The sequence below is a fragment of the Bombus bifarius genome, unplaced genomic scaffold (assembly GCF_011952205.1).
Source record: "Bombus bifarius isolate JDL3187 unplaced genomic scaffold, Bbif_JDL3187 scf7180000007974, whole genome shotgun sequence".
Classification (NCBI taxonomy): Eukaryota; Metazoa; Arthropoda; class Insecta; order Hymenoptera; family Apidae; genus Bombus; species Bombus bifarius.
In genome coordinates this window covers 1,685,667-1,819,191 of record NW_022884360.1, presented here as the reverse complement: position 1 = coordinate 1,819,191, position 133,525 = coordinate 1,685,667, and the positions used below count along the sequence as shown (strand labels likewise).

Sequence of the window (133,525 nt, the reverse complement as noted above, 5' to 3'; positions counted from 1 at the left end):
AATGGCATTGTGACACGACTGTAGCTTCTTATAGAAGAAACTGTAACTGGAAAACAAGGTCAAATTGGGCGTTGCGTTTACAGCAACTTTTTCAGTTGTTTCCTTCTGGAAAATCCATCGCCAAGGCGGGTCCCCAAGAGACTACGAAACACCTGTGTATGTAGCTGTAATGCTTAACTCGTTTATATATTTTCCCACTCGTTTCACATTTTACCGATATAACCACGATTGATAGTTGAATATCATTACGATACTAATGAAATTCCAAAATGTTTCCTGCAACACACCTAACATATTGTACTAAATATTTAGTAACTCGTCCGTATATTTCCCGACACGTTTCACATTTTACCAATGTTGATGTTTTACCATTTTACCATTTTACCATTTTACCATTTTATCATAATTGATAGATGAATGTCATTACGATACCAATAAAATTCCAAAATGTTTCCTCTCACACACCTAACACGTTGTACTAAATATCTAGCAACTCGTCTGTACATTTCCCGACAGGTTTCACATTTTACCAATATTGATGTTACTACTTTACCATTTTACCACGATTGATAGTTGAATATCATTACGATACTAGTAAAATTCCAAAATGTTTCCTCCCACACACCTAACACGCTGTACTAAATATCTAGTAACTCGTCTGTACATTTCTAGACAGGTTTCACATTTTACCAATATTGATGTTTTACCATTTTACTATTTTACCACTATCGATAATTGAATATCTTGTTATTACGATACTAATAAAATTCCAAAATGTTTCCTCCCACACACCTAACACGTTGTACTAAATATCTAGTAACTCGTCTGTACATTTCTAGACAGGTTTCACATTTTACCAATATTGATGTTTTACCATTTTACCATTTTACCACTATTGATAGTTGAATATCTTTTTATTGCGATACTAATAAAATTCCAAAATGTTTCCTCCCACACACCTAACACGTTGTACTTAATATCTAGTAACTCGTCTGTACATTTCCCGACACGTTTCACATTTTTCCAATATTGATGTTTTACCATTTTACCGTTTTACCACGATTGATATTTGAATATCTTTTTATTACGATACTAATTCAATTCGTACAACGAATGTTTCGTACAACGCACGCAACGTGTTCCTAAAAGATGTGCACAAATGTAGGAATACTTTGACGAACCGCTATATTTACCAAGGTTTTACATTTACCTTGGAAGATGGAGATGCAACGATCGTTTAAAACCTACCGATCCCACATGCGGAGAAAGCTGGTCGCGCACGACATTTGAACGGTGTATTCGCCACGATTACCACATAGGGGTTGGTCGTGTGAGGCCGAGGGAAATGGAAGGACCGAATAGGAGGAGAGCTACGTGACGCAGACGTCACATTAGATTTGGAGAGCAAACGTGCGTGCTCACAAACGTATCTGGCGATAATCTCGCCCTCTGTCTCTCTTTTCAACCCTCTCCACCCTTTGCTTTTCGGCGACCGCGGCCTCAGATACCGCTGCAGATAATCTCGATCTACGCCAAACACCGCGACCGGGCTGAACCCTTGCTCTGCCGGATAATATAGATAGCATTCAACGAATCGTGTTTCTCCTTCTCGCGCTTCGCTCCACCGTGTCCCTTTGATTTCGTCCTCGTTTCCAGACCTGTTCGTCTTCCTCCATCCGTGTCCGTTTGTTCCCTCGATGAAACGAACGTCCCATGGCGATGCACGTGGCTATACCGGAAGCCTGTTTCCTCCGCGTTTAACGAATTAACGAATTTCAATTTCCACAAATCCAGCGCAAGCTTCGGGGTTAGAAAAGAAGAAGAAGAAGAAGAAGAAGAAAAAAAGAAACGTCCACGCGTAAGTTGGAGAAGCGCGAGCGAAGAGAGGAAGAAAAAGAAAGGCAGAGTAGAAAAAAGAATGAAACGAAGAGAGAGAGAGAGAAAAAAAAGTACAGGAATACGTTGCATCGAGGGTGCATCTACGCTACGAATCTGCCGGTTCACGGACGGTGCACCGGCCTCCTCTATATAATTATTCTCGATGCAGGATACACATATCTTTATAAGGAAGGGCTCGCGTGCACGGCTCAGTATCCAACACGGTATCTTTATAGCTTATTGCAACGCTTTGGGCAATTTCGTGATCGACGGGAGGGGTGGAAGCGCGGCGCGATAACAGGATGCAACTCCAGGCTCCACGGACGTTTTCTTTTCGCGGATATCTAGCCGCCAAACGAGCCGGGCACCGAGCCTTTTTCGTACCTCCACGACGTTCCTAGCGATGGCTTCTCTTAGATAGCTCTCTCTCTCTCTCTCTCTCTCTCTCTCTCTCTCTCTCTCTCTCTCTGTTTCTCTATTCGACTATCTCCGCAAATCCAATCCGCTTTAATGCAGATTACGATCCAAAAGTAAGGCGAGGGATCGATTCGTTAACGAAGACGGTGCGCGGCTGACGGTTTCCGCTTAGGAGGAAATTGCGAGCATAAGTCGATGATATTCAAACGATCCTGCAGGCACGTAATAATATCGAATATCGTTTGCTTGCAGATGCCGATCACGGAGCCGTGATACCTCGACCATGCAGGTGCATTCAGCCCGATTCGGGGACACCTGAGCCGCAACGGTGAGTCTCTCGTCCTCCTCTTTTGCTTTCGCTTATCTATACCGCCGCGTCGAATCCAGTTTAATCGAGGCGACACGCGCTGCTTTATGCTAATGCGGTGTAAACTCGCGCCGTAACGTTTCCCTAGTCGAGAAGAAGGAAAAGCGTCGAACAACAGACATCGTGCACGGTGATTGGTGTCGTCACACAGCAATTAGTCGGTTTGACAATCGCACGGGAAGACACGCAGCTCGCCTCGAGCTTACTTCCTGCTCCCGTCTAATTACCGCGCGCGTGGCTGAGCGTTTTTCAAATTGACCAGCCATGGTCAAGCGTATTTCCGCTAGCCTAACCGAGTCGTTCGTGTCTACGCTGCATTTCGTTACCGCGCTAAGCTCTCGGAAAACCTGACGAAATTTTGCGACACGGTACGGTCTCCATCGTTGTTCCAGTGCCGTGTTATTCCAACTTTAAGACAAGTTTCTTTGTGGAAATTTTAAGAACGAATCCAGCTTATATACATAGATACGTGCTTATAAACCTGAATTACTTTAATGCCAAAATGTCATTTAGTTCCAATCAAGTGACATTCTAAAAAAGTAGTTGTTTATTATAATATCTAATAAAATGCAATTTGTATCGAAATTTTGAAACATCACAATTTAATAATTCAAACTTAATAATTCAATTCCGTGAAAATATTACTCAGACTTCTTTAAATTTGCCTTGACTCTACGAGATGACGTATATAATATACGTATAAATATACGTATCTAACATCTTATATGTTTCAAATTTTACATTTCATACAACTTAATGTTACATTTGTAAGACAAGATTCATAAAAGTTTTCAACATATTAATTTCTTATTTATAATATTCATAAAATAAAATATAATACTTCAAGCAGTAATAAAAACGTTTTTCCATTCGTTAAAATGAAAGTTAAACTAGAATATAAAAATTCCAAGACCAGGTTAATTTTATCTGTCATCATATGTATTTAAAAAAAAACTGCATAGAAGCTAATGAACCTGCTATAACCTTTGGATTACTCTCAATCCAATCGTATATTGCTATCGTATATTGAACGATTTTTTTAATTTGAGGGAAATATGAAAGAATCGTTGCATACGCGTAATCACTTATTTTATACTAAAATCTTTATTAAAACGATCGAAATCTTTTGTTTGTTAAAATTGGGATATAAAAATTCGGAAAATATAGCGAGGTTAATTTATATGTAACTATTATACAAAAGGATGATTGCAAGATATAATCTTTCCAACTATATCTTAATGTGAACGGAAGCGTAAATATCGCGGGAGCTGTTAATCGAATTTTCAACCGATTAAGTAATTAACGAAACCTAAGTAGATTTACGATGTTATTAGGTCGTCCGAAAAGCGTCTTTCGTTTTAGAAGGAATTAATGGACTCACATTTGTCGTGTTAAATTGTTTTATCGAATTACGTATGATCCATTTTGTTCGATGAAAATAAAGATCACAATGTTCGATAGATTAGGTTTCACGTTTGTATAAATATGCGTCGTTGTAAAAGACGTATCTGTAGAAGAAAGACACTTTTAGGACAACCTAATACATCATCAAAATTTTTCTGTAATTTTGTTATGCGGTTAACGAACACTAACAGAACTTTTCCTGTTATCCGTACGACTGAGGTCTTACCGCGCTTATTGGAGCTTTTGCTACGTTGTACCTTTCCAGTTACACGTTTAAGAGGGTGTCCTGGATTAGAATGTTCTAAAACAGCGTCCTTTTGTGATTTTTTTTAGAGGGGAAATAAAGAAACGAAGTTATTGAACTTTGAGGTATGGTTTTATATATATTCAGCGAATACGAAAGAATTTTTTTTAAAGTAAAAAAGAAAATTGTAACAGATTTCTAAGTCTGTTTCATAGGCTGCAGCTTTCGATCGGCGTGAAAGATCCAGCTCGTAATTTTTGACCGAAACGAAAATCCAAAAAAGGATTAAATTATTATATATGTTTCTTCTCGATGAACTGAAAAAGTTCGTCAAAAAGATTATTTAAATAATTGTTAGAGTACCTTGAAGTTTATGTTTTCTTTTTATAAAACACATTTTTTCTTTAAACCTGCCAAAATTTTTAATTTCACACTATTTTCTGCCTTTTTTTTTAGTTCATCCAGAAGAAAAATATATAACAATCTAATCTTTTTTCGCTGCCCATGAAATGGGCTTAGAAATCTGTTACAATTCCTTTTTTTACTTTAAACAAAAATTTCTTCTATTCGTTAAGTATATATAAAACCATACCTCAAAATTCAATAACTTCATTCCTAAAAAAAAACCACAAAAGGACGCTGTTTTAGAACATTCTAATTCAGAACACCCCCTTAAGAGATTTTTCAAAGTTTCCCAAATTTAAGAGTCCGCTTGCAACGTCACGAAGAGTTAAATCGTTGCGAAATTTACTGTTCTCTGCTTGTTCCGATACATCGGATACGTCGCTCGCTATTGAAATTATGAAACGAAACGGATCCGGTCCGAAGAGAAACTGTTGGCTTAACCTTAAAGCATACAGCGTATTTTGTAGTTAAAGTAACACCGTGTGATTTCTTTTTACCACGACCCGAACAAAAAGCACGAAATAGAGAGGAGAAAGGAAAGAAAACTGGAATCCGGTGAAAGGTTGGTCGCGAGGAACGCGTTATCCCGTGACAGGATCGCGAAACCCTGCGTGCACGAGCTTTTACAGCAAGGAGGACGCATTGTCTCAGGTATTGTGGAGAATGGAAGTGGGCGGCTCCACTTTTCTCCGGTTAAAACTGAGATGTGCACCCCCGCTGCGAAGGATCCTGCTTAATCCTTGCCAACAAAAAGAGTTGGCGCCGATATAACGAGAGCCGCGTAATACAAGCGCATTGTTGCCAACCTGTTTCGACAATGTCTGGTCGCGTTAAGCCCCGTAAACATCGATGCCTTCCAACTCTACCCCTCTTCCTCTTGCACGTTGCGATTCTTCGTTTTCCTCTGTCCGGTGTCGTGTTCTCTTAACCGCCTTTGCCCCGATCCTCTCCACTTTTACCCTGATAAGAGCCGAGATAGTATCCGATGCTACAACGGCTAAACTGTCAAACACGCGTAGTGTTTTCAAAGACGAGGGAAAAACTCGTCTTTCATCTCGATATTCCAGTGGGAGAAAGAGATTTGGTCGAAAGGTAGGTGCTAGAGGAGTCGTGGCAAAAGATGTCGAAGATCCTGCGATCTCGCGACAGGATAACGCCGCTATATAGGTCGGCCCTAAAATAGTCTAAAGCCGCATCCCCACCGAGGCGACGACCAGCAACTTTGTGTCGCTGTTTCGTGTTTCCCGAGAAGGTCGAACGTTTGTCCGAGTTTCTTCGTGTTCTCGTTGGCTCGACGAGCGTGTCGTCGCTCGTCCACTATTTCCGTTCGGGGCGGTACAGATGCAAGAAAAGTGGGAAATTATTATCGTTGCTGGGAGAAACAACGCGGCCACTTTGACTTTGCGTTGATGTTCCGCAAAGTTTCCAAGACGTCCATCTTTTAACAAGTGCCGCTTCGCATACGCGCGAATCTCTGGCAATGTAAATTTGTTGAAACTCGCGCTTCTCGGTTCTTCTTCCGTCGTCGTTGACAAGGAAAACAGCAAACACCGCAGGTGCAAGGAGCAAGTTTTTCTTCGGTCGTCCCGAGCTCAGCTTCGAACGTTGATGACCTGTCGCTGGAAACAAACGCAGTCCAGGAATCGGAAGAAAATGCAAACGTTGGTGGAATTGCGTTGCTTCGGAACGTTTGCGCCAGTTGTCGTTCGTCGAAAGCGTTTTCGAACCAGTTGCTCGGCTGTTGATTCGGTAGAAACGCGGCTTAAGCTGCGTTCTTCCGTTCGTCCCGCGACAAGAAACAAATTCGCCGACAAGAAATAAACTCAGTCTCCTGCAGCGATGGAAAATGCACGCGGTGGATCCGCGTGTCGGAGGAAAAAGCCGCGCGAGGATGGGAAACAAATCCTCGAACGCGATTTCATTAAAACGACCCACGAGTCGACCAGGGACCAAAAGAGAGGAAAAAGAAGAAGGACGAGGGAAGGGAAAAGAACGAAGACGACTCGCTGCGAGTGAAGCGTTGGCCGCGAGTTGTACAATTACCGCTGATCGAATTCAGCCAGCGCGGCGAAAGAGGGAGCGTAGTGGAGCGTGCAGGCCGCAATCGGCGAACGCTTAATGGAGACATCGGTTATCCGTGTCTATTCTCTTTGTACTTCCAATTACCCCTTCCCACGCGTCCAGTCACGTTCCTGTCCCCACATACGGGATGCGCGTTTCTCTGGCGGACCGGTAGGGGTTGCCGCGACGAGAGGGCCACAGATAGACTCGACTATCTGGCGTGTACCCCTTCGTGGTACGTGAGTCGTGGAAAAAAGAACCGACTGAACAGCGGCGGAAGACGAGGGGACGGAGCCGAAGGGATGGAACAGCGTGGAGGATGCGACGAGGCAGCCAGCCGGCACTCGATGGAAGGGGGTTGGGAACGGCGAGAGGCAAAACGCAGAGGAATTAGAGGGAAATTTAGTGGTGGATGAAAATGGAAACTTACAAAATCGAAAGGAAGCCTGCGAATGAACGGTAGGATGAGGCGCGCTGGAAATGGCAGGATGGCCGGGGGGAGGGGGACAGCCTGCAAGTAGAAGAGTGCAGGCTCGTTTAATTTTGCGGTTTAATTATTTTCTAAATTAAAGCCGGTGCAGCGGCGCGTGCAGGTGCGATCCACGGATGCGACCGCCGGTGTATGCTCGCGCGCGCGCGCGCGCACGCACACATAGCCAGAGACATAGACGGAGACAGAGAAACGAGCAACCCCCACGCACCGGCCGCGTTTTTATATTCCTTGCAGAGATACGCCAGGAAGCCTGTCCAGGAAGCCGCGAAGGGGTGAGTCCGGTGGCCTCGTTGGGGGACGCTTTGAATGTGAAATACGGGCAGCCAAGGGGGTGGGATGGTGTGTCGGGGGTTGATCGTGTGCTCGTTCGTTCACCGGCTCGGCGGCAATGGACGCTGCCAGGGGAAAAAGGAGAGCGTGGAGTAAAAATGTAAAATGCGACTCGCCTCCGGCTTCCTCCTACGTGTGCGCGCTCTCCACGACCACCTCGGGGCGCCCATTCGTGTCCCGACACCCTCCGGTTCTCTCTACGACCTCGCGTCGTCTTGTTCCTTTTTCCCGCCCGGGTCAACAGAGGACGGTTCTCTTTTCAAGTTTAATACGGTGCTATCCGCGATCCTCGCCAGTTTATCGTTGCATCGAATGGTCGTCGAGTGGAGCTCCATAAACAAATTTTTCCGCCGGTCTAATTATTTAATTAAAATGATGGCGTAGGATCGGCGCTGGATGGAATAAAATAATGGAATCGTTATCTTCGTTTAAAATATTTCACGCAGGAGAATGACTGCCGGTCGGGCAATAGGATATATTGCCAGTATTTGTACGCATATCCCGCAGGCTCCTCGTAAAAATGTCTTTCCGGTCGCGTCCTCCTGCCGAAGTATACGAGTTCGATATATCTGGTGGCAGATAACGCCTGATATCTCTGATATACATATATCGGTGCCTGTATATGGCCGCCGTCCTGGCTGGCATCCTCTCCAGAACTTCTCCTGCTGCTGCTCGTATATTTCCGGCAACGGCGGACGAATTAAAAACAACAAAAAGCCAGGGAAATTCCCATAAAGTTTCCAGGACCGAACGAAACGTTCGACGAAATCTCAACGACGTACGGACAAAAAATGGAAAGATTATTTATACGCCGTCGAGCAGCTCCATTCGACCACGATGAACGGCTACAAGAAGAGGAAGAAGAAGAAAAAGAAGAGGATAACGATATCGATTCGCGTTGAATTCCGCAGAAAATTAAAAGTCTCCATAGAGACAAATTTTATCGCGCGGAATTAACCGCGAGATAAAGCTGCCCGACGAGGCTCAGATCGGACGATATTTGTATTCTTCGTGGTTCGTCGCTTTGCTCCATCTAACCTTGAACACCCGAGTTTATCGTGCGAGGAAATATCGCGCTGAGTCTTAAACCCTTGCGAGCTCGCGTTTCTGCTCAGATTCAACAGGAATCCTACACGCTCTAAGGGAATAACAATTCCGTTAGCGATAGATGGCAGGCGATTGTTCAACAATTCCGTTGAATATATTCCGGTGCGTATTTGATTCAACGCTAGAAGCAACAAAATGACCAATTTGTAATCTTCCGTGGAAATTTAATCGACGTACGTTTTCTAGGATAAACTTCTATTCTTACCCGCTGCTATTTCATACGAGCACCTTTCAATCATCTTTATTTATGTACATCCGTGACCTGCAGACTGCTATTACGCAGAAATATTCTAAATAAGGAGCAGTGCATATTATTGTGCCCTTGAATATACATTATGTTTTGGGTTGCAAGGTCTAGGAACAAAGGAACTAATAAACAGGTTTCTATTTATGTTACCTGTAGCCAAAGCTATAAGCTCAACTTTTTTGCTAATGTCCTTTTGCTATAAATACAGGGTGGTTGGTAACTGGTGGTATAATACAAGCGGAAAGGGGGTGATTCTACGCGAAAAAAGAAGTCGAAAATATAGAATAAACATTTTTCGTTCGAGGCTTTGTTTTCGAGAAAATCGACTTTGAATTTTCGTTCGGTACGCGTGCGGTACGTTATAACGGATCTCACTGTAGATCGTTGTCTCGATGGAAAAATTAAAAAAAAATTTTTATTCTATATTTTCGACTTCTTTTTTCGCGTAGAATCACCCCCTTTCCGCTTGTATTATACCACCAGTTACCAACCACCCTGTATTTAAAATAATAAATTAACGTACAGCCGTATACGTGAGTCGTTGGTACAAAGTATAAATCGGAAAATAAAACCGCGGAATAAATACTCGTTAATGCTCGTCGCGTAACTCGATAAATACTCGTGAGATACTCAGAGATACTCTGTCAGATACTCGTGATGCTGTGTGATACTGTGTGTCGTTCGCGATCACGTCCGTTGATTTATTCCGGTCGGGGAGAAGCCGGAAAATTTGAATTCGTCTTCATTCGACGGTCGCACGTAGCGGAGTTTGTTTCTCCCGGAGTTTGTTTATCATTACATTTCCGCGTGAAGGCTGAGTCAATGTCCTGAGAAGAAACAACAGCGTCAGTCGCTCTCGACTCGCGTCGTCCTTTGACTCCTGTGCCGCTACAATTCTAAAGCCAAAAAGAGGAAAAAAGATGGAAGACTTGGCAGCCTGCTCCTACGCTGACCAAGTAACTCGCAAGGTTCTTTTTTCGTCGGAGAGACACCCGAAAATAAAGCGTACACCGGTGCGGGACTCGCGGGGGTCGCGGTGGCGTCGTGGGGACGCGAGGTTCTTGGGTTTTCAGAGCGAAAGCTCTAAGCACCGAGAGGAAAACGCGAGAGACCACTCGTTACTTTTCCATCAGGCAGATAAGTGAGAGGGCGGGGACGGAGAAGGTGTATTTTTTCACCCCTTTCTTGCAATAAATCTGGTCGCGGGGAATTAGTTTCGAGATAAAGTATAATATCGGGCCCTCGCCGGGTGACGTCAGAGGCTGCTCCCCAGTATTTATGGCCGCGATAGTGTCAGTCCTGTGCGCTCCAGCACCAGTAGCACCAGCACCTACCCCTGCCGGAAAACCGCCACCCAGCGCGGCCCCCTCTCTACGGGCTAAATTATTGGAAAATAGTCGGCCGCTCTGAGATCCTTCGCTGGCGAACTCGAGGGTCGATGAGAATGGAACGGGCTCGCGCGATCTTTCTTCTGTTTTGTATTCCGCGGTACCTTCGGGTGCCCGTCTGATTTATGCCTGCTCCGCTTCCACTCCACCTCCTCCTCCTCCTCTTCCTCCTCCTCCTCCACCAAACCTAACCCCTCCGCCGAGATCGAATTTTCTTTCGCGCTCGCGCCTTTTATCTCGCTCCGACTTTTCCAAGCCATCGCCTCTCTCTTTCCTTCGTCCCTTGCTATCCTCCGTCGTATCGACTTTCCGCTGTCCCGGCCGCTTCTCGAAATTTTCTTAAACGCTGGTTCGCTAGACGCTACGACATAGTAGATCGTTCTCGAGAGATACCGCGGAGTAATTGGCCCTACGTCTTCACGCATCAGGGACAGTCTTCATCGGAGTGTGGCGCAGGAAGTGTCAAGCGTCAAGATCCTTAACTGATCCCGGTGATAGGAAATCCGACGAACAAGAGTCCAACCGATGACCGAGTGTTGTTTCGCATAGGAAGCAAGTCTGGCCATGAAATTCACCTGTTCGACTGGCAGAAATCCAACGGCGAGACACGCTGGCCCAGCAAAGCGGACGCACAAATGTTTACGCAGCCATCCTTTTGCCCTCCGTCTGCGATCTTATTTTTATCGACGCTTTTCTTTTATCCGCGTAACGAGTCGTTCGAGTCTTTGTACGCAGTCTTCTCTTAGGATTTCAAGCTTCCAAATATCCCGGAACGTTCTTCGATGCTTTTGCAAGTTGCCGGTGTATCATCCAGTTCTTATCATCGCGTCATCTTGATTGTTTCTAGCGGAGAGAAATTTAAACAAAAATGCGAGGGAAATGAAAAATTACTTGAAATCAATGGTCGACAACGAGCCAGTAAACGGATGGATGGTTAAGTAGGTTCTAGTGAAATTCCTTGCGACCTTCGCCTTGTGAACGTCGTCGTTGAACCTGAAAAGCAACGGGAAATTAAGTACTCAATTCCTCAACTTACTTTCGAAAATTTATCAAGATAGAATATTAGAGTATTAGAATAGAATATAGAATAATAGAATATTGGAAGAATTTATACAGTACGATACGATAAAAGCTTATTATTATACTTTCTCGAAAACGAATGGCCATCAACTCCTCCCGCAGTTGTTTCACCATCGTTTTTACCTAAAGCATTGTATATCTCTTGAAGATGCCTCACGTTGTTGTCTTGCCACAGAGGATTAACACTGTACGACGCACATAAAATAATAGACAAACTCTGGACAAAGCAATTTCGTTGCTACGTGCAACCGACAACCAGCGACAAGTTCAAACCTCCCCCACTCGACCAGTATATATAGACGACCATGTTCTCCAGACACAGTCAGTGAGTCGCGCGAATCAATATCGGTATCGAGTCATGGAGATCATCAGTCGAGCGAATAAGTATGACGAATCAGTCCAACGAATCAGCATAACGATTAGTATCAATACCGCAGTATCGCGCAATCTTCCAACGAATATCATCGAGCGAGCAAGGCTTGCGATTAACTTTGTATTCTACGTTTTAAAACATCTGTAAATATAGTTAACGAGATCAACTCGTCTCGTTGTTAATTTAACCAACGACACTAGAATCGCGCGTAACATCGAACCGAATACGACTACGTTAAATGGAACTTTTTAACGCGCACCAAAGCTCGTATTTTGTTTGTACGTCGGAAAAGAATCAACGAAACAGAAAACTCGCCTTTCGTCCGCGTTTCGACGCTTTTACACTGTGAGCATCGTGCACGCGCCATTCGCGATTCGCAAGTTCGCTTAAGGACCGCAGCTACGACCGCTTCGCGGCCCCAGGCCGGTCGTTAAGGGTCGGTTTCAGCCCCGTGACGAGACCACCCGCGGAGTTCGATCGACCGAATCGAACTATACAGCCGCATCTGTTCGCAGCCGCGTAAACGGAGACGTTAAATCGCCGTGTTGACGTTGAAATTATTTTATCGACCCTCGAGGGTGTCGTTCGGCCATCTGCACCAAACATCGAGCAGATTTTTCCACCGCCGTGGCTAACAGGTTGCCTAGAAGTTTCCTAGATAGCAGCTAATATATCCCGCTTTCCTTCGATTCTAACGCGCGGCGAGATAACAAGCGGAAAGGAGCGCAGCCTGGAAACGATCGCGGTTGCATCGCGATGACGTATAGAGACGGGCTGGGTGCTATCTGTAGCCAGCGAAGCGATGGCCGAAATTAATTTCAGCTTGACGTACGACGCCTCATAATATTGTCTCATAACTCTCCGTCGCAATCGGGCTTATCGGGTGTACAGTGGCGTTTCAATTAGCCGCGGGCCTGGCCGAAAGTCTTATCCCTCGGCAGGTCGCATAATGCACGCATAAATACGCTGTTCAATTAATTCGCCAACCAGCGCACCGAGACTGCCTTGCCATTTCGAAATTCGCTTCTCTTCTCTTATCTCGAAACTGCTCCGAGATAGGCGATCTACTTTTTTCTTCGCGTTCTTCCTTTTTCTCTTCGCGTATAACACGAACACATTGACAGCCAGTACAGCCGAATTCATAGCTTCTCGCTTTGTGTCGTTACACATCACATGATTCATCGCGCGAACCTTGATGACTCGTTCACAGTGATTATAGGTGTGCTGTTTATGTGCGCGTTTAGTAAGTGTATATTGAGTCACGAAGGTACTTGAACATCCGTCCTAAAGAATTTTTAGTTTATTTATTTAACACGCATTACGTAAAATACTCGAGCATTTCAGTAGAACTGTAACAATGCGATTGTTTTATTATTGGTATCAGTAAATATCGGGAGAATTCGAAGGCATTCTGGAAACCTAAAGAGGCAGAGAAATTACGCAACGTTTAATAACGCGTATATTTTATGGGAAATTAGTATACGCCATAAATACCTATCCTAAGTATATAACAATAAATCTATAAAATTATTTCTAAGTATATAACATTAGATTTGTAGAGGACAGGTATATAGGACGTTCGACCTTGAGATTTATTGGAGGTTATCCTTTGTTGTCGTAACCGTCGAATATATTTAAAAATAATAAATTAGTGTCTATTAGCCTATATTCGTTGAGTCACTAGTACAGAGTATAAATCGCAAAATAAAATCGCGGATAAATACTCGGTAAATGCTCGTCAATGACTCGGTAGATAACACGTGATAACACTTAGATCGCTCGTTGATACAGAAAGATGTTCGTAGATACTCGTAGATATTCGTAGACACTGAACTCTTTTCGGTTGCGTTGGTTTATTTATACTGGTCGGGAGTGGGGGAATGGCGGCAGATTCAAATTCGTCTTTGTTCGACGGTTATGCGTAGCGGCGACATTGTTCTGGCCGGAGTCTATTTGTTCTTACATAACTTGTGTCTTAACGATTTTAATACTCCGAAGCAAAACAACAACATGATTTGAATTATTCTTTATTCATGTGCCGTTACAAATTCATATGCGTGCATCAGGTGTACCAATGTAATAAGTAACTCACTGTTTGAGTATTTTTATCATCCGTAGGAAATGTGACCTGGGTTCAGCCGAAAGTTTCTTGCCTGTTGCAAGGAAATAATAAATGCGTTCGATTTATTACTATGAAAATTGATATGAAACAAAAAATGTTGTGCGTCTATCGTCAAATGGCATAAAATAATATAAAACGAAAAATGTTGTGTATCTATTTCCTTGTATTTCATTTAAGGGAAAAATCTGTTGGGTCAAGTGTTTTATAGCTTTTAAGTAGATTTTGGGATTTGCCTCAAACTTCACCGACATAATCACGACAATCGAGTCTCGTGGCAGCGTTAACGAGGTTCCGTTTACCTAAAAATACGCAGAAATAGACACCTGGTTTCACTTTACAATTTTCTCCAAAGAAAAGCGACAATCGCCGAGAGATCACTGTCGTCTCGTGGCAAGGTAATTGCAAATTTTAAGAGTTTTCACGTTTCGTAACGTTTTCACACCGAATAAACCATCCACTGAATTTATCGAAAGCAGAGATCGGCTCTGCCCGGTCCGCTGATCGCTCGGATGAAAACCGTGTTTTTCGATGAATCATCCGATGAATGCTCCAAAGTGAAAACCCGTGAGAATGTTGAAGATTCCCTCGAAGAAAAATCCGGGACAGTTTAAGGGCAGAAAAGGGAGCGACAGGAGAAAGTAGATGGACGTGAGGTGGTCGTTGGTGAAGGTGCGCACAAGAAACACTCTTGGTGTTCAACAAAAAAGTTTATTAAATTATTAACAATCAACAGTGAACAATTTATGATCAACAATTAACGATCAACGATTAACTGTCAACAAGAATTAACGATCAACGTGAGGCAGTCGTTGGCGAAGGTGCCCACAAGAAACACTCTTGATGTTCAACAAAAAAGTTTATTAAATTATTAACAATCAACAGTGAACAATTTATGATCAACAATTAACGATCAACGATTAACTGTCAACAAGAATTGACGATCAACGTGAGGCAGTCGTTGGTGAAGATGTCCACAAGAAACACTCTTGGTGTTCAACAAAACAGTTTATTAAACTATTAACAATCAACAGTGAACAATTTATGATCAACAATTAACGATCAACGATTAACTGTCAACAACAATTAACGATCAACGTGAGGGAGTCGTTGGTGAAGGTGCCCACAAGATGCCCACTCTTGATGTTCAACAAAACAGTTTTTTAAACTATTAACCGTGACTGTTGTCACGCACGCCTTCTTCTCGAACATTCGGCGGAAGCATCGTTGGGATATCGATGGTTCATTAGGCACTTCGCTTCGGCGATATATTATATATTGTTGCCGAATGCCGTCACATCTTTATCTCCGGTTTTGAACCGAGCCAGTCGTGACAATGGCAGCGTCAGAAAGGCAAGAAACGTAATTGCTGGGGCGAAATACAGGGCCAAAGAGGATTGCTGAAGTACATAAACGGGCGGATTCGGAGACGAGGCGATTCCTGAATTCGAGCTGGCAGATAAGGAAAATCATACGCGTCTAGGAATGCGGTGGCAGCGTGCATAGGAAAGCCATTAGTGGCGGCGTTAATCCAACGTACGGGCCGTGCCGCATTAAGCCGCATTTCCAGCGTCCGCGTGTCGCTCGTTAGGCTGATTTGTCGCTTTATTAGATCTTAGTTTGCGGCCGCGTAGCCGGAGATCGCCGACATTAGCGCGTAACACGCCGTGAGAGCGACGGAGAACCGCCGGCCAGATTTGCAATTTGCGTAAATTAGACGATTGCACATCGACCCTCTTCTCTCTCTCTCTCTCTCTTTCTCCATCGCTGTATCTCCGTTTCTCTCGCCGGCTCACGGCCACACTCTGTCGGAGACACGAGCGATCTCTGTTTCGCTTAAAGTCGACCGGAGCCTCTAATGGCACGTGTAATTGGCCGATAATTCGCGCCAGGTGTTTTGACTTGGCGTTAATCGACCTCGACACCGCTAACTAACGAGAAGCTCTAGGTGAGCACAGATTTTCTTCGTTTCCATCTTTCCTTGTCCGGCGTCGTGACTGCGCTCTTTCCAGCCAGCAAGTTCACTCGTTTCGCTGTGTCTACGCACGACTGCGGAGAGACCGCGCGATCTGCAATCGTTCGGCTGTCGAACATTGCAGAAAGCGAATACGCCTGTAGCGGCGCATGAGCTACAGGACAATTCAAATCATGTTCTTTTGTCTCGGAGTAGCAATATCGTTAGGATACACACAATGTGATAATAAATGAACTCCGAGCAAAACGATGTCGCCGCTACGTGCAGCCGTCAAACGTAGACGAATTCGAATTTTCCGACCCTCCTCCGACCAATGTAAATAAACGGACGCGGTCGTAAGGAGTTCAGTTTTGTCAGTGAGTCGTCGAATCGATCTTATACACTGTCTTTGGCGAATTTCTTAGCATTTTAGCGAATATTGTTTGTACTTGTTTATTTATTAATTGAAAATGACGGTTTCAACAACAAGTAATCTCGTCATTCAAACCGATTCAACCAACAAGCCTCTACACGTACGTGTTTTGTTGTGATGCGAGCATTTGCACATTTGATTAATATGACAATAATATACAATACGTCAATAAAATAAATCGCGATAAATGGCGAACGTCGGAATACTTCTGCGTATACGTTGCTCGTTTACGTTGTTCGCGATTAACGAGAGGTCGGACACGCGAGTAGCAGAAAATCGGATTAGCCGCGTCCGAAATTCAGTGGGTTCGTGGAACAAGAGGAGTCGCGTTTCTCGCCGTATCGCGACCCATTCGCAAGCGGAGAACGCGCGATCGCGACAGGTAGACTCGAGGAGAAGGGCCGGAGAAAACGAGTGGAACGCCGCACTTCCGGGCGTCATCGTCCTTCGTGACACGACAATGAGGAAAGGTGGGAGCGAGCCGGTGCGCAGTGTGCTCCGTTGAAAAGGCCGTACTCGACGTCGTCGCGAAACTCGAGTTACCTTTTTCACCCCTGAGGCCGTCGAGTGGTGGCTCGAGGAGGGCCACGATCTGCCCTATCGACATCTATAGACCGTGGAGGGCGCTAAACCGTTTAACGCAGCCCTCTCTCCTCGAGCCGCCCCGACAAGTGCATCGGTTTTCTCTCGCACGGTTTGTATAACGATACCTCGAGTGCCACTGGTTCTCTCCCTCCAGTAGCGCTAGTCTCGCGGATGTTCGCCGTTTCATCGACTCAACTGGCTAACGTCAACCTCTACGCCTTTCCATTTCCAGGCTCCAGCGATCATTCAGTCGTTGCGAGTCTATTGTTCTCTGGACTTTTTTGCCGATTAAGCTGCTACAAGGGGCTGGTTGTGGTCGGATAAGGTCGCCACGCTTAAATCGAGGATCGCGACTTTCTCGTCGATCGAGGGGTTGCTGGATCTTTCGACAGGCGGGAAAGAAGCTCGTAAAATATTTGCAGAATGAGTCGCTCGTGCTCGATAACGAGGTAGGCGTGTCTGGTTTTCCATCCATCAGGATGTAAAAACCCGGGAACCTTGAAAATCGCGTCCCTCGAGGCTGAGGATTTACCTCGGCGCGTTCCCTCGTCCAATGTATTCCGTCATCCTCCCGGGAATACGTTCAGTTTGCTTTTCTACCATGTACATGTGTTTTCTTATTTTCCTGCCGGCCTCCGGCACGATCGCCTTCCTTCGCCACGTGTACAACATTTTAACTTTCGTTTTAAACACGTTCGTCTCGTACCAGTTGCTGCGGTTTTATCCATTTTGAGTAGACCGAATGAACCGAGATTGTCTCTTAATCGATACGGTAGACCTGTAGTTCAGGCGATAGCGCGGTAAGACGCTTAATTCAGTCCGTGCGCCAGCCGTGGCCCACGCAAGAAACGCTAAAGCGGTGAAGCAGCGTCCGAAATTTCTTCAAATATTTCTTTCCTATGTTCTCGTAATTATTCCAGTCTAGCGACAAGTTTCTGTATGATACCATTTTCCGTTGTAACAATGGAAATTTATTTTGAAAATATATTAATATGTATATGTCGGGTTAAGGTTGGAATTTTCGGCGTTTGACGAACCTTCGCTCGAATTTACCGTCGCGGTTATGGCTGATATTTAGTGGTACAAATGTGGTTATTACAAGAGGCTACGAGTAATAGCGGCGATCGAATGGTCGAGATGTCGATGACAACGAATTCAGGTTCGATAACGAATCCACGGTCAACGGGGTGACGAATGCGATGTGATACACGTATGACTCAACGTACAAGTAAAACTTATCTGAACGAACTAACTTGCAGTCCAAGTGGAACTGCACTTCTTCTCCCCACCTCTCGGGTCAATCTTTGTTTTTAAGGAGAGCTATACAATTATTCCATACTTGTGTCAGATACACGTCCCTCCCCTGACCGTGGTTACGTTCAATGACCCGTTGTGTCACTTCCGGCCCATCGTCATAAAATCGCATCAGAACATTAAGACTATTTCTTAGTTTCATTACTTAAGTGTAGCTATAGTAAAAGTCAGGACTGGGGTATTGGGGTTTTTGCCAACATTCCAAAAGGGACGCCCCGATGTCCTTTCATCTCCGACATATACAGGTTAACTAGTGGTACTACGCGAAAAAAGAAGTCGAGAATGTAGAATAAAAATTGTCCGTTCGAGGCTTTGTTTTCGAGAAAATCGACTTTGAATTTTCGCTCGGTACACGCGAGGTACGTTATAACGGCTCTCACTGTACATCGTTGTCTCGATGGAAAAATTTAAGAAAAAAAAAAAAATTTATTCTATATTTTTGACTTCTTCTACTTTGTAATCGACATCTAGTTTATAACATTAACCAGTTAATTATGTTCGACGTGTATACAAGTGGATCCGGAATAAAACATTGCCATTTACTATAGAAACTTAACATTTTAGTAAAAAGCACTACAAATGACATTTAATGGTACGTTTCCTCTATGCTTACTATAAACCTGCTATGGTTTTTTTTTAAAAAGTGTTCGTTTAATTATCGTCTTTGGTATATCTGCTATGCTCGTGACATAATGCTTTCTACAAATTCATTCGATGACTTTCGATGATTTGTGTACTTTGCTTTATATCAGCTATTCCCCGAATTCCTTTCTCCACTTTACTATATTATTTTCTGGAAACTTTTCGATTTCTAACAACAATACCTCTTCTCAACGACGAATCCTTAATTTTTTATCGAATAAGAACCCTTCCTCGTTTTGTTTTACGTTTTTCGTGAAACGTGTAACAGGACCATTCGTCCTGATTTTGACTACGCGTCCCGTAAGCGATTTTTCACACTAAACTGCGCGGATTAAACGGGATACTTTGTAACATTCCATTTATAAGAAGATATACAATTGGCAAAGCCATTTATTGCTCAGTTTGCCTATCGCTCGTCGTTCTTCTTATCCCAAGAATCGCGCTCGTTGGAAGCTTGCAACGAGGAAGTGATCGCGATTGGAAAGTCTACACGGCCATAGTAAATAACGGTCATTGAATTTTCGCGTCGATCCATCACCGAAAGTATAGTCTCCGGTGTTCGAAGACTACAGCCGGCAATTACGAAGGTAGAAAGGCGTAGGAAGGATCGGGCTGTCGGGAACGTGGAAAATATCGAGCGGTAATAACAGAAATTAGACGCGCAGCTTCCGGTGTTTGACGGTTCCGATTGTTAGCGCTAGACTACCGTATAACCACAGATCACCGAATCATTGGGAGCCGGGTGAAGGTGCGCGAGAGAAGAGAAGAGGAGGAGATGGTCCGGTGAAAGGAGGGTTCGTTCAGGACCTGTTATTAGAGTAGGATCCGACGTTCGTCACGTGTCAGACGCTAATCACGCCGCGATTAACCGCAATTAGACCAATTAAGTCGCGTTACAGGCTCCCATGGCCTCCGCTTATTTCGTCCGAGTCACTCGTAAGCTAATTATAGAGTTACGATCGAACGTAGCTGTCTCGGGATTCGCGGCCAAAGGGTTTCGAAACGGCGCTAATATTTTTTCCAGCGTCGTAAAACTCCTTTGAACGCCGCTTTTTTCTTCCTCGAATCGCATGGAGAAAAAGAAGATAATGGGTGGGGGTGTGGATGGCGAGGGTCGTGAGGGAACGAAGAGAGAGAGACAGCAAGTGGAAAAGTTAGAGGCCGACTTCTGGACGCGCCGTAAAATCGAAAGGTATTGCCCGGGTTACCCTAATCCTCGGCAAGAATACGAAATGGCTGCAGTCACAAGGACACCCCGCATCGAAGGGTGGATCGTTATTTACGACCGCTGAAATCGATACCTCTGCAGATCAATTATGACAATATAACCTTGCTGATGTTCCTACCTTTGTCTACATTCAACCATTTCCCTTCCTTTCTTCTCTTCAAACGCCCACGTCTCAACAACCATACAATATACACCGCCTATACAAACGAAGTAATACACGTAAAGCTTCTGGAATTTTATTACCGATTTTACGCCGCGTCACCAGATATATCGTCCACGGGACTCTCTCCGCGTGAGAAAAATAAGAAGACGGTCAGTTCGGGAGGTGGAAAATCCCGTAGCGAGGAAAAGCTCGTTAATGAGAAAGATGGCGGAATAAATCGTGAAACGCGAGGGTGCACGAGATGGCGGGGGTCTCGCGTGAGCACGAGACGATTTTTACATTTTACGGGGTTCGCACCGACCATAAATCAACCACGACCGACCATAAAACCGTGGTATTCGCGCCGAAGGTATACAGAAGTAAGCGCAGCTCGTCTCGTTCCTCTGCGACTGTCCCGCCGTAGACCAGAGGAGAGAGAAGAACAGGCAGAGCGCAGGCAGGGTGCCCGACACAAGGACAATGGATCTTGGACACGTAAGACATTGCGACATTTCGGGGCGACACGTTCTGACGACGTTCCAGATCCCTCGTACCTGCGTGCTAAGCTGGCTCAGACTAGGTTCCATCGACTAATCGGCTATCAGTGTCGCGAGAAATCAGCGAAAGCAGAATTTCAAAGTAGCTGCATGAGAAGCTACATGAGAATTTTGTCTTCGATTTTCGTTCGACGAGGTCTCGAGCGCCAATCGTTTGGACGACGTATAATTGTCACGGCACATGTTCGCTTCGACAGCCTGGCTCGGCTGCAAATATCTTGCGAGACGACACAGGCCCGTTTCTAATCGCGTCTATGAAGCACAGGTGAGCCAGGTAAATGTCTCAGCGGGCTGTGGCCGGTGCATCTTGCCGTAGATCCCCCGGTGTCATCGTAAATATCGGTAATGCGAAACTGGGTCACCTCTGTCTCGGCGTTTCTGCCAGGATGCTCGAGGTTCTACGGGAATTTCCGTTCGGCCTATTCGTGTCGAGGCTCAGGTAAACGCGCCGCCCTTGCCGACAAGAGGAAACGGGGCGACAAGCTTATTATAGTCGAAGAACGCCACGAAGAATTCTGCCAGAAGCGTTCTAGAATTTTCGCATTTGTTTATTCATTTGTTTGTTAATACGGGTATTTGCACTTTGTTAAGGGAGTGTCCTGAATTAGAATGTTCTACGACAGCGTCCTTTTGTGATTTTTTTTACAAGGGAAAGAAAGAAACGAAGTTATTGAACTTGGAAGTGTGGTTTTATGTATATTTAACGAATACAAAAACATTCTTTTTGAAGTAAAATAGAAAATTACAGCAGGTTTCGAAGTCTGTTTCATGGGCTGCAGCTTTCGATCGGCGTGAAAGATCCAGCTCGTAATTTTTGACCGAAACGAAAAACCAAAAAAGGATTAAATTATTATATATTTTTCTTCTCAATGAATTAAAAAAGTTCGTGAAAAAGTTTATTTAAATAATTGTTATAGCACCTTGAAGTTTATTGTTTCTTTTTAAAAAAAACTCATTTTTTCTATAAACCCACCAAAATTTTTAATTTCACGCTATTTTCTGCCTTTTTTTTAATTCATCCAGAAGAAAAATATATAACAATTTAATCTTTTTTCGCTGCCCATGAAATAGGCTTAGAAATCTGTTAGAATTTTCTTTACTTTAAAAAGAATTTTTTTGTGTTCGTTAAATGTATATGAAACCATAGCTCAAAATTCAATAACTTCGTTTCTTTCTTTCCCTTCTAAAAAAAATCACAAAGAGACGCTGTTTTAGGGCATTCAGGGCACCCCCTTAACAGTCGAACGCAGGTAAATGTTCGGACAGGTTGGTCGATTTGTAGCAACAGTAGGTGAAATTTGACCAAAGTATAGAAATTGACGATGAATCGATAATTATATCAATTATTGTACAATCAAAAGCAACACGCGCTATCTTTTTATGGAACCAGAGGAATATTTATATCAGAAGTTGTGTTACGTATTAAAACAAGCGATAATAATTTATTTTAGTATTCACTGTACACAATATATAGCATACAATATATAAACGATAATACACCTGTAGAGTGTCGCGAATAATTATAAATTCAACTGTATTTTCAAGCTTCTCGCGATATCGAAAGGATTGACACAGCCGTTCGTACAATCGAAGATAAAAGAACGAGAGATTTGTTTTCTTTTGACCTTTGAAAAGAAGTAAATTTTGTTTGTACGTTTAAACGTTTGTAAATTTTCCTTCAGAGTTTGTTCATCTTCTTAAATAATTTACATTTAACATTTAATGAATGTTTCTTTATCTTTCCTCGCTTCTATTAACCGTCAGGTATTCCCTAACTTATTTATATTCCTTTGGGTTTGAATATCTGCCTTCGTGCACATTACTCCTTCCTTTAAGTTCAAGGGAATTTCCTATAGGTAGCTCCTCCTAGTCCTTTTTTTTTTTTTTTGCCGCAATCCCGCACAGCTTTCGGTCGGGTTCAGATCCGGACACTTAATGTCCACCATCCTAACAATTCTACGGTAGGAACATTAGGAACATTAGGAATAGGAACGTTGTCTCGTTGAAAAATTGTCTTTCCGTCTTCCATTTCGGTTATGACAAGCAACAATTTTCCACGTAACATCTCCTCGTATCTCGTAGCGTTTATCATTTCCCAAAATTGACCATTTACCGATCAGAATCTCGCTCGACACATCCAGATTATGATCGATAGTCTCTCGAAAATATTTACAGTATGAGAGTATAATTACTCAGAACGTTGTAAATTTGCTGTCCAATCACTGGCTTTGTTCGTCCAGGCAGTTGTCTTATCTGTTTAGAATACCCTTCTTAGTCTGTGCTACGGTTCGAGAATTGAGGAATTCCGAGATAAGCAGCTCGGGTAAAGAAATCAAATATGACAATTACAAATGTCGATTTTATTGTCGAACGTTAACTGTCGTGAAAATGAATTTTTACAGATCACATTGTACTGTTATACGTAGCTACTTATGGTAGGTAATTTTACGGAGGAGAAAGTGAAGGGTTAGGTTGATTTCACTGTACTTTAGTAATTAAAGTAAACGTTCGAATGCTTTTGGTCGCCAGGGTAGATATTCCGTTGACAACTAAGTGTTTTGAACAAGAAGGAAAAATTCAAAATTAGCCAGGCTGTTTCCATTTTTCTTGAATGCCATACGTCCAGCTTCTCTGCAATCTCACGCGTTGTGCTATGGCGATCTGAATCGATAATGGCCTTGCTATGGGTCTCGTCAACTTCAACTGCACGGCCAGATCGTTGAGGATTTTTTAAAAAGCAGCAAGACGAAATTTGGCAAAGCAATTTTCTTTAGAAGCTTCTTTCTCATATACAGCGCGTAGCTTCTTGCCACCTTGCGACGCGTTCTTGACTTTTCGCAAATAACACGATAAAATATGTCTGAAATGTCTTGTTCTTCTATTTTTGAATTGGGATAAAAACGAAATTAAACAATTAATCGGTACAATTTTTTTACCAAACTAAAGTTGACAAAACGAAAGACAAAATCCGCAGTCATTTAGTTGCCAATCCACTGCATAGACACGTACAGTAATTCGAAGAATTGCTCGACCGTGTGCTCAGATTTCGAAGAAAATTACCTGCTCAGGAAGAAAAATAAATCGTCTTTCGTCTAAATTATTTTCATTGAAATTAATGGATGCTAAAGGATAATTTGAAGAATTAGAAAAAGATCGCCTCCGTCTGGTTTGTTCAATAAGAATGAGAAACGTATAAACCGATTCTATCGATTAATTGTTAGAAGCACGTAGCAACAAGATCCTTCGTTTACGGACGAAAGCAAACGGAACGTTTCCGCGCCCAATACCACCGAGCACAAAAGCCAAGCAATTTTTCACGCTAGAGAACTTTGTATCTCTCGTTGCGTTATACGCTTATTTTCCGTCCCATTCCTTGCAGTCTCTTTTCCCCTTTTATTTTACTTTGGTCGCCGATGATTCCAACGTCGACCGAGCTCTCACGAACGATCATCCGCCAATGATCAGAGAAGCGTAGTTTTCTCGACCACTCGGAATAAGATCGACAATATCACGTGAAAACAAAGAAACGAATAGTGCAGGGACAAAAAGATAGATTTCGTGGGTTTGCCCGTTAATTGCTGATCGTTTGGTAACCGAGAACCACCCCGTGCAAAAAGGCAAACAAGAGGGAAAATTACGTGGATCGGAAAGGGGTTGTCAATCGCGGCTAACCGAGGATCGATGGCTATCTACGAGCCAGATAACCGGTTTCCTCGTGAGAATCCGCTAGAAAATGAATACGATAAGCTGGCAGCGTGGAGCGATGGACGAGCTGACGTTGGTATCCGAAGGAGATCGAACGGGCCGGCCACTTATCTGCTGCTGGTCCTGGCCAGATAACCGCCGCGTGGTTTTACACGGTGTCGGGGCGTGTCGAAGATACATCCAGGGTCGGGGCTCTTTCCTCGTTTGTTCGAAATTGAAGTTTATCGATGCGGCTGTTGTCCGTCGGTCTTATCTGCGAGGCGTGGCTGGCTGGCCGTGGCCCGAGCCTTTTACCGCCGACACGAGCCGGAAACACGTGTAATCTCGCCAATTCGAAAGGGTTTCCCGGCGTAGACCGATTTCCGGTCGGACGACGGCCGGCTTTTTACGAGCGACGCGCCCGATTCTTGTTTTCGCAGCGGACTACAAGCTACAACAAGAAGTTAGAACCGATAAGATTGGGGAAAATTCGGCGGCAATTTAAATGTATCAGGCGCGATAAATTCATAAAATAGCCGGGCCGAGTTTAAAACATTGAATTTTATCGGGACGAGGAATTTATGGTGGAAAAGTTTCCGAGGCGCGGACGTGCCGTATTTTTATGCAAATTTCCTTAGGAGGGCCTGGGACACTTTCGAGCAGAACGATTTTAGGGTGAAAGGTCTGGGATACATTGTGAACCTGGCGCCAGGCCTTGTAACCTCCAAGTGCCGTTTCCCTTCTCTTCCCTCGCCAGCGGCCCTTTTCTTTCCTGGGGGTTAGTAAAAGCTCGATGGCTTCGTCTTACGCCGCAGTATTCCTTTTCAACCACTGTCCCGTGTCGTTTACGACGTCTTTATGCATTCACGTTTCACGGCTCCCTTTGTATTACCCGCAGACGTGTACGTGACCCGACATAAATAATCGCGTTTTCAGACGTTTAATTGAATTAACCACGCGACGAACGCGTGGCCATTGCAAGGACTTTCCTTTACCGATGATCTACGAGTCCAGGAATTTTCGAAATAATTTCAGAAATTTGAGAGTGTTTATTAGATCAGCTGTGTTACGACGATCTCTGATTACCAAATGAAACACACGTTTCGTTGTAACTTATTCTTCTATGTTAGAACAGCAACATATAGTTTGTGTTTGGCGAGTATACTCGTCGTCGCTTATATTTTACGACACGTTCTAGATACACGCTTTTTAAAGTTTGGTTTTGGATTATGCTTAGATTTTTTTTTTATTTAATTTGTACTTTACGATTTGTCCAGCTGGACATTTGGTAAATTTTTCTAGCTTAATTGTTAAATAAAATTGTGGATGGCTAACCCCAGTGGGATACCATCTTCGAGTTTCACTATTTTATTTCTACGTTTAGGTTAACACAATTTTTGAAATCTCTTTTGCTTCTCTGTTTTTCCTTATTTCTTCTTTTATATGGTTTTTTTTATTATTTAATTTGTACTTTACAATTTTTCCAGCTGGACATTTGGTAAATTTTTCTAAATTGTACCTATGGCGTGTGACAACAAACACGTCTTTTTTTTTATTTAATTTGTACTTTACAATTTGTCCAGCTGGACATTTGGTAAATTTTTCTAGCTTAATTGTTAAATAAAATGTGAATTGTTACCCCCAGCGGGATACCATCTTCGAGTTTGACTATTTTATTTCTACGTTTAGGTTAACACAATTTTTGAAATCTCTTTTGTTTCTTTATTTTTTCTTATTTCTTGTCTTGTACGGTGACTCGAACAGTTCATTCAATTTACTTATCAAAGTATAACCCTGATTACATACAGGTCACCAAAATTATTATTATTATAATAATTGACCTGTATGTAATAATTATGTATGTAATAATTAAAATTATTATTATTATTATATTTTAATAGTAACGAGAAAGGATAATAAACAAGATGCATTGGCGGATGACGTAACACTTTTATTTATGAAAATTGAAAAAATGATTGCATATCGCGACGAATGGTATTAAAGAATAGCAAACAGCTTAAGTAAGGATCTTCTTCAACTTTCTTCACATTTTCTACACAGCGTCTTTTGTCAGCGTGTTTGCTCTGTCTCTTATTTCATCACAACATCACGATGATGTACACGCGAACGATAATACACATGACACTCGTGCATCCTGCGATCGTTTTTATCAATTGCCCCACTTGGCTCGTCTTAATTTTCACCTGTTCTCACCGGACTACGTTGTTCTACAAGCAATTGTGCATTTAGTAAACGCAAAAGCTAGATTTTTCCCAGTTTTCTACCCAGCCAGATTTTCCGCCGACGTATAAATACGAAAATAAACACATAAAAATATGCGTTAAATCGCATCTGTCCAATTTTCCTCTCATTCGGCCATCGGTTAAACCGCTCGGTTAAACGGCGCCAGAAATTCGTTCCTTCTTATCGTTCAATTTGTACTTTACAATTTATCCAGCTGGGCATTCGGTAAATTTTTCCAACTGGCGCCAGAAATTCTCGCACGCGAATGCTTAAGCGCCCCGGAAATGATTACCTGTGCAAATACGAAACTATCGAGCCGAGATGGAAGCCTAAACGGTAGCCGATTCTTCTGAAAGTATCCGTGGCAAATTCCAACGAATGATTTATGCGAGCGCGTGCCAACCCTTGTCTTTCCGGAAACGGAACGACGACGAAACATCGTCATGCCCTTAGAGGACGTCGGTCTGTCAGCTTCGCCGCAACGTAATTGCCCGCGACCCTCTGACTCCATGGGTCGGCTTAACCTTTGCATAGTTAATTACTCGGTTGGGCCGTGCCGTTGCCTCTCTGTCCGGATTCGTTGCAAGCGAGAAACCGGTGTCCAGGTGCTCGGCCTAACGGGTTTACTCGGCCGTCTCTGCTGGCGCGAGTCTCGGAAATCCCGCTACCTTTGGAAACCACCCGAGCCTGGTTTCCACGATCGCCGGACGATTTTCGTACGGTTTGTCAGCGACGAGTGGCGCGCGCGGCCGAGCAACGCGAAAGTGCAGAAGCAACGAAGCGATAGAGGCCGCACGATGGTAGTAAAAAGAGTAGCATCGGAGAATGCCGGTCTTCTTATCATCGTGGCATCGACAACCGTGAAAGATCTCTTTTCCAAGGTGGACGTTGCCCTCCTCCCCCTCGTCTTTCTTTTTACCTTCCACGTCCACCTTCGTCTTTCCTTCGTGCTACCTCCTCCTGCTCCTCGTCGTCTTCGTCGCTCCTCTGCCTCCTCCAGCGCGACCGGGCCTATCTCTCCTCCAAATAGGTCTTGTAGTACTTAGGGTTCATCAAGATAACTCCGGTCTGGCTTTGTGTTTCTTCCAAGAGAACGCTGTCGAGCTCTCTCTTTCTCTCTTTCCTTTTCTCTCTGTCCGGAGGTGGAACGCGCCAGAGGGGCGGGAGAGGTCCGCGAGGAACGGGGAAGATATTGTACGGCGGTGCGCGTGCTTTATGTTTTGCCCTTTTCGAGATCCTAACCAGCAGCTTTAAGCAGTTTCTCCGCGTTCCTGCGCCTCGCCACGTTTCCCCGTTTCTGCGCCTCTTTTTACGCTGCCCCGCGCTGCCTCGCGCTTCTCGAGTCGCGCGGACGCGCAGCTGTTGCCAGCCTCTCATCGTCTCCGAGTTTCCTCCTGTCCGCCGGTCAAATCTTTTTCTTTTTTTTTTTTTTTTTCCGGAATTTCGAAGGATTCGCTGCCGGTTAAAAAGGAAAGGCGAGCGGGACGAGATGATATCTGATAGAAGAAAGCCACGAAAATCCTCGGAGAAGGAAAGAGTGGAGGGACGTGTCGTGGAAAGTTTCTGTCCTTCTGCCATTGTCGATGGCGGACAAAAGGAAGGCACGAACAGTTACGATCTGCACGCAAACAGATCGGCGAGTCTCTTTGTCCTAGGCCCGGCGATCGATTGTCGACGATCGTTCCGATGGAATCGAGTGCCTCGAGATCTTCGTAGTTTTGTTTAGGAAATCCTCGGCTACCGAATAAGAGACGAGGAATTCGTATCGTTTAAGGAAGACGAGTGGAGATTTAAAGGCGCAGGTGAGGCAAGTATCGCGCGTAGAAAGCATCCTCGTGGTCGGTGCATTAGCGTAATCACAGAGACCCGCTTGGGCCGTCCTTTTTTTTTCTTCCTTTTTTTAACGCCCGCCCTGAACCGCTCGTTTTCCGGGAGCCTTCCATCCGGTCGATGCAACACGTTCCTGACACGCGTCTATATATTACAATCGGTCCACCTACTCCGCTTCTCGCTCGAATCTGCTGCGTCGACTCGCTGAAAATATCTACAGCCTTGTCAACATTCGGTGAACTTGAACAGTCGCTTCCTCGTGCGATTCTACGCCACTTTCCTTACGCGCGCGCAACTCTCTCGTAACAGGAAAATCCAGTTTGAAATTTAGGAAGTTCGATGTTGCCGAAAGGACTGTACGTCTCTTGCGAATGGAATTGTCGTCGTTACGATCTCGCCAGTTTCTATTCTTTGCGCCAAAGAGACGTATCTATACGCCTGTAGCTCGGTTAAATTCTTACGGAACAGATGCGATTAAACGAACTAGGACGATAAGCACGCGACGACAAATTTATCGAGAAATGTCCCGTTGAAAGCCACGAGCGAGTAGCTTCTCGCTGTTTCTCTTGCAAGCGCAAACGTCGGTTCCATCGCGAACGATTTAAGTCGCTGAAAGGTGGAAAGTGCACGAACGCACAGGTGTAAAATGTAAATACTGTAAATATTTGTAAATAATCTTATTCGACATCCCCCTCCGCCCCCTCCCTCTCACCCCACCCCTCCCCAAAGTTACACAGCACCCAAAAAGCAAACTACCGAAGCGTCCTGTTTTGCGACCAAGTTTTCAGGACAGAAAAAAATAAAAAAAAAATACATAAAAAAGCTCCGCTGCCCAGCGGCTTAAACCCAAGAACTGTATGATACAACGAAAAATGTAAAGCGCCGACGCATAATACAGCATGGCTACGTCGTACCGCCGCGTATCGGTACCTTTGCCTAACGTACCATTACAAAAATTCACCGTTTATTGCGAATAATGTACCTAGAACTGTATCCTTGGACTCGATAAACTTTAAACTTTAAAAAGAGTGTAGGAACGCAGGTTGGAAAGTGGCGAAGCGAAGATTGGGGTGCGAGCCGAGGATCACTTTGGAAACGTACTGTATGGAGAGGCGGGCTGTGACTCTGCAGGAATTGGATTTTCGTGGGCTGAAAGCCGACATGATATTTCGTTGCTCTCGCTCCCCACCCTTTTGCCCTTATCTTTCCGATTATCGAGGCGATCGTCAGGCCAGAAGCCGCTATCGTTTTCAGCTCGACAAATCAGGCTGCAAGTTCGATCGATCGATGGAACGGAGATCGCCGCTCGGATTTAATCGCGCCAACCGGCCGATACGACGAGCTTCGTTTCGTTAAAGGCTGCATTATCGCATTGGTGGCGAAGCGGCCAATAAAAAGGACGTGGTTGGTCGGCGGTAAATCTGCCAGCAACTTCCGAAGAATCGCTAAAGTTCCACGGGCCAACTTGCAATCGGCGCCGAAGAAAATGGCCAATTTCGCCCTCTTTAATCAGACGGCCGCGTTTCCCGCTCGCGGAGCTATTTTTACCTGTTAAGTTGCCGAGTCTCGTGCAAATTCACGTTTCTCGGAATATCGGCTTGGCGATATTCCTATTTTTTACGACAAAATCCCCAATCACTTAGTTGCCAGGCCATTGTAATCGAGTCGATAGAAATATCGCGTACCTTTTCACGGACATTACGCACAATTGCTGCGACCTTACGCTTTCCAAGGAGAAGCTACGAAACGTAGTTTACTGCGTCAACCCGTAAGTATGCCATAAACGCACGAGAATCCGCGGCTTGGTCTATGGAGTAGCAGAGTTTCTCTTTTTTCGGGTTGAACTGGCCGAATTCCAGGGAATGGCGTTTATGTGCCATTCGTTACGATCTGTTCCGACCCGTTTGAAATCCACCCGTGAAACTGAAATGGGCAACTGTAACTAGAGTTAGCAGCGAGAAACGTCCTAAATCAAACTTCCACGCGGGGAAACTCCTTTCGAATCCCGCGAAAAACAAAAGGGGTCCACTGCTCTTTTTTTTTTTTTTCCTTTTTTTCGTTTCTTTTCTTTGCTGTCCCGTTACCTGGCCAGGTTGTCTCCTGGCCGAGGTATCGATGTCCTTCTAACGAGGATCGTTGAATCTCGCGGTCAGGGTCCGGCCAAGGTGTCTGTGTTTTACGAGTCCAAGTTACACAATGTAGAAAAGTCGAATGGACCTCGCGCTGCAACAGCAGACGTCGTAAATTAACCGAACGAGGGTAGGCAACCTCTGGCAGGAAAACTCGTTGTTTTTTCAGACCTTTCTCCCAGCAGAGCGGTACTTTTCTCCGCATACTCGTCCACCATTGTTTGTTTATCCCGACCTCGGAATTCCATCGTTCGGATCCTTGCAGCAGGCTTCTCGTCCTGTCCAACGATATCGCTCGTTTAACCTGTGCCATATGTAAGCGAAACGATATATGTAGAGTCAGTGATAGGCGTTGGAACCTGACTTTCCAACCGATTCGATGTGTCTCAGGGAAATTCGAGTTACTTGGGATAGGTAGATTTAGATTTAAACATTCATCATTTATTATTCACGTTACAGTGCCACGCCAGAATAATTTACTATTCTCAATAGTATTGTACTAATACTTACTCTTACCATTATACTAATAATTCTCAATGAGAATTGATTGTAAAATATATCCAAATAGAAAAAAGAAAAAATCTTGGAAAGTCTCATAGGAAGAAGACTAAAAAACACCCCACTGACCTCACTAAGGAAATAAAATAGTGGAACTCGAAGATGGTATCCCGCTGGGGGTAACCATTCACATTTTATTTAACAATTAAGCTTGAAAAACTTACCAAATGTCCAGCTGGACAAATTGCAAAGTACAAATTAAATAATAAAAAAGACGTGTTTGTTGTAACACGCCATAAGTACAATTTAGAAAAATTTAACAAATGTCCAGCTAGACAAATTGCAAAGTACAAATTAAATAATAAAAAACCCATATAGAAGAAGAAACAAGGAAAAATAGAGAAACAGAAGGGATTTCGAAAATCGTGTTAACCTAAACGTAGAAATAAAATAGTCAAACTAGAAGATAGTATTCTGCTGGGGGTAGCAATCCACGTGTTATTCGGCAATTGAGCTAGAAAAATTTATCAAATGTCCAGTTATACAAATTGTAAGATATAAATTAAATAATACAAAAAACTATATAAAATAAGAAGTAAGGAAAAATAGAGAAACAAAAGGGATTTCGAAAATCGTGTTAACCTAAACGTAGAAATAAAATAGTCAAACTCGAAATCCCCTGCGATATACCATCTACACGTTATTCAGCAATTAAGATAGAAAAATTTACCAAATGTCCAGTTGGACAAATTATAAAGTACAAATTAAGTAATACAAAAAACCATATAAAAGAAGAAATAAGGAAAAATAGAGAAACAGAAGGGATTTCGAAAATCGTGTTAACCTAAAGAGAAGGGTAGAACCTAAGGTAGAAATAAAATAGTCAAATTCGAAGATAGTATCGTGCTGGGGGTAGCCATCCATGTGTTATTCGGCAATTAAGATAGAAAAATTTACCAAATGTCCAGAGAAGGACAAATTGTAAGAATACAAATTACAAATTAAATAATAATAAACGAATAAAAAACTTGGGATAGGATTCGACTCTTTCCACCCTCGTTTCCTCGGTAAATTTTAAAAGTTTCAAGCTTTCATGGCTTTGCTTACTTCCATTAGTTTCGAAAATTTGGCACTTAGATAACATTTAACAAGCATTTTATACGCTTTCGTCCAAACGATATCTCATCGACGCAAGGAATTACTTTACGAGCACCTTTGCGTCAGATAACATCAGGGGCGTCGTTAAATGCAAGTTAAGTGTTACTGTCCGATGACATCATGTTGACGTCACGTGTAAGTCAACTCCGACGTAAAGTTTTCCAACGTGAAACTTTGTACGGAAAATCATTAAACCCACCGGTTAAAGTCACTGAATATTAAGCTGTTTGCGAAAGAATCTTCCTTTTACAAACACGTGTCTTTTACAACAATTTTATAACAATGTAAAAATCCGTCAAATGTTGTCGTTTTTATTTTAACAGAACAAACTGGATCATTCGTAGTTGAATAAAATAAAGTAAAAGAAAACTCGTTGGTCATCTACTATTTTATATAAAACTATTTTTATATAAAGAGAATCTTTCAGCACGAGCTAACGAATTTACACGGACAGCAAACCGTCGAAGAAAATGTAAAAAGTTCAGGATATTAAAATGCGGAAATTCATCTTTTCCCAGATTTTCTTCAAGGAACCCTCGAACGAACAACGTGTAGCGGCATATGCGTCTTAGGACGTTTCGATTCGAAGATGCCTCACGTAGTTGTTTTGCCACAGACGATTAACACTGTACCACGCACATAATAAAATAATAAACAAACTCTGGACAAAGCAATTTCGCTGCTACGTGCAACCGACGACCAGCGACAAGTTCAAACCTCCCCCACTCGACCAGTATAAATAGACGACCATGTTCTCCAGACACAGTCAGTGAGTCGCGCGAATCAATATCGGTATCGAGTCATGGAGATCATCAGTCGAGCGAATAAGTATGACGAATCAGTCCAACGAATCAGCATAACGATTAGTATCAATACCGCAGTATCGCGCAATCTTCCAACGAATAGCATCGAGCGAGCAACGCTTGCGATTAACGTTGTATTCTACGTTTTAAAACATCTGTAAATATAGTTAACGAAATCAACTCGTCTCGTTGTTAATTTAACCAACAACACGTCTCACCGTCACCTCACAGTTGCACGCTATTGGCAATTTTTCAGAATTCTCAACGCTATTGCACGTGTGCGACATCGCTGTAACCTCGGACGACGAATAAAATCGTCTGTACAATATCGTCAAACGTTTCGATATTATCGATAAATATGGAACGTGTTAGTGGAAACGTAGTTTGCGAATAAACGCGGATTAGCGATAATATAACGATGGTTCCAGAGTCTGTTTATTCCTCGTTGGTTTTGCAAAATAGAGCAAATGCGTCCGATCGCTCGACGACCCATCGCCGTTTGCTCGCGTATTAGCTTTTTCTCGCAAAGGTCGAGCTCGGCTGTCGAAGACGATTCAGGCTGGCGTTTCTAGCGAAAATAAAAGTTGGCCGGCCGGTCGATAAGGGACTTCTGTCGGATAAAGGACCTTCGGAAAAGTAAGTAGTCGCGGCGCAGAAAAAGCTGTGGCGCGGTATCAAACGGTGGAAATAAACGGGCAGAGGAAAAAGGAAAGAGGGAAGGCTCTCTGGGGTCTGCTTTCAGATAGCGAGACTTCTTTTTCTTCGTCGGCTGACCTCCCAGAAGTCAAATTTTCCCCGATAATAACTTTTCTTCCTTCCTTCTCGCGCGTCTTCGCGTATCTCGCGACGAAACTTGCAGCAATTTATTTACCGGCAAGCTTGCACTCGCGAACATCGTTTAGCGATCCACGGTTCCAGCTATGAGAAAGAAACCATATCGCGGCACAGTGACGAAATACGCAGCGGCACTTGTACCCGACATGGACCAGCAGCTAGCATTTTCAAAAATTTGACAGACGAATGTCAAAAACTTCAGTGGACTATCTCGGTCATTCGCTTCGAGATCGTCAGCTTTGCCAAGAACCGTCGCTGGTCCGGTAGTTTGATAGAGCAATAAATAATCCGAGGGAAAAGTATGCGAGGATTGTCAGTTACAAGTAGCTGCAAGTAGCGATTTTAAAAATAAATCGTCTTAATCGATAAAAAGGACGAAACTATCTTTCCGAGGAATATAGCGTAGCTGGTAGAGGTGGCCGATATCGATGTTCCATATTTGCGACACGATTCATGTCCGTTTAATGTTAATTCGATATTGGAAATTGTTGGCAACGTTAGAAATAAAAGATCGCAATGGGCGAGCGTAAATACGTTGCTCGACAGCAGCAAACATCCTTCGCTCGTTGCGATTGATCTTGCAAGGAGAAAGTTTCAAAGACAAAATGGTATTGTACGTTGGGCCGCTTTCCTCTGTAGTCGGAAAAACGAAGGTTAATGAGCTACCGTTTAAAGTGTGTCGGCTAACGACGCCTAATGATGGCAATACTCGATGACTCGTCGCTGAGCATTAGGCCAAACTCGTTATGCCTGGAATTCTTCGTCGCGTCCAGTGGTACTCTCGAATTAGCCATTGAAAGAGACTGTAGTGCTTTCAGGATAAAAAAAAAAAAAGATAAGGGACACTTTGTAATAGGGTCGGTTTTATGACGCTTTTGTACCTGGACTGTTGGACAAACCACTCGTCCATCGGTCTTATTCCCTGAATCCGTCATTTGCCAAAAAACGACACGCCTTTGACGACTTTAACTTTAACTTTCTAGTCCCCTTCTAATTTGTCCTTTAGACGCGGAGAGCTTCTCGAGCTTCCGCTCAAATCTAATCAAATTTAATCTCCGCAGGAAAAGCTCGGTACAGCGTGTCTTCTTCGTAATTGATCGGAAATACTCGATAGACGCAACACACTATTTTGAATTTGGAGGAAGACAGCGCGAGTGGAGAAGAAGAGAACCGAAGATCGGCAGGGCGAAAAGAAACGCATCGATCGGACGATGTTAACGCAACTATTTTACTTTCACGAACAAAACCAAACGCGATAGAATTTGTGGTATACTGGCCACAGCCACGTTGAATTATCTCCTTCTGTCTGTTATGTACACGCGCGTATTTACGCTCCTCGTCAAAGGGGTCAAAGAGGTCCCTGGACCTTGGATATTAGCGAAAATTGCTGGGCAGAACTTGTTCACGGCGTATGGAAAGCAGTATCAATACGTACAACACTTAGAAGATTGTTTATGCTTTGCGAAAGAAAGAATGCGTTGGAAAAGTAAATGGAGAAGGATACCATTTTCAGAAAAAAATATTCAACTTGGACGGTCCTGATGGGTGACGATATTATTTTCATGACACGCGAAAACAGACAATGTCAGCGATTCGACGACAAATGGCAGGAGGCAGCGTGATGGTTTGGGCCGGCGTCGGTTACTTCGGCAAGACAAGTATCAAGTTCATCGTTGGCAGAGTGTGCAGTGTCCGGTACATAAATTTAATCAAAGAACGAATAAATAATCATGCAGAACGCATTTCTGGACCTGATTACATCCTTCAACGAGGTAATGCACCTGTACACGCATCAAGATTGGTCCAATCATACTTTAATGAAAATAATATATCTATTTTGCCGTGGCGTGCACGCTGCCAGGACCTTAATATTATTGAAAATTGCTGGGCAGAACTTGTTCACGGCGTATACGCGAATGGAAAGCAGTATCGACACGTACAACAATTAAAAAACGCAATTGCACGCGAATGGGATACGTTAAGTCGAAATTACATCCAGAAACTATATAAATCGATAGCAAATCGTGCGATAGAAGTAATAGAAAATAAAGGAAGATGTACCCATTATTAAATAAGTATATACGTTTGATAAGTAATTATTGTTAGTTACAATTTACGTTGATTATTATTTTCTTATCGTACACGTGCTATCATTTCGTTCTTAAAATCAAACAATTTTTTTTGTTACACACCAAACCTCGTAATATTTTTAATTCTTTTCAACGAACCGCATATCCGGAGCTCATAATGTTTTGATATTGTACGTTACAGACGAAAAACTTTACACGCGTCATTGAGAAATTAAAGATAGCTCACGTGGGCTATCTCTTTGACGAGGAGTGTAATGGTATTTTATAGATCTAAAGTATATCGTTTGATCTCGTTTCGATATTAGAAATATTATCTTACTTTGGCAGAAGACTCGTTTTAAACAAGTCGAAGATAAAAAGTATGTAGCGGCACATGAGCTACAGGACAATTCAAATCATGTTGTTTATCATTGTTGTAGCAATATCGTTAGAATATACAATGTATTAATAAATAAATTCCGAAATAAAATAATGTCGAACAAAGACGAATTTGAATTTTCCAACCCTGCCAGTATAAATAAACGGACGCAACCGAAAAGAGTTTAGTTATCAAGCAGTTATCAACCAGTTATCTAACAGTTATCGTATCTACGAGTGTCTCTCGAGTATTTATCAGCGATCTTATTTTGCGACTTATACACTGTACGATCCTCTCAGGGAATATTGCCCGTATACCAATTTATTTAATTATTTTTAAATATATTTTACGTCTAACAGATCTCACGATCGAACATCCTCTACACGAGTCCTCCGCAGGTACTTTGTCGTGGACGATGGAATTCGAATCAGGTTACTCTACTCCGAACTTGTGTGGAAGAGAACACGATGGCCCCTCAAGGGCAGCTGCCCCCAGTAATGTTCATGACGACCGATCAATTACGAGAAACATAGCGAGTAGGACTTTTTCGGAAATTCCAGAATGAGATTGCAAAATCAGCGACATTAGCCGAGAACCTTACACGAGCTATCCCTAACAATTAATATTCTTTCTTCCTTTTTACAAGGCTAGGATCGCCGACTGAATGGCCGAATAAAATATCCGAGCGAATTGCTGGTAACCGTGTTACCGCGGATATCCGATCGACGAGTTGCTGTACACGGTACGAGTGCAGTGTATCGCGCGAAATGGTCATTAGAGCGACGCATAGGGCAGTCAATAGAGTAATCGTTAGAGGTGTGATTTAATCGTGGCGCAGCAGGCCGAAAACGAACTCTCGCGGTCGACAAATAATTCGATCGAACTTTATTCGCGACCGCTGCCGGCCAAATGAGTTTCCGAACACATTTAACGATAATGAGCTTCGACCCCGGTGAGAGGCGGGATTATTTCGCGCGCCGCTTATTCCAAAGGCTGCTTTCGCTAAATCTGGATTATCAGGCGGAGGGTGAGGCAGAAGGGGGATGGTTGTGGTTAAAATACGCGCTCGGTGAAAGTGCAAGTAGTCGCGATAACGTGGCAACCCGATGAACCTAAGGTCACGCGCGTACAGAGACAGAAAATTATCGGCCAATTGCTGCTCTATCGGGTGAAACCCTGATAATAAAGCGAGGATAGAAGCTAGGAATATCGGATAATTATTGAGAAAAAGCTACCGATTTACCGTAACCTAAATTGCTATTATTACTCGCTCACGAACCGAACGCGTACGTTAGAAGCGGAGTAAAATTAGAAACTTTAAGTAGCTGTGCGTAACTAAATATCCCGAATAATATTTGTGACGGCACTCGACCACGAAACTTTCCAACAGCTTCGCGACACAAAGCGCTATACCTTTACAACGTAAGGTCAATGTGCCTAATGTCCCCTCGATATCAATACGGTTCCTTCGCCGAATATTCGGAAGAATACGTACGCGGCAACCATCGCGGACATCTAATAAACGCGTGCATAGTGGCGATATCGAAGGGCAACGAAGAAAAGAATCCGTTTGGTTCCGAACAATATTCATTCTGCTCCGAGCTGCGAAGTGCGACAGGTTTAGCGTCATAGCGAAGCAAACGCAATTCCATAGATGTGGTTATTAACTCTTGATTGTTAATCTTTAATCGTTAATTGTTGTTAATCGTTAATCGTTATTTGTTGTTGATAGCTAATCGTTAATCGTTAATTGTTGATCATAAATTGTTGATTGTGGATTGTTAGTAGCTTAATAAACTTTTTTGTAGAACAACAAGAGTGTTTCTTGTGGGCACCTTCACCAACGACTGCCTCACCTTGATCGTCAATTATTGTTGATAACTAATTGTTATTTATTAATTGTTAACCGTAAATTGTTGACTGTTGATTGCTAATAGTTCAATAAGCCTTTTTTGTCGAACAACAAGAGTGTTTCTTGTGGGCACCTTCACCAACGACTATCTCACGTTGATAGTTAATTGTTGTTCATAGCTAATCGTTAATCGTTAATTGTTGACCATAAGTTGTTGATTGTTGATTGTTGATTGTTGATTGTTGATTGTTGATCGTTGATCGTTGATCGTTGATCGTTGATCGTTGATCGTTGATCGTTGATCGTTGATCGTTGATCGTTGATCGTTGATCGTTGATCGTTGATTGTTGATTGTTGATTGTTGATTGTTGATCGTTGATTGTTGATTGTTGATCGTTGATCGTTGATCGTTGATCGTTGATCGTTGATCGTTGATCGTTTATCGTTTATCGTTGATTGTTGATTGTTGATTATTGATTATTGATCGTTGATCGTTGATCGTTAATTGTTGATTGTTGATCGTTGATCGTTGATCTTTGATCGTTGATCGTTGATCTTTGATCGTTGATTGTTGATTGTTGATTGTTGATTGCCAATAGTTTAATAAACTTTTTTGTAGAACAACAAGAGTGTTTCTTGTGGGCACCTTCACCAACGACTGCCTCACGTTGATCGTTAATCGTTGTTGATAGTTAATCGTTCATTGTTAATTGTTAATCATTAATTGTTGATCGTTGATTGCTAATAGTTTAATAAGCCATTTTTGTTGAACATCAAGAGTGTTTTTTGTGGGCAGCTTCACCAACAACCACCTCATACTCTACACGGTACCTTGAAAAGTACGTTCGTCCGTAAAGTAGCAACCCGAACGACAGAATCTAAATAGGTAGATGCCCACTTGGGCGTTTTTGCGCGTAGGTACTTGGAAGACTAAGATCGAGCCGAGATTACAGAGTCGTTTGGACGATACACGTCCGGGTTCTCGGTACATCGACCTATTTCACAATTTTCGAATTCGGTGAGTTGTAACTAGCGAATATCGTGGTCCGCTCGCGTTATAACTCGCAGCTACTTGTAATCGATGGCCGGAGCGCGCCTTCCAGCCGATTTTTATTCGGCTCGCCAGCGGATAAAGTTAGGAGAATGGCCATAGATCAGGTGGCTACGTGAGTCTTCCTGGAGCAAAGATATCGACGCCGATTTATTATTCCGGATGAAGGAGTACGCGGGACGAATAGCTAAGCGGTGCTGGACGAGCTACTCTATGGGAAATGGAGAATGGACAGGACAGCGTAGACAAATTACAAGGTCGGATTATCGTTAGGACTATTAGTAGCAATTAGAGGCTAAACGAAGGCCAGTTCGGGGAATAGAAAGTCACTCGGAAGCGTATTATCCCGGAAGAGTATCCGGCGCTTAGATGATTCACCCTCGTTATCTTCCATCTCCAAACGATCTCTACGATATTTTCCATTTCCGATTTTCCAGACCGAATAACCGCTGGAAATCGAGACGCACGGCCCGTATGTAGGTAGAAGATCCCGAGACTCCTCGGGAAGACAGGAGAACGGCAAAGAGAGAGAGAGAGAGAGAGAGAGACAGACAGACAGACAGAACAGAGAGGGGAAATAGAGAGAGAGGGGAAGAGAGGGGAAACAAGAGCGGTAAAAATGAATCGATAGGCGGAGTTTTTCATGACGCGGCGCTGGAGGCGCCAGAGGGTGGGGGTCGCGATAGGCGGAGTCTGGCTGATTTAGGGCCGCCATTTTGTGACAATGGACGAGAGGGGGGGTATGCCTATCTGATTGGCTGATCTACGGACTTCTCTCGTCCCGAACAAGCTTCTACAGATTGTTCGGTTGTACTCTCCGTCGGTACTCCAGCCACCCGGCGACCCGGCAACGCCGCCAACCCGTCCACGTCCCTTTCCCCCACCACCGCCACACGCACACCGCGCTTTTACCCCCACCCAGCCGACCCGCAGCGCCGTGAAAGCGAGACACGCGTCCTTCCCGCCACGGAATCGAACCGACTTGGCCCGACCACAGAATCACCGAACCCTTTCCTCGCCGAGATGCTTCTTTCGGTAAAGCGCCTATTACGTTGTTCTTGCGATTAGCCGAAAGCCTGAGAGCTCTTTTCGCATCGTCGATCCTAGTTCGGGTCGGGCCGATGTTGGCAACCGATGGTCGATAAGACAACGAAAGAGTATCGTTCGTTGTAAATGGAATTTACGTTCCGCCGTTTACGTTATCGTCCCAAGATTGTTTATTTTCGATATATTGGACGATTCTTGCTGTAGCTTTCGGCAAAACTCGTCGTCTATCGCGATGATCGAGTACGTTATCGTCGTACGAGGTAAGAGGGCGATTAGCAAGTTGCGTGGAAGGTTACTCCGTGTACGTGTCGCGTATTTGCGTCACAGAGAAGAGAAACGAGGAGAATAAAAGACAGGAGAAACACCGAGTAGTAGAGATAAGAAAATGCATACGCACACGTATAAATAGACAAAAATAGGCGAATAAGTGCTACAAAATACACCGAAATTCCGTCTGAAAGCTAATGTTCCTCGAGAATTTTCCCCAGTCTCGAAGGTAGAAAGCGATCCGCAGAGCGACCGCGCGTCGAAGGTCGTTGGCCCGTGAACAGATCCCGCGGATCGGATCCGAATCGGCGCGTTTAGAACGCTTTTAGGTGGAAGACAAGTCCGAATAGCGGATTGCGTGTAGAGGACAACGTCGAAACCGGTGCAGTAACGCGCGGATTGTTAACGATCTCACAGAGGAAGCATAAATCAACGATCGGCCTTTTTCTATTCCCAGAGAAATGCACTTTGCTAGCAAAAGTATTTTGCAGTGGACTATATTCTTTAGAATTTGAACAGGTTTGGAATTACGCGATAGGACGAAAGAAAGCTGACGCGTTATCGATACCTATCGATCGTCAGAGTCAATCGGTTACTCGTTAACGCCGTTCGGCGACGTTATCGACGAGTTCTCGCGGCTGCATCGCGATAGAGCGGATCGGAAAAGTCAGCCGCTATCGGATCGCCCGACCTGGGCCAACTTGTAACGCCAGTCGGTGCTCTCTTGTCGTCTCATCTCTCGTTGCTTTCCGGCCTCTGGTTTTCGGAGGAGGGGCGTGTATCTTAATCGTCGTATCTCATCTAGATAGGCCGCCGGCATCCAGATCGGCTCACGGAAACGCGTGCACGCGTGTACCTGTATCTAGGTAGACACGTAAGCTCTGTATGTTCGCCCGACCCGCTCCAAAACCGAACAACGTACCATCGAATTACCGGCCGATCTCCAACCTGATTCTGTCGCTCGTCGTTTTATCGGTCCACATCTCCGACATACGAAAATTACAATAGCGAATTTCAGTCTCCAACAGGTCGACGATCGATCTTTACTTGCCACGATGTCGCGTGGCAGCAAGATTTTCCTACGATACCTGTCTTTCGCCGGATTTGACTTTACCCGCGTGTTTAACACGAACGCATCGCGAAATACGAATGCTGGTTTTTCCTATTTTTTTGGATTGTTCGGCAACGTTCGATAATTTAAAAGTACGCGTGATGCGGAGCGCGCGGCGTAGTTGAATCGGCGGACGAAAAATTGGAAGAAACGCGGACGAGATTTCTTCGAACGGCACGCGGAATCGCGCAATTATCGGCGGCACGCGGTGAATATCCGCGGCGATAGAACGGGCGCCAGTGGAAAATTCAATGTTCCCGAGCGAATTTAATGCAGTTCTCACCACCGATTGGCAGATACTGCGGCTCGACGCTGCCAAATCGTTCCATCAGACCGTGCACGTACCATATGCTCGTACGGCCTGCTTTGAATACATTAATAACCCCCGGCGACTCGGAATATTTGCACGACAAATTTGCGTAGATCGCCGATAACCGCGCGTCTAACCTAACGTGCAAAGTGTTTTACAATGGAACGCCGGGGAAATTTACAAATGTTTGCTCGTTATAAATATTTCGGCACGTTACCCCTTCGCTACGTGTCTTCAACAGTTTTCGCGAGATCCAGGGACCACGTTCCGCCGTTTTAAGGTCCGTCAAAAAAAAAAAAAAAAAAAAAAAAAAAAGAATAAAATCCAACCGGCCAAGATCGCGTTGTTGTTACACAGATTTCTTATTCTACGAGTTTCATCGTACAATTCAACTAACATTTGTAACAGCCTTTTGTAATAATTCGCCTAGGCAGATACAAATGTGCTAATCTTCGATTTGTTTCTCATTGCAGCGACACTGGTTCAAGTTGTTCAATTTCTTCCTGGTATTCGTCGAGATGTTCTCGTGGGAGACGTACGAACACCTTCCTCGTACGCTGTCGGATGTTCGTACGTCTCCTGAACCAGACAGACGAGGAAACAACGGAAACATCGGAGACTGGGAAATGTGACTGGGAAACGTGGACACCGTGGATGTTGACGAACACGGTATGGATGATGTATAATACCTAAACTGTTACATATAAAACTATGGTAACCAATTCGGGTGCGTTGCGCGGCCAGCACATGGAAACAACATTGCACGATTGCGTATAAATGCACCTTTGCTGTGCGTTACACGTTATCACTGTTCGTTCGTTCACGAAATTCGATACAGATATCTACACACGCAACATGTTTTCTAAGAGTCTAGTTCTGTTTCTTACGATTTAAACGCGCGGCCTGATATTCGGTCGTATAGATACAAATACAGTCCTTTAGTGGTTGATGCGTACTTTGATGAAAATCGAAAGATTTTCGAGCGACAACCAGCTAACTCGAAACACTCGCAGTGCATTTTTCTAACTTTCGTACTGGAAGTTTAGCTCGTACGGTAAATATAATTCCGTGCCATGAAATTATCTTTCTGTAATCTCCGTTTCATGAACTTTCTCTCGATCCGCTAAGGGAGCAAGAAAATAGCAATGGAAAATGCAGGATCGTTTGGCTGAACCGGTTAATTCTCTACCAACAGATAGCAACCGAGAAACGTTCGACGAGGATTATTGAAAACTCGGTGTGGTGGAAGGCAAAGTGCAAGGGCGAGTGGCTCGCTGCTGGTTCCTAGACTTCGCAAGTACCGTAAAGATGTCCCCCGGTGAAATCCAGCTTATCGAACGAACGAATATTATGTAGATGCGGCCGCTAGCTAGGGAGGTGTTGAATAATTCCGTCGGATCAGTGCGCTGATTTCATCGTTCTCTGTCGCGAGCGTGTGCGAGCGCGTGCCTTTACGCAGGTGTAGGCGCGCCTGTGTGCGTTTGTGGCGATGAAAGAGATGCCTTGCGCGATCGGTCGACCCAAATTTAGATCGGATCGAGGAAAACGGGAGGCACGGCGCGTGCCCCGCGCGAAGATCATCGCTCAGATAGACGCTTTCACGTACACTGTCCCTAGCAATGCGATTGAAAAATTTGCTCCGTTAATCGGCCTCCTGCTCGCCGCTATCCTTCGCCGAACCTCCGATCCAGATTCGTCTCCTATGGATTTTCCAGCGCTGTCTTTTCAAATAATGTAGGTATGTAGGTAGATACGGTGTTTCGATAATGGGTTACTATGGATACAACGTTTGGCCGCGGTTCGCACTCGCAATATTAATTAAGCACACGTCTCTCGTTTACGACGTTCGTGACAAGAAAAAGGAAAAACGCGTGTAACCGTTATCGGTTGCTGAAGAGAGTCTGTCACGTGCCTACGCGCGTTCACACACAGACGTCGCGATTATGCTAATTGCGATTCATTTTCCAACAGTTTGTTCCGCTCGTTCTGCTCGACGTTGCAAAAGTATCGTGCAACCACGACGGGATCGTGATCGGTGCGCACGATCTCTCGTATCGATTTCCTCTGAAATATCTTGCTAAAGGGTAACGCCGAGTCCTTCTTCGAGGGGGAGCCGGAGAAAGGCCGAGACGAGAAGATTGGAAAAGTGGGAAAAGGAGCATAGGGACGTTTCTGCCGGGTACGTAAATTTGCCGGCTGCTGTTGACGGATCGACCGGAAAGCAAGAAACTTGAATCGTAAACTCGTTAGCGGCTCTGTCGAACGTATTAACCGCGAATCCTCGGATTCCGTGCACATCGTCGATTCGGCAAGCGAGTGTAAAGAGGGCAGCCCTAGAACGAACAAGGGAAAGAAAAAAAGGCGAAATCGCGGTTGGAAAAACAAGAGGCTAGGCACCGCGGAAAAAGGAGCGCCGCTAGGGTCCTGCTGGAAAGAAGGGAGAGGCTCGGTGTTGACAGGAGAAGCAACACGAACGCCGCTGGGTCGTTCTCGTTGGTTCGATGGTGGGGAGGGAGTAAACGCCCGCTAGTAGGTTGGTCCGTGGCGGTAGGCGTGACCGGGTCGTGCCGAGTCGTGCCGAACGCTGGCGAACCCTAACGAACGCTGGTGAACGCGAGGGGAACGTCGAGACCGGTGTTTTCGTTCGCCTTAGTTCCGCGCCGGGTGCCACGACAGTCGCATCGACTCGAGTTTACGTGCGCGCGCGCGCGTGCTTCCAAAAATCTTTCTCTCTCTTTCTCTCTCTCTCTCTCTATCTGTCTCCCCTCCCAACGCGGATCGAGCAGTCGAGCGAGAGGAAAACAGACGGCAGAAGGAAAGCCAGGGGAACTCGCGGAGACACGCGAACCTGACATCCCGACGACCCGGTTCGAGCACCAAGCCCAGCAGCTCTCCGTGCACGATTTACCGTGCTCGTTTTCCCTGTGCATCGGTTTCGTTACATCGTACTGTTGTTTCTCACGAACGGCTCGGCCACGACTCGGACGACGACTTGGACGACGACTTGGACGACGCGCGCGATACACAGGGGCCCAGCTATCGACGCGGGCAACCATCCGAACGCCACGATGTGCTGTGTGTGTGTACTGTGCAGTGTCTTCTTGGTGCTAACTTAGTGATAACGATATTGAAACACGCCCACAGAGCGACGAGACGCCGCGCGGCGACATACCGCGCCACTCGGAATTCATAACTGTTCAGGTAAGCGTGTTTGGCTCGTAACGATCGCGAACCGCCGCTCCACCGATCGCCGACTCCTTTTCCAGAGAGGAGCAGCGTGTACCACTTTGCTCCGCGGTTCACGTTCTATCCTCTTATCGGTGTAACGAACGCTAAGTCGAATTTGGAGTAGATTCCGTGACAGTTTCCAGCGAATACCTGCTAAGCGCCAGATCGTCGTACGCTTTTCCTCTGGCACCTCCATTCGATTGTCTTTCGCGTTCGACTATTCTCTTGCGAGTGTGCGATAGTTCGATAGTCGGTTGTTTTTCCTTCGACTGTACAGGGTCGTTGTAGGAGGTCGTTGTACATCACCCAAGGAGTTGTTTCTGTTCGTGTTTCTCAGTGCGATGGATGCAAACGGAGTTGAGAGCGGAGTGAAAATCCGATCGCTGTGGAGGAAAATTGGCGTCGTAACGTCGACGTATCGCGATCGAGTTGCCATCGGTCCGTAGGTCGAATTCTCTTAGGATCGAACGTCGGAGAAATCGGAATTGTAGAGATCCGTGTGACAGATTTTTCGGAGTCGCAACGATACTCCGGTTCCCTTTCTGGCAGAAAAAGTACGACTTTGGAATTTAGGAAGTCTCAGGTCCTTACGTAGGAAAAATTCAAGTTGCCGGTAGGTTGTTTTCGAAATTCGTCCCTCTAACTTTTGCCTGCCTTCGCGTGACAAATGTAACTGCTTACAGACGAACGCCTGCGATTCCATACAAAAACAGCGGTGCCTTTTTATTCGGATAGGTCGTTGACTCCGGTCTATTTAGAGGTCGAAGAAATTGCTTGTTTGCTCACGCCAGTGGGACGAAAAGATGGCGCCGACGGTCGCTAATTCTCTTTCACGCTGCGCTGTTTATCTTCGGCTTGCGTACACACTACCCTACGAAACTAAAAGTTAACTCGAATCTTGGGAAAATTCGCTCGGCGTTACGACCTAGCGGTCAGAGAGCAACAGAAAGGCGAAATGTCGCGCAATCCTACGCTAGTCGATTCGGAATTTTAGGTTCCCAGGGGAAACCGCGGCATAGGAGAGTCCAGTTTTTCCGATCGATCGGGTTACCGGCTTTCCATGGCAAATTGGAAACCCGATGCACGAATAATACTCGTGTAACTCGTTACGGTCGATTGCGTAACAGTTTGATTTCCACGAAAACAGAAAGAGACATAGTTCTTGTGTGTGTGTGTGCGTGTTAGGCGACCGGAGTCGATCGAACTCCGACGGCGCAGGTAGATCGACCAATTCACCGGAAGAAACCCGGCGAGAACGCGCGGTGAGTCAGGTCTTTCCGCGACTCAGGATTTTCCTTTGTTCTTGCAACGGCCGTTTGCCTGCCGTAGCTAAATCTGTTGACGCGGAAATGAAAATTACGAGCGTCGTTAGTGCCTGTCGTAGGTATCGTCTTTGAGAGGCAACGAGCTCCGTAGAAAAATTGCTCCGCCGTTGCTAGTTCTTTTCTAATCGATTAGCCAGTGAAGGACGATCGATTCGTGGATGACGTCAGCGGAATGATTTAAAATTGCTGTAGCTAATCCCTGTAGGGATACAGCCTGATGATTCGCCGTTTCGTAAACGAAGAAAATTGTCTTCCAAATCTACCAAAATCTCTAGTTAGGAATCGAATATTCGTCGCTTTCTAAGCGCAAGTTTCATCGTATCGCCATCGATTCGTATCCTTTACACGGCTCTGCCAGTTGCGTTTAGTTTCCACGTACGTTCCACTTAGCGGCTTATTAACATACGTTAACGTCAATCATATTTTCTTTTCAACCGTCAAGTTGACAACTGCCGCGACCAATTGTCACGTCGGGTCGATTGCATTCTCCGTAAACACAGGCCGTCGTTCGTCACTTTTCAAATTGTAAATATCTCGTTCGGTACGCGTTTGTAAGATTCCATCGAGTCTGGACGTCGAGTAAACAGGAAAAATTCGCAGGTCAAAGCATAATCCGTGTGCTTGCTACCACGGTTTCCAATATGCCAGTGGGACGCTGGCAATTGAATTTTTCGGAGCGACAGGTAGAAAATCGGAGGACAGGGCGGCGAGTCGGCGAGAAAGTGGATGATTTTCAAAGGGAATTCACCCCTTGCAGAAGGGAGGCGATATCGGCCGATGGTTTGCGCGCGGCCTATAATTGCTAATTTGCAAGTATAATAAACGACCGTCGGTTTCTGTTTTCATTTATTAGCCGCGAAATGCCTCCGCTTATTAGCGCAACCATGCATTCGAAGCAATTCGCTCGTTTCTTCGCGATAAACATTCTCTTCGCCGACGAAACGCCGGCTGCGTTGCTTCCTCCTCTTCGTCCTCATCCTCCTTCTCTTCCTCCTCCTGCCTCGCCATCCATCGATTCTCCAATTTTTATTTAATTATTCTTCGTCCTTCGTTCCTTCTATGGAGTCGCGTATTTAATGGAAAATCACGACGGTGTGTAGCGAGGGAATTTTTCCAGCGGAAATTTATACACGCGGATTTCGCGTGCTTACCATCTTCAAACGTAAACGGATCGACTCTGTCATCGATAGACGGCGCATTTTCGCTCGATTTCGTATTTTTACCAATTGCTACAACCGAAAAGAAATAGAAGAAGAAGAGAAATAGCATGGAAATGGGCATTTGATTTATTAAATATCGCGATAAGTATTCCGCTTTGGATATCTCGCACATCTTCCAGACATCGTACACGAATTGTGCGCGGTGTTCTACACCCTCGAATTTCTTGTAAATGTGCGAGAAGCCGCGGTCTAGTCGTCGATAAATCGAACGATATCGTAGATCACGAGCGAGTGCTCCATTGTTTCTGTAATGAACAATCGAATTATTGGTCGATACGATATCGAGTAAGATCTTCGTATTGCGAAAATTCTCGGTAACGTTGGCTCCAAGGATCTACGCGTTTTTCTGTTCATCGGAAATCATCGAATCCGGTATTTCCCATTTATCAGGTTCGATGTAAATTACGAGATCGGAGAATTCTTCGTAAAGACGATCGACGTAAGATTCTGCTTGCCACTCGTCGTCGTCGTCGTCGTCCACTTTGCAACAAACGTGCAGTGTTGTATTCGACAAATTCGACAAATTCCGCCTCCAGAGGCGCCTTCAGAGGTTCGCAGGTCTGCGAGTATCGCGTTTCCCTGTTGGAGCCTCGATCCGACGGCTGAGAATCGCACGCGCGTCTTATTCTCATCTTCGTCGTTCGCACTCGCGTCGACCATCTCCATCGTCGTCGAGCTTCCACGCTTTACGACTTCTCTGCCTATTCGAATCTCCAGCTACCGCATGATCAAAATTCGCGCACGATCTTGTAGCGACTGGGCAACTGGCGAACGAAAGAAAAGATTCTAAAGCGAAAGATACAAAAAGACATTGTAGTTTTGCGAAACGTACCTGGTACTAGCAAACGATTGTTATTTGTATGGTTCTATGGTTAACTCATGGTGTATCAACTTGAAACTTTCTTTCATTCGGCGATGAAAGTCGAATTTCGGTCAACAGCATAGGATTTTCTGCGTCGCTGTCTTTCGCTCGCGTTTCCGAAACCAATTCTACCTCTTCGCCGATCTCTCAACAGAGATTCTAACAGCATATCGGAAATCTATAACACCTGATGCGATCTCCGTGGTAATTTAAATATTATTCCATCGCCGCTGCTGTCCGCAATACTTGTAATTCCGACTTACGCTGCTTCGTCGGAGAATCAATTTTCCGATCTTGGTCGGACCGATGTGACTGGAAATATTACGCTTTCGCAAACGCCGTTCGAATACGCGTGCTTTCCAAATATTTGCTTTTTCCACGCGATGCGATTTTCTGTTCGCCACTAAAATAAAGTAGACTACAGAGAAAGAAGATGTGGGAAGAGACGAGCGAGCAGCGATCCAAGAGGCGCGTAATTAATTCAGGCACGTGAAAAGATCGGCCGGAAAAGGGCAAAGATACGTTTCACCATGCTTCGGGGACGATTAATCCGACTGGATACATTTTTTTCTACGTTGCACGCGAGTCTTTGGCGGACTTTGCTCCAGGTTCGAGGTCGCCGCTTAACGATTTTCGAGGCGGTGTCACGAAATCGGCGGCGAGTTGCTCGCACGTGCAACGCGACGCCGTTCTTTTTTTTTTCGGACGGAACAAGATTAACAAATCTCGATAAGATTATTCTACGCGATACGTGATCGGCCGGCTCGCTTCGATGGAGGTGTTTTTTTCGCCGCGATGATGTAACGTCGTCACCTCTTGCGATAAATCGTGGAACGTCGCGTTGCCGCGGTTTTCGCGCCGATGACGCGCCGATGACCACGATGGAAGTTAACCAGGTTCTATCCCGAACCTTCCGGGCAAAAATCTTATCTCTGCCTCGCCGATAACACCAGATAAGATCCGTTGCCTTGCATCTTTTCGCGATTTGTCGAAATATCGTGGTTCTTGCGCGAAATCGCTAGATTTAATAATGACAGAGTTGGACTCTGAACTGCCAACAATTTCAACTTTGACGATTCCACCGTCCGTCAAACTTCATCTTCTCCACCGACGTCCTTCGAGCTTCGAACCTTTTTTTCGTCTCTGTATCTCTCGAGATACCTGGATTTTTTCAATTATTCTATCGATAAAAGGAGATATAGCGCACGAGAGGTGGAGAAATTACGTGGAATGGCAGAATGAAATATTGCAAAGCTACGCGTCTTTTCGTAATATATTTATCGAAATACAACGTTCATTTCGGCCGATGAGGACAGTCGTAGAACGACGTGATTAGATTCTGCGTTAGAAGACCCAGGTTGGAAAAGGCGCGGGGAAAAATGCGTGAAACGCAGCAGCGTAGATTCTCTTGGGTTATTTTCGACTCGTCTAATCTTGTCTAAAGTCATTTGGTAGTTTTCTTATCGGCTGGCGAGCTTGCTTATCTCGATGGTCGAAACATTCAGGCCCACCTCACGATTTCAAGGAGTGATCAGCCGAAAATATCGACGCCGGCGATCGCGATCGTCTTTCCGCTTGTCTCCCGCCATCTCTGCCGTTTGCTTTCGCGCGATTCGCTTCCTCCAGCGACCCTTCGTCGTCGCGTAACGCGAAAATCGCACTTGGGCCGGCGAATTCTGTCATTTCTCCATCGTCCCCTCCACCCGTTTCCACGAGTTCCGCAATTTTTCTTAGCTTTTGGTAGAATCACCGCACGACTCTGGGTATCTTTAGATTTTAGTCGGAATTTATGCAGAGGTTTTAGGTATTAAGGATCATCCGAGACACTTGGCCGTACAGTTCTTCGATTTTCCAAACGCGAAATAAGACGAACAGCCACGAGAAAAGTAGTCGTCGATCGACGCGTTTTTCGCCTGCTGTGGACGTGCAATAACTCGAACGGCAAAGTCGGCGAATTCGACAGAATCGTAATCGCTTGGAAATGGAATCGAAGGAATCGCGTATTTGGCTGCGGTTTCGCTCGTCAACGATATCGCGGACGATGATAGCTCGGAGGTTACAAGCTGCGAGGTTGTGCACTTTTGTCTAAATAGCGGAAAAATTGGCGATAATTATGAGCGTAATTATTGAATTATAATTAGCGTGGAGAGTAGCGAGAGGCGCGAGGAATTATTGGAACCGCGTAGAGGCCGATTTCGTGCTGTTAATCTTATCGCCAGGCTTTTTGTGTATATCTTATCGGATCTCGTTCTCGAGTATTTTGTTTGGCCTGGACATATAATTTTGAAAACGCCTCGTCCCTCCGTCATCGACTACTTCTACGTACGTAATATATTTTTCTAGCAATTCTGACGGCCATTACAAACATCTATTTCCACAAATTTCTTCCCATTTTTATCTAATCCGCCGTGTTTTCGAGGGGCCGCGAAGAGGCGATCCTCTGCGACGATGTTGCCGAGAAGGAGCAAAGTTCTTGCAACCAGCGTATTGTCATTTTCACGCGTAATGTGTACAGTTACGTGTCGTTGTCAACAGCTGACTGGTTGCAATCGAATTATACAGCAAACGGTTCCATAGCTGTAAATAAATAGACGAGAAAAGACATCGTCCATCGCGGTGGTTTTCCGACCGTACAACGCTCTATCGATATCGGACGATCGGTCCTTTCGGTTACGTCATCCACGACCTTGATCATCGACTGTGTACCCGGGCCGATTGATAAATCATTTGGAGGCACTCGATGGTCGAGTGGGCCGAGCACACATCAGTGTCGCCTGACTGAAGCGCGCAGATCGGGAGCTAATTAACCGAGATCTGTCGGAGCGATCGGCTATCGTGATCGCGGACGGGTGAGTCTGGCCGCGAATTTCTTGGTTTGTTCGCGCGTTTATCTGCGAAGATCTGGCCGAGAGATCGACCCGCCGCCGCCGGCCGGAAGGAAGAGCCGTGGAAATTGGCCGGTCGATCGACGCCAGCGCGACCAACATTCGATTACCATCTTAGATCGGTTGTTCGCGCTGCTAGTGCCTTTTCCCTCTGGTTATCTCGCTCCTTTTCACGAAATTCGCGTGCATCCTGGCGCGTATTTGCGGAAGAAAACAGCGACGTTCCCGTGTCTTCGATGATCCGCGTCTAATCGCCTAACCAGACGAACCGACTGTTCGCAACCGGATCGCGTGCTTTTCGGTGGCCACGTCTCCAGTTTCGGTGATGTTCGCGTTGCGTAACCCGCGAATGACATGTTTTTATTTTAGTAGCAGCCGGAGCGGAGTTAGTAATTTTCGACAAAACGACGTACGACAGCTTTGACCTTGCGAAATTTCAACGTTCCGCGACAATGCCTCGCTTCGTTTCGCGATACGCGCGGTTACGTAGTTTCGTAAAATCGCTTGCGGACGAGCAAGAAAATCGATGTACGTTGCCACGAACGAAGCGAGCGACTAACTTACGGACCACGCTGTGTACGTACCTTTCCACTGCGTCCACTAATCGCACACGCATTTTCTTCTTTGTCGTTGCAGAAGGCGGGGTCAGAGACAGATTTTCCTCGCGATCGTGAACGAAGCGCCAGGATCACCTATGACCTGGCCGAGCGTCTTCAGTAGGACCACGCTTCCGGCAGAGAGGCGTTTTTGGCAGCGTTCCTAATCCCCTTTCCATTTCCCTTCCCCCTCGCGTCCCCCTACCCCCGTGCATCCTTCCTGGTTCTCCCCCTGCTGGAGCAACCCCCTCTCAACGATCCGATCGTCGACCTTTCACCCTTCCGCTAGTCGCAAGAACAGCATTCTCGACAGGATGGACATGAGCAGCGAGTCGAGCGCGGCTAGGTGGTACGAGCCCCCTAGGTCCACGCTGGAGCCGCCCTCGGGGGGCGCAGGAGTCGCCGGAGTCGTCGGCAATCCCACCGATTACAGGGGTTACTACCCCCACGCAGGACCAACCGCCCATCACCCCGCAGCCGCCGCACATTACGCTCACAGTAAGTGTAATCATTTTGTTGTTTTTCTCAGCAGCGTTTCTCAAGTACGCTTCGTTACCGCACTGCGAATTTTCAATGCGAATTCACATTTTCCACGGTGTAACGAAGCGTCCTTACCGAGGCGAGTATTTACAGAAAACAACGTACTATCAGATTGTCGGAGAAGCGTCTTTCTTTCGCGAACCTGTCTTTTACAACGCGAAGCCAAGTGTGTGAAATGTCGCGCTCTTTATCCCAAGAGAATAAAATCGATCGTACGTAATTCGAGAAAATAATATAAAAGAAAAAACACCGTGCGTCTGTTATTTGCTCGTAAAACGAAAGACAGTTCGAAGACAACCCGATAGTTCAGACGTCCATGTGTTTTCGATATTTCGTTGGTTCGGGTCGCGTGCGTTCCAGTTTCAAATCCGCGCGCTGTAGTCGTAATAATTTCCATTTTCCGGTGTGTGTTTCGGGCGTGTTCTTTTTTTTTTTTTGAGATTAGAGCGGCGGAGTTACAGTCAGTAGTCGATCAGTTATCAACCAGTTATCAACGAATTATCAGCGATCTAATTAACGGTCCTATTTTACGACTTCTACATTTTACGAGCGTCTCAGCGAATATAGCCAGTATACTAATTTATTATTTGAAATATATTGTATGGTTCAACAAGAAGCAATAATATTTAATAAATCTCACGATCAAACGTCCTCTATACAAGTCCTGTACATTGGAAGGTGTGGTTGGAATTATTCCGTTTCTTTCGGCAAGATCGTGCAGGGTGCTGGCCGAATTTACAGATAAGATATCATTACGTTTGCTTAGGCAAATACGCCTACGGCACGTAACCTGTATCTTATCGTCGTCTTCGCCGAATTCTTCTCGCTTTTCGGTGAAAAGAGACACTCGATTTCCAGTTGATCGATCGATAGATAAAGCCAAAGGAAGCTTCTTTATCGCGACCGATCCTACTCGAATCTGGATTTTCCCTTTTTTGCACGTTAACCCTCGGTGTAATCGACGAAAATGTTCGAACGTCCTATTCGCGAAACGCCGCATGTACAGCGATAATTTTACTCTCAATTTTCCCTTACCGTAACGAGTGCCGTCTCGACGTATCCGCCCGAGTGAAAAGTCACTGGAAATTACGATACAATTTCACGATGAAGTCGCATACGTGCGTGACACGCATTGCTACGCGTTCACCTTGCCTCTTCCGTCGCTGCTTGGTAATTGTAATTTATTCTATCGATAATTGCTATATAATACATATATATATGTGTGTATGCGTAATAATTATTACGTTAATGATTATAATTCGTAGTTTGGATGCTAATAAACAAGTAGCCCCGGAACGCGACACTTTGTATAATCTCGTAAAACTTCCCTTCGTAACTGCAACCATAATTTACTCCGTATGGGATAAGTGTACGGGGTAGCCGGTTAACCGCTTGTGTAAAAAGCGTGGGTATAAATAAGTTTGTCGTGCTTCGTTATACAAAATATTTCGCGTAAATTTTTCTCGCTTGAAACGCGAATCGACGTGAAACTGTCTAAGGAAACGAGAAGGAAACGTCTGGCGATACTTTGTCATAGAACGTTTAACGATTGTCCAAGGGAATATAGAAATTGGTTATCCACACACAGAGGTTAAAGATTAAAAATTGGCGGAGGGAAGGGGTTGCCGCTGGCGTGCGGCGGTGTTTCCACCCCCAACAGTCGTAAAACTGGCCGACATACTCGCACGGGGTAGAGTACGCGGGTCGCGTCGGCTGGTTTTTTCGCGTGTCTCTCGTGACTCGGTTCAACGATCGGCTAATGGCGTCTTGGTCTAGCTCGTTAATTACCACGCGGATATTTAATTATGTCGTCGTGTCCAGGCTGCCCTCCGGGGCACTAAAAAATTCCTGGAAATTTTGCAAAACATCAGCCTGGCTGCACGAAACTCTCTCCTCTTGCCGTTAAATTCTTTCGGCGGCGTTCTTTTTTCGCGGTTAACGATTCCCATGGTCGACGGTTTCTTTCGAAACTGTTGGCCATCGTTTCACGCGAAGACGGACGATCGCGTACTCGCCGGAAGTGGATGGAACGCCGGCCTCGAATTAGAGGCGAGTACGGCGATTGAAAAGTAACATGCTGCTTCTTAACCTCGAGGCCGGCATCTCGGTGCGCAATCGAGCCTCGATTATCCACTTTCGAGCACGCGACCGCGTACGCCGAAACGGCGGCTCTCTTTCTCTCTGTCTGCTGCTCGGCGGTTCTCTCGAACCCTCCACACCTTTGGCAAATGACTTTTCGTTTCCAGTCGACTATTTCACCGCGGCCGTCAGAACCAGCTCTACCCGGTTAACTCAACCCCGCCGCGATCCTCGAAATTTTATGTCGCGGTTCTATCACCGGCAAAAACGCCTTTAAAACACGTTGACTGCCACGGCAAAGTTTCCGGTAGGACCGCGTTACCCGTATTCGGGTGGCGCTTATTCGACTACTTGCGAAGGATCGTCGTAGGTTTTTGAGAAGATATTCCAAAGGAAATAATAAAACTATCGAATTGTTATAAAAATAACTTGACAACAAGTACCACCGGACGACACTAACTAGCGTCGAACGACGGTAGCGCAGTGGTTAGCTTCTTAGGTTACGAACGGTTCGGGTCGTCCCGGGTTCAAATCCCGAATTTTCCGAATTTTCCTAGTGCGAATTTTCTTCCACGAAAAAATGAGAAGAAAAGCAGCAGTACACCAGCAGTGACATCCACGCCACAGCAGCTACAATTATCACGATCTGAGTAATATGAAAATTGGTTTATTGAAAAAATAGTTTACTCGCATTACTGAAATATCGATGGGAGTAGCTCTAGCACAGCAGCACGCGTGGCCTCTGACGGAGATTTCAGTGAAAACGCGCGTGGCAGTCAACGTGTTAACGTGTTCAAATCGAAAGAAGAATTCACACTCGTATCGATAACGATTCTCTGGTATTTCGCTGAAGACTGTGACACAGGTAGAGTTCTCTTCATATCGAAAGGAATAGAGAATAATCTGAGCGAAAGAACGCCGGGTTAACCAAGCCTGGCGAAGTTTCAACGGGCCTCCATTTTCTCGTCGTTGGTTGTCTGTTTGCGCGTCGCTTTTCGCCCGTGTGTGTAACGACGAGGCCGAGAAAAAGCGATAGCGCGTACGGTCTAGGTAACGCCGATAGTTCTCGGTTCTCCGTCGCTGGCCAAGCATGAAAAAGCAAAGAGGACAGAGAAGAAGAAGCTGGAGAGAAAAAGAGCGCAAAAGGGACGGAGAGAGGAGAGACAGGAGAGTTGGCGGTGGGACAGAGGAGGGAAAGGAGCCAAAAAGTGCACGAAGAGGCACGAAACTCGATACAGCCGGTCGGATCTCGAGGCCCTGGAACGCGATATCCCTGATTCTTGCCGACGTGCATGGATCATACTCGGTCCTCTGTTAACTCGTGCTGCGCTAAAAAACCAGCGCCCTAATCGGAATCAAATCTCTATCTGTCGTTGGAGCCGCGGCTGCTCGCCATCCCTGCGACTTCTTTACGACTTCTCTCCGCTCTTCTTTCCCTCTTTCCTCTTTCTTGCGCTGGCTGCGTCGGTGCTTGACCCCCTGACACCGCCGGCCATGGTCCTCAGGAATTCCTGCTGGCCGTGTGAGAACGTGTTTCCAGAGCAAGCAGTCGTTTCTCCGTCTTACCAACCTCTGATTATCGCCTCCGATTGAAACGTCACTACCTGTATCCTCCCCGTCATCCATCAGTGTACCAGTCGCTGTTTTGACAGCCGAAGCCTCGCCAACCTCGCGAGCAACAGACTCGAGCACGCGTATCGTCCCACACGGATTCTTCCACTCGATCGAATCGAATCCTGTTTCACGAAACGACTGCCACGCCAGGAATTTCTTACAGAGAGGGCGAGGGGGGGGGATGGTCGTTGAGAATTTTTGACGAAAGTTTGACGGGTTTTCTAGCGAAAATTCTGTTGGTGCACGATTAGCGGTAGATCCTGGATTTCTCTCTATGTTCGTGGGAAATTTTTATATTTCAATTATGCGTGCATTTTGTTACTCGAAAGTGAGTTTAACGCTAGAGCCACCGACGATTGAAACGTGTACGGATCGCGTAGGAAGAAAATTAGCGTGGAAGATAGGCAGGAGAATAGGCGAATAATCGAAGTCAGAAGGGAAACGTTCGTCCGTTTATTTTACGAAGAATCGTTCAAAGTTTCAAATATGCGTCGTCGTTGCAAGCGTACGAAACTCCTATGGAAAATCACGAATTGACCGCTTCGACCAGCCTCTGGCGTATACCTGCTTGCACTAAATGACGTAAAAGGACGAGGTAATATAATATTTCTGCTTTCTGTAACAGTTGCTAGGTAGAACAACTCCGTATCAGTGGCACCACTTGTTCCATCGCTATTCTAAAAAATACTCGTCGGCGTGAAAAATGCGCAGTCCAGTCGTTGGAAACGTACGATCGCTTGCAGTCTCGGGTCGTCCGAATCTGCCAGCCTGCAGGCTCGTTAGAGAAACGGTTCCCGGAGGATGTTTCTGTCCGCGAGTGATCGATCGAGGAAAGTGCCACGCGGATCGGGGGCGTGCAGGGCGATGGGTAAAAAATAAACAAGACAGGCGGACGCTCGCGCTCCCCGGGATGCATAATACACACAGTGGTTGCGGCAGACAGGAAGGAAGCGCAGCCAACCGCGAAGCCCACGGGCTCTCAGAGAGGTGCATACGTAATTGCAGGCCACGCGGGAGGCGCTGCTTTTGTAGGTTACCCTCTCCTCTCTTTCTTTCTCTCTCTCTCTCTCTCTCTCTCTCTCTCTCTCTCTCCTCTGCCTTTTTCCCTCTTTCTGACTCCCTCCCTGTCCTCCTCTCTCTCTCTCTCTCTCTCTCTCTCTCTCTCTCTCTATTCCTCCATCTCTTCCTATCTCTGTTCTCGACCTGGCGATCCTCCTGCTGCGCTCCTCTCGTGCGTGTTTATCTCGGTCGTTTTATCTGGCTGGCGTTGCACCGCGCGTTTTTCCGTCTATCCGCTCCGTCTCTCGCATTTTTCCTTCTCGCTTTCCTTCGTCTACCTGCGGCCGCTTAATTGCTCTATTTACCCCCTGCTCGCTTCGGTCTCCTGGCTGCGTACGACCCCGTCGAAAGTTTCGCCGTGCAACAACGAGCGCGGAGTCTGGTTTCGTGCGAGCGAACTGCGGAGGCCCGCCGCGACGAGCCAGCCGGAGGATCCGCCGGTCGAACACGGCGCACAGGTCGTGCAAAACTCGCGACCGCCGCCATCTTGCGCAAATGCACACGCCAACCGAAGGCGGAGCCTCTCCCGGGGCTCTCTCTTTCTCTCTTTCCCGGTTGCGTCTGTCTTGCTGGCCTCTCTCTCCCCCGGAGAGACCAGAGTCTCGCGAGGCAGATGCAACTCGCGATGCAGCTTCGCCGCGATCAATCTTCCTCCTCGTTCTTGCTTCTCTCTCTCTCTCTCTCTCTCTCTCTCGCTCGCCTCTGGCTAAGAGGGTTCCTCTGGACTCTCGAGTCGAGTGCAGCGAGTCGGTAGCCCCCTCTCGGTGTCACGATTCGACGCTACGCTCGCCCTCCGCCTGGCGCATTTTTTACTTTTATCCAGAGGTCAGCCAGTTTCCTGGACCCGCGATCCGTTTTCTTTCGAGCTGTCGCGAGCGCTCCGGGCTCCTCGCCGTGGATTCTCGGTTTCGGGCTGCGCCTCGTTCACCCGTCGGTGACGGCGACCAGAAAATAAGAGACGAAAAATCGATCTGGTGGTTTCTTCTTGCGAATAATTGGCGAGCGCTTAAGAGAGCTCGCGGCGAGGAAAAAAGAATCGATAAAGCCGGGGCAAGCGTATGGGGTGAAATTGCATGTTATTACGAGAAAGCCGCTGGTGGCGGTCGACGACCAAATGAGACGTTATTTTCTCCTGGAATTTCGTACACGCCGTGAATCTTATTACGACCGAGGCGCGGTCTCTCCGCCCCTCGCTGCTTCCACCCCTCCATCTGGCCTTTTTCTTTTTCCCTTTGTTTGCCATCGTAATTCCGCGATTTACGACGTGCCGTGGCGAAGTATTTTCGCGAAAATAACTATCCTTAATCTTGACGTGTCTTTAATGCTGGCAGATAAGTCGCGTTTCGTCGGTAGCGTTCGATGAACTCGAAAACTCTGGCCTGAAGCCGTTGCGAACGAAAATCGCGAGAAAAATCGCTGTTACGTCGGTTAAACGAGTGGTCGGTCTGTGGCGACACTCGACACCACAAATACCGCCACTCGACGTAAACAACTAACGGACAACGGTAGCGCAGTGGTTAACGCATTAGGTTACGAACGTTCGGAACGCGGGATCGAATCCCAGCGATCGAAGTCCGATTTTTATTCCACGATTCTAAATAGGAAGAAAATATAGCAGTGCCCCCAGCAGCGACATCTACAGCCACCAGCCACAATCATCACGGACACGACTTATACACACCTCAGGTCGATTCGTGGAATCGCGGACTGTTAAGGGCGATAGATGGCTTAATCGCGGAACGGTGCGCGACGATTGCTCGATGACTTACTCGAGCAAAGAAGAGGCGACGTAACGAGGGAATAATTAGCGGAGGCGACGGGGCCTTTCCTTGAAATAGCGACGAGAGCCGCGCATAATTCACGCGATTTCCTTTCTCGACGCGATTTTCTCCTGGCTGGCTCGCAGTGAATGAAATGGCCGCGCTCCTTATCCGCCGCGATCTCTCGCCTCAATGGAAAACAAGCGTCGGCGAAATGGCCGCCAGAAATCAATTTCCATGCATTGGCCGGTGTTGAATCAGCGTGGTTAAAAATTCGTGCATCGACAGGCTTCCTTGCTTTCTCGTTACGTCTTTTTATACGTTTGTATACGTCGATAGGGAAAGGCTCGTCCTTTGAAAGCGACGGCCCGACGCTTTCAATCCTTTCCAGCCTTTCACACTCGTCGCTCGTTCACCACGCCTTTGCACAAAAGCCACGCGGCCACAGCCAACGGTTACCTCGGGGCGGCTAATTATTTGGAGTGCAGCCGCTTTGATGTCGAATGCCGACCCAAACGGAGATACGTCGCGCCGCTTTCCATTCACCGGATAAATCGCGCACAGAAGATTTCGCGCCTCTGGAAGCTCCACCGATGATGAATGAGAGAATCCTCTGCTTTTTCCATCGCGCCGCTCGCTTAAATCTCGCAGTCGCGCGCAAGTATCCCGACACTTGGTGCGATCCAATTGAAAGATCGATATCTTTATCGCATTTTCAAAGCTTATGGAAATTGCATACGCAACGTCGGATATCCGGCGACTCGCGAGACCGTACCGCGTTCGACCTTGAAACGTCTCATCACGCGCTAACTTGTCTTCTTCTGTTCGATGGTAAGCTCGTATTGCTTCCGACCTACGCCACCGTGCGCGAGTATTTGGACAGCCGGTGCAGCAATCCGATCGAAAGACCCCCGCTACTTTTATTACATTTTCCGCGTTAGAAAAATCGTCGCGTATGTAGCGTCGCGAGATCGCACCGTGTTGGACATTGAGACGTCTGATCGCGCTGATTTATCTTCTCTTCGGAGAATAAATTCGATAAACTCAACGTACCGTGTTGCTTCTGACACATAGAATCGTGCGCAAGTATTGGAACACTTGGTACAATTCAATCGGCAGATTGGTATTCGTCGAAGCAGGTTTCGCTTTAGGGAAAACTCCACGTCTTTTCTAAGGTTTAGTTTTCTTAGCCCGAGAACCCATTGAGTATTTTTTAGTGCTAAAGCAATTTGAAGGTTTCTTAGTTTTCTAGGAACGTGCGTTGCACGGACGATGCAACGGGGTACGGACAGGTCAGTTTTTCGTAATTGTATAGACACCCATAGAACCCCATAGCTTCGAAGCTCTTTCGTAAAGCAACGCTCTACAAGCAACATTCTTCTTGTAGTTAGATTTGCTTAAATATTTTTCTTTATTATTTAATTTGGACCTTACAATTTGTCTAGTTGGACATTTGGTAAATTTTTCTAGTTTAATTGATGTAGTTCATAGGACACCATCTTCGAGTCACCAGTCGAGTCACACCAGTCAAATTCACTGGTTTTACAATTTTATTTTCAAATTCCTACTTCATGTTGTATTTTCTTTCCGCAATTTCGCAAGGATAACTAAAAGAATAATATAATGAATTTTATTTTGTTTTCTATGTATTCAAACTGAGAATAATTTCGTATTAAGGCTACTTATACCAATAACAGTCAAAATGTAAAAGGATCCTGCGATCTGTTTATCGAATCTCAATTAACCAGTTTCCCCGTTTTCTACGACTTGCCACGCGTTTTTCAAATTTTTACCGCGTATCGTTCGATATCAGTTATCAGGAAAATTCCGGATCGATCGCTGGATCGCTAGATGCTAACGCTAGAAATACCACAGCAGTGAAAACGACTGGTTCTACGATTTTATAAATGTCTTTTTTTTTTTTGTTAATTTAATTCTTTACATTTGTCCAACTTGGACATTTGGTAGAATTTTTTAACTGTAATTTTATAAATGTGTCGACTCTTATTTAGGGATCATTGTCTTAGATGGATTAATAACATCAAAAATGTACTACATACCATGGAATTGTTTCTGTGAGAAGTAACAAATCAATAAATATACAAGTATTCTATTATTAGGTATTTTTTAAAGACCTGTCATTTTCACTAGTTTTGATAGAAATAGCTTCGTGTTCGTCCACGCATCTCCTCTCTCTCTCTATGAGATAAAAGCTTAACAGTATTTTTATCAGGTACGTTTGCAAAGCTACGTTAGAAGAATCTTTCTCTGCTGCTAATTCCTTGCTTCTTGCTATAACCGCGATATTACCTGCTCCGCTAAATTGCAAGTAAAACGTAGAGTACAACCGTATTTATCTTTGATAAATAGCTGACACTTGATCGAATCTGTAAGAATTCGCGGAACGTGGTTGAAAACACACAAGTATTCCACTTATTCCAAGATCTCAGCACTCAACAAATACGTTTATATTCGCTGAATTTAGATATTTCCGTGGAATCAATGTTATCCACTTTCGATTATTGCTTCCTTATTTATAGCAATTAACACGAGCTATTTATTTGTATCAATGCTACTAACCGTATCTGTTGGATTGGCAACTAAGAGATTGCGGGTTTTGTCATTACCACCTAATTTATTCGTTCGCCTAATTCATTACCACTTAATGACAAACCCCGCAATCACTTAGTTGCCAAGCCACTAGATGTGATCTACGTACGTGACGTGTACGAGATGAGATCGGAGACGAGAATCGGTGCTCTATAAAAGTATCTGTTTAAAAGCACAGAAAACTCTTATGCGCGTATCGTACGCGTTATATAACGCGTTTTGCAATTTCATCGACACTGCAACGACTCGCACGACTGTCGTGATTCATCGTCGAACTTGAAATCGACGTTGGTTAAAAAAGTATATAAAAATTGCAAGTTGTTTATCGCAGACGTGAATTTACTACAAAATCCTGAAATAGCGCGAGCAATCATCTCGTAACATAAGTGTCGAACATTATCCTACTAAATAAGTTTGAAGATCTGTCAACGCGACGGCTAGCCGAGTCGTTTGAATCGCGAAAAGAAATTCAACTGAAGTATACTTATCGATAATTTCCACGCGACCAGGTACACTTACGCTCGTCGATGTGCACGTTCTGTACGCGGAAACGTCGGAATTAGGAGCGAAAGTCTGGAAAAGAGGTAGGCGTGATCGTTCTAATTAATCTCGGCTCGAATTAGTATGCGCATAGTGCGCGATATCGCATCTATAGGCGCGCATCTATGCCACGTAGAAAACGAGCTGTGGAAAAAGGCGCTCGAGGGCCAGCAACGATCGCACGCAAATTCGTCTGCTGGAATCGAAAGGAACACGGCGGCGAGCTACGCCGATCCGGTTGCTAGATATTCAGCCGACGAGTCAATTATCATATTAACAGCCGGAATGTCGTATCGCGACCGGTGTGACTTATTGCATCGAATATTTTCAACGCGCGTGGGCGTAGTCTGGCGAGGAGTCGTCGCGATCGAGTAAGCGATTAATGGATCCGATCTAGATTGCGCGTAGATCTCGCCGCTTTATCGTTGGCCGATCGTGTAGCAGTAGCTGCAGCTCTAGTGGAGAACGTACGTCGCGTCGTTCGACGACGTCGAATTCCTTCCGCGAAAACAGGTTTCCACCGAGAGACGAACGAACCACGTTCTTTTCCTCTTTTCCATTATTCCTGTCGTTTCGTGCTTCTCAAAAGAGTTTTCAAAAGATCCACTGCCATCGCGGATCCACCAACGCAGCCACCTTTTCTCGCCGGTATATCCTGTCGCCCATCAGCTCCCATAAATAGATGTTTCGATACGAAATCTTATCCCGGTGTCTAAGGTGAGGATTTGCCAGCTTAGCTTAACCCACGATTCCTCTAGCAGCCAGCAACCAACTATGTCCGTTTGAATCGCGAGCAGTGCGATCGCGCTCTTTACATTTTGCGTGGAAAGGTGCCAATAGATTTGGACGCTGCCGACTGACGGTATTTTGTATTTCACTGTTATCTTCTCAGTAACTTTTATCGAACGAAACTTGGAATATTCATAAAATAATAGCAAGCATGTTTAATAATATAGATGTATTTGACAAAGTAAGAAACACGACGAATGCTATTGTCTTATTAATCGATTAACGTTATTAACGCTGTTCAGGATTTTTCCAACCTGTTTCTTCAAAGACCCCCAAACGGATATTCTGCCTGACGCTGGAGTTTTTCCTGGGTTTTCAGTCTTCTTAGCGACTGCCTTTAGCTCGTTGTGTCTCATACTATTGTCCAATCGACGATAGCTTAGGTGTATCTTAAATCGTGTAAACTAACGTTGCACGCCATCGTAATTCACCATGAACTTGTCTCTCTATTTTACGTTCTATCGTTTTCGTGTCGCCGATATTATCCCGGACTTTCTTCGGTTTCGGTGTCTCTACGTAGTTTCCAGTATCTCAGGTTTCGCCTGTTCACTTTCCACGCGCTTTCCTTGCTTTCCCGACGCTCGTCTGCGACGTTCGAGTAACAGCCCCATGGGAGCTTCTTCGTTGCAGTTGGGCGAAAAAATTCGTTAGCATAACGCGAATAACGCGTGCAAGTTGGGGATCGGGAAAAAGGAAAAAAGGCACGGTGCGAGGTGGAAAAGCGGCGCCATATTAGAAGCGACCTGTTTCCAAACGACCGCCTTGGGAATCGACGCCTAAGCAGCTCCTCGAGACTGCCTTAACGAGACCTCTTCGCCTTTTTCTGCTTTTCCCGGCGTCGCGACGTTTGCCAATCTCGTTGCCGGTGAAATGCACGCGTCGATCGCTCGCCCCACAGAAAAACTTACTCTCGGCCGTGGGTGGAGGAGAAGCGAGCGTGAACGTGAATGAGAATGTCTCGGGGATAACGAGAGATGCGGCAGCTTGCGAGATGGCGGCCGCAAAAAGCGGAGAGGACCGGCGCGCAAACGAACGAAAAAGAGCGAACGTCTCGCGGAGAAAGGAGAGGTAGCGGCATGATAAATATCCCTTAGCGCGAAAGTTTTTACCGAAGGAAGTGCGAACTGGCTTCTGCCCATCGTTCCATCCGCCACGTTGCAAAAATTAACCCGTGAAAATGACGGATTTCCGATTTCCCGTTCTTCCAGCTGCCGCAGACTTCGACGTATTTTTGCAACAGGATTTTCATCGATTTTTGTTTAGACGGCCGTGTAGGTCCGAATTATAATGATTTACGCGTAGAATGTTTAGGTTACACGTATTCGGACACCCATTTGCAGATCTTAGTTTCTTTCGTGAATTTATCGCGTCGTTTCACGATCTCGTTGTTGCTCTTGCACGACTTTTGTAATTGATGTTTATTAACAAATAACGTTGATGAAGCTATATCTGGAGACACGTCGTTACGTAGAGTAAAATTACCCGAACGTCTGCATCGCTCTGCTTTCGTGTTCATCGATCTTAGGTGGTTGATACACGCTCAAAGGCACAGAAATGCGTAGAAAGGTACAGAATCAGACTTTGCGACAGGCGAAAGTATGAAATGGATTGCGCGATGAAAAAAGACAGTTAAAATCATCCGAGAGCTTCTTTTATCGTTCGCATACCTTCGTGTCTCTCCTGTAAGCACCTCTTCGCTTACCTGCCTTTATGGTAATTAACCCTTTGCACTCCTATGTTGAGTGACTCGATGTCAGTTTTTATCTGAGGAGTTCCTTTGTCGAGTCCCACTCGACATCCTTTTATGTCCAAATCGATAGATGTCCTAGAAAAGCAGGATTGCATTCTGGAAATTGTATTAGGATATATGATACACTTAAAAATTAATAAAACAATTGAATAAAACTGGTATTTGAGTGAATATGCTTCTTCCTTTATTTATTTAAATTGTCTTATTTTTTAGTTGAAGTAAATTTCAAATGAAACACTTGAAAGCTGCTGGTAACGAAATTGAAATAAAATTCGCAGTGCAAAGGGGTAATTATTGCATCCTGGAAATTGTTTCAGGATATATCATACATTTAAAAATTAGAAAATACAACAATAGAATAAAACTGGTATTTGAGTGAATATGCTTCTTCCTTTATTTATTTAAATTGTCTTATTTTTTAGTTGAAGTAAATTTCAAATGAAACACTTGAAAGCTGCTGGTAACGAAATTGAAATAAAATTCGCAGTGCAAAGGGGTAATTATTGCGTCCTGGGAATTGTTTCAGGATATATCATACATTTAAAAATTAGAAAATACAACAATAGAATAAAACTGGTATTTGAGTGAATATGCTTCTTCCTTTATTTATTTAAATTGTCTTATTTTTTAGTTGAAGTAAATTTCAAATGAAGCACTTAAAAGCTGCTGGTAACATATTTGAAATAAAATTCGCAGTGCAAAGGGGTAATTATTGCATCCTGGGAATTGTTTCAGGATATATCATACATTTAAAAATTAGAAAATACAACAATTGAATAAAACTGGTATTTGAGTGAATGTGCTTCTTCCTTTAGCCATCTAAATTGTCTTATTTTTTAGTTAAATAAAATTTCAAAAGCTGCTGGTAACGAAATTGGAATAAAATTCAGAATGCAAAGGGTTAATATCAACATCTCTCGATTTCAGCGAAAAATAACTCGGAAATGGCGGGGCGACATGGAAAATCGATAAAACAAACTACCAAACACAAAGGTCCCGACATTTACGAACAGTAACGAAGAATGTGGCGCGAGGTATTTTGCAAAATTGGCGATCGCGAGCTTTCACCGAGATCTTGTTCTCTTGTTTACTTTCCATCTAATGCACGAGATCCAATTACAGGCGGGGCATCGCTGCATTCGATTAATTGCATGACGCTGCAGCTGCTCGTCCCGTGCTCTCCCTCTTCATATTACGTTTCATGCTCCTAAATTTAGACGACTTTCCACAGCAGAAGCACGTGCATCTTCAACTCGTCGTTCGTACCCAACTAAAACGTTCATCTCGATACGATCTCTCTCGATTGTCGCCGATTTCGGGCCACTTTCCTTCTGTTAGACGACAAAATTTCCGACGACCAAGTCGCTGCCGCGAGAACCGTAAGGCCACAGGTAGAGTCGTAAGTTTAGCGAGGAATACGGAGCGTGACGTCGACTCGAAGCTCGAATTAACGGCCGTAATTCAGCTGCGCTAAGGGGTGCAACGGGGTGGAGTTTGGCAAAACATTCGCTCGTTATCAGCGTATGCCGCCGAGGTGGCGGAGCAACGCCGGCAAGAACCATTCGATATATCGATCGTGCTCGTGCAACTTGCACCCGACGTAAGCAGGCTTGCGCCCGAGTCACGAATTTGCACGAAACGATTCCTTTTCGCGGAACCCGGTGGAGGCAATGGTTGAAGGAAACGCGAATCCTGGATAGGCAACGTTGCAACGTTCAAATCGTTAATGAACGTCTAATTATACCTAGCCAGAGGCGGAGTCAATCCTCTCTCTCTCTCTCTCCCTCTCTCTCTCTTTCTTTCTGGTACAAGGATGTACGGAATGTAAGGGTGAATGCACGATGGCGTACGTTAGAGGGATGAAAAAAGGGGGAGAAGCGATGATAGCGCGCGTGTCGAGCGAGAGCGGGCTTTGCGCGCGTAATTAAGATGTCCTCGGCAATTAGCTGCCTTTACGATCGACGTAAAAGCCGATCATTCCGCGCACGCACGAATCAGGTTCTTCTCTCGGGCGCAGGCAACGATCGCGTAGTTACGAGACCTGTGGAGCACGTCGCGTCGCGTCGCGACCATCTCTGTCTTCGGGCGTGGAATTGACGCGTTTGATAGTAGATCGACCACGTGCAACGATAAGCTCGCGGCCGAAGCTGGAACGCGAATACGATCGAGCATTGCTCTCAACGAGATATCGTGCAAGGTATCGTCGATTCTTTTCTTTTTTCGTCGAGATATCTGCGTTGTTTCGCACGAGGCACAGCTTAGATCTACGTAGATAGGGTGCCTGAACGTAGAAGATCGAGAAGGAAAAGAGCGAAGAGTCGTCTAACCAATCCGTTTCCGTGCGTTTTTTCAGCAAGGATGTCGAGCAGCGGCGTGACGAGCGGACCGGTGAGCCAGGTCTGTCGGCCGCACTTCCACAGTTCCGTGCTGCATCCGTGGCTATCGGGCAGCGGGGCGGACACCTCGAAGACGCCCTGGGGATTCCCGACGACGACAGGCTCGAGCGGCGGCGGCGCGGTCAGCGACGATAAACCGCAGAGCCCCCTGGGCTCGTCCCTGCCGCCGACCACCGGCAGCCTGTCGAGTCACGGCGGTGCCGGGGCTGGCCACCATCTGTTTTCCTTCCCGCCGACGCCGCCGAAGGACGCCACCCCCGACAGCATCACCGCCAGCACCACCTCCAGCACTACCAACAACAATAACAACAACACCAGTAGCGCGAACAACAACAACAACACGAGCAATCCTCTGTCAGGGTTAGGTGGCGGAGCGAGCAGCGAGTATCAGGCGGCGGTGGCCCACGCGGCGGCGATGGGCGTGTTCATGCACCATCAGGACGCGCTGGGTGCAGGGGGCGCGAGCTCCTGCGACGTAAAACCGAGCGTGATGCTAGGCCACCATCACGGAGCACCATCGCCGCCGCATCAGCAACACAACGGGACGACGAACACAGGAAACGCTGGGAACGGGACGAACGGCGGAGCGACCGGTCAGGTGAAGCAACGAGAAGGTAATAACCAGTCGGGCAGCGTGTCCGGCAGCCAACAGGCGAGCACCACGCAACAGCAACAGCAGCAGCAGCAACAGCAACAACAGCAACAAGAGGCTGCGTATCAGGGGAACAACGTGGCGGCGGGCGGTGGTGGCGGTGGTGGCGGTGGTGCGAGTTCACCGTCGTGTAGGGACAGTTACGCGGCCGCTGCCGCCGCCGCCGCCGCAGCCGCGGCCGCGGCTGCCTCCAACACCCACCATGCCACCTCCGGATCCCAGTACGACCCGGCAACCAGCGCGTATAACATGTACCAGCACCTGCAGTATCCTAGTACCACCCACCACCATCACCATCACCATCATCACGGCGCCTCCTCGTCGTCTTCTTCGTCTTCGTCCCACAACCCGCACAACGGGACCGCGGTTTCCGGTATTTTCGGGCATCACGCCGCCGCAGCCGGGGCCGGCAACGCGACCGGCGTGGCCGGCGTTAACGTCGACTCGAAGTTGTTGGTCGGTCACGCGCACGCCAACACGCCGAGCTCGCCTTCCGCGCAGCAGCAGCAGCAGCAAAAGCCCAGGAACAAGTCGAGGACGTCCGCCGGTAAGCGGCACGCCTACCACCTTTCCCTCTTACTTTCTCTTTTCTTTCGTTTTTCTTTTCTTTTCTTATCTTTTGGGTTCTCCTTGATTTTCCGAATTCTTTGGGTTTCAAAATGCAACGGCCTAGTCTCCGCAACATTCTAGCCAGTTTTTCGAAGATCCAAGCCGCGCTTCCAGACTACGATACAGAACTACGAACACGACATAATCGAACGTCGGTCCGATGGATTATTTCTCATAGGCTATCGCAATCGCACCGCGTATTTTTGCCCGTTTAACCAGATTTAAGATTCACCGACGCGTTACTCCACGCAGTCTAATCGCGAAAGTACACCGTCGGCGACGATCGACCGACCGTTTAGGATCATCGATGTTCGGCATAAATTACTTGCTCTCAATGGATTTTGCTTCCTGGTAATACCATTGTCGATCTATTGCATTCGTATCAGCCGCGTCTTGTAACGTGAAATGCTAAGCGAGGTAAAATTTCTTGGAATTGTTCGACGCTGGCCACAAAAAGTACCGGCACAGCATTGTATCGTAGCATTTACATAACCATTTGCGCGGTAGGTGTTTGTACACCGTGGTATTTATTACAACGTTATTATTTATCATCGTTGTACGTGTTATTCGCAATTAGTCAGCTATATCGAAGTATATGAAACTGAACTGCGCAACCTGACAAAATGCGCTTCGTCGTAAACCAGAAGCGTGTGAGTGCCAATATGTTTCGTAGCCACTGTAGGTACTCGATACTAATGGCCGGCAGTGTGAGCACGCGTATTGGCCGAAAGTGCCAACGTATACAAGTAGAATAACATAGCAACGCGTGACAGTGAGCGATAGAGAACAGAGTATCTACCTCGATCGTCTTTCTTTCGGTTATCTCGGTAGCTGCGCGAGTACCAACGTACTTACGGAGACGAGGCCGTGCGAGTGCTGTCGTTTCTGGTCTTGGACTTTTTCACTGTCTGGACGTAGCGAGTTCCACGCAGTAGAATGGCCAGTTCGTGATCGGACGAGCCTCGTTCCCACCGAAACGGCCGCACCCCATTTCACTTTTTCTTTCCTTTGGTTTCACGTTAACGCTTTTGGTTTCCTTAATTTTGCTTGCACGCACGAACCCCGGTGCACTCGACTATCCGCAAGCACTCGAAGCACCGGGATTCGCGCGGTTTTTCGCTTTCAGTTCCAGTATCCTTCGTTTGCTTTCACTTTTGTCACACCGGGTACTTTTTCCTTGGTTTTATTTATCGACTCGAGGTTCGCCTGCACGGCGTTCCTCGCGCCAATCGATATTCCTCGAGCACTCGTTCCTAGAATATAGCGAGGCACGAAGAACACCACTTCTTTCTCCAAGGAAAGAAACCTCGAGTCGTCTTTCTCTCTTTTTTTTTTTCTTTTTCAATTTTGTTCCGTTTTTTGATCCCCGAACGAGCTTTTGGTGGCGGTCGTCTTTCGCTTACGGTTCGTTGATACGAACGACCAACACGTCTCTATATATATATATATATTTTCTCTTTGTTTTTTTATCGAAACGAGCTGAGTGTTGTCGGCGAGAGGGAGACACACCGACGCGTATTTTTGTATTTTTGCCTCACCGATGTGTTTTTTGAGTGGCACCCGCGAGACGTCGAGCGTGAACAGCACCACACCTGATTGATTTTTATGACGAACGTGGATGCACAGGGCGGGACACCGAGAACGGCAACGCCTAGACGTCTCTGATTCCAAACGTATGACAATCTCGTTTATTCCTTTGAACAACGTCTATGTTATCGCAGACGTTGCACGGTAATGTCTCTCGATAATTGTCCGAAAATCGGCACAAGCGTCGACCAATTATCGGATCGTGGAATTGGCTCTGAAGCTGCAGATGACGCGTGCCATTTTGCATGGAACGTGGAAGAGGACAGCGCGAGTGAAAAAGGAAGAGACCCGAGGATTGGCTCTGGAGAACGAAGCATACCTGCGGGACAATATTAACCGCGGTGACGAAAGATTTTCAATTTTGTTATATACGTTGCACACTTAGCAAGGCGATATTCGCTCACGGCATATTTGCATATTTAACGACGTTGACTTATTTTCCGTCGTTAAACGCGATTTAAACTATACCGTGTTTGGTCTCGTTTTAATCAGAAAAACCTGGCAAACTGGCTGGTCAAGGTTTAATTTAAAAAAAGTCACAGGCAAAAGAGTTTCGTTATTGCGTTAGTATTGTCACGCTGACGTTTAAATTCGGATCGGATTACGCTGGTCAGCGGACGAGATTCGCGCTGCGTCAAAGGAAACTCTTGGAAGAAGCTGGTCTAGCGATGCGGATGACGACCGGACATTTATCAAGTATGTACACCACGCTGGGCAATTATCGAGACGTTACTGTTGCTCTTATTTTTTTCGAGGCGTCGGAGACGCTCGAGCGTCCGCTCGCAGGCGACTCGACTCGGCGCATTCCTTTCTCTGTGCCTTTCTCTCTGTATGGTTCTATTATATATATATATATTTTTTATAAATACACACAGGTGTAAGACACACACGCGCGGGCGAATCAGCACACACGTACCTGTTTTTTTTTTTTTTCTATGTATCTCTCTATCTCGATGTGGTGTGGCTACATGCTACTCGTTTTTTGGTTTTGTCACTGGCAAAAATCTCCCTCTCGAAAAGAGTCTGCGGACCAACGTTTTTGCCGTGCTTTCTCGCACGATTTTTCTCTGCGCCACGAAGCGTTCGACCGATCAACTCAACGGCCAATTCTTTGATTCGGAGAAACTGTGCCGCGGATACTCGAGCCGTTTGACGGAAAACTAAGGGGCGGCCACTCGCCACAGCTGGAAAGCGGCAGGAAAATCGGGCAAAACGGAAATCTGGGTCGTCGCTGGCGATCGAAGGGGAGGTAGAAAGGGCGAAGGGGAACGGGAATGGGAATGAAACGGTTGAAAAATGCCGGATACGTTGATTGCGGTAATAATAGCCGGTCTGCGGCGAGGACGGCGCGGCGTGGTAAAAATCCTAATTCCGGGAACAATGGCCCGACTTCGCGGCGTGGAAGTCCGCTAATTAAATCGACTTACGACACACACAACGCACAGCGTGCCAGCCTCGATGACTGCGAAGCCAGACAAATCCGTGGATCTTGTACAAAGCTACGACCAAACGTATCTAAATGCTCTTTTAAATCGCTAGAATTCCAACCATATTAATTACAACGAATATAACTTATACAGGGTGTTTCCTAATAAACGAGCGATGCTCGAGTAATCGTTGCGGTACCTAAAAGCGATAAGAACGTAGCTCGTATCCACTTGGGTTTCTTCGATCTCGTTTACGAATTTTCTGTTCTATCGTTTCGTATCTAATTCGTCTTCGGATATCGATGCGCGACTCCTTCGATACAGCCAGATATTTTTTAAATTTGTCGAGATCCTCGTTCGATTTTACGGCCACGTGTTCGAAGAACTTGAAGAGGTGTGGATTATACAAGAGACTTCGAGTACGCCCACGAGGAAATATGCAACGTACGCGCGTGCATTGAGACGCAAGGAAGTAAATTTGAGTACGAAGGTAATCAGATACGAAATGATAGGACACCAAACTCGTTACGCAAGTATATCTCGTAAACAAGATCAAACGGCGTCGATTGGAAGGCTTTTTTATCGTTTTTGAACGCTGTATCCGTTGCTGAAATATCGCTCGCTTGTTACGAAACACCCGTTATAGTTGTATAGTTCCGGTAATTGGAAAAAGAAAAAAAGAAAATCTAAAAATTCTTCGTTTTGACGAGTTGTTGTGGCGCAAAGGCTGTCCGCCAAGAGAACGGACAGCTTTTGCGCGAAAGAACCGCGTCACGCCGCGCCTATCGAGTCGAAAGTAAAAATTTAGCATTTCTAATTCGCGAGAGTTACGAGAGTCTCGAAATACACGCGACGCGTATAATTTTCATCTTCGTTAGAACGTTTCTTTCGGCTAATAGCCGTAGAGAGATTTCTCTGCCGCGGATGCTTTTATTAATTAATCGTTAACGAAGACGCGTGTTTTTGCCACAAGTGAAAATTGCAATTAACGAGCCAGCTCATATTCCGTTGCTTTTCTCCTCGCAGCGTTTCATGCTCTTTAACTCGAGCGTCGTTTTCGTAAAAAAAATCTTCGTAGGCCTGGCGATTCGAAAGTTTAGACGACAACGTTCCATCCGCAACCATTTTCGCGCAGCAATCGTTCGAAATCGGAATTGAGAAGAAGAAGAGGAAGAAGAAGAAGAAGAAGAAGAAGAAGAAGAAGAAGAAGAAGCAACAGCAACAGCAAGAGTCGCCGGGCCAAATTCGTGACGGAACGCCGGTTTCCTCGTCCTGGATCATAATTCATCCGTTTATGGCAAAAGTGGCACGGCTTCCATCGGTCTCGTTCCCCCGGTCGAACTCGTCTTTTCGTCGAAACAATCCGCCTCTTTCTCGTAAGCATCGTTTTCTCGGACGCGATACCGAGACGTTAACGATCGGCGATCGCAATTAAAACAATCACGCGTAGTCGTCTCTGAACGAACGCGTGCACTTGCGACACGATAAATCGCGTTAAAAGAGCAAAGATTACGGTTAAATTAGAAATCGTCGGATGTATCTTTATTTTTCCCTTTTTTTTCTTTTTTTTTTTTCTTCTAATATTTTCCTGCCCCCCTGGTTAATCGAAGAGTTTTCGAATCGCTCTTTGGCCACGTCGGTTGCGTAAGATTCGACACGAAAAACGCCTCGGCGCAGTCTACAGATCTTTTGCAGTCATGGCGAACGCTCGATTCGATCTCGAGGAGGATGCAGCTCGAAGGACCACTTCGAGAGACGCGGATTTCACGGCTCGAGGAAAATTCTTGCCTTTTCATCGGATAAAATTCTCCCCTCCCTTCTCTTCTCTTCTCCCGTCGTACGATTCCCAAAACTTTCAGGCTCGTTCCTCGTTAAGGCAAACGAAACAGGCAACGCGATAAAAAGTATGTTTGATCGATTTATGGCGAGTACACAGCGTATTACGATTTTTATCAAAGTGTACGAATGAACGATCGGTTATTATCTAATTAGGAGCAACGACTATTACTTTTTCATAAAATCACGCCATAAATCTGTAATTGCGTTCAAAAAAAACGTAGCAGTAACATGCTTTGATATTTATTATACGTAGGTAATGCTGTAATTAACTACGGTTAATTGCCGCTGTAATTAAGAAATTTGAAAAATCTGAAGACGAAGGATTTGTTAGGTAACAAATTAATTTTATACGTCCTGGGAATCGCACACGTCGCTTTTATCATTGCACATTGATTTCCAGTAATCGGTTAAACCGGTTGTAGTATTAGTATCATACGCAGTTACCACGATTATAAGAAATATAGTCATCGCCGTTTAATTTCTCTATAATTCTATAACTACATATTTTACAACTATAACTGTCCTACTTGTTTCTTCTTCGCGACCCTATCTCTTCGGACGTCTCTTCTTCTTCGTCTATTTTACTCATAGAACAGTCTGTATCTCTTCGCGTATCTTCTCTACTTAAATCATTTTGCCAGTAACGAGCGTGAAATACGCAAAAGATAGGAAGATCGCGTTAAATGGTAAAACCAGGCGTTCGAAAGGTGCGCGCGTACTGCGACGCGTCTCGGGTCGCGACAGACCCAGGTAGAATTAAACGGACGATAATTAATCATGGATAAAGAGTACGACGCCTGAAACTTTTGATCCTTCCCTTTCCGTGTGCTGTCTGGTGGGGGTTAGAACTAACGATACCAGGTCTGTTCATCCTTCGTCGTGCAATCCCATCTGAAACGTCGTCCCCGCTATTAACAAGCCGCTATCGGACGATCGTGTTCGATCCACGAGTCCTTCGAACGGCCACGGTCCTAAAGAGACTCTGCTTTTGCTCTGGTAATCGCTTGATATGGTATGTCTGCAACTGCATGCGACTCCCATCACCGATCTTCGTGACTTGGTGTCCGCGTCGAGCACGCTGACTCGTCGAAATCCTCCCATTTTCTTCTTGAACGTTCAAATTTTCCAGATCGTTTCGAGAAGCCAGCGTGCTCGAGCTTCTTCCCAATACGCTCGATCGGACGATATTCAAACGGAATTCTTCCAAACGGCATAATTTACGAACGTCTTGTGAATCGTCGAGATACTTTTGCATGGCCGGTGCTTAGTCCGAAGTGTAGTTTCAACGCGTTTGAAATTAAGCGGAGGGAGAATCCCATTGCTGTTCGTTCGATCGACGTCACCGAACGTAGCTTCTCTTTGACACGAAGCGTTCCAACACCGAAGGATTAATCAATTTGTTGTTTTGACGGTGCGACACCGACAGAGGGCCGCGAGTGTGTGAATTGCGGCGCAACTTCCACGCCTCTGTGGAGACGAGACGGCACTGGTCACTACCTCTGCAACGCTTGCGGGCTCTACTACAAGATGAACGGACAAAACCGACCTCTCATCAAGCCGAAACGACGCCTGGTAAGTACCTAAGCTGAATCATTTTGCTACACTGGCGTGCGCAAGTACTTGGACACCTGGTGTCGTCGAAAAATTCGTTATACCTTCAACAAACAACGATTCGATTGACTTTGATTGACCGGATCAAACGGCCCGCCAAGTCAAAATTGAAAGAAGAAATACACGCGCGTCTATGGAGTTTCATATTCGTCAAAATAAAGTTTTCGAACGTGTTATTCTCAGACAGCAACGTGCAACGCCTACGGTTACGATTTTCGTACAACTTGTATCGTTTTATCTATACTAATTAATATTAACTAACGTTTTCATCAATATGTACCAGGCGTGCATGGTCGTTGTACGTTTTATTTATCTGTGATAATTCGCGAGTGTCGAAATGCTTATGCATGCCGGTGTATTTTTACTCGAGAAGGATCGAAGACGCACACAGCCTTCGTGCCATTTGCATTGTAAAGTCGTGGAAAGGAAACTTTACGTAACGACGAGGCGTCGTCGAAAAATGTTAGTTGGAACGTCGGACCTTGCGGTTTGACCTGTGCGCGTATCGGAAATCCGAGATTACAGAGCCGCCTGCAAAGGTGTCAGTGGGTTTTCGTTCCGTTCGTAAACCGACGGAGGCAACCGACGAATCGTCTAGGAGCTGGTGCACCTGTCTGCCTCGTAAAAGCGTGTCCTTGATCGTTTCCTCGGTGCGCATCGAGCCGCACATTACACTTAATTAATACACGCTCGCGATACACGGCAGTTGTGTGTTTCTCGCGATATGCAGATGCAGTCATCAGAATGCAAGATAAAACAAGGCCAAGCTAATTTCCTATATACGCGGCTATTAACACACCACGTTCCCGTTCGCGTATTCCTCGTCGATTCCAGCGTTGCGAACTGTCCGAAAATCGCGCGCACACGATTTTCCACCAAATGAAAATCGCGTCTCGCTAGAGCAGGTCTGTTTCGGCGAAACGATTATTAGCCCGTTGTGTGCGTCAAAACGAGCGCGGTTCGCTCGTTTTCCAACGATTCGTAGCTCGCTTCTGACAAATATCTTTCTGACGAAGAAAACCGCTGACTTTGAAAGTGCACTGTAGCAAATAGTAGCAGGAAGATATATGCAGGCTGGTCGTGAGATACGATCAATCTGGTTCGATCAAGTGCCATGAATATCCATTAGCGCGCAGCCGCAAAAAATTCTAATTTATCGTTTCCCAGCTTTGCACCTTTATCGAATGAATTATTTGTTGCTTGCAACGAGTTTGACAAAACTGAGTCTCAGTCGGCAGCAAATATACGCGACGCGTTAGAAATGGAAATTTCGGATCACCAGGTATCGGTAGGGGCGGATCGATAACGCGAAGGGTAACCGGGACTTTCGTGCGATCGGCCCGTACGACTCGTGCGAATTCCATCTATTTTCGTCGAGCAGACGCTCTGGCACTTACGCAAACGGAATGGCGAAACTCGATATCTTCCCTCCTTTCCACGTCAGATTCATAAATTCGCGTCGTCTTTCCACGGAACAGTTGGCTTTGGGAAAAACGTTTGGCCCACGAAATCGCCGAAGAATCGTCGATTCGAAGTGAAAGTGCAGGCTTTCGGCCAGTGGATCGAGGCGAGTCGCGTTCGCGAGAGAAGAGTCTGCATTCCGCGGATGCAAAAGCGCATAGCACGGTGACGTTTCACTATCCCTCTCGCGCGCTTTCTCTCGTGCGCGATAGAGCAAAGCTGATGGATTCAAGCTTTTTCTCGCCGCCACCTGCTCCTCTAATTACGCCGCTCACGCACGCACTAGATTTATTAATCGTCGTGTTTTTGCCATCATTTGTCGGCCGGCTGCCTCGGCCTATCAACTCGCCAAACGCCATCCCCAGCTTTTGTTCGGTTTCGCGCGGTTTCCAACGTGTCGCATTTTTTGTCCAGCGAAATGCCATTGGTTTTCGAAGCAGGAAAACTGGAAACTGTTGGAAGATACATCGCGACCGTTGCTCATCCCCAGGGTGCGCACGTGAACAAAGATCGCATCGTTGTTACACCTTTCTGCTCGTTTTATTCGTCGTTTCATCGGTCTCCACGTGGAAGATAGTCATCGAGACCCGGAGATTTATTTCTTCGTCGATCATAGTGTTTTAGTAAAAAAAAAAATGTAGCTAAAGAGACGCGTGTAACGCGAAGTACGTAAATACGCGTCTCTCGGTTCCAACACCAAACGGAGCTGATCGCTTGCGAGTGCCAGAAAATTCGAAGCGCGTGTTTGAAACGCTGCAACATCGTGTGGAAAAACGCTCGATACCGTGAAACAGTGGCCTGAATAATTCGTCCCTGATATAGTAGGTTTTCCCGGAAACAGCGAGGGTCTAACGATCGCCGCGTAGTCGGCGTCAGCTCAAATATTATGACAGCGCGACGAGCCGAACCCGCCCACCTATCACTCACACAGCGAGGACGTACTCGCGTAGATCGGTAGGCGCGAGCCGAACCTATAAAATATGTATCGGTTTAAACCGGTAGGCGTCGCCTGATCGCCGGCACGCGTGTCACATTTTCGGCCCGACGCTATAATTTTCTTGCCGTGGCCATTTCCTCGGGCAGCAGCAGGCTTTCTCTGCGCTGTGTGTTTTAATAATCGACGAAACTTCGCCCTCCATGTTACGCGAAAGCACCGGTCACGTCGAATAAATCATTCAATAGCATCGTATTTTTTGGTAATTGCTACGAGCCTTGTCCCTTTTTCCCAGTTGCTTCTGACATTTCGAGCTCCCACTCCTTCTCGGACAGAGCGTCGAAAACGATTTATTTTTGCTTAGAAATATGTACAAGACGAATATTGGGCGATAAAATAACGCGTAATATTTGGATTCTCAAAGGTTTGTCCCGAATGCAACGAAACGCTATATTCCCCTAACGCACGCGTTTGTTTACGTTGATCCAGAGTATCCATCTAACTGCACTGTAATTTCTAGCTGCTCTTCGACATTTACAGGTTACCAGGTAGAATTTTACCATTTTCTGTACTAATTTCATAGAACAATTCCTGAGGCAATAGATTTGTGGTGGCACTCGACAGCAAATACCACCACTCGGCACTAAGTAGAGTCGAACGACGGTAGCGCAGTGGTTAGCGTCTTAGGTTACGAACGTTCGGGTCCCGGGTTCAAATCCCGGCGACCCGTAGTCCGATTTTTCTTTCCACGATTCTTAAATGAGAAGAAAATACGACACAACTAACTCGTCCCCTACATGAACAGTAACCGCACTAACTCGACCAAACTAATTGCAATCGTAACCACTACTCCACCTCAGATTGGTTTATGTGACAGCAGCCATTACTGTTATAGTATCTGCTGGTGGTAGCATTTGACTCATGGGATAATTATCCCCCATCACAGCTATGCTCATTCTACAAAACAGATTGATTTAAAAACATATAATTGAATCATTCATTTCTGGTTATAATTCGGCACGTAGCTAAACAATATTGTGACACGATTTTCCAGAACTTCTAATGGTTTCTTAACCCATTTGCATCATGGCTCTACTTTAGAGGATTGGTCCCTATGATGGCGCGCGTAAAGTGTTCAGAAAATTTACTGTTCGAAACGATTGGTAGACAAAATGTTACTTCGCAAACATATCGCATCTTACGTTCTTTACAACAAAGGGAAAAAGGAAAAATTGTTTATTTAAAAAACATAAGAAATTAAATCATATTATTTCTCGTGGAATACTTTAAAATGGTCAATACAATAAACTGATATAGGCGAGATGCTGAGAAACGGGTCAAACGTGACACCTGAAGAATACTTGGCGACTGAAATAAAAGGCAGTCGCAGCGCGCGTTATAATCCGCGCTTGTTAACTATGGTCCAATCTATTGTTTCTGTACAGTATTCAAACAAATTGTTGTTCAAGTTGATAGGTTTTAAGCACATTTGTACCCCGGTGTGCGTATATCGTTGGTAGGTTTTAGCGCAGCGTGTGTTACATTATAAAGGTAAATCGTGAAGCGGACAGGATGCGAGAAGCGGGAAACGTTGAGTTATAATTGGAAGGGAAATTTCGAAATACGATACCGTGGAAGGAAAAGATGGGAATCGTTAGTTACACCGAAACTGAAGGCTGCGCTATGAAATACAAATTAAAAATGGAAATACCACGAGCTCTGGGTATCAAGAGGGAAGGAGGCGTTTGCGCGCTATAGGAGAAAGACCAAGAATCGGCCAATGTGTAGTACAAGGTTGAAAATAAGCAAGTTATGGAATTACAAAGTAGCGAATTAATCAGTAGCCTTGTGTAACACGGTGCATAACTTCGTAAATAACGTCGATAAATTAACATTTTCCACTTCGAATCTCTCAATACGCGCCGGCCACGGTGTGGCGTCACAATTCTGTGGTAGCCCTTCGACACGCTCCCATGAAATTTTTTATAGTTTCGATACAAAAAACCTGCATGTTTCCTACGTTGCGATATACTCGTGTTGGTGATAAACAGCGTGAAAAAGAAAGCAGGAGAGTGTGACTGGAACGTACAAGTCGATCGTCGAGAAGGGACACAGGGTCGATCGACCCCCTCGCGAGACCTCGTGGAAAAAGGCCCCGAAAAATAGGAGGAGCCACCCGGGCCATATGCTTTTCGCACAATATGTCGCGTTTTTACGGGGCCGTGCCATGGGAGCGAATCCGGTCGCAGATGTGACGAGAGAGGAGAGAAAGAGGGCCGCCGATACGATCAGCGAAACAAAGGGCGGCCACCACCAGGTATTCACCCCCTTCTTCCCCGTACTCTGTCTCTGCGCCGAAATAATAAAGTCGTGGCACATATCGGGCCACGTGAAAACGCATTGTGCCGACGTGTCTCTTCCACGGAAATTCCAGCCGTGCGTTATTATGAACGGGTACGGTCTAACGTGCTCGAAAGCCCCGATGGGCCAGATAGCAAGGGTTGAAACCCTCTCTTCGTCGCTCGGCGCGTCGTCCCGCTCAACCGACCGCCGCCATTTTTGATTCGTTGCGCAGATAGCCTGGAACAGCTGGCAAGTTTTCGCTGCTGCTTTTTTTATTCCTCTCCTCCTTTCTGTCCGCGCCGCGTTTCTACCTTCTCTTTTTTCTTTTTTGCCGGTTCCTTGCCCGGCTGGATGTCTCTGTTTTATCGGGCCGCAACAGGGGCGAGAACCACCCCTGCTGTCATTGCTTACGGTTACCTTCGCAGCGAACGTGCGTTTCGTTATAAAACTATCGCCGTGTATTTAGCTTTATTTGTTACGGCCGAGCTGGATTTGTTCGAACGAGATTTCGCTCGACGCCCGACTAGCTCAACTTCTGCAAGCTTCAGACTGCTTCTGACAGCTTCGTTTTGTAATGTAATAAATTGTTTTATATTAGTTTGTTGAATCACGCACGAACAGGACAATAGAAATATGACGTATCGTACCTGATTCAATGAAATAAAATAAAACAGAAATTGTCGTTCGTCTGTTATCGTCTTATAAAACGAAAGACACTTTCCGGAGAAGCTGACACTTAACGTAGCGCGAGCTTCTGTCGGGAAATAATACAAAACGAGGGAAATTGGCGAGTTTCCATTACGAGAACTCCGGTTGTATAGAAGACAAGCCCAGATAAATAGATTTTTATCGCAGTGGACACCGCGTTCGGACTATTCGCGACAGTATCCGAACCGATGACTGTGTCGAGTCACTGTCGACGCAGCTTACGAGGAACACTGTGGAGAGCAGCTCGCGATAGTTTCAAGCTGCAGATCCAGCCACGAGCTAAGTTCAGCTAAATTCGAGAACGTTCGCCTCGCGTCTGTACGAAACCGTGTGCACCGGAAGCACCAGTTATAGCAAGATGTATACAGATAACGATCGCGTCTAATCCGACTTACTGGGCGCAGTTTTCTGTACGAAATCGCAGTGATTCAAGTTTCATCAATTAAAATCCACCAGGACTCCGAAACAGAACTGTAAGAGCGAACGTAACTCAACGAGCAAACTCACATCAAATGAGCGAATCTATGGAGCAGATTTAGTAAGTTCGTGGACGTGCTTGCGAGGAGAAAGATGGTCGTAGGAGGTAAATAATTCTGTTGCTTCGAATTGCGAACGTTGTACGTAAAATTGCAACACGTTGCACAACGTGGTCCCTGGCTGACGTTAAACGTCCCTTTCGTTTCACGCGCAAACGCATTTTCTACGTTCACGTTTAAATGGAAAGTGACAGAAAATTATGTCAAATGACTATTAACTGTATCTATTTTATTTTTTATTTATTATCGCTTAGCTCGTGCCTCTCGGCTTTGGGCGAGCTTTCGGAATTTTTGGACTTTTGCCTTCTTGCTGTGCTTCCTTATTGTCGTTCCTCCCCGTCTTGTATTGCCCTTCTCTTCTCTGTTATTGTTTTTAGTTCTGCTAGTCCTTCTCCAGTCTCGTTTAGTATCTTTTCCGTGTCCTTTGGTCCTCCCGTTATTTCGCATTCTTCTATTACATGTCTCGGGTCTTCTTCTTTCCCTTTACATAGCCTGCATCGTTTTTCTCCCTCTTCTTCCCAGTATTCCCTTTTTTTGGTCTGGTTTCCACATTTGAATCTTGCTAATACTTTTCCGTCCTTCCTCTTCATCCTCCTTTTCCAGTATTTTGCAACTCTTGCTTGGCGATTTTTCTGCAATGTGTGTTATAGTGTCTATTTTATTATCATTCATTATTGCGCGGCAGAAAATATCTTCAAGCCCAACTTTGCTCGGTTTAACTCGCCGCTGAACCTCCGGTGATGCGCTGAAATGCACGCGGAACTCGGCGCGCGTTGCGTTCAACGGGAGAAGAGGAATCGCCAGGGCGAAGATACTCGGCGGAAGATTTTCCAACGAGCGAATCCTCGAGAACGTGGTGCAGCCACGTTCAGAGAGGCAAAGGGCATGTGGGGCAGCGGAGGGGCCAGGCTTCTGCGAGGAATCGCTCGTTAACGGCTGTCCTACACGCTCTCCCTTTTCTTCCCTCTCGTCCTGGCGATGGTTATCGCGCGCGCCATGCCACGCCGCGCCGTGCAACGCCGAGTTACGGTCCTCCGGGCGTTCCTGGACATTCCGGTGGCAACAGAAGCGCCAGCGTCGCTCGCGGCACCCGTTAATCCGGCCGCAGGAATTTTTTCCCCGAACTCGCCGTTGTCTCGCGTGCCCTTTGACATTTTTTTCGCCGAGTCGGTGGCATCTCGAAGGGGAAAGGGAAATTCGAGGAGAAAATTCGTTTCTCCGTTTCCTCTGACTCGGCAACGCGCATAGCGGCTTTCCTATGGCTCGCAAATACGCACGGCACAGACAGAGTACAGTACCTGACGTCCAGGTACCGGAAAGTACGCGAAGAAACAGGAAGTGAAAGTTCGATGGGAAACGCAAGATGCGAAAATCGGGAAGAGGCAAGTACTGGGAAACCTGGTTGTTGCTGGGAGGAGCTGGGCGGAGTTCGCGAAATAGCTGAGCCGCAGATGGGATCGTTGAAACGTTTAAGAAGACGTAGAGACAGCTAGGAATCTGGAAAATTGTGTAGCCACGAGAAAAGTCGTCGTGAGAATAAAATATCGAGACATCGGAAGATGTAGCGCACTGATCGAGATGCGATTGATCGCTACGTTTAAAGAAAGGAATGAGAAAATAAGCCACGTAATGCTAGTTTATCGAGCGAGAAACTGAGCGAGTGTGAGATAAGCAGATGAATATGTGTGAGCATGTGTCGCACCATAGTCCTGTCTCTCTCTCGAATCGAATGAACATCCGACGAACGTCCAATCTTCCTCCACGCCTCGTGGTCGTCTCTTGCGCGCTCTGCTGCAAAGATTTTCGAGTATCGAGTTGCGAGAGACGGCCACGTGTCGCGAGCAGGAATCGGCCAGCGACTCTTCCGAGAAAAGAATCTGCTCCGCTTGGCGCGGAATCTCGAACGACCGACGCTGCGAGTCGACGAAGAAAACGTCGTTCGCAGTCGCACAATGCGACTAGGTGTCGTCGTTATCCGAGACAAGAATCTACACCGCTATTGTTGCGATTCGCGCGTACGGTCGAATTCGTGAAAGCGTCGTCGCTCGATTTTCCTGCTGGTCGAAAGTAAAGCGAGTTTTCGCCGCTTTCCGAGACCCATCACGTGCCTCTAATTATTATGGACGTGTCGATGGAAGAAGCAATTGCTGGGTGCTCGTCGTGCAAGCTTCGAAGCTTAGAAACAGAAGAAATAAACCCGAAGAGGGAGAGGAGGCGGAGACGAAGAGGAAAAAAAAGCGATTTCCCTGGCAGGCGGATTTCGTGAGATCGGCACGGTGGTTTATGAGCAGCACACGCAGCCATGGTCGGGGGCAGAAACGTCGACTGAATTATGTACCAGATGCAAATGTCGTCGTATTGTCCGGTGCCGGCGGCGTGCTCCATCCATCTTTCAGCTTCCTTGAAAATTCCGCTCATGAGAGACGAGATTTGCATCCGTTCACACTTTGAATACGTCGCTGTCCACCACCGGAGATCCAACCGCGCTCCACTGCTCTCTTTTTCTTTCTCTTTTTTTTTTCCTCGAACGAGAAGGCAAAAAAAGAAGAAAAAGAGAGGAAGATCGTGTGGCGATTCGAGATCTTCCTGTCGATTTCTTCGCCCCTTTATTTCTTCGTTGCTTCTCTGCCAAGTAGAAGTTACTATTTGCTGGAAGGAACAGGTTCCTTCTTCGAATCCTGAAATTCTTATCATCCGCTGGAATCGCGAATTAGACCGACGATCCTCTCGCCGAGCGAAGTTGCGAGCGGTTTTGCCGTCCGCGTTCTCAAGAAAACGGCCAAATCGGACGAAATTTCGGTCATAAAGCCGCGCGCGATTCTTTGTCGTCGCGACGTTCACGTAGTTTTCAGACGCAGACGACGCGATGCAAACGAACGATCCGCCGATCGACGCCGGCCAATAAGTTGGTCGCGCGTCTCGTTTCGCCGCACGACAAGCGCCACGATTTATTTCGCGAATTTATGCCGGCCAGGATTGCCTACGTCTCTCAGCTGCACCAGTCGGAAGCAATTTACAAGTTAATAGGTTACGCGGTCTTCGACCCTGAATTTATTCCCTGCGATCGCCTAATTGGCTGGTCTACCTCGTTCGTGGCCTAAAGGCGTCCAGCTTCTCGTCCAGCTTCACGCTCTGCCGTCGAATTTTCCAATCCAGAAACGGGAATCCCTGTGGCTGGCTGTCAAACAGACAGAAACACGCTACCGTTTAAACATCAAAGCAGAGAGTAAACGCTGGCACATTTATCGCGACATTTACGTTTACTGAAAGTGTCGAGTTCATTAGATGAAAATACATAGAAAATATATTTCAACACAAAAGTATAAGCACAAATGGGAATATAATTTGAGCTAGCAGTGTTACCCTATAAAGCCCCGAACCCAACGTCGCCTGTCTACTGTCTATGGTCTGCCTTCGTCCCAGTCTATGGGACCAGCTTCGGTGCTTGAGCAAACTAAAAAGACCAAATGTAGAGTTCTCTTGGAAGCGGTGACCGCATCATCGGAAGGAGCCAATGAAATCCAAGCGAAGTAGCGTGAAACATAAAAAGAAGATCGAGGTGTAAATCACATTGGAGTGTACAGCTAAATGATGGTGTGTTTTGTCGATGCCACCTAATGGCAATCCTAATGTCCTTCCTTCTTCCTTATTTTCCATCTACAGCATCGTAAACATATTGTACCTATCGTTTGTATCGTATAACGCGATGTGTACACGTGTGCGTATTTTCTATTGCAATTTAGCTTCTCATCTATTGGTTTAAAGTTTAAAGTTTATCGAGTCGAGAAAATACAGTTTTTGGTACATTATTCACAACAAACATGAATTTTTGTAATGGTATGTTAAGCAAAAGTACCGATACGCGGCGGTACGACGTAGCCATGCTGTATTATGTGTCGGCGCTTTACATTTTTCGTTGTATCATACAGTTTTTGGGTTTAAGCCTCTGACGAGCGGAGCTTTTTTATGTATTTTTTTTTATTTTTTCTGTCCCGAAAACTCGGTCGCAAAACAGGACGCTTCGGTTGCAAAACAGGACGCTTCGGTTTTCTCATCTATTGGGTGGCACTGACGTTGCTGAATCGCCAAAATGGCTAAATTGCGATAGAGAATACGCACACGTGTACACATCACGTTATACGATACAAACGATAGGTAAAATAGGTTTACGGCGTCGTAGATGCAAAATAAGGAAGAAGGAAAGACATTAGGATTGGTAGGTAGATATTAAATAGCAGGGCGGCAGCGTGTGTTTGGAGAAGGGCGCAGAATTTGAATTTGAATCGCAATCGATGCGATAATAAGAGAGTGGAATCGAGAGTGGACACCGTTAGCTCGAACAATAATACTTTTTTCTCGTCGCCGGCCGGCTACTTAAGATTCGGCACGCCACGATTGGATGACCAGTTTCGACTGTCCGACAAGTCGATCGATCATTCACCGACACAAAGAAACAATCGGCCGCTCGATAAACTACCGTGCTGTACAAGCGACGCTCTCGAAATTGATTTACCTCGGCCAATTCGGCTCGCAGCGAGATCGCTCCTCTTTTTACGCCCAACAGATTTGTTGGGAAATTTTCATACGCCGTTTCTTACCTTCGTATTTCACATAAAAAAAAGAAAAACGAGAGACGGTTAATGCGACGTAAAAGTGGTTTCCAAAGAAGGTTTCCACGCAACCGAAATGGAATAATACGCGGCGTAGGCAGAACAAATTGGTAGGAAGTTGCAGGTGAAACGTAGCAAGGAGCAGCGCGTAGGATTTTGCGCGCAAAAGCCGCGCGAGAAAGTACGAAAGAATTTTTCTCGCGTGCGTCCGCTCGCTTCCGTGCTCTGGCCGCTGCTCAAAACGATATTCTCCGGCCGAGAAACCTCGCGGTTAAATAATTAAACCAGCCGACGAAAGAAAATCTTCCGCCTCGATAAACGTTGCCCGCTCGTGAACGATAACGAGGTGGAAAAAGACGAGGAGAAGTGACGGAGGGTTGGCGGCGCAACGAAAGAGAAATTCATTCGCAGGGAAGAAAATGGTGTACGAGTGGATTGCAACCCGCCCATGGAAAAGTCGATCGTGGCCCGAAGAATGCATTGTTTCGAGGTCAGCGCACCAGCCCGGCGTCGTGCACACAGGTGCACGATGCAACCATGTTTCACGGTGATCGATCGTGTGTGCAGCTTGCGATTTATATGCAGGAATGTTTACTCGCAAACGAACACTCGCCAGCGTGTAATTACGGACAATCGCATTTGCAAAAATTCTGTTCCACCTTGCCCGAGACCTAGCAACCTCTCCTATTGTCTGTTCTACTTTCGTTCGCCCCACGCAGAGTCACCGAAATTGTTATCGTTTGCCACATGTGAACGTGATCAAGGGCAGAATGTTGTGTCGTTAGGGTGGAGAAAGAGGTTGGCGAGGGAAGAGAAGGTAATCCAGGCTCCTATCGTCGTTTCGAGGCGTCAGCCTCGCTGCCCCTCGTCAAAAGGGAGAAGGAGTCTTCCGAGAAGGATTCGTAGATTCCCTAGGGCAGCTGCGCTCGCTATCATTGGTCGCGATCTCGATGGATCCCACCCGAGTCCTGGAAACGACCCCTCCAGCGATCGAGCACCAATCCTATCCCGTGTTTCCCATGCCGAGGGTAGATCCCTGCCTGGGGTGGATTTTTCGGAGCTGCCGTCCCCGCACGAAATTACACGGGGCGAAAGATCGGAATCCTCATGAGAAACGTTAGCCCGGCAACTTTCCAGATATCGCTAGGACTTTCGCCTTATCTTCCTTCTTCTTCCTTTTTCCCGAATTTTCCGCAACTTGCTAGGCAATCCTAGCGAACGACGAGACGGCTAAAATTTTGCCTGCCTCGTCCTTGACCAGCATTTTATCGAGATACTATCGTCCAACGAAGACGAGGATGAAATAATGATAATTAATAACAATTAACGTTAATCGATAATAATAGCGATCGTTCTTCCTACGTAATCGTAGAATCGTAGAATCTTATTTTAACTCGTCGCGTTTTATCGTGTGTTAATCGACGATCGAGCAACTTTGATTTTCTATCGACAAATGTTCCATGTAATTGCATAATATATTTATATTTTAGAATAAAATTCAAGTGCAATTTCTCTTCCTGAATAGCTGTGTTAATGATGCTTGAAAATGGTATGAGAACGTCGCCTCTATAGAGAAAAACACAAGTGCCGATAAATAAGAGTTAATTGTTTCTCCATTTTTATCTGTGTCGTCTATCTAAACGAGTGGAACATCGAGTTTCCTTTGGAACTAAGAACCAGCAGGTACAAGCTTCTCTACGGATACTTTACGCGTTTCTTTTTCACGAATTTCCGCCACGTTGTCGCGCAAGTTCTCTTTTCACAGTGTTTTTCCATCTCCCTTTACGAAACGCATCTCACGCGTTCATTTCCAACTTGCGATCATTCGAAGACAGACAGTCGCATCTATCACTTTGTACTTTCTCACCGTATTTCCTATAAACAATCGTACGATACGTCAGGGCTTATAGAACAAACGTCTTATCAGAAGCCTGTGGATTTCTACGCGGAACGAGGAACGTAACGCTGCTTGCGATTATCAAGTAATTGCCATTTTCAATTTAAACGCCACCTCGTTTACAATCTGCCTTTGAATTTCAACCCTTTCAAACTTCTATTGGCAAAAATATGAATCCGCTGCTTGTTGGAATTTTCAAGCGCCCCCGAAGGGCTGTAAATTTCACCGTCCTGCTGTTACCGCGATAAATATCCCAATAGCGTTCGCTGTACTTAAACCTCGCGATAGAGAAAATCGGCCAACGACGGGATCGTTGCGTCGGAAATCGCCACGGACCCGGTGGAAGCTGGCGCGGAACGGCTACCAGAAAAAGGGTCTCGTCGATCTAAAAAGAATCGTCGTGGAAGTCCATAAATCTTGGCGAGGAGGCGGAGAGGCGCGGGTGGACGGGGGTGGTGGTGTAGGCCGACTGGTTGGCTGGCTTCTCCATGGTTGGGGCCCGCGGGCACGAAAAACGCGGCTGCCGGTGGCGCGGTCGAATAAATCAAACTGGCGTGAAAATCAATTGTAAGACACTCGCCTCGCGTGTAGTCGTCCTCTCTCCCTCTCTCTCTTTCTCTCTATCTCTATCTCCCTTGTGGCGTGCTCTCGTGGCTTTCGTGCGTTATCCGTGAACCGAGTCACCTTCCTTTGTGTCCCCCGCGTTCCCCGCGTACGCTCGTTCCGCGTTCGTTCTTTGTTCCTGCGCGCTCGTGTGGCTCGCGCGGCGAAGGGTGTGCGTGAGCGTGTACGCGCCGACTCGAGCCAACGACACAGAGAAAGCGAAAGAGAGAGAGAGAGAGAGAAGAGAAGCGTCGCGGATGAACGAGGGGGGCGAGGGGGAGGGACGTGGGAGTCGCGGGGACGCGAAGAATCGCAGAGGAGAGGGTGTAAAGTCAATACGGGTGGAAAGGCGCGCAGACGCCCGGCGTCGACCAATGCCGGTGCCGGGCATCGCGCATGGCGTCCCTTCGGCGCTGGCGTCGCTCCATCTTGCCATCGCGACGCCGCGGGTAGTTTCTGGTCGACGGGAGCTTGGAATTGCGGCAGAAATATCCTTCGACGACGCGACGACCTACCATGATCGCGGTATCGCGAGGAAACGTAGGCCAGCTGCATTGTCGGTACAGAAGTTTCGCATACGGTGGCGGACAGAGGAAACTTTCAGATTCCTACGCTATGAATTTTGGTAACTTTTCTCCTAAGAACATGCGTTTTACCATTTTGTCATTCGCTCTATTCGTTCGTTGATTCTATCATGTACAGGGTGGTTGAGGTATTCGACGTCTGAAAACGATGGAAACGGTTCGTATGGGTATAATACGCGTTCCCATTCATTTTGTTTACGGGACACAGCTAGTTCTTTGTGCTCTGTCGTTTCGTATCTGATCGCGTGGCTTCGTACGAGACGCTGAAAACGACCTCCTTGCATTTCAATGCACGCGCGCATTGGATTTTTATTTATGCGGGCACTCGGAGTCCATCGAAAGCGTCAGAGCGCTACTTTGCTACGAAACCGAACGAATTCAACGAATTCGGGGAATATTGGAAATATAGGAATCAGGAAGCATGGAAAGCGTATCGCCACGTCGACATAGCGAGACAGCAGCGACGTCTCCGCGTTGAAGATCAAAAGAAATTTATTTTCAGCATCTCGTACGAAAGTAATCGGATACGAAACGATAGAACATAAAACTCGCAACGTTCTCCTAGAGAAGATCACGCGGAACGTACGTCGATGTCCCAACGTTTTCCCTTTGTCCCTTAAATATTTCCCCTTAGTATGAAACACCCGGTACAAATCGATCTGACAAAATTCTCGTGTCTCGTTGTACTTTCTTTCTATTTTAGAATCCTCCCCTTGCTCGTCGCTGTGCTACCAACGCATTAGCTTGTCCCCAAAGTGTCCTTCGTTTTACACGAAAATAACAAATATACATTTTTCCTTTTATATTGTTTTATTCGTCCATATTGTAGCAATGGAACAAAAATTGAAGTTGAATTAGTATGACGCATCCTGCGGTAATAGAACAGAATGGGTCATACGTAATTCGATAAAATGATATGAAACAAAGATGTGGTGCATCTGTTTGTTACTTGCTGATTATAAAACGAAAGAAACTTTGCGGACAAGCTATCGGGCTGGTGTGTGATTCATCCTGATGAATACTTGACACACAGGTATATCGTTTAGAGATTCCTCAGAGAACGAAGAATATCGTCAGAATATCAGAAGGACGCCACTCGTGAGAAGCACCCTGGTGCTTTCACGCTTTTGCTATATATATTGCGCTGGCAACTAAGTGATTGCGGTACTTTGTCAATACCAGCTGATCAGTTGCCAACTCAATAGTACACCTTTGAATTTCATCATACGCGTGTTGTTAGCAGATTGTCGAGTTTAACGAACGAATTCAGAGACGTAAGTTTCTTCGCGCGGTCTGCGTCTTCTTCTCGATCAAACGTACGAGAAGCTTTCGCAGTTGGACTGCACGATCGGACGATTACTGTTAGGTCGTCCGAAAAGTTTCCTTCGTTTTACGAGGCAACGATAGACGTACGATGTTTCGTCTTTTATATTATTCTGTCGAATTTCGTACGATCGATTTTGTTCTGTCGAGATAAACACAGCGACGTTTCACACACTCGGTTTCACGTTTATACGAAGGTACATCGTTGCAAGAAACACGTTTGCCAGAGAAAGACACTTTCCGGACAACCTAATATATCAGCATCGATCATGTGCCTCGCGACATTATAAACAAACAGCGTTGTGTATTTTTCACTGTTAGGTTTTTCTTACAAATACACTAGTCATTAACCAGTTTCGACGATGTTTCCAGAGTCAAACGATGGAAATAGAGAAATGGTCGACGAGTTTTCTCGTCACCTCTATGTGTCTGTCCATCCGTCTCTCCGTCTCTCGTCTATCTCATCTTTTTCCATGACCACCTAACGACAAAACCCGCGGTCACTTAGTTGCCAAGCTAATAATACGAATCTGCTTGGACGCGACAATGCCGCTCGTAACCGACCACCGGCTCGATTCAAGGACCGGTCAGGTGCGTTCTCGAAAGTACGCTTGACGAAATAATACGTTCACCGGGGAAAAGTGCAGCGACCCCTTCCTCGAACCGTAACAACGTCGCGTTATCGAAGCTAATAACAGCTCGAAACCAGAGTGGTCGTTAACGAAGACAAAAAGCGCAGCGCGCAATTAAGCGATACGATTGGAGCGGCTGCTGCAGCCACGATATTTGCTTGTCACTCTCCGTATCGCAATCGAGACGGCCGCGACCCGGCCGGCCCGCCAGTCAGAACGAGTAGATCTTTTTTTCATTTTTTTTCTTCTCCAGCAGAGTTTTTGCTCGACGTTATCTCGCGCGTTGTAATCCGGTTAGAAGGCAGGCGAAAGCACGGAGAAAGCGAGAGACACAAAGGGAAAGAAAGAGAAGCGGAGGGGGTTGATAGCAACCCGCAAGAGCAATGAAATATTATAATGCTTGAAAAACTTGTTTGCTAATTTAACGCCAGTTCGTTCAATTATTTATTTATGTTAAAATTAGCAGCGCATTTGAAATCTCGCGGAAGTTTCAAAAATGTGGTCGCACTGTCGCTTGAAAAATAGAAAGGACTCGGGATGATTTCATCCTTTGTTGAAGCTGTCGCGCGGGATTACCTGGTTATGACGCGATAAGGCTTACTCTTACGAGTTAATACACGTTGAAGGGATCGATATCCGCAAGTGTTATTATTCAAGTAGCTGCGTTATCCGCGGATCATTTGTCCGACAAGCAACGGATAAGATAACGAGGATGCTTCCAAATTGACGGACTATCTCGCTCCGCTTTATTATAGCAATTAAAAATCTGTTAACACCTGGACGACTCGTGTATTTCTAATGGTATTTTTAATACCGTTGCTACGATTTCGAACAAACGTTCCATAACATAGAATACAATTAAATTACAACAAGTAATAAAATATACTTTTCGTCATTAGTGTTGTTATTTCTATACTCAGAGGTAGGATCGCAATAGTTACTATTTTATTGAATGGATAAATCTATCATCACACTGTTGCGAGCCAAAAAAAACCTTTATTGCACGCGCATACAAAAACATAAAAGCATAAAACAAAATAGCAAAGTACACAGGGATAAAAACAAAAAAGCATCCTAAGCCTATCGATTAAATCTATCGATTCTAACTAGGATTATCTTCCAGTTGCTATTTCTTATAACTAACGCACCTGCACATGTATGGCGAGCACGAACTCAACTTGCCATTTCCAACAATTAGTTTGCCATCGTACGGTTTAGCGACGATCCCCATAAAAATTGGCCAGAATTCCGTGTACGGTGTTGGTGGTATTGCCATACTTTGACACGTTTCGGCCTGCGCCGAGGAAGCCTCCTGGATCCGCCACTGAGGAGAAGAGCCGGTCAGACGTGGTCGTGGTTGGTGATCGATTGCAGAGCGTTTCCGGTGGAAAGTCGGGAAAGGAATAATAGCGTGCGCGCGCGGGGGCGGCCGCGCACCCCCCAGGAGGAGCCGTGGCAGAGGGTGAGCGACAAGTAATGGCCGCCGCGGCCGTTATTTATCGCTGTGTCCCGGTGCACACGCGAACACGTAGGCGCGCACCGGCAATTTCCAGCGATAAGCGAGCGCGTGCTCGCGCTCGCTCACGCCTGTCCCGGCGATTAGTCGCGCGACTGAATAAACGGCGTGACGACCGCTCTAAACTCGAACAACACCGGCCTCGCCGATTAACCGCGCGCCTCCTCTTCGTCTTGTCGTCGGCCGCCTGAAATCCCGCGTACCCATCGAATCTTTCGGCTCTTTCCGAACGCAATTCTTATCCATCGAAGTAAAATACGACGCAGCGGACGAGTCGGCCATAGGTTGATCAGGACACGCCTATCGAGATCTTGGAATAAATTACACGCTTTACGTGGCTTTTATTGTTTTCTAGTAATTTTCCTGTAGATTTGTTGTTCCGCTCGTGCGTCGTATTTCGTCGTTTTAATTCTCAGTCGATCTCTCTGCATTGCATTAAAAAGGAATGTAATTGATCGAATCTTTGGTACGAAGAGTACAAGTTGATAGCTTTCTTTTAATAGCTAGCTTCGAAAATCCGTCTCTCAGCTTCGTTTCAAGTTTATACGTTTCTCGTCAATTTCAGCCAAATGCAGCGATATAAAATCGTAAGTAGGTTTTCAGTTAGTCGGAGGATATTTCATTTCTCGTTGTCATTCGTCTAATTTCTGTCCGACTAAATTCAATTCGGCTTAGAGAAATGGACTTCGCTTACGATTCCTTTCATTCTCATCATATCTGCCTTGCTATCGCTCCTTATTCAACACTAGTTGCCTGTTTACCTTCGAACCGTTCTACTTTTATTTCTACTTTATTGATGCCTAACCATATCGTTGCTTCTGCTCGCCCAGAGGATATTTCACTTCCTTATTTCCCCATTTCTATAAAATTAAACCGCGCAAACTGCACACTCAATTTCCTCGGTTTACAAGCTGACGAAGATAAAACGATGGACAACTGGAGCGACGATACAACTCTGAACGGAGTATTCGTTAGAATCGTCGACTAAACACGACAAATGGGTATCCTAATTACACAGGGCCGTCACTGTGAGCGTATGCGAGCCTCGAGGACGTTGTTGGTCGGAAGATGGGAAGCCAGGTTTCCTTGGCGGACCACGCTGCTGGAAACAGCTGGGCGCCACGATTGGAGGATCGATGGAGTCGCGGATGCTGGGAAGTCTGCGGGTGCAACCGCGACGAACGTAATTTATCGCGACCATATAAACGCGTACGAACGCGCAACAGCTATTCCCGGCGACAGTCATGGGTTTTACTGCCTAAGATACAACACTTACCATTCTCATCATTAAAACGTCGGCCGGTTGGCCGACGCTCGGGGAATAAACCACGCGCAGAATGTAAGCTACGTACCTAGTCGACCAAAGCGAACACATGTAGCGATAAGCGCGGCTGGTATAAATTACGACCGATAAAAAGCTTTTACGGTAAATATTAATCCAAGTATTGGCTCATTAAGACGAGCAATCTGTTTCGTTCGAGCGCTGCCTTTTATTTCACCGTTACGCGGAATAAATTTACACGCCGCCACCTTTCCACGGTCCACGATCGATTCCCGACCGTGCTAACCGGTGTATCCACTTTCTTCCTTGCAATTTTACATGCTGCGTCTTACGCTTTGCCTCTTCCTTTTCCTTTTCCCCAATAGAATTTCCACGGAGACCGCGTCGCGTGGAAAATCGCGCTGATTCAGCCCGAACGATTCTTTAATTCAGCCATTACACTTACGTAAATAATAACCGCGATTGCGTAGACGGCACGGCCGAGCCTTGAATATTAAAACAATCGTCCCGACGATACCGCCGATCTATCCCGGCAGCAGCGCAATTTTATTTGTTCGTTGGCTTCGAGGGCAACTTTCTCCGGCGATTAAAACGTTCTATAACCGGATCACAGCGTGCACCGTGGAGGATGGCAATTTTTCGGAGGAATAATCGCTTCTTTTTCCAAGATCCGCGGCCGTTGGAGCGTGCCCAGACCTCGGCGGAATAATAAACGCCAGGCAAGTGGGTACGCCGCAACAAAGAGCCTTTCTACCGTGCTTAGACCGTGGCATTATTATTTATTTATAGCGTCATTATGTTGTCTCTATTGTTGTTGCGGCTCGAGAGCGTATGGTAAATGTTGACCGGGTCTCTCTCCCTCTTTTTCTATCTCTCTCTCTGTCTCTCTTTCCTTTCGTCCTCGCGCCCCCACCTCTCTCCCTCTCTCTTCGACCGCTGCCTCTCGAGCCACACGATCGAGAATACATAATTATCGAACGCTTTTGCCGACGGCAGGAATCAAGGACGATACACGTGTATTTTTTCTTCCATTAACAATTATAATGGACTGGACCGAGAGGTTCGAGATCGAGCGATTCCAGAGAGAGGAACGACGACGATTAGCAGCGGAAAAGTTACACGGAGGATGGAAAATCGTGCTGAAGTGACTGCCACAGCGCGGTGTTTTTAACCCTCCTGGTAGACACACGTTTGCATAAATATTTATCTGGGACAGTTGGCCAATTGAATTCGTATTAGCGAAATGTTTTACGAGCGCAATTATTGGCTCGGCAACTAAGTGATTGCGGGTTTTGGCATTAGGCGATAATGACGAAACCCGCGATCACTTAGTTGCCGAGCTAATATTTTCTTTGTATTTACTCGAGCGGTGATCGTGCGATTATTCGACTGGTAATACGAATGATTGTTTCCGCTTAATTTCAGACGCCAGCACGACTCTCCATATTAATTTAGCAAATAATTAATTAACCAGGGACGATCAACTTTCTAATCGGCCGTTTGAAAAAGGTTGATTGTAAAAGGCAATGTTGCGACAACCGGGCAACGTAGCTTGAAAATATATCTCACGTTCGGTACCATGTCCATCCTCCGCGTAGCGCATAAATATTTATGCATAATACATAATTTTATCCGAATAAGCTCTTATCTGAATAAGTTATTCGATGAAACTTTTATTAGGATAAATTCTTACACGAATTTCTTGTTCGAATAAATCCTTATTCCTGCGATATTTATTCATCAGCGACGAATAACATTTTATTTCTTGTTTTCCTTCGCTATCTGTTGTTCGAATAAAGCTTTGCCAACACTGTCATCACCTCAAACCCGATATTCACGTTGTTCGTTTTTGCATACACATCGAAGTTCCACTTTAACGCGTGTGACGATGTCTCGTTCTTGTGAAATGTGTTTAGTAATTGTAATAGTTTTGTGGCGGCACTCAACAACAAATACCACCACTCGACACTAACTAGTGTCGGACGACGGCAGCGCAGTGGGTAGCACCTTAGGTTACGAACGTTCGGAACCCGGGTTCGAATCCCGGCGATCGGTGTTCCGATTTTTCTTTCACGATACAAAAATGAGAAGAAAATCAGCAGTACCCCGGTAGCTTATAGTCGACGTCTACATCAACAGCAGCACTATCGCGACTACTATTGCACCTATATATGTATGACTACTATTACACCTCAGTTTTATATATATAGTTTAGTAGTTGCAATAGAAAATATTTCTACCGTGGAATATGCACGTTTCAACAAGCAAAGTTCACGTTGACAAGTGTAGTGAAAAACGCATGTTAGCCATGATATTTCCGAACGCTACATGGAAAACTTGTAGCAAGAGGGTTAATACAATTAACCGGGCGAACGTGACAACCCAAGACGGATTGTCACGAGCCACGGTGGATGACAGCGGTTGAATAATTACCGGCAGCTAGTCTGGTTTTATCGTTGACCGAACAAATAACAGAGGCCTGAGTGTGCTTAATGCGGTCGAAAAAGGGGGGAAAAAAGGAAGAGAACGGAGGTGATGAATGGCCGGCACGTGGAAACGCGGCGTGTTTTCCAGCTACGCGGAAAACCTGGGAGAAAAATCGCGGCCGCTTTTTTCCTCATGTCGTTAGAAATGTAAATCCACTCACATCGAAGCCACATAATCACGACGCAGGCGAATGATTAATTCAAATTCGATACGGATCGTCGGATAGGTTGTCGTTTTTATCGAGAAACGGAAGTCGATCAGGCCACTTCTTCCTTAGACTTTGTAACACGAAGAAGCGGACGAGTTTTTGAATTTTCCATTGGAAAGTTTGTCTCGAAAGTTTCGATCGCCTCTCGAATGCCCTTGAAAGCACCGGCACACTCGAAACCGGATCAAATGGAAAAGATTTCCCGATGACTGCCACGAATCTTGCGAAAAAGTAAGCTCGCTGCATATGCATATCGCTTATTGAATAACATAATCGTGTATAATGTAAGGTAATGTACGCAGTGAAGTAACGTATGCATTTATTAAATAAGTCGATGATTAAATAACGATGATTCAGAATACTTCTATGATATATTTATCTGATAACAAAAACGTATCTACAGATGTTAATTTATATCGCCGACTATAAACGCAAATAGAAGTTTTAGAATAGAATTTACGATCATACGAACTCTCCGCACTTTCTTCCGTATTTTATATCGATGATGGCATTCGAGTTCTAAGATATTGACCATACGCCAAGCTTTCAACGCTCGTGAAAATAACCGAGATTTTCGAAACCACGCACTTTCACAAGACTCATCGAAGCAGCCAAGATCTTCAGGATCTTGGTCGGTTTCGATAGTTTTATGAATTCTTCGGCCGTCGAATCTTATCATTCGAAGCTACTCGAATTTTCACGATGTGTGAAAAACGTCGGATCTCTCGCAGACTGACGTTCGAACGTTCATCGCTAGCGCTAGCCGAATGGGCTCGCGATGGAGCGTAGCGCTATCGCGCCGCGACCGGTATCAAAGTGGCAAGGCTGGCCACCTTGCCCCAATAAGCCTGAACAGGATATTCAATCCTGTGCCGTTGTCGGCGTGCCGCGTTGTATATTGTCTGACGTGCATACAGCTGGATTGCGCAATTCGTGGCACGCTTATGCACGACAAACTCGCGATATATTTACCTGTACACGGTTTTACGTGTATTCGCGCGCCTCGTAACCACTTGCCCGCGACGATGGAGTCGAGTTACTTTGGTTACTCTCGCGGATGATTGGCGTGGACGCAGCGCGCGTTCCAGCTCCACCAGGTGGCCAGGCTTCCAGAGCCCCATGTTTCTCTCCGCTTTCCATATTTTCCTTTACACTTTGCACGATGATCGCGCGCGACTCTTATCGAATAATGCGATTTCAATTTTATTCCTCTGTTTCGTTCTCTCGTCGTCGGCGGTTCAAAATCTTGACGAAGATCGGCCAGCAAGAATCGGATTGAAGCGCGGAAACGCGATCCAGTTACACACAGTCGCTTTCGGTATAACCGTAACAGCTCGCTGCGGTGCAAGTCTCCGCACACTCGCTGCAATTCAATAAAAATTCAATTAAGACAGTTGATATTCTTGTATTTTCGATGGAACGTTTTCCCCTCGCGTTGACTCTTCGCTTGCTGCGATAACTGCGACTACTAAACTTGCCTGTGAATTGAAACTGAAACGAGCAATACAGCTGCATCGATCGAGTTCCATAGTTGGCTGTAATAAATAGCCGATCAAATCTATAGAAACTTTTAGAAGGCCAGTGTTCGAGACAGATGTTTCGAATTCTAAGATCGCAACATTTTTAACAGGCACGTTTAAAGTGGCGTAACTTGCGTGTTCCCGTACGAACAATTTTCTATCGTTGCTCTTTTATTCCTGTCAATTGATATCGATTATCGATCGGTTGCTTTTCATCGATATCTACCAGCTGTGTCTATGGTTGCCAGAGATAAGGCGAAATTCAGATTAAGCAATGATTCGCGAGTGTCAAAATACTTGGAGAAAACTGAAGCGGCCGAAGCTGCAGCCAAATCCACGGGATTTGTGACACTGTCGTGGAAGGGATCGCGTGTAAGTTGGAACAACGGTGTCTAGTTACGAACGCGCGGGCGTCTAGGTGTCGTAGCAAGAGAGCAGCGTTGTAAAACGACTTAAATGCCACACACCAGCGGCGTTACACACCTGGATAGCGATACTCGTCCGTTGGTGAGGTAGGCGACGCGCGAGCGCGCTGCCGCATACGAACGCGCACGTGCACCAACAAGGACGCACGTGTACTGCAAGAGACAAGAAGAGAGACAGAGGGTCGTGTACGCGGCGTTATACGCGTCGGCGGTGGCGAAGTTTTGTCCAGTGACGTAATTAATGCACTGGCTAGGCTGGAACTTTCTCGTGTCGAGGCCGGTGTAACACCCGCCAATTCCGCCTAACGCTCATTATATTTTGGATGTCCAAGCATTCCCACACCTGGACCTCTAGCTCGCCTAGAGCTTCTAAAAATACCAACGGCCAAGCTCGTTCATTTCCAACGTTTCTCAAGTATTCGTTCCTGAAATTACGAGTAGATTTATCCACGTTATACGTTATGATTTAACAGTGGAAAATACAGCAGGGATAGGCATGGGGTCACGGTGCAGCGTCGTCGATGAAATCCGAACCCAACAATAAGGAGCGCGGGTCTCGTGGTGGAACTAGACTCGCGTGGTTCTTCGAATAATGCGCGTCTTCGAGATGTCCAACTATGGGGAACAGCGAGTAACTGCGACATAGAGATTCTCCAACGATTCCAATCGAAAACTCGAGGATCCTTAATAGATCTTGGTATGTTGGCAAGGAAACAATACATCGCCACCTTGAGATACCTACAGTTAGAGCAGAAATAACCAAATTCAGTAATTACCCAAATAAAACCCGTTAATTACCCAATTACTCGACACGACATTAAGCATTAGATTGAACTAGAATCGAACATACTATAAACTCTTATAATCCAAGTTACAGTACCACGGCGAAATAATCTACTTATAATTATCAATGAGAATTGATTGTAAAAAGTCTATGAAATAGAAAAGAAATCTTCAAAATATACATATTGCACGAAGGAGCATTCAAAAAGGACCGTAATTGGCGCCAAAACTACCGACAGATAAGGTAGGAAGCTGGTACGCGTCGAAGAAATGAAAGCGCGGAGAATAGGCAAATGTTTGTAAAGCAAAAGACACGACGTTTCTGTTATTCGTGCATTTCATGGAAAATCGCTCGAATCTGTAGAAATGCATCGTTGCGACTGTGCAAAATTTCAATGGAAAGTTAGGAATCGACCATGTTGACCGTGGCAGTTGTAGCGTTAATGGACAGAATGAAAATCGTGTACGTGCGATGCGACGAACTTTAGGTTAGGTGGCAACATGGAGCGCCGATCCAACGGCATTTTCCTCTCGCGAACGCGTAGATCCCGTGAAAACGGCTTCTCCTCGCGCGGCAATGTAATGGATAAACGTTAGCCGGACACGGCATTAATATACAGCGATAATGAGGCTCGCGAAGGAGGGGAAACGATTAACGTTCGATCGAAAGTAACGCGGCGCGCTACTCGCGTACACCGTACAGACAAGATAATTTTTCCTTGCAACATAGTCGTAGCCGCGGTAAAAAAAAAAACGTCTCTAATTGGATCGGGCAATTTGTCACGATCGACGACCACACGGAGAAATCATCGCGTAAGCCAGCTACGATTTTCAATTATCGGCTGATCTTGTCTTTCACGTTGATCGCGTCTACCATGTAATAGCCGGTAAACGACATTGCAATTTTCTGATAACGGGAATTGATTTTAATTCGAGCCGTAACGATGCTCGTTTAGAAGCCACGGGCGCCCGCACCATTGCAAACCTTGCCATATATTTCCTGCGCGGAATTCGCACGTTCAAGGTTGAACGAATTGCCCATCTCCATAAACAGCGAAAACGATCGATCGGTAAATTGAAGGCGTTCGAAATTGCGATCTCGCTCCAGCTTTCCCACGCCGGTTTCAACTTTTTTCTGCTTCTCCGCACGAGTTTCCAGCTCGTCCTTTTTCCACCCGACACCCGTTACATCGGATACGCCCGGACGAAAGTACACGGTCGAGTGTGGGTGTGTGTAAGAGGTCCAGCCTTGCCTCGGACGGAGGCTGGGTGTGGCCGTGACTAAAAGTTCACTAGAGCACACTTAACACACTTAACACGCGGTTTCTCCGCGCGATAGACGAAGGCCCCCGACCGATATGCAGGTACACGCTGCCAAGAGAAACCGTTTCTTCGCCATCCATCTTACAATTACAGTCCTTCTGTTATCGTTCATCCTCCACCAGCTTCACCGATGCCCACCACTTCCGATCGCATCGAATGTCCGCACGCGCCGCACGATTACGATCGTTGTTATTATACTTGGAGCAGCAGTCGATACACTAAGATACCTGAAAGTGTTGGAAATTTTGGTCATTTAGAAAGTCTCGCGAGACACGAAGGTCTCGGCTATTTCGGTTAGCGTTTTGAAAGCTTGGCGCGCGGTCAATATTCTCCGAGCATCTCGAAAAAATCCAAATATCATATTAATTTCGAATTTTTAATTCCGTAGATGTAATTTTATTCTTTCCGTATACAGGGTGGTTGGTAAAAATTAAAGAAAAAAAAAAAATGATAAGTGCACGCGTATCGAGCGAAAATTCAAAGTCGATTTTCTCGAAAACAAAGCCTCGAACGAAAAATTTGTATTCTATATTTTCGACTTCTTTTTTCGCGTAGAATCACCCCCTTTCCGCTTGTACCACTAGTTACCAAGCACCCTGTATATTGTTTATTATTGGAGCCGATAGTATGCTATGTAGTGTCATTGACGTAAATGTCGGAGAAAATGTAACAAGCTCGAGATATCGGAAACGCATTACGCCTTCCAAGACTTTCGACACGTTCGGCGATTTCGTGGCATAGAATCGTTTCCAAACTAAATGTCCGTCGCTGAGCGACTCTTTTTATCGCTCGGCGAGCTAAAATTCTCTAGAAAATCGAGCAAACTTGATGTACGCGGCGTTTCTTCCCGCAGCAAATTCTTCGACTCGCGGAAAAATCAACGAATTACGAAACTCTTGCGCAGTTATTTTCTGCTACTCGAAATTACTCTCCAGAGATGAAATACTCTTCGATTTTGCGTTACAACTCGCAGATTAGATAAAACTAGAGATAAAAAGAAAGCTACTTTCTTTAATTGGAAGGAATATTCGGTAAAAAGCTTATCGATGTTACGGCAAAATAATTAAAGTCGGCAAATAGCCTGCTGTTCCAGAGACAATTTCATGCCTGGAGAATAAATTTGGACAGAAAAGTAATACACGTCTGTATATTCTCCACGTATTCCCAAAGTTTCCCAACTTTTTGAACTTTCGGATCGAACAGGCATCTTCCCTCGTTGGCGTGAAAGATGGAAATCAAATGGAAAGCTCGTAGGTGGTTGGTTGGTGCGAAGGGAAAATAGCCGATTGGAACGAATGATCGGCTCGATGGACGAGTTCCTACGGCGGTTTTTTGCCCGGGAAGAAATTAATATCGCGTCCTGATCGAGTGGAGAGCATTTGCATATCGACACGTGGAAGATCGCGTCGACTCCCGTTCGAACGCGGCTCCATCTCGTTCACAGCAAAATTGATGCGGCTGTGATCGCGAAAACTCGACCACCCAGTATCCCGCAGCCTTGCGAGCGAATTTTTATCGAATTTTTCCAAGCCTGGCGTACGCGAAATCGACGCCTCTCTGATTTACAGCTTCACTGACGATGATGACGACATTAACGTTATCGATCGTTGGCGATCTTTCGCGGATACTCGAGAAGTTGTATCCACGTCCTCTCGCAGCGATTAATAGCCTTGTCGCTAGTCGTTTTTCAAGCGCGCGTCGAGGAAAGCGTATTTCGTTGATTCACGAGAGAATATTTTCATTTTCCGCGACGTTTACGCTCTCGGATCTCGGATCGCGTAAAACATCACGATAGCGATCGCGATGGTATTTCGACTGTCCAGGAGTTGCTTAATGGCTGTCCATTTAGCTGGCAAACATCTTCTTCCCATAAAAAGGGAAAAGCAAAAAGGAAAAGGGTGGGAAAAAAGGGGGGAAAAACAGGTTAATAGCGTGGAACGCTGGTGTGATTTTTTCCAACCGGGCGTTACGGATTGACTGGTGAAACGAGAGAATATTCAGCTGGATCGACGCGACATTAACGATATCGTTAGCGTAAGAAACGACGGCCGATACGCGCGGCGTTTGCTCGCTCGATCGACAATTTATTCGCTCCGGACGCTGATCGTTAATTACAAAATTACAGAAATCAGTTAAGTCAATGAAATCGCGTAACATAGTGTTTGAGGCCCTGAACGAGGAGGATGATGATGCCATTAAAGTGGCATCGAGCCTCCGTGAGGCAGAGAGAACGGCGCTCGCGCGCTCCGGCCACAGACCACACACGCCTGTCTACACGTGTCTACACGCCAGCCAACTGTATGGTAATCGTGGCCAGGCTGCCAGCCATCCTATCATACCGTATATTATCTAACTGCGGATTACGGCCGGCGAATCGCAATTATCCCGCGTCGCCTCGTGCCTATCGTTTCGCGCGCCTCACCGAAAGCCACCATTTTACCGATCATTAGACAACGTTTGTCCGTGATTAGTAGGCTGAGGATATTTACGCGAAATTACATTTTTATAGCAACGATCGAGCAGATGCCAACTAACCAGACAAGTATTTATTAAGCATCCTGATGAATACTTAACACACACGTATACCGTTTACAGATTATTCAGAGAACGAAGAATATCGTCAGAATATCAGAAGGATGCCACTCGTGAGAAGCATCCTGGTGCTTTCACGCTTTTGCTATATATATTGCGCTGGCAACTAAGTGATTGCGGTACTTTGTCAATACCAGCTGATCAGTTTCCAACTCAATAGTACACCTTTGAATTTCATCATACGCGTGTTGTTAGCAGATTGTCGAGTTTAACGAACGAATTCAGAGACGTAAGTTTCTTCGCGCGGTCTGCGTCTTCTTCTCGATCAAACGTACGAGAAGCTTTCGCAGCTGGACTGCACGATCCGACGATTACTGTTAGGTCGTCCGAAAAGTTTCCTTCGTTTTACGAGGCAACGATAGACGTACGATGTTTCGTCTTTTATATTATTCTGTCGAATTTCGTACGATCGATTTTGTTCTGTCGAGATAAACACAGCGACGTTTCGCACACTCGGTTTCACGTTTATACGAAGGTACATCGTTGCAAGAAACACGTTTGCCAGAGAAAGACACTTTCCGGACAACCTAATATATCAGCATCGATCATGTGCCTCGCGACATTATAAACAAACAGCGTTGTGTATTTTTCCACTGTTAGGTTTTTCTTACAAATACACTAGTTATTAACCAGTTTCGACGATGTTTCCAGAGTCGAACGATGGAAATAGAGAAATGGTCGACGAGTTTTCTCGTCACCTCTATGTGTCTGTCCATCCGTCTCTCCGCCTCTCGTCTATTTCATCTTTTTCTTTGCAATTCAACGAGAACCCGACGAACAGGGACAGTGATCCGTGGAATTTCACTTGGTAATCGCGGTGCAGTCACTTCACAATTCTCCCGATCTCGATATTCTAATTCGGCCGCGGTGTGAAACCGTATCTATTCAAATTGCCCGTCGTCCCATCGGTCGGCGGCGTGGCCAGTGAATTTAAAAAGACGCGTATACGCGCTGGTGGGCGGTGGAAAAGGTTAAGAGTATTCACCACACGTTTTCTGCGTGCACGCGTCCGACGTGGGAATTCGTAAAAGCTGCGGCGCCCTACGATTTTCGTTAGCGATCGACGTTCCTTGAAAAAATCGCCGCGCCAACGAGACAAACGTGTCTGCAGAAGTTGTTCGCCGAGACACGCAGCGGCGGGTGGCCCCGTACAGTGAAAAATTGCTCGTTGTTGGTGCACCGAGGACGAAGCTCGAGGGAGCAATGGGAATCTGAAAGAGGAGAAACAGAAACGAGGAAAACCGCCGAATCTCGAGGCGAACGCATTCTCCGTCTCGAATATTCATCGGAATTCGATTGCGCAAGCTTCACCTGCCGATCGCGAAGGAAAAGATCAAGGTGGAAAGAAGGCGGCCGGTGGACTGCGAGAATACGTGGAAATCCGTGTCGAACCAAGTTCGCTATTGAAGGATCGAGCCGGTGGAGATTTATGTCGTGTCGGGACCGTTTACTTGTAACGCCTTGAATCGTAGATGGCTATCCTTGCGGAAAGCCGCATACGCGCCACTATCCCGCGCCAACAACCAGCCGTTGAGGTTGAAATCGAGCCGCGATTCCGTGTCATACGAGAGCCACGAACGGTTCTCTTATTCCACTCGCTGCACGACGGTTCCAAATTTCTACGTTTCTACGAAATTCTTACAGATTGCTCGAACGTTCGGCGTTCGGTTCCGCGGATTCTCAGATTCCAGCAATTTGCGAGGTTATTTGTATCGGTGGAAAGGCGCGGTAATTACGGCGAGATGCGGCGATCGCGGACAACCGGTGAGGAGACGAGAGGAGAGAAGAGTCGTCGGGCGGGTCGTATGCGTTAGCATTTAAGCGCGGGTCCGTTGGACTGGCAAGGGCAGCAGCCGGGGGCTGCCGGCCTCTGAGCAGTTAGCCAAAGTCATAAATCGAGTTTCGAGAGCTGAATCGCGGCCACGGCACGCACACGCACTCGGAACGCGCGTGCTTTATGCATTGTACGCGCGTAGATAGGGGTGGCCCGCCATAATTCACCCTGCTTCTTCCCTCTTGGGATTTTTGTTTCGTTCGACTTTATACAATACATCGGCCACGCTATCCGACCTGCTATATCCTACCTCGTTATTCCCTGTTCATTCCACGGAATGCGAAACGGAAAGTCTCTCGAAATAATACGATCGTTTATTCCACGCTATCCGCTGTTTTCTACGATCTGGAAAAAATTGTTCCGTTCGCGGGAAATGTAAGTAGATCGGGTCGTGCTTTGTCCCGCGTGCTCGCTTCCGGCCGTGGTTTTACCTAGGGAAAATTAATTTGGAATTTAGTATACGACCTTAATGGCCGTGTCCCATATACACGTGCAACCGTGTAGGTAGGTAGGCGACGCGTACACGTGCAGCGAGATGCATTTGAACGCATCCTGGTGTAACTGGCAGCATTGTGGCGGGCCGGTCGATCGTGCCGGCGCCGCTTCCTGCTGGCGTAATAATTAACGAACAGACCGGCCAGCTTTATGTTTGTTTAGGCAGCTGAACGAGCTTCGCGTGAACTCTCGCCATCTCGGGAAAACTATAATGAATCTCGTGTCACCTCGTTGAGTGCATAAAGAGCTGACCTTAATTGCGCGCCGGCTCGCCGCGACGCCGCGCCACCAGGAAACCGACTCGTTTGCCGCGCCGCGTCCGTCCCTTCCTTATTTCCATCAATTCCTTCGGACCAACTTCTCCCTCGGTTCGTTCGTTCTAATTGCTAGCTGCGATTCAAGTCGCTCGCATGTTCCAGCGACGAGGATGATGCACATTCGCTCATCAAAGCGGCGCAATTCTTCGCAACCGTTGCCATTTAAATTACATTCTACTGGGCTTTTCGACGAAATTATCCTCGCGACAGGACAGAAATAAATCGTATCAAACATCGAAACAAACGATATTCCGTATGAAGCGTGGAAAATATGAAAGAGGGTGTCCCCGTCCAAGCGGATACGACGAAACGATCGTAGGAACTGGAAGGACGTGGAAGCGGAGGCCACGCCGCTTCGAAGCTTCTTTTCGAATCGCGAAGCGGATTCCACGACGAGGACACGGCCGAACGAATCGCAGTTTCGCAAAACGCCCAAGATCCTAATCGTTGGTTGCATATAGCGAGGAAAGCACCGCGGCGCTCTCCCAGGCACACGTTATTAACCCATTGTTTAGCGCATGGTAGCACTTAGAGGCAAGTGGAAGATGCAGTAATTTAAACGTCCTTTGATCCGCGAGAGTTGTTTTCAACTATCGCCCCGTAAATCATCTCGCGCTCCATAAAGCTGCGGCCTCCGTCTCGCTCTCTACTCCACTTTTCACGCTCGTTCGCCCCCGCTCCGCGGCCAAATAACAGGCCACGATTTACAGCGTAGTAATTTACAGCCGAACGTAAGCGTTGCATACCGCGGCCTCATCGTGTAAATACGCCACTTTATTTCGCCTGGGTCTGCCCCTTCCACGCGGCTCTCTTCCACGCGATTCCGTCCATTTCTGAATTGTCTGGCAGTGTGCGCGCATAGAAAGTACAGTCAACCGAGAAATTCCTCGCTGCAGAGAAAGAACGTGGCATACGCGCGAACGCAACGTCCAGCTGGCCGAAAACGCGATGGAAATGCCGGAGAAAAAAAGTGGTTAGACGATGAATGGCAGAGGCAAGAGGAGCGCGGCATCTGTAACGAACCGATTGCAATTAACAGGTAGACAGTTCAATAATGCCGCGAGAATTCCGTACTAATTATCGGTTGCTTTATTTCGCCGGTTCGACGCGTACCGTTATTCGCCAGCTTTCTGCGCTGTAATTTTCATCGCTAAAGCTCTGTCCGTCGTGCTTGCTCCCTTCGAGCAGACGGCAAGCTTCATCTTCCTCGAGTTTCTCTCGATAGGCTGCCGATAAATTGCTAGGGCTACGAAAAATCGAAGGTATAATTGTTAGTTCCGCGTTGCGATCCAATTAATAATCGGCTGTGAGGAGGCCGCGCGAGGCGGATACGCTCTCCGGACCGGTGCAATCAAGCGGTGCACAGCACGCGTAAGCCGGAAACCGGCTCGATGGCTTCTGGGTATCTATTTAACGACGTTACTGCGTGGCCCGTTGGCAAAAATCGCCACTACCGTTCCTTGTACCTTCTCGTTGCTCGTTTTATTGCCAACTCTTATAATCTCGCCGATAATAATTCTTCGTACAAGTAATTCCCTCTGGCGGTTCCCGCGGCAATTCCAGGCTACCCTCGAAGGGCCGAGTCGTCCAATCGTTGCTTGTCGTTGGTGTTCGCGTGGTGCAGTCCGGTCGTTTAAAGTTTTAAGCGGAACCGTGGCGCGGAGTGTCGAAAAGAGTAGAAAAAACGCGTGGCAGAGAGAAACGAAGGGGGCCGAGGGTGGGAAGAGCAGCGGAGGTGGTTCGGTGGCGTTGTCCCACGGGGCGACCCACCGTTCGACTTCTCCCCGCCTTATATAAACCGGCGATCCAGCACGCTTTGCTGCTCGTTTTGCTCGATTTCGATTGCGCCGGCCCAGAAGAAGCTGCTGAACACGCTGGAACATTGCTCGCAATTTAAATAAATTCACCGTGTCGTCCCCGTGGCTCTGCTCCAACCGTTCTATACCTTTCCTCCTCCTCCTCCTCCTCCTCCTCCTCCTCCCTTTGCTTCTTCCACGCTGCTCTGCTCAGCTTCGTTCAGCGACGACTCTCGATTTTTCGGACAAAGTAGAGACGCAGAAACGTGGCGATCCAACGATGCCGAGTAACGAGTAATTCGTACGAGTCGGCGAACTCGCTGAACGATAAGGAACGCGCGGCTGCTTCGGCGTAAACGTCGAGGCGGCCGAGTCAGGACGACGAATTAAGACTGGTCGGTGATCGCAGTGATTAGAAAGGCAGAGAGGAGCGTTGGATCGACGGAACGCCGCGGCGTGGTCGGCTACGTCACGGCGCGTATCGGGTACGCGGTGAAAATCGTTTGCCACGTCGCGTCGCGTCGATCCGCGTGCCGCGTTCAGCGGATAGAAGATGAGTGAAAGGTTGCCTGGCCGGACCAAGGTCTGTTCAATGTCTCGTGCCGGAATAGCCGTAGAAAACGGGTCGTTGCATCGAACCCGGTCGCCAACGAAATTTACTGGCTCGATAGCCGGCGATAGGAATTCGCAATTTGAAAGGAAACGCCAGTTTACGGATAATTGCGACCTCAAGGGACAACCGATGGACTTGGCTCGCGTTAAATCTCGTTCCTTCCACTCTCGCGCCTACTTTTTTACATTTATCGCGTTTAAAGCTTCTCCTATTTACCTCGTTCCTCCAGCTTACGCGATCTTCTCTCCACTGTTCTTAACCAATTAACTACCGTCCGCTTTTCGCTTCCCTTCCTCGTCGCCTTTCAGTGAGCAATTTCCTTTTTCTGCTCTTCTATTTGGCAGAAGCGTAATTGGAGAATTAATCGAGTCTCGGCTTCAGAAAATCAGGCTTCTTCTTTTCCAGTAGTTGCTCTGTCTAAACGAAAAACGTTGCTCTATTTTCCGCGAGCTCGCCGATTAATTGGATGCCACGTGAATTCCTCTCGGCGAATTTGTTTTCGCGCCGGATTCCCTATGACGTGCCTCTTCCCTTCTTCCTCCGCAACATCGACGAACGTTTCGCTCGGCCGAGAGGGTCCGAGCTTCTCAAGGATAGGCGAGGCTGGTTAATCGCGCGACGGACAAAGAGACTGTTACGATGTCCTTTGCTTCGCTAAATACCAGCGACGATGCATCTTCCCTTAATAGAATATTATTCATCGGTGAATCGCGCGCGGCGAAAGACAAGCGGCTCTTCTGCAGCGTCGCTTTTCCAATTTTCTACGCGGCGATCGGTTCTACCGGAAGCGCAAGAAACGCGTCGAAGACGAAAAAAGCGGAGGCGCGATATAAGCGGCGGGTTATCACGGCTAGCCGGGAAAAATCCGGCTGGAAAACCTGTCGGCGAGACATCGGATACGACGGTCATTAATATTAATCGAATAAATCCAGACGCGTTTACGTGGCAGGCAGTCGTTTTCGCACGATTTTCACACGACCTCGTCAAGGCGACATCGCGCTTCCTCCTAGAAAAATACACAAAGTATGTGCGAAATAATGTTCTCTGGAAAGCGTGTCGCTGGTTTAACTAACTGACGCGTGACTAGCCGACAGCGGCGATCCTTCGTTCGCTCGTCTGCCCTCGCGAGCCAGCAATTCTAATAAATTCTAATCGTATGAGTCTGAAACGCATAAACCTACAATCGCTCGTGGCAAACGCGATGGGAAAGTTGGAAGTTTCTTTGAAAGTTGGAATAATGGGAACGAAGGAAAAAAGAAACGTGGATAAAGTTGAATATTATAAAGTGGAATCGTGCGTTTTAATTGCACCAATTGTCCAAGTCAAGCGACGAATATCGGCGGGCCAAGCTCATCTCGCGCCTCGGCTTCGCGCTAAATCGCGTGTCGCGAAACTGCGAATCGAGAATGTTTTGGGCGTTTTGCACGAACCCTCCGATCGTTCGTATCCTTCTCTAGCCGGTGGCCAGGACTCGTGGAACGGAAAACGGCGAACAGGGGAGGAAAGAGACGGGGGAAGAGAGACAAAAGGGGAAGGAGAAGGTGCACCGAGAGCGGGTCGAGCGCGCGCTAGTGTTAGGAATGTGGTACCACTGCTTGTCACAGTCACAAGCGCACGCTGCACGGTACCACCGGTACCTTGTATTATGCGGCTGCGGTTGCATATAAGTGCAGCGCGAGTAGTGGCCCGGTAGGCGTACGACGCCTCGTGCGTTCGTCTATAGTTTATATTGTATATCGAGCGGCTTGCCGAACGCTGGCCACGTAGCCGCTTGCTTACCTGTGCTTGCCTTCGCTTGCGCGCGTCCAACGACCTACGATAATTGGCCCTGGTGTAACAGGTTTCGCAAATCCCCTCCACTTTCCATCGGTTCGAATTTCGGAAAATTCGAAAACTTTCTGTTACGATGGAATTTCGCGCGCCTCGCTACTCGTCGGTTCACCTCGCTCGATCGCCAATGGCCGGTCGGTCGGCAAGTCAACCGAGACAATCGATGAAATTGTGTTATCGTCGTTTTATTATCATTATTGTTGTTCTTATTATTATTATTGTCATTGGCAGGCGATTAAATACAAACGTACGTATCGTGGCAACGCAACGTCCTCCAACGAAGGTCCAAGCGCGCGACTAAATTCGAAACGCGATTCGGTCTGCGAACACGAAGCTCGAGGTGTACTGCGCATAACCGGCATAGTTTCGCCTGGCTGAAATCACGAGGCATAAATTATCGCGCATATCACCGTGGCGATGCAATCGGCGTGCACGTAGGATCGGAAACGCAATTAAAATAAAATCAGGGTCCCGGCCGGCGCGCTCGCTGGCCGCTCGCCGCCAGGGAACTGCGCGTCCAATCGATGCCCCTCCCATTGTTTTCAAAGAGAATTGCTGTAAATCGGAGGATTACCAGGCCGGTCGGAGAGATCGAGACTTTTCCGGCCGGATCGTACGAGTACGAGTAAACGATCGTTTTACGAGCGTAGCCCCGATAACGATCTCCGTGTATCCTTGACTAAATCGTGACTAGAAGCGGAGGGAGTGCGCCGATACAACCTCGATACAAACATTGTTCTCATCGGGATACAAATTGCTCGTATGCCGATGCGGTTCGGCCCGTGGTAGGGGAATAAATAAAATCGAAGGAGAAAGGGAGAGAGAGAGAGAGAGAGAGAGAGCCCGGACAGCCACGTCCTTAAGCAGCCTGTTCCTAGAACAATTGCATCGGCGATTCCAGGATTTTTAACATCCTCCGCTTAATTCCTTCGACGAACTTTCAACTATGTGTGTACGTCTGTACATAAATCCATCGTACACGGTGAGACACGAAAGTATTCGCACAATTGGAATATGGAAATAAAAAGAGAAACCTTGTTCGTGTTATCAAACATATTCGGATAAGCGTAATTATAATATCGTTTGCAGTAAAATAAACACACTGTGCAAGCTGTTTTAATAAGCTCGATAAGAGAATAATTTAATTGACAATTTGTTCACAGTGACACGTAACGATTAACATAGCAATTTGCAGTAAGAAATGTACGAATTGCGATAAACAGGTGGACGTTCGAGCGGAAATATCTCTCTGCTTTCACGTTACGAATACCCTCGTCTCTCGTTGTACGGTAGGCGGCTTTCAGTCGCCGTTATCCTTTGTTTAACACATTGCACTCCGAATTTTATTTCAATTTCCTTACCAGTAGCTTTTAAGCGTTTCATTTGAAATTTACTTCAACTAAAAAATCAGACGATTTTAAATAAATAAAGGAAGAAGTAAATTCACTTAAATACCAGTTTTATTTACACTATCGTTGTATTTTGTCATTTTTAAGTGTAACAGTTTCCAGGATGCAATCCTGCTTTTCTAGGACATCTATCGATTCGGACGCGAAGGAATGTCGAGTGGAACTCGACAAAGCAGCTCCTCAGATAAAAACTGACGTCGAGTCACACTCCACATCGAGTGCAAAGGGTTTAAAGCGTTCGTTTCGGATTTCTCTAAATAAATCGCACGGCGTATCGCGGCTGAGAATTCGGCAATGATAATTCTATCGGCGAGCGAGATCCGGCTGCGATTTCGGGACAACGGCTGCAGCGGTAGCGCGATAACGGGACAAGAGGAAAAGGAAGCGAGAGTCGGCTACCGATACCTCGGCGAGAGCCACGCAAGATGCGTCTGTCGGTCGATCGAGCGTTATTAATTAACCCGATAGGCTGATTAACGAGCGGACTCGCGACCGCCGGTGCGCGCACAGTGTACGTCTTTCATCCGGATCGATTCCGCCTTTCGCCGAATCGGCCGGTTTTCGCGGAATCGCTCGACGATCGGGGACACGCGCGCCGCTCCGCAGGAAGTTCGCCGCCCAAGATTTATCGAAGCGCGAGTTATAACAGATATAACAGCGGGCGCGGAGTACGTACACGTACGCTACCGTGCACAAGCGTCTGGACACTTATGAATTACGACAAACATACAGAACTGTTGAGAATTTTCGATCTTAATTTTGTAATCTTTATTTTGTTCTTTCACTTTTATACTTCGGAAAGTATCGATGGACCGCATATTATACGAAAGATTTTCAAATTTCATTGATGCTGCAATGACATCCAACTGTCGTAATTGTATTTTTAAAATTTGAAACGATTCTGAAAATGAATGCAGAAATTATGAGATATTTGGTACAAGTACACGTACATATATTTTGCGGAGATTAGAAAAATATTTAAATAAGCGATCATTCGTAACGTTGGTAAGTCTCGGTATTGAGTGGGAGAATTTTTAATACAATACAGTATGCCCTTAAGGTGACTATACATACTGTATATTAGTTTTATATTAAATATTCTGTAACTTTTATATGTATTTTCAAATTGGCAATATAAATAGGGTAATATCGTTATAGTGGTAACAAAATTTCAAAGTGTTTTATATACAACACACGATATGAATATTAAAGTTTTCTGTGACAAATGTAAATACTTTAGCAAGTCACTGTACATAGCAATGTTAACAGTATGCATTTGCATATGTAGAAATAAAATAGAAGTAAACTTTCAAAATATTTGTTGAGAATTGTGGATCTTGGTAGCTGAAATAATGGTATAGGAACATTAAATTTACACTCAGAATTCGTATTAGAATAGTTATTTATTTATTTGATAATCGATACACACTTGCTCGCGTCTCACCTTCTTCCATATCACACTGTGAACTCAACAGTTTACATTCATCTGTTTTCGAGACGCCGCGCGAAAAACATACTTCCACACACTGATACTCACACACAAATATCGCTACCTCGCATCTAACCCAGTCCAGCACACAAAATTATACAAATCTCAATAAGAACAATAAGAACAATGCCCTGTTATACGGATCACGCTATAGCACGCGTATTAAGAAGACACGTATACGTAAAGTACAAATTGTAAAGTACAAACTAAATATTAATAATTAAAAAAAATATCCACGCCACGATCCGTGCAAATTTTATTTAAGTACAAATCTTTATGCGATCGATTTTTCCCCGTGCTATTCCAGCAAACTGTAAATTGTACATCGAACTACTCTAAATCTTTTGTTAATCACGCAATCTTTGAGGTCCCCTGGATATTTGTGTATTAAAAGTCGTATGAATTAAATTGCGGGTGTAGTTAGATACGCGATACGTTAGGTCGTCGGAAAAGTGTCTTTTACAACAGTGCACCTTCGTCCAAACGTGAAAAGTCGCGGTGTTTATCTCAACAGAAGAAAATCGATCGTACGTAATTCGAGAAAATAATATCAAAGAAAAAACATCGTGCGTCTGTTATTTCCTCACAAAACGAAAGACACTTTTCTCACAATCTAATACGTTAGGTACGTTTAGATACTCGTGAAATATTGCACGAGTACGCGTGTAATAAAAGTTAATACACGCGAAATACAAATCTCTATTAGACAGTCGATAGCGATGGATTTGAATGAAATTATTGGACGGAGAGTTGGAGAACTGGATCGCAAGAAGGTTGATGGTTTCCGTCTCTGATCTTATCTCGGGCAAGCGTATACGCTTGGTAGACACTGATAACAACGATCATTCATATTAATTAATATAAATAAAAAAGATATAAATCAAAGATGCATGAAAATTGCTACCATCGTAATGTTCAGATCTTAGAATAAGTGGAGTACGTATTTGCAACGATGTTTCAAGAAATTTCTATACATTTGATAGAGCGGCAGCACTCGATCGACGCAGGTAAACCGCTTGCTGCAATTTCAATTTAACGTTCGATCGCAGGTATGGCGAGTAGCGAATAATTAACGTTCTTCCAGCATAAAGCTTTAAAATATCGATCTTACGATTGGATTGCACCAGGTGTCCGAATACTTATGCACGGTTTGCGTACGTCATAACCGGTACAATATCTCGAGGACTGAATTTATTATCGAACGGAAGAGGATAAATCAGCGTGTGATGAGACGTTTCAAGGTCCGCCGCGGTACAGTCTCGTAAGCCAGCATATCCCACGTTAGATACACGACAATTTTCATAATGTTGAGAATCTAACAAACCTATCGATCCGTCCATTGCATTGTATCGGGTGTCCAAATACAAAGGTATACGCGCGATAGTGTAGATCGATGGAGAGAGTGAGGCGAGCGCGCGCTCACCACGTTGACTCGATTCCGATGATCGGCTATTATGCAAGCGGTTCCGAGAAATCGAGGCTGGAAAGCGAAAGAAGAAGGACACGAGTGGATGGGCGAGTTCGGCAGAGTCGGATACTGGAGCAGGCAACGGTAATAATTGCTCCCGCGCCGTCTGTCACGAGCGATCGATAACTCGCCGGCAATTAACTTTGAAAAATCGTCCCGAGTCACGTACGATCCGGTTTCCTACGGATCACGCCGCTCTCCTCGTCCCTCTGTTTCTCCGTCAACCACGATATTAGATTCTCCTGGACGAACAGTCTCTCGTGCGCGCGGCCCAACGACCGCGCGAGCCCTCGTCGTCTTTCAAAACGTGTTCTTACCGTTGTTCGAATTTCGCGCGCCTCGATAGCTGGCCCCGCGGACCATTAACAGCGGATAAACGATCGTGCGGATGTTCATCGCGTTATCATCGGCATCGTTGTTATTATCGCGATCGTCTACACGCGAATAAATAGCGCGCAGCAGTTAGACGAGGTTTCGTGGATCGTTCAGCCGAGAGAACGAGCGACTGCTCAACCGGGACACCCGTGCACGCATTGTTGAGCGATTAGGCGGTTGGAACTTGGAACTGCGTAGGATATTCCCCTCGAGAGACGGCCTTGATCGAATTGGCCGCGAGCGGACTGGTTCCGTGGAATCGCGCGACGCTCTCCGGACCTCGATAGAATAATCGAAAATCCTCGATAGGATAATCGAAAATCCTCGATCTTCGGAGAAATACCGTTGCGAATCTAGAACCAAAAGAGGAGACTGCTATCGTGTGAACGCGCAAGAGTCGAAAGGGTTGCTCGGTCGAGTTTGGCCTCTTCTCCGCGAGATCTCTCGTTTCTCCGCGCTAATTTCTTCGGTGATTCCTTCGAGAGCTCGTGGACGTTCTCGGGAAATTAAGAGCGCAGCAATGGCGAAACATTTGCACCGGGCAGGAACCCTGGCGCGAGCTTAACTCTAGACGACGCACGCCATTATCAGAGAAAAGCAGAGATCAGAAATACCCGCGGAAAGATTTCTCGTTGCTTCTGATTGTCTTCCGCGGTCGTTCCGCCTAACGTTGGAATCGGCGTACCGATCAACGGCCCATCGTAACGAGCCGTAACACCCTGGTGTTGTGACGAGGATAAGAGCGACGATAAAATTACAAACGAAGCTTTCGCTTAACGAGTAGCCTGACGCGCAAGGGATTTGCAATTCTGAGAATCGTCACTCACGGGGGTAGGAGAGTGAACGATCGAGGCCTAGCGCACACGGTGCCACCGATTGGCCGTGTAATCGGCGTTTCACAGGGTGGTTAGCAGAGTGGGGACGATACCGACGCGATCCGCGAGCCGGGAACCGGTTGCCTTCGAGGAGGCACACAACCGTGGACACTGACGGATATGACATTTCTGAAGTTCGTGGCCATCTACGTTTCTCTTCTCGTTCGTTTTACCCGCAGCTCGTTCGTTGGCCGTGTGCGAGCGCGCGCGCTCTCCTCGCATCCTCGTCCCTTCGACGTCCTCCTTTTATTTCGATTCGATTTTTCTGCCGGTCTTGTTCCCTTATTATCTCGTTTTGCTCGTCTCCGGGCCACGTCAGTTTCTCTCTCTTTCTCCGGCTCTTGCCGCCCGGTGGTTCTCCAGCGTTTCGCGTGCATTTCATTTTGCCCTCCTCCCTGTCCGTTCGCCCGTCCAGAGGGAGGCTCTTCCTTCCACCCGGCGCGGCGCGACGGTTCGGTTCGTGCTTTTATTTCCTGTCGACCTTCTTGCCGCCCCTTTTTCCTTCGACCGGAGGACCGCGCGCGGCTCCTCTTTCACGTCCTACGAGTCGTTCTCGCGTCATTCTCCAAATTTGTTTTTATTATTATTTAATTTGTACTTTACAATTTGTCCAGCTGGACATTTGGCAAATTTGTCTAGTTTAATTGTTAAATAAAATGGCTACCCCCAGCGGGATACCATCTTCGAGTTTGACTATTTTATTTCTTTAGGGAGGTCAGTGGGGTGTTTTCTTTTTAGTCTTCAAATTGAACGCTCTCGTCTCGCTCGAAACCATCCACCGTTCTCTCGCAATCGAATTTTGCCGCCACGTTCCGCGCACTTCATCCGATCGCGACGGTTAACGATCGAACGAGCAGTCGCAGCAGAACGAGCACCCACCCTTAATATTATTTTACCATCGTCCTAATTATTATCACGAATATCCCCTTCCTCTTCTTTCTCTTTCTCTTTTCCGTGTTTCATCGAATCTCCAACTTTCCCAGACAGCTTTCCCCATCAATTTGGAAACGGCGCAGCTCGGTGGGACGAGCGGCAGCTTCGCTTTTCTCCCTCGTTTAATAACCATTAGACCGACCAGGCCTCGGACGATTTTCAGACGACTCCACCCCCTCGTGTCGGAGGCCGGCGGGCGCGAAGGTGAAAGGCTGGACGCGGCGAGGGTGTGAAAGATCTAGAGCAGATAGGGGCCTCTATATTGATGAGCTGGCTCTCCGCGTATTGATTGCACGCGGAGAGGCTCCGCCGGGGCCCGGAGCACCCTGCAGACCCCTTTTGCTACGCGCCAGCCCCGATAAGATCCGCCAGATAAGCCATGATTACACACCGCGTCGAGCCACCCCTCTTCCAACGTTTTTCTCTCCTTCCTGTGCCACCCCGCCACCGACTGTGTAAACAGTCTTCCGCGTTCATGGCTGCTTCGTTCTCCTTGCCAGATAACTCTCAGTTTTCTTGTATATTATTTTATTCGCACGGACAATTACCCTCAAGTTGCATTTCCACGATCTTACGCAGGTTAACGCTGGGACTACCACATCAGGCGAATTGACTGGTTTTAGAATTTTATTTTAAAATTCCTACTTCGCGTTATATTTTCTGTCCGCGATGATGTAATGACTTTCGCGACGATAACTAAAAGAATAATATAATGAATTTTATTTTCTTTTCTATGTATTCAGGCTGAAAATAATTTTGTATTAAGGCTACTTACACCAATGCCAGTGAAAATGCAAAAGGATCCTGCAATCTGTTTATCGAACCCCAATTAACCAGTTTCCTCGTTTTCTACAATTTTCCACACGATTTGACGATACCAGTTATCAGGAAAATTCCGGATCGATCGCTAGATCGCTAGATGCTAACGCTAGATATACCACAGCAGTCAAAACGACTGGTTCTACAATTTTATAAATGTTTTTTTTTAATTTAATTCTTCACATTTGTCCAATTTGGACATTTGGTAGAATTTTTTAACTGTAATTTTATAAATGTGTCGACTCTTGTTTAGGGATCATGGACCTAAATGGATTAATAATACGAAAAGTGTACCACATAACATGGAATTGCTTCTGTGAGAAAGTAATAAATCAATAAATATACAAATATTCTATTGTTACGTATTTTTTAAAGACCAGTCATTTTCACTGGTTTTGGTAGAAATAGCATCGTGTTAACTATCGGTAGTTCTAGAGACGAGAAACTAAAGACGAAGAAACCGCGTTTTGGAAAACTGCCTGTCGTGACACAGTGGCTTTTATATCGCGGTTTTTCGAAAGAGGGTTGGAATGCGGTTAAGGTAGAAATTTAATGATAAATTGATGGGAGAAATGGGCCAGCTGCGTCGCGTAATAGTCATAGTGCAAATAAAGTCGATGTATTAGGTTGTCCGAAAAGTTCCTCTCGTTTTATAAGGAAGTAATAGATGCACGACATTTTTATATTATTTTATTATTTTATTCTATTACTACAAAATGGATCATACGTAAATCCGTAAAATAATATAAAATAAAAACTGTCGTGCATCTGTATTGTTTCACTTATGAAACGAAAGTAACTGCATGGACAACCTGGTACTTATTACTCAAGAATAAAGCTTCTTGAATTTATTCGCCATTCGCGAATAACAAGTAGCTTGAATTTATTCGTTGTTTGAAATGTTCAACCAAATGGACGATTTGTACATTGCCAAGGATATAGGAAAATATAATACATCAAAATTGTTCGTCATTGTAAACAATTTTATCGAGCAGATCGGAGATTGTATGGGCACAAAGCCTAACAGTAAGCGATTACCGCGATAGCCTCGATCGTCCAGCTTCGATTCCAGAGATCTTCGAGCGTCGGACTAGAAGCGAGGATCGAATTATCGAGCTGCTTGCGATTAGGAGAATTACGCGTACGCACGGATTCTTGCGCCGTTTTGTCGAAGCAAGACAGGCGAAAACGGTTACATTGTGCGGACGACAAAGGGCGAGACGCAGCCTGTTTCTCTCGAGGACTCTCGAGACGAGGACGGGACGGAGACACCGAAGAAAAAGAGGAAAAACAGTTGCGTGGACATTTTATATTCGTGGACACGCGCTCCAGAGGCGCATTGTGACGGGGGCACAAAGGGGGTGCAATTTCGACGACGCGTTTTCGCTCAAACAGCTTTCAATCGGTTTTCCATTAGAGCTCTCCCTTCCGCCTGCGTCCACAATGCCCGAAACCGGGTCTGCTTTTCGTTCGAAGGTTAAGTGGCCGATGAATGGAAAGCGAGAAGGACGATTTCCAAACGAAACTCGACGCAACCTGACCCTGTGAAGAGCGTGCGACGATCATCGAGGATCTGACAAAAGATATACAATGTTTAACGTACATTATAGATCATCGATCGCAATAAGGTTCCCAGAATCTCTGGAGATCCAGCGAGATTTAGTACGCTCGATGCCACGCGCGAGTGCTTGGAAAAACGTCCCAGTCGAAAAACATACCTCGAGAGGACAAAGTTGCTGGAAGAGTGGATAACGCGTCGCGTTTTTAACAAACTATCGAGCGTATCGATGCTACAGAGTTGCATAGACCGGTGCTGTCACGTAAAATCCGTAACTGTCGGGACGACGCGACGCCACGACGAGACGAATCCCTTGGTTCTCGCTCGCCGATGGGGAAACAGGTGTAGCGGAGACGGTCTCCGATCCTTTTACGAGACTGTGATCCGGGCTCACAGGTAAGAACACGGGCTCGCATTTCCAATCCCCGGGACGAGGATTATGGGCGGCCGATTTCACGCGATCCCGGCTCGGTTTCTGGCTTCTTGATTCTGGAAGCTTCTCTCGATTCTCCTCCCACGAATCTCACGGCCGGAGAAAAGCTGCAAAGGGATCCCTCTGACCAATTCTGTCGTCGAAAGCTTCGTCCCCTGAGTCCACGGATTAACAGTTTATATCAACTTTTCGCTGCAAGCGGACCAAATCGTTTCGATATAGAAGCTCGTTCGTTCGAACAAATTGGGGGACGAGACAGTTTCGATAGTAGAAATTCGCTAGACAGTTCTTATCGGCTTCTTCTAACAGGTTCGGATATGTGTGGTGACTTAAGCGTTGCAATTTCAATTGTTTCTTATTCGACGCTCGAATTTATTTCGAATACGAGTAAATTCCACTAAAGGAATTTTTTCTATTTAATCTAAAATTCTACTTCTTCTAAAATTTATTCATTATAATTTTAAATCTAAAGGCTAAAAAGACATTAGCCTTTAGATTTAAACATTCGATTCAGCTAGAACCAAACATACGATAATCATTTATTATTCACGTTATAGTAACAATTTACTTATAATTCTCAATGAGAATTCATTGTAAACTACTTCCAAATTAAAAGAAATAGAAAAACGAAAAAGTAAATGACTGCATGTATTAGTATACTTTGTACCGCGGATGATATTAATTGATTACAATGATTACCAGACTATGGTAGCTCGCCATTAACACTAAGCTTACCAGGCTGTAACCTTCGCCAAAAATTGAGAAATCGATTAATCGGACGATACAAGAATTTTCATAAAGTTGGCTGAACGAAGGGAACGACAACTTTAAGTTCGATTTTAAAACCGGTCATTGTGAGGTCTGGTGAGGTTAGGTTAACCCTGCAAACGAAAAATCTGTTGCAAGATCGGTAAGTTTGGGCACCGGTGTACGCAAGGATTATCGGTGTTTTTTCTTATTATTATTATCTAATTTGTACTTCACAATTTGTCCAGCTGTACACTTGGTAAATTTTTCTAACCTAATTGCTGAATAACACGTGGATCGATACCCAAGCAAGATACCATCTTCGAGTTTGATTATTTTATTTCTACGTTTAGATTAACACAATTTTCGAAATCTCTTTTGCTTCTCTATTTTTCCTTATTTCTTGTTTTATATGGTTTCTTTTTTTATTTAATTTGTACCTTACAATTTATCCAGCTGTACACTTGGTAAATTTTTCTAACCTAATTGCCGAATAACACGTGGATGGCTACCCCAGCGAGATACCATCTTCGAGTTCGACTATTTTATTTCTTTAATGAGGTCAATCGGGTTCTCTCTAGTCATCTTTCTATGACAGTTTATCGGTGTGTGCGTGTTCGATCCTCGAAAGCGTCGCATCGGACGGAACAGCGACGCAAGCCGAGTCGACCGCGATCTAAGAGGCTCGAGATCGAGCTGGAAGACGGCGAACGACTCGGTTGGTTAATGCGTTACAGGTGTGATATCTGTGTGTTTTCTTTTCCAAAACTGTCGCTGCAGAGCGCGGCGAGGCGGGCGGGCACCAGCTGCGCCAACTGCAAGACCGCGACCACCACGCTGTGGCGGAGGAACCAGGCCGGGGAGCCAGTCTGCAACGCGTGCGGCCTCTACTACAAGCTGCACAACGTAAGTAATCGATCATACATTCCCTCCGTATCGACGTTTCCTCCGCTGGATCCCCAGCCGCGACCAACCAGCCAACCAACCAACCAACCAACCATCTTTCCATCGGATTCGACGGTTCAGTCTCGCGTTCACCACGCCAAACGCCGTAGCACGCCGATGTATCCCTTTGTCAAACGTCTTTGGAACAAACGGTGCTTGGCTATTATACTTTATTTGCCGACAACTTCCGTTCGGAATCGGGGCGAGCGATCGAAAGCGGAAGATCCGTACCACTCGATACAATGTTTTCGAGAAGGGAGACATCGACAAAAGGGGCCCGGGTATTAAAACGACGGATACGAGATCCGACGAACGAGAGCGGCCCTTCGATAAACAGCGGAGGCAAAAGGTCGTCCTTTGGCCACCGTCGAAGCCACCGATCGTGAACCGGCCCATGTAACGTAATATCGGATCGCTATTGTCGCGGCAAGCCTCTTCAGAGTTCCATTGTCGACCCGTGGAACCTAATTCCTCGATCCTCTTTCTGCCGCGGTGGTCGGATTTTCCTCGCATTCTCCGCCACTTTCCAATCTCGCCGCGCGTTACCGCTCCGACGTTCCATCTCTTTTTAACTCGTGCCATGCGCCAATCAGTTACTGCACCGCGGATTTTTATCAATTGTCCGTTTATTTAACGGGCACAGGGCCTTCGGTGTCGCAGACGAGCGTAAAAGAGCCAGCTCCAATCTTTTAAACTGAGATTTTTATGCAATCTTCACGAGTATAGTTAGAGTAATGCAATTGAAATAGCCTCTTGCGTCATTTACCGAACGTTATACGTAGCACGTGTGTCAATGATGGTCGCGTAGACGTCTATAAACAGGGCTTAACCTATGACCTGTTTTCGAGGAATATCCTCGCCACGAAGAAATGTTTCGTGTTGCTAACAAAATTAAATAAAACAGTGATTTCGTTACAATTTAATTTTGTATTATACAGGATGTATTATACAGGAAAAAAGAAGTCGAAAATATAGAATAAAAATTTGTCGTTCGAGGTTTTGTTTTCGAGAAAATCGACTTTGAATTTTCGTTCGGTACGCGTGCACTTCTCGTTATAACGGATCTCACTGTAGATCATTGTCTCGATGGAAAAATTAAAAAAAAAAGTATCACCCCTTTTTCGCTCGTACCACCAGTTTCCAACCACCCTGTATTTAACAGCCACACGTGCTCTGTCTTATTCGTCATCGCTTACATTTCGCAACGCGCTTTTCAAAGTCTTCAACAACAGCCAACTAATTAAAAGTTCGACAATCCTCACGACTCGCTTGCGCACATCTCGCGACACAAATCGCGCGTTTCTTCGCGTATCACGGTTTCCAGGGAGAAACGTAGGAAGCCGTGTAGCCAGCTTGGAACGCGAATCTCGAGGGTGGTTTGGTTGTTTCCGAGAGACGCGAGAGAGCGGGTGGCCACTCGAGTCAGCCCTTCCGCTTACGCGACGCGACCCTCTGTTGTGGCAACAATTAGGGTGCTCGGCGGGTCGCCGGACGTGCGAAGAGTGTCGCCAGGATCCCCTCGAGGCGGTGGCGGCGGCGGGGGTGGAGCGTGCTCAACGGCGTGTGACACAGGAAGCAGCGATGAAGACAAAGGGAGGAGGGAAAAGCGGACATCCTGCGCGCAGTTTTTCTCAGCAACTCGACGTATTTCACGCGGCTAGCGATCGCCCTGTGGAGATGTTCGAAGGAACGCGGCTTGGCGTCGACCTATTTAGATCGAAGTACGCGTCTCATCGCTCGTCCCAGTCCAAGAGATAGCGGCGTTTCTTCGCGAATCATCTCTTAGGTGTGGCATTTTCTCGCAAGATGACGCGCGATGTCTTAGCTGGCAAACTATCGAAATAGACGAACGACCAACCATTATTTTTGCCACAAACGCGTCGGCTCAGTTTCTTGTACGCGAGCGGAGTGTCGCGAGGTAGAAATTTAGCGCTGATATTGTAATCGTCGGAGAATTTTCTGTGCGTTCAGTTGAAAAGGGGCCGCGAGAGAAGTTCGTGCCGCTGATGATTTGGTTTGTCAAATTTGACGATCCTGCGATAACAACGGTACGTTCGAAGGGTAAAGACGCGTCGCGTGGCGGAGACGCGGACGCGAAACGAGTTGGACGATTTCAACGAAGCGCCGTCACCTCGAGTACTCGCGTTTTCTTGGCTTTTGCGATCGACGTAGGAAATTGAAGCGGTTTCCAGGCTGTGAGCGATCGTACACTGCTCGTCTTTCTTCGCCTTGGCGGAGTTTTCGCGGCTCGGAGAGGGCAGGCCAAAAATAAGGCGCGTCTCTCGCGCGATCTCGATAAGGATTCGTTTGCGGCTCGCGCTAATTGGCCCGCGATGACACAACGGCTCCCACTGTCCGCCCCTTCTGCTGAAAGCAAATGGTCCGTTCGAATTTACGCGGCTTTTTTCCCTCCTCCGCCGACTTATCAGCCCATCTTCGCTTCAAATACGAACGCACAGCGAGCCTCTGAGTCCTGTTCGCCGTCTCCGTCCCGAGTTATCCAGATTCCACGCAGTTGCAACGCGTACAGTCGCGGACGCCGCGTACTTTTCGCTTTGCACTTTCCACTGGAAATCGCTGCAACCAAATCACCGACGCAAGAGAATCGCGTTTTCTCGCGACGTTTATCCGACCGAATCGATAACGAAGACGAAGACAAGGGGGCGAGGCGGGGGCAGGATAGCGACCAAGGCAGCAACGTACAGCAGCATGAGCAAGATCCTCGCGCTGGTTAATGCCGGGCATAAAGGCCGGGCCCAGACACGTTTCCTGGTAATCATTAATTAAGCGTAGGGCCCCCTTCCGCCCCGCCTAGCGACATGGGACGCCGTGCACGCTCCACCAAGGGGGGAATAAATTCGGCGACTCTCTCGGTCGATTCTTCCCTTCTTCTCGTGCGGCGTAAAACGTCGAGACGGAAACGCGCGAAACTCGTAGCTCCGTTCCCAACCGACCTCGTCTTTCTTTCACTCGCGAAGAACCGGGTAAGCCGGAATAGGCGACTGTCTTCGGTGACGTTAAGCCGACACGTTACAGTCTCTCGCGCCGAATCTCGGTTGCCCGGTCCGGCCACTCCGTCGAACAATCGGACGGCGAGGATTAGCCCCGGGGTCCGTGCACTCGTCCAAGGTTCCCTGGATCGGTCGTCGACGATACAGAAAGTTCGATGGAGCAACAACCACTTCGGTAGAATCGACGCGCGTACACAACGCAAGGGATCCCGGATCTCGGCTGGACGAAGGAAAGGAGAGCGGGTGAAAGGTGGAAGGAGACGAACGAGGAAGGAAAAAGAAAAAGCAATGGAAAGAAGAAAAAGAGACAGAGAGGAAAGAGAATCGATGGCTACCAAGTATGCGTAAGGAGGCTCGGGCGAGAGATCAATCATTTCGAGAGCAGCGTCTCCGGCAGTTTCTCTTGTACCTGCCACCAGAGGGTATACGGCTGTTGGCCGGGCTTGTCCCGAGATTCGAGATAGACACCGTTGCTCTGTGGCGCGAGTGGTAGAGCAAGAGAAAGGAGAGGGACGCGCAACGACAGATCTGGCGTCGTTAAGATAGAGCGGGCCGATAGCGCGGTCGCGGTGGCGCGCGCGCCATCCAGCCAGCCATCGAGCCACGGCTAGTCGAAAATACACGGATTATTCGTGCTCTCGGCGCCGAGCTACCGGCTGCTCGAAATATGGTAATCGCCGCTCGAAATCCTGGCCGGAGGGTCGCCGGGGTCGCCGGAGAAATTCCTCGAACGAGGACGATACTCGTTCCCCCGGAAACCGCGTTCCACGATCACCAAAGGAGCCGGAGACGCGAGAATTAGACGCGCGAATCTTCGCCGCGTTTTGCCCTCGCGCGCTCCGCACAATTTCCGAACGTTCGATTTGAACGAGCGTTTGAACGAGCCGCAGCGTGTTTAACGTAACACGAATTACGTATACGCGTTAGATACAGCGCGGTCTTGAATTAAACCATTTAAGGAAGCAACGTTCATTGACGTAGGCGCACCCAGAATCGTGCGCGTTTTGTTAAAGCGTTTTAAATCTTACACCGCACAACATCCTTGCGAATTGATATTCCGATTACGATCTATCGCTGAAATTGCGCCGCGTTGCTTTCCCGCCTCTTCTGCTCGATGCTTCTCCTTGCGAATTAGAAAGCGCGTATTTTTCTCCAAAGATGCTTTTATATCTGCGCAGAAACCTCGTTATACGCGTTTCCACGCTCCGAACGTACGAATTGTAGCCGGTCGTCGATTTTACGATCGACGCGTCGTTCGCATATCGTATCAACAGCTCGACAGGAGGAAATCGTCGCGTCGATTCCGATCGCCGCGCGACTTTAACTTACTTTGCCCGAAATCGATTTCGTCGGTCGAGTACGCGCCGGCATATCGTGAGTTGCTGGAGGAGAGAGGTGGAGGATGTACGCGAGGGGAGAAACCGCCTGAAATTTGAAATGGAAAAGCGACGGAAATAGCCGAGTCGGGGGATCGTAAACAGTGGGCCGCTGTCTTTTCCCGATACGTATCTCGATGTCAGGTTGAAGATAGGCGCGTGTGTGGCCCGAACGCGCCGATCGACCGATAACACCGGCAATTTTCGTCGTTTCCACGGCAGATCGACAAGGTTCTCACACTTCCTTTTCATTCGAAGCGCGGCTGCGGATAAATCACGCGGACGTTCGACGAACGCAACAGCGCATCGCGTCGCGCGGCTTTGTCCCCCCGAGGAAGTTGTAAAATCGCGCTACGGGGAGGAGGAACGGCGCAAAGGGCCGCCAATTGATATGCCCCCGACGAGCCGGCTACGAGACATTCCTCCGTGCCGCTTTCTGCGAACGTTTTAGCCGAGCTAGAGATCCGAGTCGCCTCCGCTCGCCTCTGTTCCCGTTTTCTACGCCGCTTGCGATCTCCTCGCAGAAGACGAAACACTCGCGTCGCTTCCGAAAATCCACATTTTCAAAATTATCACCAGTCGTCCGCGAAGTAATAAGACGCCTCGGTTCTTAACTCGTCTAGTCGCATTTTTCACGAAACCTGTGATTAACCGATCCACATTGTGTTCGCACAAACAATGCAAATTCGTAATAATACGATGGAAATTGTACCGGGTGGGCAATAAATATTCCTAGCTCCGTGCAATAATGTCAGACTTTGGAAACTTCAAACTCTGTTTTCTCCGAAGATGTGGAACAGCTGAGAACTAGAGCGACGAAATGCATTCGAAAATGTTTTCTTTATTTCTAACTATCGTCTTTCGATATACTCGCAGATCTTACACCAACACTTATCCCAATGTAAAACGAGTGTACACGTATACGTACGATATATGTATACGATATATCTCTGTGGCGAGTTTGCATAATTATCGTTGCACGCTGTCCTCTAAATTTAAATCATCGTTTCCTGCGAACCCTCCTTCTCGCAGAAACTCTTTCAGTTTTACGAAAGGATGGCCCGTTTGATACGTCGACGCGTTTGGAGTATAAAATCGTAGACACGTTTCTCGATGTTCAGGACGCTCACTATCGCGCACACAGTCTTACCATTCGCATTGAATGCTCGCAACCATCTTCTTACCGATGATTCATCCACAGCCTCGCCGCTGTACTGCGAATTTTTATGCGCATCCGTATTTTTATAAACCTAATTAAACAAACAGAGTCTAACTAGATATTTATACATCCGTTATTATAGCGATTATTATAGTAACTATACCGTTGCTTCTTATATTTTTGCATGTTACGTATATCGCGCGAATTTTGGCAATTTTAAATTTCCTACAAATGTGCAGACTGTTGCAATTCGACGGTGAATTTCTTCGGACGAGAGTTTTCAACGTTTCAAAAGCGCGTGAAAGACCTTTGAAAATTAAATTTCATACAAATGTGTAGACTGCTGTAATTCGACGGTGAATTTCTTCGGACGAGAGTTTTCAACGTTTCAAAAGCGCGTGAAAGACCCTTGTGAAGGAAATGATCTTTTATAAGCACGTTCCATCGTCTCGTAGAAGAAAATTCGTCAACTATACTTGAACGCGGTCAATTCCGGACTGAGATTATGTAAATCGAAAATAGCAGGACGCTTGGTTTCCGAGAGAAATAAATAAAACACTTGGCCATAGATCGTAGATCACAGATTACAGAAGAGATCGTATACGAGATCAATTCTTAACTAAACACGCGCACATCCTGTTTTCCTGAAAATGAATCCTTAAAGCAAGCAATTTTATTTCCCACTTTTCCACGTCTCCACTAACACCTAGTTGTCGTCGTCGTTATCAGACTGCGCGCGTTTACGCATCGATAGAAGATTTGAATCGCACAAAATGCGCACAATATTGGCAAATGTGCAGGCTGGTTGGTAACCGGTGGCACAAGCAACAAAAAAGAAGTCGAAAATATAGAATAAAAATTTGTCGTTCGAGGCTTTGTTTTCGAGAAAATCGACTTTGAATCTCCGCTCGGTACGCCTGCACTTTATCGCTTCTCGTTATAACTGATCTCACTGTAGATCGTTGTCTCGATGGAAAAATTAAAAAAAAAGAAAAAATCACCTCTTTTCCGCTTGTACCACCAGTTACCAATGTTCGAAGGTCGAAAACCATTTTTTACCAAAGTTCTACTCGATGACCTTGCGCGAAAATCCACAGAGTAAATGTCATCGATTAGCCAAGTTCGAATATACTCGACAAACATTCGAACTCGAAAGCGAAGCCTCGAGAGACAAAAACGTGTCACTGCGCGCCTTCCATCAATTTTTTCACGTAGATTCGCCAGTGTTTGCGCTTGTACGCAACGCTTCATCGACAAACCGCGTAACTTGTACGTTGGACCATTAGAAACTTGGAGCTTTGGAAATGCATAAAACTTGTGGAGCGCCTGTTTCGACAGCTGTTCGTTAATTCATGAGTAGCAGACCTCGTATTCGAGGAACGAGCGGGGAATCGGTGTTAGAGAGTGGAGAAGGAAATTCGACCGTAGGTAGGCTCGTCTCCGATCTTTCATTCATTGACCCCACCCGGCGCAGGTTCGCGGCGCGATTTCGTATGCGATCGGTGTGCGGTTGCATCGTGTGTGACCACATCAATCTGCATTCGAATCTCCGCGGATGGGGCCGTCTCTCTCCCTCCGGCTCGCTCCTCTCTCTCTCTCTCTCTCTCTCTCTCTCCCTTTCTCTTTCCCTCTCTTTTGTTTGCACCTCGCGCTCGGTTTCGTCGCTCGGTTCCTATTAAAGCCGCTCGTATTGTATTCAAATCGGTTCGAGCTTTCTTTCGTGTCTGCTTGCCGTTCTGGCTACTTTTGCTCGCTCATTAAGCTTCATCCGTCGATCCGCTAAAATACTGCGTTTTCGAGCCTCCCTCGACTCTCGACCTTCGATCCTCCGCTCGCGCCATCCTTCCCATTCCTTCGTCTCTCGTCCACCGACCTTATCTCTTTCCACTCGCTCATATTCGCGACACACGCGGATGGATATTCGTACGAAAGTGAAACTTCGCCTTTTCGGAAACGACGAGCCCGCGAAATGTACCACGAAGCACACCGACCACATTTGGCGTAAGCTTCCCGTCGATTTTAATTTCGTTACGAATCTATCGTCCCACCGTCGTACACGTCGAATAACGAGGAATAAATCCGCTAGAATCCTCGGATAATGGCGTACAGCCGGCAGCGTGATCCTCGCTGGCGAGTAACATGGTGGTCGCGTGTGACAGTGTGACTCGAATCAGCGACGAGAGTCAGAGATCGTTGGCGATTGCGTTTAGCTGGTGGATAATTTCAAGGCGTCCCGGACAAAGCATCTCGACCGTGTTCTCCGACGTAACCGATCGATCGAAAAAGCTGGTCGCAGAGGCGGCAGATTTTCGCGTCGCAGGACCAATTATGCGTGCGTGTGCGCGCGCGGATGCTCGCGGTGCGCGTGCAATGCTTAAGTACGAAATAACTAGGTATGCAAGTGTGGTGTGCCGCATGGTTGCGGCGGCCGCCGCGGCGGAGGAGGAAATGCACGGGCGGCGGGCGGAGGGGCAGGCGGCAGGGGTGGAGGAGGAGGCGGAGGCGCGCTTTGTAGTTGCCGCGACGTGACGCAACTGCCAACTTAAGGAAAAGGTTCCTGGTATTGCGGGATGCGCGAACGAGCCTCCGGAGGTGGCGGTCGTGGCATCATCCTCCCTCGTCCTCCGCCTGCCCAGCCCCTCTCGCCTTCTCTCTCTGTCTCTCCGTCGCGTCCTTCTCTCGATCGCTCGTCGCCTCTCCTTCCCTCCGACACCCAAGCCAACGTCCAGACGGTCAACGACTCTTTTCGGAATTACGCGATTGCTCGAATTTGCCGAATTACGCCCGATCCCATTAGAGTCTCGGCACGCTGCGCTGCTTCCCCGTGACCCTTCGGCCGCACCGAGCCACCAGCGTATCCTTCGCGACTAGAGCTCTAGCCCTTTCGTTACGGTGCTCTCTGCTAGCCACTGCTCTGCCACCGTGTGTGCGTATATGCTGCACATTCCACGTGCTGTTACATTCGACGAGCGTTCAGCGTTATCGGCCGACCATAGCCGACTATAGCGACGTTAGCAACTTGCTACATAGCGAGCGTGAAAAGTGACTGTAGCATTCGGTGACCATAGTCGCAGTTGGCAACGAAAGGATTAGACGAAAGTTACGGTTGGTCGATCTGCCTCTGAACTGTTTCGAACGTGTAAAGAAAACTGAGTTGCACGTTTGCGAAGTTTGACGTTGTTGCACGCAGCGGAGAATATTCGCCGCTTCCTACACGAGCCGCTAATCCGCTAATTGCGAACAGCAGTATTTCCCTGGCGAGACTCGCATGGGAATTCGCGGCTAGTGACCGGCACGCGAATCTCTTAATTACGGATTGAAGAACGATCGACCGAGCCCACTCCCTTCTCTCCCCTTGTCTACGTGTGTCAGAGGGCTGATTTATTTCCATTTCATGTCACTTGCACATCGGTTGCCCTGGTTGGTGAGAAGCCGCGTTAGATTAAAGCCGATCGACTCAACGAATTGTTGGCTACGACTCTTGCAGGTGAATCGGCCGCTGACGATGAAGAAGGAGGGCATTCAGACGAGGAACAGGAAGCTGTCGTCGAAGAGCAAGAAGAAGAAGGCCGGCGGCTGTCTAGGACTTGGCGGCGTCATGGGCGATATGATCAAGGCCAGTGGTCACCTCGATCTCGACAACAAGCCCTTCCATTCTGGCTTCGGCTCGCCCATGAGTAAGTACTGCACGCTCTATTCTTAAATTCTCCGACAGATTTTCTTTACCTTTTCCCACGCGATGCTTCCAATTTCATCGGTGAATTTTAGTTTTACCGGCTACGCTGAAGCGGCACACGAGCTCTCATCCTCCGCCTGTTGGCGACTACTTTCTCAATTTCTTCTTTTCATTTTGAATGCGCGTTCATCTTCATACTTGGCAATTATTATTTTACATGTTCACGTTAATCGGAGGCAAACCCGTTGTATGAGGCATGTTTGCAAAGGAAAAACACTTTTGAGACAACCTGATACAATTTAACCGTCGACAAACTTGTGGTCTGTATTTTAAATAGAACAAAGTGGATCATACGTAACGTTTGGCAGATCAGGTTTCATGTTTGCGTAAAAATACATTTTTGTATGAGACGTGTTTGTGAAGGAAAGACACTTTTGAGACAACCTGATACAATTTAAATATCGATAAACTTATGTTTGATCAACTTTGTTCTATTTAAGATACAAATCACAATGTTTGGATAATAAGGTTTCATGTTTGCGTAAAAATACATTGTTTTATGAGACGTGTTTGTGAAGGACAGATACTTTTGAGACAACCTGATACAATTTAAATACCGACAAACTTATGTTTGATCCACTTTGTTCTATTTAAAATACAAATCACAATGTTTGGCAGAGTAGGTTTCATGTTTGCGTAAATATACATTGTTTTATGAGGCGTGTTTGTGAAGGACAGATACTTTTGAGACAACCTGATACAATTTAAATATCGACAAACTTATGTTTGATCCATTTTGTTCCATTTAAAATACAAATCACAATGTTTGGCAGATTAGGTTTCATGTTTATGTAAAAGTATATTGTTTTATGAGACGTGTTTGTAAAGGAAAGACACTTTTGAGGCAACCTGATACAATTTAAATATGGACAAACTTATGTTTGATCCACTTTGTTCTATTTAAAATACAAATCACAATGTTTGGCAGAGTAGGTTTCATGTTTATGTAAAAGTATATTGTTTTATGAGACGTGTTTGTGAAGGACAGACACTTTTGAGACAACCTGATACAATTTAAATATCGACAAACTTATGTTTGATCCATTTTGTTCCATTTAAAATACAAATCACAATGTTTGGCAGATTAGGTTTCATGTTTATGTAAAAGTATATTGTTTTATGAGACGTGTTTGTGAAGGACAGACACTTTTGAGACAACCTGATACAATTTAAATATCGACAAACTTATGTTTGATCCACTTTGTTCCATTTAAAATACAAATCACAATGTTTGGCAGAGTAGGTTTCATGTTTGTGTAAAAATACATTGTTTTATGAGACGTGTTTGTAAAGGACAGACACTTTTGAGGCAACCTGATACAATTTGATAAACTTGGTTCCAATGACTCGATCGGGAGTTCTCGTAGCTTTAACTTGCCGCAAGCTATCGTACTATAATAATGAACTATGGTATTGTTAACTCATATTGATTTCATGTCTAGTCAGAGACATAATTACATAGATTTATTTGCTTTAATTAATTGCACTCAAAGTGTACTGTCCCACTTATAGCTATGGTTATAACGCTAACTTCATGAGGCGCGGTCAAACGACCGGTTTCAAAGTTTCATTGAAAATTCTGCATTCGTCGTTGTTTCCTTTGCTCGTCTAACTTTATGTAAATCCTTCTATTATTCAATTTTTCTTGACACAAGAATCTACATAAATAAATAAATAAATAAACCTACAATCTTAAATTCAATTTTAAAACCGGTCGTTTCACCGAACCCGGTCAGGTTCCTATCAAATTGTCCCATCGACGAATATTTTCTCGCAAACTCTCAACATTCGAACGAACCAACCGCCTACGCACGTCGCTGACTGTTAGCACTTTCGCTATCCGCGAAACACTGAATTTCATAGGAGCAGGAAATACGAGACGAAAATGATTTCTGATTGCAGGCACGTCGCAGCATCATCACACGATGCACCCAGCGATGCAACACTACATGTATCACACGGGGGTGGGAGTGGCAGGTGGTCTTCACCAAGGGTTCGCGCCCCCGGCGCCTCCACCGATCCATCCCCACTCGCACTCACACTCCCATTCCCATCACATGACGAGTCTTCAGGGTCTCCAGCTGGCCGCCACGACGAACGCGATGGTGAGTCCTCCATTGGCCGCGTTTCCGCCCTTCTAGCTGCCCTGCTTATAGCCGCGTAGTGGAATTAGAGTAGACGGAGAGAGCGGTGGTTCGATGAAAAAGCCACATGGATGTTCTGTTTGTCTGGTTTCAGACCGGTTGGCGATCGGAGTACACATGAATCGCGAGTGATCAGCAGCTCAGGACGCAGCCCACCACTCTAATCTCGTTCTAACGTAATCGCGAGCTCGAGCTCTCCTCTCTTTCTCTCTCCGCGAACGATACCGAGAGACGTTCGAGAGGCGCACACGGACGGAAAAAAAGAGAACGACGCGAACGAAAAAAGAAAAAAAAGAAAAAAAAAGAGAAATTAACGCACGAGTCGCGAACCATTTAGAACGTGCGTTGCCCCCCTTTCTTCTTTTTTTTTCTCCCTTCCTCCCTTCTTTCTTTTCGTTTCTCCCTCTCTCTCTCTCTCTCTCTCTCTGTGTCATCTCGCATCTGTCCCCTTTCGTTTCGCGGTCTCGCGTCGCTGTAAATATGTAAAGTTTCGCACAAAAGGTAGGGCCGTCGAGCCCGGGCCCCAAGTACAAACAAAGTCAGCTATAACTTGTATCTGAGTCTAATTAGACGTGCTCTGTACATAGACGACGCTATACCTTAAACCAAGAGTTTCTATTACGTGCGTGGCGTGAGAAACGGGGGTGAGCGCAAGCCACCCCCCTCCTCCTTTGTCGTGTAATCGATCGTCCCTCCGAGGAGGCTTCGAAGACGATTCTTACAGGGTGAACCAGCGGAAAAAATTATTTATTCGAGACGTTCGAAGGTGTTCAATTGTTTTCGAAAGGGTATGAAACCCTCGGGAATCGGAGTCGGTCTTCGGAGGCCGGTGTGAGTAATATTAGATATTAAGCGTGTATCCGTGAGAGAAATCGTGCAATTTTCAAAGTCTTTTTATTAAACGAGAATTCCGCGCGGGGACCATTGGACGCCGATTTTCTTCCCTCGCTTCTCTACGTTTCTTTCTTTCGATCCTCGGCGCCGTTCTGCCTTTTCCACCGGTCGTCGATCGCCTTCACACGCGCTACTGCTCCTAAGTGTCCGGACAGGTCGTAACGACAGCACGCAGATTCTACCGGAGTATAGAAATTAACGGGAACTTAATTGTCAGAAGCAGCGATCACCGATCTACCATGATTTTTAACCCCTTTACCTACGATTTACGTTCGAGAATGCCCATAATATTAAGGGCTATGCCCTTAGTTGTGGGTTAAGGGGGTTAAATGTATTTGTAAAAGTGCAATAACCTCTTGGGTACGATGCGCCACCATAGTGGCTTTCGCGGATATTCTGCATTACGACGCGCCACCATAGTGGCTTTCGCGGATATTCTGCATTACGACGCGCCACCATAGTGGCTTAGTCTACTGACTAATTGGTTCAC

General features: G+C 46.2%; 1 protein-coding gene and 1 pseudogene across 3 annotated transcripts; one reads left to right on the top strand and one right to left on the bottom strand.

The window, feature by feature from the left end:
• Positions 1-38,427: 38,427 nt before the first annotated feature.
• Positions 38,428-39,065, bottom strand: LOC117216945 (annotated as a pseudogene).
• A 3,559-nt stretch (positions 39,066-42,624) lies between these two features.
• On the top strand, positions 42,625-132,404 carry LOC117217024 (GATA-binding factor C-like). 3 transcript variants are annotated; one of them, XM_033464296.1, is made up of 8 exons: positions 42,625-42,703; positions 52,191-52,648; positions 67,245-68,486; positions 74,828-74,973; positions 120,542-120,676; positions 129,749-129,938; positions 131,900-132,102; positions 132,236-132,404. In XM_033464296.1, exons 2-8 carry the CDS (start codon positions 52,465-52,467, stop codon positions 132,260-132,262), a joined length of 2,127 nt encoding a protein of 708 aa, XP_033320187.1. In that variant the 5' UTR covers positions 42,625-42,703; positions 52,191-52,464; the 3' UTR covers positions 132,263-132,404. The 3 variants fall into 3 exon arrangements, with proteins under 3 accessions (XP_033320187.1, XP_033320188.1, XP_033320186.1); XM_033464297.1 differs by lacking the exon at positions 42,625-42,703 and adding an exon at positions 44,672-45,235 and having other exon boundaries at positions 120,551-120,676; XM_033464295.1 differs by lacking the exon at positions 42,625-42,703 and adding an exon at positions 44,672-45,235.
• The last annotated feature ends 1,121 nt before the right edge of the window (positions 132,405-133,525 follow it).

Bases quoted from the DNA above. Each gene is read 5' to 3' on its own strand.
- LOC117217024 (XM_033464296.1), top strand. From the start codon at position 52,465: ATGGACATGAGCAGCGAGTCGAGCGCGGCTAGGTGGTACGAGCCCCCT. The intron at 52,649-67,244 runs GTAAGTGTAATC...GCGTTTTTTCAG, and splicing joins CGCCGCACATTACGCTCACA to CAAGGATGTCGAGCAGCGGC. The intron at 74,974-120,541 runs GTAAGTACCTAA...TTTCCAAAACTG, and splicing joins TCAAGCCGAAACGACGCCTG to TCGCTGCAGAGCGCGGCGAG.